Genomic DNA, 123,066 nt, shown 5'->3' on the forward strand with positions numbered 1-123,066 from the left:
GGGAGGAATACAGTGTGGGAGATACAAAGGGGAATATGGGCGAATACAGTGTGGGAGATACAAAAGGGGATATGGGTGAATACAGTGTGGGAGATACGAAGGGTGATATGGGGGAATACAGTGTGAGAGATACAAAGTGGGATATGGGGAAATACTGTGTGGGAGATACAAAGCAAAATATGGGGAAATACAGTGTGGGAGATACAAAGGGGGAGATGGGAGGAATACAGTGTGGGGGATACAAAGGGGGAGATGGGAGGAATACAGTGTGGGGGATACAAAGGGGGAGATGGGAGGAATACAGTGGGGGAGATACAAAGGGGGAGATGGGAGGAATACAGTGGGGGAGATACAAAGGGGGATATAGGAGGAATACAGTGGGGGAGATACAAAGGGGGATATAGGAGGAATACAGTGGGGGAGATACAAAGGGGGAGATGGGAGGAATACAGTGGGGGAGATACAAAGGGGGATATAGGAGGAATACAGTGGGGGAGATACAAAGGGGGATATAGGAGGAATACAGTGGGGGAGATACAAAGGGGGATATAGGAGGAATACAGTGGGGGAGATACAAAGGGGAATATGGGCAGAATACTGTGTGGGAGTTATAAAGGGGGATATGGGGAAGATACTAAGGGAAATTTAGGGGGAATACAGTGTGGGAGATACAAAGGGGAATATGGGCAGAATACTGTGTGGGAGATATAAAGGGGGATATGGGGAAGATACTAAGGGAAATTTAGGGGGAATACAGTGTGGGAGATACAAAGGGGAATATGGGCAGAATACTGTGTGGGAGATACAAAGGGGGATATGGGGAAGATACTAAGGGAAATTTAGGGGGAATACAGTGTGGGAGATACAAAGGGGAATATGGGCAGAATACTGTGTGGGAGATACAAAGGAGGATATGGGGAAATACAGTGTGTGAGATACAAAGGGGAATATGGGGGAATACAGTGTGTGAGCTAGAAAGGGGGATATGGGAGGAATACAGTGTGTGAGATACAAAGGGGGAGATGGGAGGAATACAGTGTGGGAGATACAAAGTGTGATATGGGGGAATACAGTGTGGGAGATACAAAGGGGGACATGGGAGGAATACAGTGTGGGAGATACAAAGGGGGATATGGGGGAATACAGTGTGTGAGATACAAAGGGGGATATGGGAGGAATACAGTGTGGGAGATACAAAGGGGGAGATGGGAGGAATACAGTGTGGGAGATACAAAGGGGGATATGGGGAAATACAGTGTGTGAGATACAAAGGGGGATATGGGAGGAATACAGTGTGGGAGATACAAAGGGGAATATGGGGGAATACAGTGTGGGAGATGCAAAGGGGAATATGGGGGAATACAGTGTGGGAGATACAAAGGGGACCATGGGGGGAATACAGTGTGGGAGATACAAAGGGGAATATGGGGGAAATACAGTGTGGGAGATACAAAGGGGAGATGGGAGGAATACAGTGTGGGAGATACAAATGGGGAGATGGGAGGAATACAGTGTGGGAGATACAAAGGAGGATATGGGAGGAATACAGTGTGGGAGATACAAAGGAGGAAATGGGGAAATACAGTGTGGGAAATACAAAGGGGGAGATGGGAGGAATACAGTGTGGAAGATACAAAGGGGAATATGGGAGGAATAGAGTGTGGGAGATACAAAGGGGGAGATGGGAGGAATACAGTGTGGGAAATGCAAAAGTGAATATGGGGGAATACAGTGTGGGAGTTACAAAGGGGGATATGGGGAAATACAGTGAGGGAGATACAAAGGGGGATATGGGAGGAATACAGTGTGGGAGATACAAAGGGGGATATGGGAGGAATACAGTATGGGAGATACAAAGGGGGATATGGGAGGAATACTGTGTGGGAGATACAAAGGGGGATATGGGAGGAATACAGTGTGTGAGCTAGAAAGGGGGATATGGGAGGAATACAGTGTGGGAGATACAAAGGGGGATATGGGGAAATACAGTGTGTGAGATACAAAGGGGGATATGGGAGGAATACAGTGTGGGAGATACAAAGGGGGAGATGGGAGGAATACAGTGTGTGAGATACAAATGGGGAGATGGGAGGAATACAGTGTGGGAAATGAAAAGATGAATATGGGGGAATACAGTGTGGGAGATACAAAGTGTGATATGGGGGAATACAGTGTGGGAGATACAAAGTGGGATATGGGGAAATACAGTGTGGGAGATACAAAGCAAAATATGGGGAAATACAGTGTGGGAGATACAAAGGGGGATATGGGGAAATACAGTGTGTGAGATACAAAGGGGTATATGGGAGGAATACAGTGTGGGAGATACAAAGTGGGAGATGGGAGGAATACAGTGTGGGAAATGAAAAGATGAATATGGGGGAATACAGTGTGGGAGATACAAAGGGGGATATGGGGGAATACAGTGTGGGAGATACAAAGCGGGATATGGGGAAATACAGTGTGGGAGATACAAAGCAAAATATGGGGAAATACAGTGTGGGAGATACAAAGGGGGATATGGGAGGAATACAGTGTGGGAGATACAAAGGGGGGTATGGGGAAATACAATGTGGGAGATGCAAAGGGGAATATGGGGGAATACAGTGTGGGAGATACAAAGAGGGATATAGGAGGAATACAGTGTGGGAGATACAAAGGGGAATATGGGGGAATACAGTGTGGGAGATGCAAAGGGGAATATGGGGGAATACAGTGTGGGAGATACAAAGGGGAATATGGGGGAATACAGTGTGTGAGATACAAAGGGGGATATGGGGGGAATACAGTGTGGGAGATACAAAGGGGGATATGGGGGGAATACAGTGTGGGAGATACAAAGGGGAGATGGGAGGAATACAGTGTGGGAGATACAAATGGGGAGATGGGAGGAATACAGTGTGGGAGATACAAAGGAGGATATGGGAGGAATACAGTGTGGGAGATACAAAGGAAGAAATGGGGAAATACAGTGTGGGAAATACAAAGGGGGAGATGGGAGGAATACAGTGTGGAAGATAAAAAGGGGAATACGGGAGGAATAGAGTGTGGGAGATACAAAGGGGGAGATGGGAGGAATACAGTGTGGGAAATGCAAAAGTGAATATGGGGGAATACAGTGTGGGAGTTACAAAGGGGGATATGGGGAAATACAGTGAGGGAGATACAAAGGGGGATATGGGAGGAATACAGTGTGGGAGATACAAAGGGGGATATGGGAGGAATACAGTATGGGAGATACAAAGGGGGATATGGGAGGAATACTGTGTGGGAGATACAAAGGGGGATATGGGAGGAATACAGTGTGTGAGCTAGAAAGGGGGATATGGGAGGAATACAGTGTGGGAGATACAAAGGGGGATATGGGGAAATACAGTGTGTGAGATACAAAGGGGGATATGGGAGGAATACAGTGTGGGAGATACAAAGGGGGAGATGGGAGGAATACAGTGTGTGAGATACAAATGGGGAGATGGGAGGAATACAGTGTGGGAAATGAAAAGATGAATATGGGGGAATACAGTGTGGGAGATACAAAGTGTGATATGGGGGAATACAGTGTGGGAGATACAAAGCGGGATATGGGGAAATACAGTGTGGGAGATACAAAGCGGGATATGGGGAAATACAGTGTGGGAGATACAAAGCAAAATATGGGGAAATACAGTGTGGGAGATACAAAGGGGGATATGGGAGGAATACAGTGTGGGAGATACAAAGGGGGGTATGGGGAAATACAATGTGGGAGATGCAAAGGGGAATATGGGGGAATACAGTGTAGGAGATACAAAGAGGGATATAGGAGGAATACAGTGTGGGAGATACAAAGGGGAATATGGGGGAATACAGTGTGGGAGATGCAAAGGGGAATATGGGGGAATACAGTGTGGGAGATACAAAGGGGAATATGGGGGAATACAGTGTGGGAGATACAAAGGGGGATATGGGGGGAATACAGTGTGGGAGATACAAAGGGGGATATGGGGGGAATACAGTGTGGGAGATGCAAAGGGGAATATGGGGGAATACAGTGTGGGAGATACAAAGGGGAATATGGGGGAATACAGTGTGGGAGATACAAAGGGAAATATGGGGAAATACAGTGTGTGAGATACAAAGGGGGATACGGGAGGAATACAGTGTGGGAGATACAAAGGGGAATATGGGGGAATACAGTGTGGGAGATACAAAGGGAAATATGGGGAAATACAGTGTGGGAGATACAAAGGGGGAGATGGGGGAATACAGTGTGGGAGATACAAAAGGGGATATGGTGAATACAGTGTGGGAGATACGAAGGGTGATATGGGGGAATACAGTGTGGGAGATACAAAGTGGGATATGGGGAAATACAGTGTGGGAGATACAAAGCAAAATATGGGGAAATACAGTGTGGGAGATACAAAGGGGAATATGGGGGAATACAGTGTGGGAGATACAAAGGGGGATATGGGAGGAATACAGTGTGGGAGATACAAAGGGGGATATGGGAGGAATACAGTGTGGGAGATACAAAGGGGGATATGGGAGGAATACAGTGTGGGAGATACAAAGGGGAATATGGGGGAATACAGTGTGGGAGATACAAAGGGGAATATGGGGGGAATACAGTGTGGGAGATACAAAGGGGAATATGGGGGGAATACAGTGTGGGAGATGCAAAGGGGAATATGGAGGAATACAGTGTGGGAGATACAAAGGGGAATATGGGGGAATACAGTGTGGGAGATACAAAGGGAAATATGGGGAAATACAGTGTGTGAGATACAAAGGGGGATACGGGAGGAATACAGTGTGGGAGATACAAAGGGGAATATGGGGGAATACAGTGTGGGAGATACAAAGGGAAATATGGGGAAATACAGTGTGGGAGATACAAAGGGGGAGATGGGGGAATACAGTGTGGGAGATACAAAAGGGGATATGGTGAATACAGTGTGGGAGATACGAAGGGTGATATGGGGGAATACAGTGTGGGAGATACAAAGTGGGATATGGGGAAATACAGTGTGGGAGATACAAAGCAAAATATGGGGAAATACAGTGTGGGAGATACAAAGGGGAATATGGGGGAATACAGTGTGGGAGATACAAAGGGGGATATGGGAGGAATACAGTGTGGGAGATACAAAGGGGGATATGGGAGGAATTCAGTGTGGGAGATACAAAGGGGGATATGGGAGGAATACAGTGTGGGAGATACAAAGGGGAATATGGGGGAATACAGTGTGGGAGATACAAAGGGGAATATGGGGGGAATACAGTGTGGGAGATACAAAGGGGAATATGGGGGGAATACAGTGTGGGAGATACAAAGGGGGGGATGGGAGGAATACAGTGTGGGGATTCAAAGGGGAATATGGGGGAATACAGTGTTGGAGATACAAAGGGGGATGTAGGAGGAATACAGTGTGTGAGATACAAAGGGGGATATGGGGGGAATACAGTGTGTGAGATAAAAAGGGGAGATGGGAGGAATGCAGTGTGGGAGATACAAAGTGTGATATGGGGGAATACAGTGTGGGAGATACAAAGGGGGAGATGGGAGGAATACAGTGTGGGAGATACAAAGGGGGATATGGGGGAATACAGTGTGTGAGCTAGAAAGGGGGATATGGGAGGAATACAGTGTGTGAGATACAAAGGGGGAGATGGGAGGAATACAGTGTGGGAAATGAAAAGGGGAATATGGGGGAATACAGTGTGGGAGATACAAAGGGGGAGATGGGAGGAATACAGTGTGGGAGATACAAAGGGGGATATGGGGAAATACAGTGTGTGAGATACAAAGGGGGATATGGGAGGAATACAGTGTGGGAGATACAAAGGGGAATATGGGGGAATACAGTGTGGGAGATGCAAAGGGGAATATGGGGGAATACAGTGTGGGAGATACAAAGGGGAACATGGGGGGAATACAGTGTGGGAGATACAAAGGTGAATATGGGGGAAATACAGTGTGGGAGATACAAAGGGGAGATGGGAGGAATACAGTGTGGGAGATACAAATGGGGAGATGGAAGGAATACAGTGTGGGAGATACAAAGGAGGATATGGGAGGAATACAGTGTGGGAGATACAAAGGGGGAAATGGGGAAATACAGTGTGGGAAGTACAAAGGGGGAGATGGGAGGAATACAGTGTGGAAGATACAAAGGGGAATACTGGAGGAATACAGTGTGGGAGATACAAAGGGGGAGATGGGAGGAATACAGTGTGGGAAATGCAAAAGTGAATATGGGGGAATACAGTATGGGAGTTACAAAGGGGGATATGGGGAAATACAGTGAGGGAGATACAAAGGGGGATATGGGAGGAATACAGTGTGGGAGATACAAAGGGGGATATGGGAGGAATACAGTGTGGGAGATACAAAGGGGGATATGGGAGGAATACTGTGTGGGAGATACAAAGGGGGATATGGGAGGAATACAGTGTGTGAGCTAGAAAGGGGATATGGGAGGAATACAGTGTGGGAGATACAAAGGGTGATATGGGGAAATACAGTGTGTGAGATACAAAGGGGGATATGGGAGGAATACAGTGTGTGAGATACAAAGGGGGAGATGGGAGGAATACAGTGTGGGAGATACAAAGGGGAATATTGGGGGGATACAGTGTGTGAGATACAAAGAGGGATATGGGAGGAATACAGTGTGGGAGATACAAAGGGGGAGATGGGAGGAATACAGTGTGTGAGATACAAATGGGGAGATGGGAGGAATACAGTGTGGGAAATGAAAAGATGAATATGGGGGAATACAGTGTGGGAGATACAAAGGGGAATATAGGAGGAATACAGTGTGGGAGATACAAAGGGGGATATGGGGAAATACAGTGTGTGAGATACAAAGGGGTATATGGGAGGAATACAGTGTGGGAGATACAAAGGGGGAGATGGGAGGAATACAGTGTGGGAAATGAAAAGATGAATATGGGGGAATACAGTGTGGGAGATACAAAGGGGGATATGGGGGAATACAGTGTGGGAGATACAAAGCAAAATATGGGGAAATACAGTGTGGGAGATACAAAGCGGGATATGGGAGGAATACAGTGTGGGAGATACAAAGGCGGATATGGGGAAATACAATGTGGGAGATGCAAAGGGGAATATGGGGGAATACAGTGTGGGAGATACAAAGGGGAATATGGGGGAATACAGTGTGGGAGATACAAAGGGGGATATAGGGGGAATACAGTGTGGGAGATACAAAGGGGAATATGGGGGAATACAGTGTGGGAGATACAAAGGGGGATATAGGGGGAATACAGTGTGGGAGATACAAAGGGGAATATGGGGGAATACAGTGTGGGAGATGCAAAGGGGAATATGCGTGAATACAGTGTGGGAGATGCAAAGGGGAATATGGGGGAATACAGTGTGGGAGATACAAAGGGGGATATGGGGGGAATACAGTGTGGGAGATACAAAGGGGGATATGGGGGGAATACAGTGTGGGAGATGCAAAGGGGAATATGGGGGAATACAGTGTGGGAGATACAAAGGGGGATATGGGGGGAATACAGTGTGGGAGATACAAAGGGGAATATGGGGGAATACAGTGTGGGAGATACAAAGGGAAATATGGGGAAATACAGTGTGAGATACAAAGGGGGATACGGGAGGAATACAGTGTGGGAGATACAAAGGGGGAGATGGGAGGAATACAGTGTGGGAGATACAAAGGGGAATATGGGGGAATACAGTGTGGGAGATACAAAAGGGGATATGGGTGAATACAGTGTGGGAGATACGAAGGGTGATATGGGGGAATACAGTGTGAGAGATACAAAGTGGGATATGGGGAAATACTGTGTGGGAGATACAAAGCAAAATATGGGGAAATACAGTGTGGGAGATACAAAGGGGAATATAGGAGGAATACAGTGTGGGAGATACAAAGGGGGATATGGGAGGAATACAGTGTGGGAGATACAAAGGGGGATATGGGAGGAATACAGTGTGGGAGATACAAAGGGGGATATGGGAGGAATACAGTGTGGGAGATACAAAGTGTGATATGGGGGAATACAGTGTGGGAGATACAAAGGGGAATATGGGGGGAATACAGTGTGGGAGATACAAAGGGGGGGATGGGAGGAATACAGTGTGGGGATTCAAAGGGGAATATGGGGGAATACAGTGTTGGAGATACAAAGGGGGATGTAGGAGGAATACAGTGTGTGAGATACAAAGGGGGATATGGGGGGAATACAGTGTGTGAGATAAAAAAGGGAGATGGGAGGAATGCAGTGTGGGAGATACAAAGCGAAATATGGGGAAATACAGTGTGTGAGATACAAAGGGGAGATGGGAGGAATACAGTGGGGGAGATACAAAGGGGAATATGGGGGAATACAGTGTGTGAGATACAAAGGGGGATATGGGAGGAATACAGTGTGTGAGATAAAAAGGGGAGATGGGAGGAATACAGTGTGTGAGATACAAAGTGGAATGGGAGCAATGCAGTGTTGGAGATACAAAGCGAAATATGGGGAAATACAGTGTGAGAGATACAAAGGGGGATATGGGGGAATACAGTGTGGGAGATACAAAGGGGGAGATGGGAGGAATGCAGTGTGGGAGTTACAAAGCGAAATATGGGGAAATACAGTGTGAGAGATACAAAGGGGGGTATGGGGGAATACAGTGTGGGAGATACAAAGGGGGAGATGGGAGGAATGCAGTGTGGGAGATACAAAGGGGAATATGGGAGATACAGAGGGGCAGATAGCGAGAGATACAGAGGGGCAGATATGGAGGATACAGAGGGGAAGGTGATAATACAGCTGGGGAGATGGGGGAATATAAGGGGGAGATACAAAGAGATGGGGGAATATAGTGGGCGAGATACAAAAGTAGATATAGGGAGCATACAGTCAGGGAGATACAAAGTGGATATTGGGGGAATACAAAGGGGTTATAGGGCCAATACAGAGTGGGAGATAGGGGAAATACAGTGGAGAAGATACAGAGGGGGAAATACAAAGGGGGAATACAAAATGGGAGATACAGAGGGAGAGATGCATAGGGGCAGATAGGGAGAGATACAGATGGCAGATACAGAGGGATACATAGGGGCAGGTACGGAGAGATACATAGGGGCAGATAGGGAGAGATACAGAGGGCAGATACGGAGGGATACATAGGGGCAGATACTGAGGGATACAGAGGGCCAGGTATGGAGAGATACATAGGGGCAGACAGGGAGGACCCAGAGGGGGAGATACGGAGAGATACATAGGAGCAGATAGGGAGGATACAGAGGGGCAGATACAGAGAGATACAGAGGGGCAGGTGATAATACAGCTGGGGAGATGGGGAATATAAGGGAGAGATACAGGGGGCAGATAGGGGGAATACAGAGGGGCAGATAGGGAGAGATACAGAGGGGCAGATAGGGAGGATACAGAGGGGCAGATACAGGGAATACAGAGGGGCAGGTGATAATACAGCTGGGGAGATGGGGAATATAAGGGAGAGATACAGGGGGCAGATAGGGGGAATACAGAGGGGCAGATAGGGAGAGATACAGAGGGGCAGATAGGGAGGATACAGAGGGGCAGATACAGGGAATACAGAGGGGCAGGTGATAATACAGCTGGGGAGATGGGGAATATAAGGGAGAGATACAGGGGGCAGATAGGGGGAATACAGAGGGGCTGATAGGGAGAGATACAGAGGGGCAGATAGGGAGGATACAAAGGGGCAGATACGGGGAATACAGAGGGGCAGATAGGGGAATACAGAGGGACAGATAGGGAGAGATACAGAGGGGCAGATAGGGGGAATACAGAGGGGCAGATTGGGGAATACAGAGGGGCAGGTAGGGGGATACAGAGGGGCAGGTAGGAGGATACAGAGGGGCAGATAGGGGGAATACAGAGGGGCAGATAGGGAGAGATACAGAAGGGCAGATGGGGGAATACAGAGGGGCAGATAGAGATACAGAGGGGCAGATACGGGGAATACAGAGGGGCAGATAGGGGGATAAGGAGGGGCAGATAGGGAGAGATACAGAGGGGCAGATAGGGGGAATACAGAGGGGCAGATTGGGGAATACAGAGGGGCAGGTAGGGGGATACAGAGGGGCAGGTAGGAGGATACAGAGGGGCAGATAGGGGGAATACAGAGGGGCAGATAGGGAGAGATACAGAAGGGCAGATGGGGGAATACAGAGGGGCAGATAGAGATACAGAGGGGCAGATACGGGGAATACAGAGGGGCAGATAGGGGGATAAGGAGGGGCAGATAGGGAAAGATACGGAGGGGCAGATATGGGGAATACAGAGGGGCAGATAGGGGGAATACAGAGAGGCAGATAGGTGGAATACGGAAGGGCACATAGAGAGAGATACAGAGGGGCAGATAGGGGGAATACAGAGGGGCAGATAGGGGGAGATACAGAGGGGCAGATATGGGGAATACAGAGAGAGATACAGAGGGGCAGATATGGGGAATACAGAGGGGCAGATGGGGGATAAGGAGGGGCAGATAGGGAGAGATACAGAGGGGCAGATATGGGGAATACAGAGGGACAGATAGGGAGAGATACAGAGGGGCAGATAGGGGGAATACAGAGAGGCAGATAGGGGGAATACAGAGAGGCAGATAGAGAGAGATACAGAGGGGCAGATATGGGGAATACAGAGAGGCAGATAGAGAGAGATACAGAGGGGCAGATAGGGGGAATACAGAGGGGCAGATAGGGGGAGATACAGAGGGGCAGATATGGGGAATACAGAGAGAGATACAGAGGGGCAGATATGGGGAATACAGAGGGGCAGATGGGGGATAAGGAGGGGCAGATAGGGAGAGATACAGAGGGGCAGATATGGGGAATACAGAGGGGCAGATAGGGAGAGATACAGAAGGGCAGATGGGGGAATACAGAGGGGCAGATAGAGATACAGAGGGGCAGATACGGGGAATACAGAGGGGCAGATAGGGGGATAAGGAGGGGCAGATAGGGAAAGATACAGAGGGGCAGATATGGGGAATACAGAGGGGCAGATAGGGGGAATACAGAGAGGCAGATAGGTGGAATACGGAAGGGCACATAGAGAGAGATACAGAGGGGCAGATAGGGGGAATACAGAGGGGCAGATAGGGGGAGATACAGAGGGGCAGATATGGGGAATACAGAGAGAGATACAGAGGGGCAGATATGGGGAATACAGAGGGGCAGATGGGGGATAAGGAGGGGCAGATAGGGAGAGATACAGAGGGGCAGATATGGGGAATACAGAGGGACAGATAGGGAGAGATACAGAGGGGCAGATAGGGGGAATACAGAGAGGCAGATAGGGGGAATACAGAGAGGCAGATAGAGAGAGATACAGAGGGGCAGATATGGGGAATACAGAGAGGCAGATAGAGAGAGATACAGAGGGGCAGATAGGGGGAATACAGAGGGGCAGATAGGGGGAGATACAGAGGGGCAGATATGGGGAATACAGAGAGAGATACAGAGGGGCAGATATGGGGAATACAGAGGGGCATATGGGGGATAAGGAGGGGCAGATAGGGAGAGATACAGAGGGGCAGATATGGGGAATACAGAGGGACAGATAGGGAGAGATACAGAGGGGCAGATAGGGGAAATACAGAGAGGCAGATAGGGGGAATACAGAGAGGCAGATAGAGAGAGATACAGAGGGGCAGATATGGGGAATACAGAGAGGCAGATAGAGAGAGATACAGAGGGGCAGATAGGGGGAATACTGAGGGGCAGGTAGGGGGAGATACAGAGGGGCAGATGGGGGAATACAGAGGGGCAGGTAGGGGGAATACAGAGGGGCATATGGGGGATACGGAGGGGCAGATGGGGAGAGATACAGAGGGGCAGATAGGGAGGATACGGAGGGGCAGATAGGGAGAGATACAGAGGGGCAGATGGGGGAATACAGAGGGGCAGATGGGGGAATACAGAGAGGCAGGTAGGGGGACTACAGGGGGCAGATAGGGAGAGATACAGAGGGGCAGATAGGGGGAATACAGAGGGGCAGATGGGGGATACAGAGGGGCAGATAGAGAGATACAGAGGGGCAGATAGGGGGAATACAGAGGGGCAGATGGGGGAATACAGAGAGGCAGGTAGGGGGACTACAGAGAGTCAGATAGGGAGAGATACAGAGGGGCAGATAGGGGGAATACAGAGGGGCAGATAGGGAGAGATACAGAAGGGCAGATGGGGGAATACAGAGGGGCAGATAGAGATACAGAGGGGCAGATACGGGGAATACAGAGGGGCAGATAGGGGGATAAGGAGGGGCAGATAGGGAAAGATACGGAGGGGCAGATATGGGGAATACAGAGGGGCAGATAGGGGGAATACAGAGAGGCAGATAGGTGGAATACGGAAGGGCACATAGAGAGAGATACAGAGGGGCAGATAGGGGGAATACAGAGGGGCAGATAGGGGGAGATACAGAGGGGCAGATATGGGGAATACAGAGAGAGATACAGAGGGGCAGATATGGGGAATACAGAGGGGCAGATGGGGGATAAGGAGGGGCAGATAGGGAGAGATACAGAGGGGCAGATATGGGGAATACAGAGGGACAGATAGGGAGAGATACAGAGGGGCAGATAGGGGGAATACAGAGAGGCAGATAGGGGGAATACAGAGAGGCAGATAGAGAGAGATACAGAGGGGCAGATATGGGGAATACAGAGAGGCAGATAGAGAGAGATACAGAGGGGCAGATAGGGGGAATACAGAGGGGCAGATAGGGGGAGATACAGAGGGGCAGATATGGGGAATACAGAGAGAGATACAGAGGGGCAGATATGGGGAATACAGAGGGGCAGATGGGGGATAAGGAGGGGCAGATAGGGAGAGATACAGAGGGGCAGATATGGGGAATACAGAGGGGCAGATAGGGAGAGATACAGAAGGGCAGATGGGGGAATACAGAGGGGCAGATAGAGATACAGAGGGGCAGATACGGGGAATACAGAGGGGCAGATAGGGGGATAAGGAGGGGCAGATAGGGAAAGATACAGAGGGGCAGATATGGGGAATACAGAGGGGCAGATAGGGGGATAAGGAGGGGCAGATAGGGAAAGATACAGAGGGGCAGATATGGGGAATACAGAGGGGCAGATAGGGGGAATACAGAGAGGCAGATAGGTGGAATACGGAGAGGCAGATAGGGGGAATACAGAGAGGCAGATAGAGAGAGATACAGAGGGGCAGATATGGGGAATACAGAGAGGCAGATAGAGAGAGATACAGAGGGGCAGATAGGGGGAATACTGAGGGGCAGGTAGGGGGAGATACAGAGGGGCAGATGGGGGAATACAGAGGGGCAGGTAGGGGGAATACAGAGGGGCATATGGGGGATACGGAGGGGCAGATGGGGAGAGATACAGAGGGGCAGATAGGGAGGATACGGAGGGGCAGATAGGGAGAGATACAGAGGGGCAGATGGGGGAATACAGAGGGGCAGATGGGGGAATACAGAGAGGCAGGTAGGGGGACTACAGGGGGCAGATAGGGAGAGATACAGAGGGGCAGATAGGGGGAATACAGAGGGGCAGATGGGGGATACGGAGGGGCAGATAGAGAGATACAGAGGGGCAGATAGGGGGAATACAGAGGGGCAGATGGGGGAATACAGAGAGGCAGGTAGGGGGACTACAGAGAGTCAGATAGGGAGAGATACAGAGGGGCAGATAGGGAAAGATACAGAGAGGCAGATAGGGAGGATACAGAGGGGCAGATAGGGAATGATACAGAGGGGCAGATAGGGAGGATACAGAGGGGCAGATAGGGAGTGATACAGAGGGGCAGGTGGTAATACATGCTGGGGAGATGTGGGAATATAAGGGGGAGATACAGGGAATAATGACGGGAATACACAGTGGGACAGATGGGGATAGACTGTGGAAGAGATGGGGGAAGTACTGAGGAGATAGGGAAGATACAGAGGCAGAAATAGGGGAAATACAGAGGGGGAAGTACAGAGGGGGAGATAGGAGGAATATTGAGAGGGAGATACAGAGGGAGAAGTAGGGGGAATACTGAGGGGGAGATAGGGGAGATACAGATGGGGAGATAGGAGGAATATCGAGAGGGAGATGGGGGAACAGAGGGACAGATAGCAGAATACTGGGGAGGAGATACAGAAGGGGAGATGGAGGATTATGAGGGGGAGATCAGGACATTATGGGGGGGGTTGATTCAGAGGGAGAGTTAAGGGGATACAGACTGGGGGATACAGAGTGGGAGATAAGGGAAACACAGTGGGAGGGGTACAGAGAGGGAGATAGGGGAGATACAGAGGGGGAGATGGGAGAAATACAGGGGTGAAGATATTGAGAGACAGAAGAGGAATACAGTGGGGGAGTACAAAGGGGAGAATATACTACAGAGATAGGGGGAAAAAGAGGGCGAGATACAAAGGGGATATGGGACAATACAGTGGAGGAGATACAAGGTGGGGATATAGGGTTAATACAGGGGGGGAGATAGAGTGGGAAATTTGGGGGAATATAGTGGGTGAGATACAAAGGGGATATTGAGGGAAATACAAAGGGGTTATAGGGCCAATACAGAGTGGGAGATAGAGGGAATATCGTGGGGAAGATACAGAGGGGGAAATACAAAATGGGAGATGCCGTGGCAGAGGTACAGAGGGGCAGATAGAGGGAATACAGAGGGGGAATTAAGGGGAATACTGAAGGAGAGATGGGGGAATACTGAGGGGAGGTACAGAGGGCAGATGGGGGAATACAGAAGGAGAGATACAAAGGGTAAAAGAGGGGGAATACTGTGGGGGAGATACAAAGGGGGAGAGAGGGGGAATACTGTGGGGGAGATACAAAGGGGAAGAGAGGGGGAATACTGTGGGGGAGATACAAAGGGTAAAAGAGGGGGAATACTGTTGGGGAAGATACAAAGGGGAAGAGAGGGGGAATACTGTGGGGAAGATACAAAGGGGGAGAGAGGGGGATACTGTGGGGGAGATACAAAGGGGGAGAGAGGGGGATACTGTGGGGGAGATACAAAGGGGGAGAGAGGGGGAATACTGTGGGGGAGATACAAAGGGGGAGAGAGGGGGAATACTGTGGGGGAGATACAAAGGGGAAGAGAGGGGGAATACTGTGGGGGAGATACAAAGGGGAAGAGAGGGGGAATACTGTGGGGAAGATACAAAGGGGAAGAGAGGGGGATACTGTGGGGGAGATACAAAGGGGGAGAGAGGGGGAATACTGTTGGGGAAGATACAAAGGGGGAGAGAGGGGGAATACTGTGGGGGAGATACAAAGGGGGAGAGAGGGGGAATACTGTGGGGAAGATACAAAGGGTAAAAGAGGGGGAATACTGTGGGGGAGATACAAAGGGTAAAAGAGGGGGAATACTGTGGGGGAGATACAAAGGGGGAGAGAGGGGGAATACTGTGGGGAAGATACAAAGGGGGAGAGAGGGGGAATACTGTGGGGGAGATACAAAGGGGAAGAGAGGGGGAATACTGTGGGGAAGATACAAAGGGGAAGAGAGGGGGATACTGTGGGGGAGATACAAAGGGGGAGAGAGGGGGAATACTGTTGGGGAAGATACAAAGGGGGAGAGAGGGGGAATACTGTGGGGGAGATACAAAGGGGGAGAGAGGGGGAATACTGTGGGGAAGATACAAAGGGTAAAAGAGGGGGAATACTGTGGGGGAGATACAAAGGGTAAAAGAGGGGGAATACTGTGGGGGAGATACAAAGGGGGAGAGAGGGGGAATACTGTGGGGAAGATACAAAGGGGGAGAGAGGGGGAATACTGTGGGGGAGATACAAAGGGGGAGAGAGGGGGATACTGTGGGGGAGATACAAAGGGGAAGAGAGGGGGAATACTGTGGGGGAGATACAAAGGGGGAGAGAGGGGGATACTGTGGGGGAGATACAAAGGGGGAGAGAGGGGGAATACTGTGGGGGAGATACAAAGGGGGAGAGAGGGGGAATACTGTGGGGGAGATACAAAGGGGGAGAGAGGGGGAATACTGTGGGGGAGATACAAAGGGGGAGAGAGGGGGAATACTGTGGGGGAGATACAAAGGGGGAGAGAGGGGGAATACTGTGGGGGAGATACAAAGGGGGAGAGAGGGGGAATACTGTGGGGGAGATAGAGGGAATACATTAATAGCACAGAGGTGGAATGATTGGAGGGTGTCAAGCTCCTGGGAGTGGGCCATCCACAACAAGCTTTCTCGGACACTTCACGCGGCGGACGTACTGGTCACAAAGGCCCAGCGATGTTCCCTCTCCCCCCCCTACCCCTCAGGCCTCGCTGTCAGGGAAAGGCCGCCAGCATTCTCAATGATCCACCCCACCCCCCCCCGGCAGTGTTTCTCTACCACCCTCTACCATCGGGGGAGAAGGTACAGAAACCTGCACACACCCACCAGCCGGGTTCACAACGGCTTCTACCCTCCTGTGGTTAGGATACCGAATGGCCTCACAACCCCCTAACATTCGCCTGTCCCTGTGCTTTTGGCTTTGCCGCTGTTGACCTATTACTGACTTATCTACGCGGTTTATCTCAGTGACCTGCCCGTATCGCTCACAAGGCAAAGCTTTTCCCTGCGTCTCGGGACACGGGACGATAAACTCAATCCAATACAATACAGGGGGGCAGGCACAGGGGGGCAGGTACAGGGGGGCAGGTACAGGGGGGCAGGCACAGGGGGGCAGGCACAGAGGGGCAGGTACAGGGGGGCAGGTACAGGGGGGCAGGTACAGAGGGGCAGGTACAGGGGGGCAGGCACAGGGGGGCAGGCACAGAGGGGCAGGTACAGGGGGGCAGGTACAGGGGGGCAGGTACAGAGGGGCAGGCACAGGGGGGCAGGCACAGGGGGGCAGGCACAGGGGGGCAGGCACAGGGGGGCAGGCACAGAGGGGCAGGTACAGGGGGGCAGGTACAGAGGGGCAGGTACAGGGGGGCAGGCACAGGGGGGCAGGTACAGGGGGGCAGGCACAGGGGGGCAGGCACAGAGGGGCAGGTACAGGGGGGCAGGTACAGGGGGGCAGGTACAGAGGGGCAGGCACAGGGGGGCAGGCACAGGGGGGCAGGCACAGAGGGGCAGGTACAGGGGGGCAGATACAGGGGGGCAGACACAGAGGGGCAGGTACAGGGGGGCAGGTACAGAGGGGCAGGTACGGGGGGCAGGCACAGGGGGGCAGGCACAGAGGGGCAGGTACAGAGGGGCAGGTACAGGGGGGCAGGCACAGGGGGGCAGGCACAGAGGGGCAGGTACAGGGGGGCAGGTACAGGGGGGCAGGTACAGAGGGGCAGGCACAGGGGGGCAGGCACAGGGGGGCAGGCACAGGGGGGCAGGCACAGAGGGGCAGGTACAGGGGGGCAGATACAGGGGGGCAGGTACAGAGGGGCAGGCACAGGGGGGCAGGCACAGGGGGGCAGGCACAGGGGGGCAGGCACAGAGGGGCAGGTACAGGGGGGCAGGTACAGGGGGGCAGGCACAGGGGGGCAGGAACAGAGGGGCAGGTACAGAGGGGCAGGCACAGGGGGGCAGGCACAGGGGGGCAGGTACAGAGGGGCAGGTACAGAGGGGCAGGCACAGAGGGGCAGGTACAGGGGGGCAGGTACAGGGGGGCAGGTACAGGGGGGCAGGTACAGGGGGGCAGGAACAGAGGGGCAGGTACAGAGGGGGCAGGTACAGAGGGGCAGGTACAGAGGGGCAGGCACAGGGGGGCAGGTACAGAGGGGCAGGTACAGAGGGGCAGGCACAGGGGGGCAGGTACAGAGGGGCAGGTACAGGGGGGCAGGTACAGAGGGGCAGGCACAGAGGGGCAGGCAAAGGGGGGCAGGTACAGAGGGGCAGGTACAGAGGGGCAGGCACAGAGGGGCAGGTACAGGGGGGCAGGTACAGGGGGGCAGGCACAGGGGGGGAGGAACAGAGGGGCAGGTACAGAGGGGGCAGGTACAGAGGGGCAGGTACAGAGGGGCAGGCACAGGGGGGCAGGTACAGAGGGGCAGGTACAGAGGGGCAGGTACAGAGGGGCAGGCACAGGGGGGCAGGTACAGAGGGGCAGGTACAGGGGGGCAGGTACAGAGGGGCAGGCACAGGGGGGCAGGCACAGGGGGGCAGGCACAGGGGGACAGGCACAGGGGGGCAGGTACAGAGGGGCAGGTACAGAGGGGCAGGCACAGGGGGGCAGGCACAGAGGGGCAGGCACAGAGGGGCAGGTACAGAGGGGCAGGCACAGGGGGGCAGGCACAGGGGGGCAGGTACAGAGGGGCAGGTACAGGGGGGCAGGCACAGAGGGGCAGGCACAGAGGAGCAGGTACAGAGGGGCAGGAACAGAGGGGCAGGTACAGAGGGGCAGGTACAGAGAGGCAGGTACAGAGAGGCAGGTACAGGGGGGCAGGAACAGAGGGGCAGGCACAGGGGGGCAGGTACAGGGGGACAGGTACAGGGGGGCAGGTACAGGGGGGCAGGCACAGATGGGCAGGTACAGGGGGGCAGGCACAGGGGGACAGGTACAGAGGGGCAGGTACAGAGAGGCAGGTACAGGGGGGCAGGCACAGAGGGGCAGGTACAGAGGGGCAGGCACAGGGGGGCAGACACAGGGGAGCAGGTACAGAGAGGCAGGTACAGAGGGGTAGGTACAGAGGGGCAGGAACAGGGGGGCAGGTACAGAGAGGCAGGTACAGAGGGGCAGGTACAGAGTGGCAGGTACAGAGAGGCAGGTACAGAGGGGCAGGTACAGGGGGGCAGGCACAGAGGGGCAGGCACAGGGGGGCAGGCACAGGGGGCAGGTACAGAGGGGCAGGCACAGGGGGGCAGGCACAGGGGGGCAGGCACAGGGGGGCAGGCACAGGGGGCAGGTACAGAGGGGCAGGCACAGAGGGGCAGGCACAGAGGGGCAGGTACAGAGGGGCAGGCACAGACGGGCAGGTACAGGGGGGCAGGTACAGGGGGACAGAAACAGAGGGGCAGGCACAGAGGGTCAGGCACAGGGGGGCAGGAACAGAGGGGCAGGTACAGGGGGGGCAGGCACAGAGGGTCAGGCACAGGGGGACAGGAACAGGGGGGCAGGCACAGAGGGGCAGGTACAGGGGGGCAGGCACAGGGGGGCAGGTACAGAGGGGCAGGTACAGAGAGGCAGGTACAGAGGGGCAGGTACAGAGGGGCAGGCACAGAGGGGCAGGTACTGGGGGGCAGGCACAGAGGGGCAGGTACAGAGGGGCAGGTACAGGGGGACAGGTACAGAGGGGCAGGCACAGAGGGGCAGGTACAGAGGGGCAGGTACAGGGGGGCAGTTACAGAGGGGCAGGTACAGGGGGACAGGCACAGAGAGGCAGGCACAGGGGGCAGGTACAGGGGGGCAGGTACAGAGGGTCAGGCACAGAGGGGCAGGCACAGGGGGGCAGGTACAGGGGGACAGGTACAGGAGGACAGGTACAGAGAGGCAGGTACAGAGGGGCAGGTACAGAGGGGCAGGTACTGAGGGGCAGGTACAGGGGGCAGGTACAGAGAGGCAGGTACAGAGGGGCAGGTACAGAGAGGCAGGTACAGAGGGGCAGGTACAGAGGGGCAGGTACTGAGGGGCAGGTACAGTGGGGCAGGAACAGAGGGGCAGGCACAGGGGGGCAGGTACAGGGGGACAGGTACAGGGGGCAGGTACAGAGAGGCAGGTACAGGGGGACAGGTACAGGGGGCAGGTACAGAGAGGCAGGTACAGAGGGGCAGGTACAGAGGGGCAGGTACAGAGGGGCAGGCACAGGGGGGCAGGCACAGAGGGGCAGGTACTGAGGGGCAGGTACAGAGAGGCAGGTACAGAGGGGCAGGCACAGAGAGGCAGGTACAGAAGGGCAGGCACAGAGGGGCAGGTACTGAGGGGCAGGTACAGAGGGGCAGGTACTGAGGGGCAGGTACAGGGGGCAGGTACAGAGAGGCAGGTACAGAGGGGCAGGTACAGAGGGGCAGGCACAGAGAGGCAGGTACTGGGGGGCAGGCACAGGGGGACAGGTACAGGGGGGCAGGCACAGAGAGGCAGGTACAGGGGGGCAGGCACAGAGGGGCAGGTACAGAGGGGCAGGTGCTGAGGGGCAGGTACAGGGGGCAGGTACAGAGAGGCAGGTACAGAGGGGCAGGTACTGGGGGGCAGGCACAGAGGGGCAGGCACAGAGGGGCAGGTACAGAGGGGCAGGCACAGAGGGGCAGGCACAGGGGGGCAGGTACAGGGGGGCAGGCACAGAGGGGCAGGCACAGGGGGGCAGGCACAGGGGGGCAGGTACAGAAGGGCAGGTACAGAGGGGCAGGTACAGAGGGGCAGGTACAGTGGGGCAGGTACAGAGGGGCAGGTACTGGGGGGCAGGTACTGGGGGGCAGGCACAGGGGGACAGGTACAGGGGGGCAGGCACAGAGGGGCAGGTACAGAGGGGCAGGTACAGAGAGGCAGGTACAGAGGGGCAGGCACAGAGGGGCAGGTACAGAGGGGCAGGTACTGGGGGGCAGGCACAGGGGGACAGGTACAGGGGGGCAGGCACAGAGGGGCAGGCACAGGGGGGCAGGCACAGGGGGGCAGGTACAGGGGGGCAGGTACAGAGGGGCAGGCACAGAGGGGCAGGCACAGAGAGGCAGGTACAGGGGGCAGGTACAGAGAGGCAGGTACAGAGAGGCAGGTACAGGGGGCAGGTACAGAGAGGCAGGTACAGAGGGGCAGGTACAGAGAGGCAGGTACAGAGGGGCAGGTACAGAGAGGCAGGTACAGAGGGGCAGGTACAGAGAGGCAGGTACAGAGGGGCAGGTACAGAGGGGCAGGTACTGAGGGGCAGGTACAGTGGGGCAGGAACAGAGGGGCAGGCACAGGGGGGCAGGTACAGGGGGACAGGTACAGGGGGCAGGTACAGAGAGGCAGGTACAGGGGGACAGGTACAGGGGGCAGGTACAGAGAGGCAGGTACAGAGGGGCAGGTACAGAGGGGCAGGTACAGAGGGGCAGGCACAGGGGGGCAGGCACAGAGGGGCAGGTACTGAGGGGCAGGTACAGAGAGGCAGGTACAGAGGGGCAGGCACAGAGAGGCAGGTACAGAGAGGCAGGTACTGAGGGGAGGTACAGAGGGGCAGGTACTGAGGGGCAGGTACTGAGGGGCAGGTACAGAGGGGCAGGTACTGAGGGGCAGGTACTGAGGGGCAGGCACAGAGGGGCAGGTACTGAGGGGCAGGTACAGAGAGGCAGGTACAGAGGGGCAGGCACAGAGAGGCAGGTACAGAGAGGCAGGTACTGAGGGGCAGGTACAGAGGGGCAGGTACTGAGGGGCAGGTACTGAGGGGCAGGTACAGAGGGGCAGGTACTGAGGGGCAGGTACTGAGGGGCAGGTACAGAGGGGCAGGCACAGGGGGGCAGGTACAGGGGGCAGGCACAGGGGGGCAGGCACAGAGGGGCAGGCACAGTGGGACAGGCACAGGGGGGCAGGTACAGGGGGGCAGGCACAGAGGGGCAGGCACAGAGGGGCAGGCACAGTGGGACAGGCACAGGGGGGCAGGTACAGGGTGGCAGGCACAGAGGGGCAGGTACAGGGGGGCAGGTACAGAGGGGCAGGCACAGGGGGGCAGACACAGAGGGGCAGGTACAGGGGGGCAGGCACAGGGGGGCAGGCACATTGGGGCAGGTACAGGGGGGCAGGTACGGGGGGGCAGGCACAGGGGGACAGGCACAGGGGGACAGGCACAGGGGGGCAGGTACAGAGGGGCAGGTACAGAGGGGCAGGTACAGGGGGCAGACACAGGGGGGCAGACACAGGGGGGCAGGCACAGAGGGGCAGGCACAGGGGGGCAGGCACAGAGGGGCAGGTACAGAGGGGCAGGCACAGAGGGGCAGGCACAGGGGGGCAGGCACAGAGAGGCAGGTACAGAGAGGCAGGTACAGAGGGCAGGCACAGAGGGGCAGGTACAGAGGGGCAGGTACAGGGGGGCAGGTACAGGGGGGCAGGTACAGAGAGGCAGGTACAGGGGGGCAGGTACAGGGGGGCAGGTACAGAGGGGCAGGTACAGAGGGGCAGGCACAGAGGGGCAGGTACAGAGGGGCAGGCACAGAGAGGCAGGCACAGGGGGGCAGGCACAGAGGGTCAGGTACAGGGGGCAGACACAGGTGGGCAGGCACAGAGGGGCAGACACAGAGGGGCAGATACAGGGGGGCAGATACAGGGGGGCAGGTACAGGGGGACAGGCACAGAGGGGCAGGTACAGGGGGACAGGCACAGAGGGGCAGGTACAGGGGGCAGACACAGGGGGGCAGACACAGGGGGGCAGACACAGAGGGGCAGGCACAGGGGGGCAGACACAGGGGGGCAGGCACAGAGGGGCAGGCACAGGGGGGGCAGGCACAGGGGGGCAGGCACAGGGGGGCAGGCACAGAGGGGCAGGTACAGGGGGACAGGCACAGAGGGGCAGGTATAGGGGGCAGACACAGGGGGGCAGACACAGGGGGGCAGGCACAGAGGGGCAGGCACAGGGGGGGCAGGCACAGGGGGACAGGCACAGGGGGACAGGCACAGAGAGGCAGGTACAGAGGGCAGGCACAGAGGGGCAGGCACAGGGGGCAGGTACAGGGGGTAGACACAGAGGGGCAGGTACAGGGGGCAGACACAGGTGGGCAGACACAGGGGGGCAGACACAGAGGGGCAGACACAGGGGGGCAGACACAGGGGGGCAGGCACAGAGGGGCAGGCACAGGGGGGCAGGCACAGGGGGGCAGGCACAGGGGGGCAGGCACAGAGGGGCAGGTACAGGGGGACAGGCACAGAGGGGCAGGTATAGGGGGCAGACACAGGGGGGCAGACACAGGGGGGCAGGCACAGAGGGGCAGGCACAGGGGGGGCAGGCACAGGGGGACAGGCACAGGGGGACAGGCACAGAGAGGCAGGTACAGAGGGCAGGCACAGAGGGGCAGGCACAGGGGGGCAGGTACAGGGGGTAGACACAGAGGGGCAGGTACAGGGGGCAGACACAGGTGGGCAGACACAGGGGGGCAGGCACAGAGGGGCAGACACAGAGGGGCAGATACAGGGGGGCAGGTACAGAGGGGCAGGCACAGAGAGGCAGGCACAGGGGGGCAGGTACAGAGGGGCAGGTACAGAGGGGCAGGCACAGAGGGGCAGGCACAGGGGGGCAGACACAGAGGGGCAGGTACAGGGGGCAGACACAGGTGGGCAGACACAGGGGGGCAGGCACAGAGGGGCAGACACAGGGGCAGATACAGGGGGGCAGGTACAGAGGGGCAGATACAGGGGGCAGACACAGGGGGGCAGGTACAGGGGGGCAGGTACAGAGGGGCAGGCACAGGGGGGCAGGTACAGGTGGCAGGCACAGGGGGGCAGGCACAGAGGGGCAGGCACAGAGGGGCAGGCACAGTGGGACAGGCACAGGTGGGCAGCTACAGGGGGGCAGGCACAGGGGGGCAGGTACAGGGGGGCAGGCACAGAGGGGCAGGCACAGAGGGGCAGGCACAGTGGGGCAGGCACAGTGGGACAGGCACAGGGGGGCAGGCACAGAGGGGCAGGTACAGAGGGGCAGGTACAGGGGGGCAGGTACAGAGGGGCAGGTACAGAGGGGCAGGTACAGGGGGGCAGGTACAGGGTGGCAGGCACAGGGGGGCAGGTACAGGGGGGCAGGTACAGAGGGGCAGGTACAGGGGGGCAGGTACAGGGGGGCAGGTACAGAGGGGCAGGCACAGGGGGGCAGGTACAGAGGGGCAGACACAGAGGGGCAGATACAGGGGGGCAGGTACAGGGGGACAGGCACAGGGGGGCAGACACAGAGGGGCAGATACAGAGGGGCAGGTACAGAGGGGCAGGCACAGGGGGGCAGGTACAGAGGGGCAGACACTGAGGGGCAGATACAGGGGGGCAGGTACAGGGGGACAGGCACAGAGGGGCAGGCACAGAGGGGCAGGCACAGGGGGGCAGGCACAGGGGGGCAGGCACAGAGGGGCAGGTACAGGGGGCAGACACAGGGGGGCAGACACAGGGGGGCAGGCACAGAGGGGCAGGCACAGGGGGGCAGACACAGGGGGGGCAGGCACAGAGGGGCAGGCACAGGGGGGCAGGCACAGAGGGGCAGGTACAGGGGGACAGGCACAGAGGGGCAGGTACAGGGGGCAGACACAGGGGGGCAGACACAGGGGGGCAGGCACAGAGGGGCAGGCACAGGGGGGGCAGGCACAGGGGGACAGGCACAGGGGGACAGGCACAGAGAGGCAGGTACAGAGGGCAGGCACAGAGGGGCAGGCACAGGGGGGCAGGTACAGGTGGGCAGACACAGGGGGGCAGGCACAGAGGGGCAGACACAGAGGGGCAGATACAGGGGGGCAGGTACAGAGGGGCAGGCACAGAGAGGCAGGCACAGGGGGGCAGGTACAGAGGGGCAGGTACAGAGGGGCAGGCACAGAGGGGCAGGCACAGGGGGGCAGACACAGAGGGGCAGGTACAGGGGGCAGACACAGGTGGGCAGACACAGGGGGGCAGGCACAGAGGGGCAGACACAGAGGGCCAGATACAGGGGGGCAGGTACAGAGGGGCAGATACAGGGGGCAGACACAGGGGGCAGTCACAGGGGGGCAGATACAGAGGGGCAGGTACAGGGGGACAGGCACAGAGGGCAGACACAGGGGGGCAGGCACAGAGGGGCAGGCACAGAGGGCAGACACAGGGAGTCAGATACAGAGTGACAGACACAGAGGGGCAGACACAGGGGGCAGATACAGGGGGGCAGGCACAGAGGGGCAGGCACAGAGGGCAGACACAGGGAGTCAGATACAGAGTGACAGACACAGAGGGGCAGACACAGGGAGTCAGATACAGAGTGACAGACACAGAGGGGCAGACACAGGGGGGCAGGTACAGAGGGGCAGATACAGGGGGCAGACACAGGGGGCAGACACAGGGGGGCAGATACAGAGGGGCAGGTACAGGGGGACAGACACAGAGGGGCAGACACAGAGGGGCAGGCACAGGGGGGCAGGCACAGAGGGGCAGATACAGGGAGCAGACACAGGGGGGCAGGCACAGAGGGGCAGATACAGGGAGCAGACACAGGGGGGCAGGCACAGAGGGGCAGATACAGAGGGGCAGGCACGGGGGGCAGGCACAGGGGGGCAGACACAGAAGGGCAGATACAGAGGATAGATACAGAGGGGCAGGCACAGAGGGCAGACACAGGGGGTCAGATACAGAGTGACAGACACAGAGGGGCAGACACAGGGGGGCAGATACAGGGGGGCAGGCACAGAGGGGCAGACACAGAGGGACAGACACAGAGGGGCAGACATAGAGGGGCAGACACAGAGGGGCAGATATAGAGGGGCAGACACAGGGGGGCAGGCACAGAGGGGCGGACACAGAGGGGCAGATACAGAGGGGCATGCACAGAGGGGCAGGCACAGAGGGGCAAGCACAGGGGGGCAGATCCAGAGAGGCAGATACAGAGTGGCAGACACAGAGGGGCAGACACAGGGGTGCAGATACAGAGAGGCAGACAAAGAGGGGCAGATACAGAGGGACAGATACAGAGGGGCAGACACAGAGGGGCAGATAGGGGAAAACAGAAGGGGAGAGACATGGTCAGAAAGGGAGAACACGGTGGGGGGGATGGGGAACATGGAGGAATACTGTGGGGGAGACACAGGGGGAAATCTGCGGGAGAGATGGAAATACTGAGGGAGAGATGGTGGGGAAATACTGAGGGAGAGACGGGGAAATACTGAGGGGGAGATGGGGAAATACTGAGGGAGAGATGGGAAAATACTGAGGGAGAGATGAGGAATACTGAGGGAGAGATGGGGGAAATACTGAGGGAGAGATGGGGGAAATGCTGAGGGAGAGATGGGGAATACTGAGGGAGAGATGAGGAATACTGAGGGAGAGATGGGGGAAATACTGAGGGAGATATGAGGAATACTGAGGGAGAGATGGGGGAAATACTGAGGGAGAGATGGGGGAATACTGAGGGAGAGATGGGGGAAATACTGAGGGAGAGATGAGGAATACTGAGGGAGAGATGGGGGAAATACTGAGGGAGAGATGGGGGAAATACTGAGGGAGAGATGGTGGAAATACTGAGGGAGAGATGGGGGAATACTGAGGGAGAGATGGGGGAAATACTGACGGGGAGATGGGGGAAATACTGAGGGAGAGATGAGGAATACTGAGGGAGAGATGAGGAATACTGAGGGAGAGATGGGGGGAATACTGAGGGAGAGATGGGGGAAATACTGAGGGAGAGATGGGGGAATACTGAGGGAGAGATGGGGGAAATACTGACGGGGAGATGGGGGAATACTGAGGGAGAGATGGGGAAATACTGAGGGAGAGATGGGAAATACTGAGGGAGAGATGGGAAATACTGAGGGGGAGATGGGGGAATACTGAGGGAGAGATGGGGAATACTGAGGGAGAGATGGGGAATACTGAGGGGGAGATGGGGGAATACTGATGGAGAGATGGGGGAAATACTGAGGGAGAGATGGGGAATACTGAGGGAATGATGAGGAATACTGAGGGAGAGATGGGGAATACTGAGGGAGAGATGGGGGAAATACTGAGGGAGAGATGGGGAAATACTGAGGGAGAGATGGGGGAAATACTGAGGGAGAGATGGGGGAAATACTGCGGGAGAGATGAGGAATACTGAGGGAGAGATGGGGAATACTGAGGGAGAGATGGGGAATACTGAGGGGGAGATGGGGGAATACTGAGGGAGAGATGGGGGAAATACTGAGGGAGAGATGGGGAATACTGAGGGAGAGATGGGGAGTACTGAGGGAGTGATGAGGAATACTGAGGGAGAGATGGGGAAATACTGAGGGAGAGATGGGGAATACTGAGGGGGGAGATGGGGGAATACTGAGGGAGAGATGGGGGAATACTGAGGGAGAGATGGGGGAAATACTGAGGGAGAGATGGGGAAATACTGAGGGAGAGATGGGGAATACTGAGGGGGGAGATGGGGGAATACTGAGGGAGAGATGGGGGAATACTGAGGGAGAGATGGGGGAATATTGAGGGAGAGATGGGAAATACTGAGGGGGAGATGGGAGAAATACTGAGGGAGAAATGGGGGAAATACTGAGGGATAGATGGGGAAATACTGAGGGAGAGATGGGGGAAATACTGAGGGAGAGATGGGGAAATACTGAGGGAGAGATGGGGAAATACTGAGGGAGAGATGGGGGAAATACTGAGGGATAGATGGGGGAAATACTGAGGGAGAGATGGGGGAAATACTGAGGGATAGATGGGGGAAATACTGAGGGAGAGATGGGGGAAATACTGAGGGAGAGATGGGGAAATACTGAGGGAGAGATGGGGGAAATACTGAGGGATAGATGGGGGAAATACTGAGGGAGAGATGGGGGAAATACTGAGGGAGAGATGGGGAATACTGAGGGGGGAGATGGGGGAATACTGAGGGAGAGATGGGGAATACTGAGGGAGAGATGGAGAAATACTGAGGGAGAGATGAGGAATACTGAGGGATAGATGGGGGAAATACTGAGGGGGAAGATAGGGAATACTGAGGGAGAGATGGGGGAAATACTGAGGGAGAGATGGGGGAAATACTGACGGGGAGATGGGGGAATACTGAGGGAGAGATGGGGAAATACTGAGGGAGAGATGGGGGAAATACTGACGGGGAGATGGGGGAATACTGAGGGAGAGATGGGGGAAATACTGAGGGAGAGATGGGGGAATACTGAGGGAGAGATGGGGGATACTGAGGGAGAGATGGGGGAAATACTGAGGGAGTGATGGGGGAATACTGAGGGAGAGATGGGGGAAATACTGAGGGAGAGATGGGGGATACTGAGGGAGAGATGGGGATTACTGAGGGAGAGATGGGGGAAATACTGACGGGGAGATGGGGGGATACTGAGGGAGAGATGGGGAATACTGAGGGAGAGATGGCGGGAAATACTGAGGAAGAGATGAGGGAATACTGAGGGAGAGATGGGGGAATACTGAGGGAGAGATGGGGAATACTGAGGGAGAGATAGAGAAATACTGAGGGAGAGATGGGGAATACTGAGGGATAGATGGGGAATACTGAGGGAGAGATGGGGAATACTGAGGGATAGATGGGGGGAAATACTGAGGGAGAGATGAGGGAATACTGAGGGAGAGATGGGGGAAATACTGAGGGAGAGATGGGGAATACTGAGGGAGAGATAGAGAAATACTGAGGGAGAGATGAGGAATACTGAGGGAGAGATGGGGAATACTGAGGGAGAGATGGGGAAATACTGAGGGAGAGATGGGGAAATACTGAGGGAGAGATGGGGAATACTGAGGGAGAGATAGAGAAATACTGAGGGAGAGATGAGGAATACTGAGGGATAGATGGGGAATACTGAGGGAGAGATGGGGAAATACTGAGGGAGAGATGGGGAATACTGAGGGAGAGATGAGGAATACTGAGGGAGAGATGAGGAATACTGAGGGAGAGATGGGGGGAATACTGAGGGAGAGATGGGGGGAAATACTGAGGGAGAGATGGGGAAATACTGAGGGAGAGATGGGAAATACTGAGGGAGAGATGGGGAAATACTGAGGGAGAGATGGGGAAATACTGAGGGGGAAATTGGGGAAATACTGAGGGGGAGATGGGGGAATACTGAGGGAGAGATGGGGGAATACTGTAGGGGAGATACAGGGGGATATACTGCAGGGGATATAGGGGGAATACTGAGGGAGAGATGGGGAATACTGAGGGAGAGATGGGGGAAATACTGAGGGAGAGATGGGGAATACTGAGGGAGAGATGGGGGAAATACTGAGGGAGCGATGGGGAATACTGTAGGGGAGATACAGGGGGATATACTGCAGGGGAGATGGGAGAATACTGAGGGGGAAGCAGGGGGATACTGAGGGGGAGATACTGAGGGGGAGAAAGGGGGATACTGTGGGGGAGATACTGAGGGGAAGAGAAGGGGGAATACAGAGGAAAGATACTGAGGGGGAGTTAGGGGGAATACAGAGGGGAAGATACTGCAGGAGGATATGGGGAGTACTGTAGGGGAGATACTGAGGGGGGGAGATAGGGGAAAATCAGAGGGGGAGATACTGAGGGGGAGATAGGGGAATACAGAGGGGGAGATACTGCAGGAGGATATGGGGAGTACTGTAGGGGAGATACTGAGGGGGGAGATAGGGGAAATTCAGAGAGTAAGATGCTGAGGGGGAGATAGGGGAATACAGAGGGGGAGATACTGAGGAGGAGATAGGAGAATATAGAGGGGGAGGTAGCGGGAATACACAAAGCCATGCTGACTATCCATGATAAGTCAATGTTTCTCCAAATAACAATAAATCTTGTCCCTAAAACAATAATTTCCCTACCACTGGTGTAAGGCCCGCTGGTCTGTAATTTCCTGGATCAGCCATGTCGCCCTTCTTTAAGTAAGGAATAACAGCAGCTACTCTTCAGTTGTCTGGGACCTCACCTCTCGCTAAAGACTGTACAAAGGTTTTCATCAAGCCCTTAGCAATCTCCTCCTTTTCCTCCTTCTGAATTCTGGGGACTTACATAACTTCAGGATTTTCAAGATGCCGAAACCTGCCTCCTCGATATCAACAGGTGCCCGGACATCAACATCCATGTCTTTCTGCTTGGTGAAGTACTCAGTAGCAGCAGTGTGCAGCTCTCCAAGACACACTGCAGGAATTCACCAAAGACCCTCAAACAGCACTTTCCAAACCCATGGCCACTTCCACCTAGAAGGATAAGGGACAGCAGATATACAGGTTACGCCACCCCACTGCACCCCACCAGCAAGTTCCCCCTCTGAACCCTTCACCATCCCGACTCGGGAATATATCAGCCATTCCTTCAGTGTGGCTGGATCAGAATCCTGGGATGCCCTCCCTAAGGGATGTCATGTGGGGTGTCCCCACACCACACTGTGGGAATGCAGTGGTTCAAGAAGGCAGCTGATCCCCACCTCCTCCAGGGGGAAAATGTTGGCCATCCCAAGGACACATCCAAGTCCTGAGAATGAACATAGAAACCTCCCGCTCCTTCTTTTTGCTTGAGTGAGTGAACATGGAAAACTCTGCTTGATGCCCAGTGGGGACCCGACAGACTGAATGACCTGTGTGTCTGTGTGTGTTGTAAACACTCCTGTTTGATGACCAGCAGGTGGATAGGATAGTGAAGGAGGCGTTTGGTATGCTTTCCTTTATTGGTCAGAGTATTGAGTACACGAATTGAGAGGTCATGTTACAGCTGTACAGGACATTGGTTAGGGGCCATTGTTGGAATATTGCGTTCAATTCTGGTCTCCTTCCTATCGGAAAGATGTTGTGAAACTTGAAAGGGTTCAGAAAAGATTTACAAGGATGTTGCCAGGGTTGGAGGATCTGAGCTACAGGGAGAGGCTGAACAGGCTGGGGCTGTTTTCCCTGGAACGTCGGAGGCTGAGGGGTGACCTTATAGAGGTTTATAAAATCATGAGTGACATGGATAGGGTAAATAGACAAGGTCTTTTCCCCCTGGGGTGGGGGAGCCCAGAACTAGAGGGTTATAAAATCACGAGGGGGACATGGATAGGGTAAATAGACAAGGTCTTTTCCCCCTGGGGTGGGGGAGCCCAGAACTAGAGGGTTATAAAATCACGAGGGGGACATGGATAGGGTAAATAGACAAGGTCTTTTCCCCCTGGGGTGGGGGAGCCCAGAACTAGAGGGTTATAAAATCACGAGGGGGGCATGGATAGGGTAAATAGACAAGGTCTTTTCCCCCTGGGGTGGGGGAGTCCAGAACTAGAGGGTTATAAAATCACGAGGGGGATATGGATAGGGTAAATAGACAAAGTCTTTTCCCCCTGGGGTGGGGGAGCCCAGAACTAGAGGGGGTAGGTTTAGGGTGAGGGGGGGAAGATATAAAAGAGACCTAAGGGGGAACTTTTTCCCCCAGAGGGTGGCCCGCGTATGGAATGAGCTGCCAGAGGATGTGGTGGGGGCTGGTACAATGATAACATGTAAGAGGCATTTGGATGGGGACATGAACAGGAAGGGTTTGGAGGGACATGGGCCGGGTGCTGGCAGGTGGGAATGGATTGGGTTGGGATATCAGGGTCAGCACAGACCGAAGGGTCTGTTTCCGTGCTGTACATCTCTATGACTCGATGGGCTGAATGGCCTGTGTGTGTGTGAGAGAACCAGCAGGCAATGCAATGGGCTGAACAGCCACTCCCTTTCAGGCTGTGGTCTGAGGGACACCCCTCTTCCTGGAGCCGATGGTACGTTCCGGGCGACATACGGAACTGGCACGTTCCATTGTGCCTGCTCTTGGGGGGGGAGTAGGGTTGCGTTTTTTTTCTAAAATGGCCGTAGAAGCTGCTCTGTCTCCCCGCTCCTCTCCGGCATTACTGTTCCAAAGCTGATGGTCAAAGGCCTAGCCCCTGACACCGGAATAGTGGTCCCTGGCCGGGGCAGGAGGGAGACCCTGAGCTTCCTGATCCCCCCCCCTCCAGCCTGCTGCAGTGGTAGAGCCCGCACCCTCAGTGCTTCCTGCCTCTGGGAGAGTTTAAAGGCAGCAAGAGGAGGGGGGGGGGGGGTGTCAGTATCACAGGGAGTCTCAGAGGGACAGGATCAGGAGCTGTACACAGGGAGGGACAGGGGCAGTGCACAGGGGGAGACAGGGGACAGGGGACAGGGGGTCTCAGAGGGACAGGGACAGGGACAGGGACAGGGACAGGGACAGGAGTCTGACAGGGGACAGGGAGTCTCAGAGGGACAGGGACAGGGACAGGGACAGGGACAGGAGTCTGACAGGGGACAGGGGACAGGGAGTCTCAGAGGGACAGGGACAGGGACAGGGACAGGAGTCTGACAGGGGACAGGGGACAGGGAGTCTCAGAGGGACAGGGACAGGGACAGGGACAGGAGTCTGACAGGGGACAGGGGACAGGGAGTCTCAGAGGGAGAGGGACAGTATCACAGGGAGTCTCACAGGAGACAGGATCAGGAGCTGTACACAGGGAGTGACAGGGGACAGGGGACAGGGGGTCTCAGAGGGAGAGGATCAGGAGCTGTACACAGGGAGGGACAGGGGACAGGGAGTCTCAGAGGGAGAGGGACAGGGACAGGGGTCTGACAGGGGACAGGGAGTCTCAGAAACAGGATCAGGATCAGGGGCAGGAGAAGGAGACACACACAAACATAAGGGACTCTGTCATTAAGAGAGAGAGACAGACAGACACATAGAGGGACTCTGACATTGAGAGGAGGTGAGACACACAGAGAGAGAGAGAGACAGACACATAGAGGGACTCTGACATTGAGAGGAGGTGAGACACACAGAGAGAGAGAGAGACAGACAGACAGACAGACACATAGAGGGACTCTGACATTGAGAGGAGGTGAGACACACAGAGAGAGAGAGAGACAGACACATAGAGGGACTCTGACATTGAGAGGAGGTGAGACACAGAGAGAGAGAGAGAGAGAGAGACACGTGCACAGATACAGAAAGAGACTCTGTCCTTGAAAGGAGGAGAGACAGAGGCAGACACCCAGAGGGACTCTGTTATTGAGAGGAGAAACTGTCGGAGAGAGAAGGAGAGGCAGAGGCGAAGACACTCCGCCTTGTGCTCTGAGAAATACTGACTCTTGTGAGTCTTGCACTGAGACGGCGACAGAGCAGCTGAGGCTGAGAGAACCCGCCAACATGGTCAGCGTCTTCCTGTTTGTGCCAAACCTCATTGGTCAGTGTCCTCTGTGGATGTATCTGGGGTGGAGGGAGGGTGGGAGGGTGGCCCTAATACGGGTTTTTGGGTGGTAGAGTCTCAGAGGGTGAGGGATAATGGGCCTGACTTGGCAGTGGGTCTAATTTGATAGGATTTGAGGATTTCCTGGTGTGCGTACCTGATGGGTTTTGTTTTACAACAGTCTGTTGAGGAGGCTGGACTGCGTACTGTGCAATGAAAAGAATACGTTAACTAGCCCAAGGTTCAGAATTCAGCAAGAGGGGACAATGATAGGTCGCGAGGGGAAAAATAGAGTGGCGAGAGTTAATGTCACGGGCAACATGAAAAGTGACTGTAAAAGCCTCTGTAAATATGGGCAGTGTAAAGTTAGTGAAGACCCAAGTGTATGTCCCTTACCTTCAGAAGCTGGGGAAATGATAACGGGGTACAAAGAGCTGTCAGGAAAATTACCACAGATTTTCCATTCTGTCTTCACAAATGATGCGCACTTCTTCCAAGAAATGTGAGGGAGTCTACTGTGTAGTGAGGGGGCAGAATACTGGAATTCCTTCTGGATGTAGGTTTGCTCGCTGAGCTGGGAGGTTCATTTCCAGACGTTACGTCACCGTACTAGGTAACATCTTTAGTGGCAAGATTAGAATGTGGTGCTGGAAAAGCACAGCAGGTCAGGCAGCATCCGAGGAGCAGGAAAATCGACGTTTTGGGCAAAAGCCCTTCATCAGGAATGCCCGAAACGTTGATTTTCCTGCTCCTCGGATGCCGCCTGACCTGCTGCGCTCTTCCAGCACCACACTCTAATCTTGCCACTGAAGATGTTACCTAGTACGGTGACGTAACGTCTGGAAATGAACCTTCCAGCTCAGCGAGCAAACCTACGTTCATAACCTCAACCTGAGCTACAAATCTTCTCCAAACTCGCTAATGGAATTCCTTGTTAGCGGGGATATTAATGGGCTGAGAGATGTTTGTTAGGCAGAGCTTCTAATGGGACCAGACAAAACCTGCAGTGGTTAGGGAAAGAATTATACCCAACAAACTTACTGAGGGCATAGCAAGTAGGTAAGGGACAATCAGTCCCTGGTGAGGCCACACTTGGAATATTGTGTCCAGTTCTGGTTGCCCTACTATCGGAAAGATACAGGGGCTTTGGAGAGGGTGCAAAGAAGGTTTACCAGGATGCTGCCTGGATTGGAGGGCTTGCCCTATGAAGAAAGGTTGAATAAGCTCAGACTTCTCTCTCTGGAGAGAAGGAGGAAGAGAGGAGACCTGATCGAGGTGTACAAAATAATGAGAGGAATAGATAGAGTCAACAGTCAGAGACTTTTCCCCAGGGCAGGATTGACTGGTACGAGGAGACATAGTTTGAAGCTATTAGGAGGAGGGTATAAAGGAGATGTCAGAGGAAGGTTCTTTATGCAGAGAGTTGTGAATGCATGGGATGCGTTGCCATGACTGGAAGCAGAGTCATTGGGAACACTTAAGCGACTGCTGGACATGCACATGGAGAGCAGTGAGATGAGAGACAGACCAGAAACAGAGTGGGAATAACTGAGACACACCGACAGCTCCAAGGTGACCTGGTGGGATACTGCGGGGATCAGTGCTGGCACCCTGGTTATTGACAACACTTGGGAGTGTTGGGATTCCTGAAGAAGGGCTCATGCCTGAAACGTCGATTCTCCTGCTCCTCGGATGCTGCCTGACCTGCTGCGCTTTTCCAGCAACACATTTTCAACCCTTTGGAGTGACCCGGTTGTGAGAAGGCTGCACTTGTCAGAGAAAGGGAATGCATCGGATGTTTACCAGGTTGACCCAGGGGAGGGGAGGGGAGGGTTACCCCGTGAGGTTAGATTGTTTTGACTGGCCATGTATTGATCACGTTTCGAATGATGAGATGGGGAAACTGAGTGAAGCCCCAACAGGATGCAGAGAGGATATTTTCCCCTAGAGCCAGGGGAAAGAGTCTCTGGATACTGAGTACATCATTCAGGAACAAAAGGAGGTGATAATTCATCAATCGGGAGGGTGGTTCATCCTGGGGAATACCCCGATGCTGAAGGCCATGGAGAAAGGGTCACTGAGTACTGTCAAGACCGAAAGAAATGTTCAAATTTTCAAGGCATCCAGGGTTGGGGGGGGGGGAATATAAATATAAATATGTGATCAGTGACCAGGATTGGTGCTGGGTCCACTACTTTTCGTCATTTATAGAAATGACTTGGATGTGAACTTAGATATAGTTAGTGAGTTTGCAGATGACCCCAAAATTGGAGCTGTAGTGGACATCGAAGAGGGTTACCTCCGATTACAACAGGATCTGGACCAGGTGGGCCAAGGAATGGCAGATGGAGTTTTAATTTAGATAAATGTGAGGTGCTGCGTTTTGGAAAGGCAAATCAGGGTGGGATTTATACGCTTAATGGTAAGATCCTGGGGAGTGTTGCTGAACAAAGAGACCTTGGAGTGCAGGTTCATAGCTCCTTGAAAGTGGAGTCACAGGTAGATAGGATAGTGAAGGCAGCGTTTGGTATGCTTTCCTTTATTGGTCAGAGTATTGAGTACAGGAGTTGGGAGGTCATGTTGAGGCTGTACAGTACATTGGTTAGGGGCCGCTGTTGGAATATTGTGTGCAATTCTGGTCTCCTTCCTATCAGAAAGATGTTGTGAAATTTGAGGGTTCAGAAAAGATTTACAAGGATGTTGCCAGGGTTGGAGGGTGTGAGCTATAGGGAAAGGCTGAACAGGCTGGGGCTGTTTTCCCTGGAGCGTCGGAGGCTGAGGCTCCAGGGAATATTACAGAGGTTTATAAAATCATGAGGGGCATGGATAGGTCTTTCCCTGGGGTGGGTGAGTCCGAAACATAGGTTTAGGGTGGGAGGGTAAAGGGTCCCAAGGAGCAACCTTTTCACCCAGAGGGTGATGCATGTGTGGAACGAGCTGCCTGAGGAAGTGGTGGAGGCTGGATTTAAAAGGCATCTGGATGGGTATATGAATAGGAAAAGTTTAGAGGGCCAAGTGCTGGTGAATGAGACCAGGTTAATTTAGGATATCCTTCTGACTCTGTCTCTGTCTCTCTCTTCCTGTCTCTGTCGCTCGCTCTCTCGCTCTGTGTTGTAGGTTACAGCCGCATCATTCTGGCCCTGATTGCGTTTTACTTCATGCTGAGTGACCCAGTGTTGGCCACGTGCTTGTACCTGCTCAGCTCCCTCCTGGACTCACTGGACGGACATGCTGCGCGCTTGCTGAACCAATGTAAGGCTTTCAGAGTGATGTTTCTGAGTGTGACAGTGGGGGGGGGGGCGCATGTGGGGAAACATTTGGTTTAGACCCACTCCCTGTGGGCGAACTTTTCATTTATTATTGTCACGTGTACCTCAGTGCAGTGAAAAGTTGTGTTTTGCGAGCAGTACAAGCAGACCATGGCAAACGAGGAGATACAGAGGAGCTAGGCATTCAGCGTACACTGTGCAGGAGATGTGCAGAGCAAGATTAGCTTTGAAATTAGAGAGATCCGTTCAGCAGTCTGATAACAGCAGGGAAGAAGCTGTTCTTGAACCTGCCACTGTGTGTGTTCAAGCTTGTGTATCCCCTCCCTGGTGGAACTGTTTGGAAGGGAGGGGTGGGAGATGTCTTTGACATTGTCTGCCTTCCTGTGGAAGTGGGAGTGGAGTCTGTGGATGGGAGGTTAGCTCATGTGATGGTCTGAGGTGCTCACCGCCTTCTGTAGTTTCTCACCTCCTGAGGAAGATGAGGTGTTATTGTGCCATCTTGAGCATCACATCTACATGGGGAGTCCAGGACGGGTGGTGGAGGGAGACCGGGGTCTGAGGCCCTTTAGATGAGAGCGAATTGCTGCTGTTTTAGTGAGTTGTTCTGTCTCTGTGTCTCTCTGTGTCTCTCCACAGGTAGCAAGTTTGGAATGATGTTGGATATGTTGACTGATCGATGTTCCACCATGTGCTTGCTGGTGAATCTCTCCCTCCTGTACCCTCGCTACGTCTTCCTGTTTCAGCTCAGTATGATCCTGGACATCAGCAGCCACTGGTTACACTTACACAGGTCAGTGATGTTGAACCAAATCCCTGTACGTCTCCCTGGACACCAGCTCCGACCCCACCCTCACCCCCTCCCGGCAAGGCATGGGTCCCCTGGATACTGTCTCTCCCCTTGGGGTATGGGTCCCACAAAGCACCAGCCCTTCTCCCACTCCTCCCCAGGGGATACAGGCCAAAAACACCGCCTGGGGAGCGGTTTGAGGGGAGGACGGGGGGAAACGGGCAGAGAACGGAGCCCAAGGGGAGGACCAGAGCCTGAGGGGAAGACCAGGGAGATACAGCACAAGAATGGGGCTTGGGGATCGGTTTGTGGAGTGGACCGGGGGGGAACAGGCCGAGAATGGGGCCTGAGGGGGGGAGGACCGGGGAGGAAACGGGCCGAGAATGGGGCCTGAGGGGGGGAGGACCGGGGGGAAAACGGGCCGAGAATGGGGCCTGAGGGGGGGGAGGACAGGGGGGAAAACGGGCCGAGAATGGGGCCTGAGGGATGGGTTTGAGCGGGGGGAAAACGGGCCGAGAATGGGGCCTGAGGGATGGGTTTGAGCGGGGGGAAAACGGGCCGAGAATGGGGCCTGAGGGATGGGTTTGAGCGGGGGGAAAACGGGCCGAGAATGGGGCCTGAGGGATGGGTTTGAGCGGGGGGAAAACGGGCCGAGAATGGGGCCTGAGGGATGGGTTTGAGCGGGGGGAAAACGGGCCGAGAATGGGGCCTGAGGGATGGGTTTGAGCGGGGGGAAAACGGGCCGAGAATGGGGCCTGAGGGATGGGTTTGAGCGGGGGGAAAACGGGCCGAGAATGGGGCCTGAGGGATGGGTTTGAGCGGGGGGAAAACGGGCCGAGAATGGGGCCTGAGGGATGGGTTTGAGCGGAGGACCCTTGCTAATCTCGGTTTCCTCTTCAGCGCCATGATGAAGGGGAGCAGCAGCCACAAGAAGATTGACCTGAGTGGAAATCCCATTCTCCGTGTTTACTACACCAATTCGGTAAGGCCACTGTCAGCGAGGGGGTGGGTTGTGGGGGGACCACTTCCTGACACCACAATAAATAGGAACAAGAATAGGCCATTCGGCCCCTCGAGCCCTCTGTTCTGTTGTGCCTGATCCGACATTCCTAGTGTCCATGCTCCTGCCCTTTCTGCCTCGGGCCCTTCGTTCCCCAACTGGTCAAGAATCTCTCTCTATCTCAGCCTTAAACATTCACAAGGACTCTGCCCCTACAACTCTCTTTGGCAAGAAGGCACCCCCCCCCCCCCCCCCCCCCCCCCCCGCGAGAAGAAATTCCTCCCCATCTCAGTCTGAAATTGGCGCCTCTTCATCCTGAGGCTGTTCCCTCTGGTCATTCCGACTCCCGTGAGGGGAGAAAGTCTCTCAGCATTGACCCCGGTATGTTTCCACGAGACCCCCCTCTCACTCCTCTAAACCACAGGGAGCAGGGTCCCATCCATGTTTAACCTTTAACTGTGAAATGTTTAATGGGGGGATACACAAGGAAAGTACTTGACACCGAGGGTGCTGTGTTACCAACAGAAGTAGGCACACTAGATTCATTCAAGGTGCATCTGGACAGATGCATGAGGAGGTGGGGAGCAGAGGGATACAGATCCTTAGGAATTGGGCGATGGGTTTAGACGGTGGATTTGGATCGGTTCAGGGTTGAAGGGCCGAAGGGCCTGTTCCTGGGCTGTTTATTTTCTTTGTTCTTTGCCCATAAAACAATCCCTCCGTCCTGGGGGCCAATCCTAGTGAACCTTCTCTGGGCTGCTTCCCGTGAAATGTTATCTCTCCTTGAGTAAGGGGGGGGAACCAAAACTGCTCGCGGTACTCCAGGTCTCACCAGCACCTGGGAGAAAGTGAGGACTGCAGATGCTGGAGGTCAGAGTCGAGAGCGGGCGGCGCTGGAAAAGCACAGCAGGTCGGGCAGCATCCGAGGAGCAGGAAAGGCGACATTTCGGGCACGAGCCCTTCATCAGCTGCCTGACCTGCTGTGCTTTTCCAGCACTTTGTCCACTTGCAGTAAGACCTCGCGACTCCTTTTGTCCAACTCTCTCTCTCTCTTGTTTAAAATAAAGGCCAGCATTCTGCTGGTCCTTCCTGATTACCTGCTACCCCATGTGTTAGATTTTCATGCTTCGTACTCATGGTTCCCAGCCCCCACCTACCAAAGTTGTGGGGAAGCTTTCTTTAATTTAATTTACAATCTGTCCCTGTTGTCCGTTGGAAAATGAGCAACTTTTGAGTTTTCCCCCATTTGCCCACTGACTTAACCACTTCGTATCTCTCCATAAACTGTTGGTAGCCCCCTCGCAGTCCCTCTGGTACTTACATTAGATTAGATTACTTACCTCCAAGAGCAACCCACCCAGACCCATTCCCCTACACTTACCCCTTACCTAACGCTATGGGCAATTTAGCATGGCCAATTCACCTGACCTGCACATCTTTGGACTGTGGGAGGAAACCGGAGCACCCGGAGGAAACCCACGCAGACACGGGGAGAACGTGCAAACTCCGCACGGACAGTTGCCCAAGGCGGGAATTGAACCCGGGTCCCTGGCGCTGTGAGGCAGCAGTGCTAACCACTGTGCCACCGTGCCGCCCAATTGTCCAGAATCTAATGGCTTTGATTTTTTAATTTGAAAAATCGCAAGCTCTTTACCTCTGTAGCTACCTGAACAAAATAGACCAGATAGAAGCAGGGAGGTTATTTCCTCTGGCAGGTGAGACGAGAACTAGGGGGCACAGCCTCAAAATAGGAGGAGCAAAGTTAGGGCTAAGTTAAGGAGGAATTTGTTTACCCAAAGGGTTACGAATCTGTAAATTTCCCTGCTCAGTGAAGTTACTTCGTTGAATGTTTCTAAGGCAAAGATTGACAGATATTTGAACGGGGAGAAAGTGAGGTCTGCAGATGCTGGCGATCAGAGCTGAAAAATGTGTTGCTGGAAAAGCACAGCAGGTCAGGCAGCATCCAAGGAGCAGGAAAATCGACGTTTCGGGCATAAGCCCTTCTTCAGGCACACCCTCCTCATTCCTGAAGAAGGGCTTATGCCCGAAACGTCGATTCTCCTGCTCCTTGGATGCTGCCTGACCTGCTGCACTTTTCCAGCAACACATTTTTCAGATTTTTGAACAGTAAAGGAATTAAGGGTTTATATTCCTGCAGACATTGTGTCTGTTCCTTATCAGAAGTAGCTCCCCTGTTCCTTGTTCCACTCGGGAGTTAGCCGTCCGTTTAAAACACAGCTTTTCCTGCAACTAACTCCTTAAATTCTTCCGCATCATGGGCAACTTCACTTAGTGGCATTAGGTCAACCAGTTTAAGAACAAACAAAAAAACAGCCCAGGAACAGGCCCTTCGGCCCTCCAAGCCTGAGCCGATCCTAACCCACTGTCTAAACCTGTCGGTCAATCCCTAAGGATCTGTATCCCTCTGCTCCCCACCTACTCATGCATCTGTCCAAACACATCTTAAATGAATCTACCGAGCCTACCTCTACCACACCTGCTGGCAACGCGTTCCAAACGCCCACCACCCTCTGTGTGAGGTACTTACTGCGTGTATCCTCCTTAAACTTTCCACCTCTCACCTTGAAAGCGTGACCTCTCGTTACTGAATCCTTCACCCTGGGAAAAAGCTCGTCTCTATCCACCCTGTTGATACCCTTCATGATTTTGTAAACCTCAATCAGGTCCCACCTCAATCTCCTTGTTTCTAATGAAAATAAACCTAACCTACTCAACCTCTCTTCATGGCTAGCACCTTCCATACCAGGCAACATCCTCGTAACCCTTCTCTGCACCCTCTCCAAAGCGTCCACATCCTTTTGGGAATGCGGCGACCAGACCTGTACACAGTATTCTAAATGTGGCCGAACCAATGTCTCGTGTCCTTTTTTAAATCTCTCCTCTCTCTATATATAAACCTCAACCACCTCCGCTCCAGGGGAAAAGGTCCCAACCTCTCCTTGAAACTCCCACGTTTTCCTGGGAACATCCTGTGAAATCTCAAGGAAACTTCAGAAAGAGTTATTGATGATTCATCCAAGCCATGAAGTTACTAAAGTTGAGGATTAAAGTTGTCACTGTATTATGTTCTGATCACCACCTCCTTGGAGACCTTTTACTCTCCACCAGACGCAAGCTAGCCTGTTCCCTGATCGGCTCTATGATGTATCGCTCTCGGAAACTAACCCCAAGAAAATAAAAGTAAAGAACAAAGAAAATGGAAAATTACAGCACAGGAACAGGCCCTTCGGCCCCTCCAAGCCTGCACTGAACCAGATCCTCTATCTAGACCTGTCACCTATTTTCTAAGGATCTGTATCCCTCTGCTCCCTGTCCATTCACGTATCTGTCTAGATACATCTTCAATGACGCTATCGTTCCCGCTCCCACCACCTCCACTAGCAACAAGTTCCAGGCCCCCACCACCCTCTGCATAAAGAACTTTCCGCAAATATCTCCCCTAAACTTTCCCCTCTCTCACTTTTAACTCGTGGCCCCTGGTAATTGAGACCCCTGTCACAAAGCTAGTCCCTTATTTGTTTTCCAAAAGCTGTTCCTTGGCTCAAGGAGACTCTGCCCTTGATTTTCTCAGAGGGGTAATAAACCAGACCGGGCTCCGATCAGACTGGTGTGGTACAGAGATTAGAAGGAATTTGAGAGGCATTTTGTTTATATGTAAACAGATGAGACTTCGGGGCAAAGTGGTCATGTTTTAGAAGTGACCTGTGTAATGAAAGGGGAGTGGTCAGATCTCGAGCTGAGCAGTTTTTAGTTCAGTTAGTTAGAAGTTCAACAGGGAGCTGTGTGGAATCGCTCTCTCTTTCTCGCTCTCTCTTTCTCGCTCTCTCTTTCTCGCTCTCTCTTTCTCGCTCTCTCTTTCTCGCTCTCTCTTTCTCGCTCTCTCTTTCTCGCTCTCTCTTTCTCGCTCTCTCTTTCTCGCTCTCTCTTTCTCGCTCTCTCTTTCTCGCTCTCTCTTTCTCGCTCTCTCTTTCTCGCTCTCTCTTTCTCGCTCTCTCTTTCTCGCTCTCTCTTTCTCGCTCTCTCTTTCTCGCTCTCTCTTTCTCGCTCTCTCTTTCTCGCTCTCTCTTTCTCGCTCTCTCTTTCTCGCTCTCTCTTTCTCGCTCTCTCTTTCTCGCTCTCTCTCGCTCTCTCTTTCTCGCTCTCTCTCGCTCTCTCTTTCTCGCTCTCTCTTTCTCGCTCTCTCTTTCTCGCTCTCTCTTTCTCGCGCTCTCTTTCTCGCTCGCTCTCTTTCTCGCTCGCTCTCTTTCTCGCTCGCTCTCTTTCTCGCTCGCTCTCTTTCTCGCTCGCTCTCTTTCTCGCTCGCTCTCTTTCTCGCTCGCTCTCTTTCTCGCTCGCTCTCTTTCTCGCTCGCTCTCTTTCTCGCTCGCTCTCTTTCTCGCTCGCTCTCTTTCTCGCTCGCTCTCTTTCTCGCTCGCTCTCTTTCTCGCTCGCTCTCTTTCTCGCTCGCTCTCTTTCTCGCTCGCTCTCTTTCTCGCTCGCTCTCTTTCTCGCTCGCTCTCTTTCTCGCTCGCTCTCTTTCTCGCTCGCTCTCTTTCTCGCTCGCTCTCTTTCTCGCTCGCTCTCTTTCTCGCTCGCTCTCTTTCTCGCTCGCTCTCTTTCTCGCTCGCTCTCTTTCTCGCTCGCTCTCTTTCTCGCTCGCTCTCTTTCTCGCTCGCTCTCTTTCTCGCTCGCTCTCTTTCTCGCTCGCTCTCTTTCTCGCTCGCTCTCTTTCTCGCTCGCTCTCTTTCTCGCTCGCTCTCTTTCTCGCTCGCTCTCTTTCTCGCTCGCTCTCTTTCTCGCTCGCTCTCTTTCTCGCTCGCTCTCTTTCTCGCTCGCTCTCTTTCTCGCTCTCTTTCTCGCTCTCTTTCTCGCTCTCTTTCTCGCTCTCTTTCTCGCTCTCTTTCTCGCTCTCTTTCTCGCTCTCTTTCTCGCTCTCTTTCTCGCTCTCTTTCTCGCTCTCTTTCTCGCTCTCTTTCTCGCTCTCTTTCTCGCTCTCTTTCTCGCTCTCTTTCTCGCTCTCTTTCTCGCTCTCTTTCTCGCTCTCTTTCTCGCTCTCTTTCTCGCTCTCTTTCTCGCTCTCTTTCTCGCTCTCTTTCTCGCTCTCTTTCTCGCTCTCTTTCTCGCTCTCTTTCTCGCTCTCTTTCTCGCTCTCTTTCTCGCTCTCTTTCTCGCTCTCTTTCTCGCTCTCTTTCTCGCTCTCTTTCTCGCTCTCTTTCTCGCTCTCTTTCTCGCTCTCTTTCTCGCTCTCTTTCTCGCTCTCTTTCTCGCTCTCTTTCTCGCTCTCTTTCTCGCTCTCTTTCTCGCTCTCTTTCTCGCTCTCTTTCTCGCTCTCTTTCTCGCTCTCTTTCTCGCTCTCTTTCTCGCTCTCTTTCTCGCTCTCTTTCTCGCTCTCTTTCTCGCTCTCTTTCTCGCTCTCTTTCTCGCTCTCTTTCTCGCTCTCTTTCTCGCTCTCTTTCTCGCTCTCTTTCTCGCTCTCTTTCTCGCTCTCTTTCTCGCTCTCTTTCTCGCTCTCTTTCTCGCTCTCTTTCTCGCTCTCTTTCTCGCTCTCTTTCTCGCTCTCTTTCTCGCTCTCTTTCTCGCTCTCTTTCTCGCTCTCTTTCTCGCTCTCTTTCTCGCTCTCTTTCTCGCTCTCTTTCTCGCTCTCTTTCTCGCTCTCTTTCTCGCTCTCTTTCTCGCTCTCTTTCTCGCTCTCTTTCTCGCTCTCTTTCTCGCTCTCTTTCTCGCTCTCTTTCTCGCTCTCTTTCTCGCTCTCTTTCTCGCTCTCTTTCTCGCTCTCTTTCTCGCTCTCTTTCTCGCTCTCTTTCTCGCTCTCTTTCTCGCTCTCTTTCTCGCTCTCTTTCTCGCTCTCTTTCTCGCTCTCTTTCTCGCTCTCTTTCTCGCTCTCTTTCTCGCTCTCTTTCTCGCTCTCTTTCTCGCTCTCTTTCTCGCTCTCTTTCTCGCTCTCTTTCTCGCTCTCTTTCTCGCTCTCTTTCTCGCTCTCTTTCTCGCTCTCTTTCTCGCTCTCTTTCTCGCTCTCTTTCTCGCTCTCTTTCTCGCTCTCTTTCTCGCTCTCTTTCTCGCTCTCTTTCTCGCTCTCTTTCTCGCTCTCTTTCTCGCTCTCTTTCTCGCTCTCTTTCTCGCTCTCTTTCTCGCTCTCTTTCTCGCTCTCTTTCTCGCTCTCTTTCTCGCTCTCTTTCTCGCTCTCTTTCTCGCTCTCTTTCTCGCTCTCTTTCTCGCTCTCTTTCTCGCTCTCTTTCTCGCTCTCTTTCTCGCTCTCTTTCTCGCTCTCTTTCTCGCTCTCTTTCTCGCTCTCTTTCTCGCTCTCTTTCTCGCTCTCTTTCTCGCTCTCTTTCTCGCTCTCTTTCTCGCTCTCTTTCTCGCTCTCTTTCTCGCTCTCTTTCTCGCTCTCTTTCTCGCTCTCTTTCTCGCTCTCTTTCTCGCTCTCTTTCTCGCTCTCTTTCTCGCTCTCTTTCTCGCTCTCTTTCTCGCTCTCTTTCTCGCTCTCTTTCTCGCTCTCTTTCTCGCTCTCTTTCTCGCTCTCTTTCTCGCTCTCTTTCTCGCTCTCTTTCTCGCTCTCTTTCTCGCTCTCTTTCTCGCTCTCTTTCTCGCTCTCTTTCTCGCTCTCTTTCTCGCTCTCTTTCTCGCTCTCTTTCTCGCTCTCTTTCTCGCTCTCTTTCTCGCTCTCTTTCTCGCTCTCTTTCTCGCTCTCTTTCTCGCTCTCTTTCTCGCTCTCTTTCTCGCTCTCTTTCTCGCTCTCTTTCTCGCTCTCTTTCTCGCTCTCTTTCTCGCTCTCTTTCTCGCTCTCGAACAAGTGACTTATTCCTATGGGCTTTGAGCATCCCTCACCCCTGAGGGAGGAGGATCTGAAACGTTACCAGTTCTCCACAAATGCTGCCAGACCTGCTGAGCTTTTCCAGTGTTTTCTGCTTCCACCCTCCCCTCCTCCCTCATTATTAGCAGCACCTTCTCCCTCCCTCCCTCCTCCTCTCTGAAAGATCAAATATCACCGAGCGGTCCAGCACTGAAACAGACCCTTTGGCCCATCCAGTCCATGCTGGCCCCTAACCCAAGCTAAACTAGGCCCACCTGCCTGCGTTTTCCTTTTCCTTCATTGCTGGGGAGTGGGTGTCGCTGGCTGGGCCCGGTATTTATCGCCCCGTCCCTAGTTGCCCCCCTCCCCTTCAGACGGTGGGTCTGAGCTGCCTTATTGACCCCCTGCAGTCCCCCTGTTGCAGGTAGACCCTGAGGGAGGGAATCCCAGGATTCTGACCCAGGAAGGAGCGGCTGATACATTTCCGAGTCAAGATGGTGACGGTCTCTGAGGGGGGTCTTGCTGGGGAGGTGGTGTTCCCATGTATCTGCTGTCCCTTATCTGTCCAGATGGAAGAGGCCCATATCCCTCCAAACGTTGCAATTGAACCCACATCCTCAGGAAGCTCATTCTGCACACAAACCACTCTCTCGGTGTTTTTTTAGAAAACCATTTACCCCTCTTGTCTTTTTGAAATCTCTCTCCTCTCTCCTTAAAAAATATGCTTTGACTCCGTCCCAGTTTTGATCTCCTTGTGACAGTTTCTTTTTTATTTGAACGCTTCTTGCATTAATTTTCAAAGCCTCTTAAGTGTGTTTTATCCAAACAGTATGGAAACAACAGGCCATTTGGCCCAACAAGTCCACACTGACCCTCTGAAGATTATCCCACCCACACCCATTCTCCTACCCTGTTACTGTACAACTCCCTGATTAATGCACCTAGCCTGTACATCCCTGAATGCTTAAATTGTCCCGTAGTTCCCAGGGATGTGCGGGTTAGGGTGGGATCGGCCGTGGGGAAATTGTCCCGTAGTGCCCAGGGATGTGTAGGTTAGGGTGGGTTGGCCGTGGGGAAATTGTCCCGTAGTGCCCAGGGATGTGCAGGTTAGGGTGGATCGGCCGTGGGGAAATTGTCCCGTAGTGCCCAGGGATGTGTAGGTTAGGGTGGGTTGGCCGTGGGGAAATTGTCCCGTAGTGCCCAGGGCTGTGCAGGTTAGGGTGGGATTGGCCGTGGGGGAATTGTCCCGTAGTGCCCAGGGATGTGCGGGTTAGGGTGGGATTGGCCGTGGGGAAATTGTCCCGTAGTGCCCAGGGATGTGCGGGTTAGGGTGGGATTGGCCGTGGGGAAATTGTCCCGTAGTGCCCAGGGATGTGCGGGTTAGGGTGGGATCAGCCGTGGGGAAATTGTCCTGTAGTGCCCAGGGATGTGCAGGTTAGGGTGGGATCGGCTGTGGGGGAATTGTCCCGTAGTGCCCAGGGATGTGCGGGTTAGGGTGGGATTGGCCGTGGGGAAATTGTCCCGTAGTGCCCAGGGATGTACAGAGTAGGGTGGATCGGCCGTGGGGAAATTGTCCCGTAGTGCCCAGGGATGTGCGGGTTAGGGTGGGATCGGCTGTGGGGAAATTGTCCCGTAGTGCCCAGGGATGTGCGGGTTAGGGTGGGATTGGCCGTGGGGAAATTGTCCCGTAGTGCCCAGGGATGTGCAGGTTAGGGTGGGATTGGCCGTGGGGAAATTGTCACGTAGTGCCCAGGGATGTGCGGGTTAGGGTGGGATTGGCCGTGGGGAAATTGTCCCGTAGTGCCCAGGGATGTGCAGGTTAGGGTGGGATCGGCCGTGGGGAAATTGTCCCGTAGTGCCCAGGGATGTGCAGGTTAGGGTGGATCGGCCGTGGGGAAATTGTCCCGTAGTGCCCAGGGATGTACAGGTTACGGTGGGATTGGCTGTGGGGAAATTGTCCCGTAGTGCCCAGGGATGTGCAGGTTAGGGTGGATTGGCCGTGGGGAAATTGTCCCGTAGTGCCCAGGGATGTGCGGGTTAGGGTGGGATCGGCTGTGGGGAAATTGTCCCGTAGTGCCCAGGGATGTGCAGGTTAGGGTGGGATTGGCCGTGGGGAAATTGTCCCGTAGTGCCCAGGGATGTGCAGGTTAGGGTGGATTGGCCGTGGGGAAATTGTCCCGTAGTGCCCAGGGATGTGCGGGTTAGGGTGGGATCGGCTGTGGGGAAATTGTCCCGTAGTGCCCAGGGATGTGCGGGTTAGGGTGGATTGGCCGTGGGGGAATTGTCCCGTAGTGCCCAGGGATGTGCAGGTTAGGGTGGATTGGCCGTGGGGAAATTGTCCCGTAGTGCCCAGGGATGTGCGGGTTAGGGTGGGATCGGCTGTGGGGAAATTGTCCCGTAGTGCCCAGGGATGTGCGGGTTAGGGTGGATTGGCCGTGGGGGAATTGTCCGTAGTGCCCAGGGATGTGCGGGTTAGGGTGGGATCGGCCGTGGGAAATTGTCCTGTAGTGTCCAGGGATGTGCAGAATAGGGTGGGATTGGCCGTGGGGAAATTGTCCCGTAGTGCCCAGGGATGTGCAGAATAGGGTGGGATTGGCCGTGGGGGAATTGTCCCATTGTGCCCAGGGATGTGCAGGTTAGGGTGGGATCGGCTGTGGGGAAATTGTCCCGTAGTGCCCAGGGATGTGCAGGTTAGGGTGGGTTGGCCGTGGGGAAATTGTCCCGTAGTGCCCAGGGATGTGCAGGTTAGGGTGGATCGGCCGTGGGGAAATTGTCCCGTAGTGCCCAGGGATGTGCGGGTTAGGGTGGGATCGGCTGTGGGGAAATTGTCCCGTAGTGCCCAGGGATGTGCAGGTTAGGGTGGGATTGGCCGTGGGGGAATTGTCCCGTAGTGCCAGGGATGTACAGGTTAGGGTGGACTGGCCGTGGGGGAATTGTCCCGTAGTGCCCAGGGATGTGTAGGTTAGGGTGGGATTGGCCATGGGGAAATTGTCCCGTAGTGCCCAGGGATGTGCAGGTTAGGGTGGATCGGCCGTGGGGAAATTGTCCCGTAGTGCCCAGGGATGTGCGGGTTAGGGTGGGATTGGCCTTGGGGAAATTGTCCCGTAGTGCCCAGGATGTGCAGGTTAGGGTGGGATTGGCCATGGGGAAATTGTCCCGTAGTGCCCAGGGATGTGCGGGTTAGGGTGGGTTAGTTGGGGGTAAATGTGGGAATGGGTTTGGGCGGGATACTCTTCAGGGGGTCGGTGTGGGTTTGTTGGGCCAAAGGGCCTGTTTCCACACTGTAGGGAACCTATGATTTCACCCCTTCAGTCTGTTACTTCCCTCTGTAATCTGCAGCATTGCTGTCTGGGTCTCACACACATCCTTTATCACTTCCCCATCACCCCAGTAACCTGAGCCCATCCCAAACACTGCAGCCCCCCGCCCCTTTTTCCCCTTCCCCTATACTGTGACTGACTTCAGAATGAAAGTGGGTGGTTCTCTCCGTCTCTCTTGCGCTGTGAAATTTGAAAGGGCTCAGAAAAGATTTACGAGGATGTCGGAGGGTTTGAGCTAGGAGGAGAGGCTGGGGCTGTTTTCCAGGAGTGTCGGAGGCTGAGGGTGACCCTATAAAATCACGAGGGGCATGGATAGGGTGAATAGAGAATGTCTTTTCCCCCTGTGGTGGGGGAGTCCAGAACTCGTGAGGTATAGGTTTAAGATAAGAGGGGAAAGATTGAAAAGGGACCAACGGGGCAACGTTTTCCCCCAGAGGGTGGTCTGTGTATGGAATGAGCTGCCAGAGGATGTGGTGGGGCTGGTACAATTACAACATTTAAAAGGCATCTGGATGGGTATATGAATAGGAAGGGTTTGGAGGGACATGGGCCGGGTGCTGGCAGGTGGGACTGGATTGGGTTAGGAGATCTCGGTCAGCATGGACGAGTTGGACCGAAGGGTCTGTTTCCGTGCTGTACATCTCTATGAATGTGTGACAGGGACAGCATAGGGTTAGATACAGAGTAAAGCTCCCTCTACACTGTCCCCCCCATCCCAGGGACAGGGACAGCACAGGGTCAGATACAGAGTAAAGCTCCCTCTACACTGTCCCTCCATCCCAGGGACAGGGACAGCACAGGGTTAGATACAGAGTAAAGCTCCCTCTACACTGTCCCCCCATCCCAGGGACAGGGACAGCACGGGGTTAGATACAGAGTAAAGCTCTCTATAATGAGGGGTATAGAGGGTCTCCTCCATTAAACACTCCTAGGACAGATGGGTATTTGAAAAGGAAGGGTTTAGTGGGATATGGGCCTAGTGCTGGCAAATGGGACTAGATTAGGTTAGGATATCTGGGTCGGCATGGACTGGTTGGGCTGAATCCTTTATCCTGTTGTTACATGGAGGTTGTGGAGATTTTTACCAGGTGTCTGATATTTTCCCTGTGTTTCTGTTCTTCCGCAGAAAGTCCTATTTGTGATGTGTGCCGGTAATGAGCTCTTTTACGCTATGCTTTACCTCCTGACTTTCATGGAGGGTCCTGTGGGTAGGTATTTACTTCCTGAGCAGCGATGGAACCCAAGTCCTATGTGTTGCGCATGTGTGTGGGTGTCTGTGTGGGTGGGTGTGATTGGCTTGAAACAGGTCTGGAGTCTGAAACCACTCTGCTTCCCCACCCCACCCCCATTCCCTTTTGTGGGGTCCTGGGGAAATGTCTGAGCAAAGGGACTTTGGAGTGCGGGTTCTTAGCTCCTTGAAAGTGGAGTCGTAGGTAGATAGGATAGTGAAGGAGGCGTTTGGTATGCTCTCCTTTATTGGTCAGAGTATTGAGTTCAGGAGTTGGGAGGTCATGTTGCGGCTGTGCAGGACATTGGTTAGGGCCACTGTTGGAATATTGCGTGCAATTCTGGTCTCATTCCTATCGGAAAAGATGTTGTGAAACTTGAAAGGGTTCAGAAAAGATTTACAAGGATGTTGCCAGGGTTGGAGGGTCTGAGCTACAGGGAGAGGCTGAACAGGCTGGGGCTGTTTTCCCTGGAGCGTCGGAGGCTGAGGGGTGACCTTATAGAGGTTTATAAAATCATGATGGTGTGGATAGGGTAAATAGACAAGGTCTTTCCCCTGGGATCAGGGAGTCCAGAACTAGAGGGCAGAGGTTTAGGGTGAGAGGGGAAAGGGTGCATACATGAGGATCAGTGGTCGGCCCAACATCGTGGGCTGAAGGGCTTGTTCTGTGCTGTACTGTTCTATGTTCTATATAAAAGAGACCTAAGGGGCAACTTTTTCCCCCAGAGGGTGGTACGTGTATGGAATGAGCTGCCTGAGGAAGTGGTGGGGGCTGGTACAATGATAACATGTAAGAGGCATTTGGATGGGTATATGAACAGGAAGGGTTTGGGGGGAGATGGGCCGGGTGCTGGTTCATGCTGTACATCTCTATGGCTCGATGGGCTGAATGGCCTGTGTGTGTGAGACCAGCAGGCAATGCAATGGGCTGAACAGGTGGTTGTGAAATATAAGATTGTAAGGCACAGAATTTATAGCAAAGGTTTTACAGTGTGTGGTAGCTGAAATTATACACTGAAAAAGACCTGGATTGTTAGTTAAGTCTCCCATCTTTTCGAATGACTATGTCGGTTTCACTTCTTTCACATGTAAATCCCAGAACTTTTTAAAAAAAGTTACATTCTCAAGTGAACTTTAACAATTGGTGTCATGTCAGCCCAGATAATGCATTGAAGGTGTGAGCTTCCCTGTGTGAGGCTGTCTGTACCACAATGGGCAGACTGATTCTCATCTAAAATATGGATTTTCAGAGTCTTACAAGGATTCATGCAGTTTTTGAGCAAAGTAAAATGTAATTCTGCAATTACAAATTCACCCCACAAATGTGTGTGTGTGTGTGTGTGTCGGTGGTGGGGGTTATGAGGGGGGGTGTGTGTGTGTGTGTCGGTGGTGGGGGTTATGAGGGTGTGCGTATCTGTGTCGGTGGTGGGGGTTATGAGGGGGGTGTGTGTATCTGTGTCGGTGGTGGGGGTTATGAGGGGGGTGTGTGTATCTGTGTCGGTGGTGGGGGTTATGAGGGGGGTGTGTGTATCTGTGTCGGTGGTGGGGGTTATGAGGGGGGTGTGTGTATCTGTGTCGGTGGTGGGGGTTATGAGGGGGGTGTGTGTATCTGTGTCGGTGGTGGGGGTTATGAGGGGGGTGTGTGTATCTGTGTCGGTGGTGGGGGTTATGAGGGGGGTGTGTGTATCTGTGTCGGTGGTGGGGGTTATGAGGGGGGTGTGTGTATCTGTGTCGGTGGTGGGGGTTATGAGGGTGTGTGTATGCGTATCTGTGTCGGTGGTGGGGGTTATGAGGGGGGTGTGTGTATCTGTGTCGGTGGTGGGGGTTATGAGGGTGTGTGTATGCGTATCTGTGTCGGTGGTGGGGGTTATGAGGGGGGTGTGTGTGTGTGTGTGTGTGTGTATCTGTGTCAGCGGTGGGTGTTATGGGGGGGGGGTGTGTGTGTATCTGTGTCGGTGGGGGTAATGAGGGTGTGTGTGCGTATCTGTGTCGGTGGTGGGGGTTATGAGGGGGGTGTGTGTATCTGTGTCGGTGGTGGGGGTTATGGGGGGGGGGTGTGTGTGTGTGTCCGTGGTGGGGGTTATGAGGGGGGTGTGTGTGTATCTGTGTCGGTGGTGGGGTTATGGGGGGGGTGTGTGTATCTGTGTCGGTGTGGGTTATGAGGGGGGGGGTGTGTGTCGGTGGTGGGGGTTATGAGGGGGTGTGTGTGTATCTGTGTCGGTGGTGGGGGTTATGAGGGGGGGGGTGTGTGTGTGTATCTGTGTCGGTGGTGGGGGTTATGAGGGGGGGGGGTGTGTATCTGTGTCGGTGCGGGGGGTTATGAGGGGGGTGTGTGTATCTGTGTCGGTGGTGGGGGTTATGGGGGGGGGTGTGTGTATCTGTGTCGGTGGTGGGGGTTATGGGGGGGGGTGTGTGTGTATCTGTGTCGGTGGTGGGGGTTATGGGGGGGGTGTGTGTATCTGTGTCGGTGGTGGGGGTTATGAGGGGGGGGGTGTGTATCTGTGTCGGTGGTGGGGGTTATGAGGGGGGGGGTGTGTGTATCTGTGTCGGTGGTGGGGGTTATGAGGGGGGGGGGGTGTGTATCTGTGTCGGTGGTGGGGGTTATGAGGGGGGGGGTGTGCGTATCTGTGTCGGTGGGGGTTATGAAGGGGGGTGTGCGTATCTGTGTCGGTGGTGGGGGTTATGAAGGGGGGTGTGCGTATCTGTGTCGGTGGTGGGGGTTATGAGGGGGGTGTGTGTATCTGTGTCGGTGCGGGGGGTTATGGGGGGGGGGGTGTGTGTATCTGTGTCGGTGGTGGGGGTTATGGGGGGGGTGTGTGTATCTGTGTCGGTGGTGGGGGTTATGAGGGGGGGGGGTGTGTATCTGTGTCGGTGGTGGGGGTTATGAGGGGGGGGGTGTGCGTATCTGTCGGTGGGGGTTATGAAGGGGGGTGTGCGTATCTGTGTCGGTGGGGGTTATGAAGGGGGGTGTGCGTATCTGTGTCGGTGGGGGTTATGAAGGGGGGTGTGTATATCTGTGTCGGTGGGGGTTATGAAGATGTGTGTGTATCTGTGTCGGTGGTAGGGGTTATGAGGGGGGGGGTGTGTATCTGTGTCGGTGGGGGTTATGAGGATGTGTGTGTATATCTGTGTCGGTTGGGGTTATGAGGGTGTGTGTGTGTATCTGTGTCGGTGGGGGTTATGAGGATGTGTGTGTGTATCTGTGTCGGTGGGGGTTATGAGGATGTGTGTGTGTATCTGTGTCGGTGGGGGTTATGAAGATGTGTGTGTATCTGTGTCGGTGGGGGTTATGAAGATGTGTGTGTATACCTGTGTCGGTGGGGGTTATGAGGATGTGTGTGTATCTGTGTCGGTGGGGGTTATGAGGATGTGTGTGTATCTGTGTCGGTGGGGGTTATGAGGGTGTGTGTGTGTATCTGTGTCGGTGGGGGTTATGAAGATGTGTGTGTATATCTGTGTCGGTGGGGGTTATGAGGATGTGTGTGTATCTGTGTCGGTGGGGGTTATGAGGGGGGGGGGTGTGTGTGTGTATCTGTGTCGGTGGGGGTTATGAGGGGGGGGTGTGTGTGTGTATCTGTGTCGGTGGGGGTTATGGGGGGGGGTGTGTGTGTGTATCTGTGTCGGCGGTGGGGGTTATGAGGGGGTGTGTGTGTGTATCTGTGTCGGTGGGGGTTATGAGGGGGGGGTGTGTGTGTGTATCTGTGTCGGTGGTGGGGGTTATGGGGGGGGTGTGTGTGTGTGTGTGTATCTGTGTCGGTGGGGGTTATGGGGGGGGGGTGTGTGTGTGTATCTGTGTCGGCGGTGGGGGTTATGAGGGGGTGTGTGTGTGTATCTGTGTCGGTGGGGGTTATGAGGGGGGGGTGTGTGTGTGTATCTGTGTCGGTGGTGGGGGTTATGGGGGGGGTGTGTGTGTGTGTGTGTATCTGTGTCGGCGGGGGTTATGAGGGGTGTGTGTGTGTGTATCTGTGTCGGTGGTGGGGGTTATGAGGGGGTGTGTGTGTGTGTGTATCTGTGTCGGCGGGGGTTATGAGGGGGGGTGTGTGTATCTGTGTCGGCGGTGGGGGTTATGAGGGGGGGGTGTGTGTGTGTATCTGTGTCGGTGGTGGGGGTTATGAGGGGGGTGTGTGTGTATCTGTGTCGGCGGTGGGGGTTATGAGGGGGGGTGTGTGTGTGTATCTGTGTCGGTGGTGGGGGTTATGAGGGGGGGTGTGTGTGTGTATCTGTGTCGGTGGTGGGGGTTATGAGGGGGGGGTGTGTGTATCTGTGTCGGTGGTGGGGGTTATGGGGGGGGTGTGTGTGTATCTGTGTCGGCGGGGGTTATGAGGGGGGGTGTGTGTATCTGTGTCGGCGGTGGGGGTTATGAGGGGGGGGGGTGTGTGTATCTGTGTCGGTGGGGGTTATGAGGGGGGGTGTGTGTGTATATCTGTGTCGGTGGGGGTTATGAGGATGTGTGTGTATCTGTGTCGGTGGGGGTTATGAGGGGGGAGTGTGTGTGTGTATCTGTGTCGGTGGGGGTTATGAGGGGGGGTGTGTGTGTGTATCTGTGTCGGTGGGGGTTATGAGGGGGGGTGTGTGTGTGTGTATCTGTGTCGGTGGGGGTTATGAGGGGGGGGTGTGTGTGTGTATCTGTGTCGGTGGGGGTTATGAGGGGGGGGTGTGTGTGTGTATCTGTGTCGGTGGGGGTTATGAGGGGGGGTGTGTGTGTGTATCTGTGTCGGCGGTGGGGGTTATGAGGGGGGGTGTGTGTGTGTATCTGTGTCGGTGGGGGTTATGAGGGGGTGTGTGTGTATCTGTGTCGGTGGTGTGGGTTATGAGGGGGTGTGTGTGTATCTGTCGGTGGGGGTTATGAGGGGGTGTGTGTGTATCTGTGTCGGTGGTGTGGGTTATGGGGGGGGGTGTGTGTATCTGTGTCGGTGGTGGGGGTTATGGGGGGGGTGTGTGTGTATCTGTGTCGGCGGGGGTTATGAGGGGGGGTGTGTGTGTGTATCTGTGTCGGCGGTGGGGGTTATGAGGGGGGGTGTGTGTGTGTATCTGTGTCGGTGGGGGTTATGAGGGGGGGTGTGTGTATCTGTGTCGGTGGTGGGGGTTATGAGGGGGGTGGGTGTGTGTGTATCTGTGTCGGTGGTGGGGGTTATGAGGGGGTGTGTGTGTATCTGTCGGTGGGGGTTATGAGGGGGTGTGTGTGTATCTGTGTCGGTGGTGTGGGTTATGAGGGGGGGTGTGTGTATCTGTGTCGGTGGTGGGGGTTATGGGGGGTGTGTGTGTGTGTATCTGTGTCGGCGGGGGTTATGAGGGGGGGTGTGTGTATCTGTGTCGGTGGTGGGGGTTATGAGGGGGGGTGTGTGTGTGTATCTGTGTCGGTGGGGGTTATGAGGGGGGGTGTGTGTGTGTATCTGTGTCGGTGGTGGGGGTTATGAGGGGGTGTGTGTGTGTGTGTATCTGTGTCGGTGGTGGGGGTTATGAGGGGGGGGGTGTGTGTGTATCTGTGTCGGTGGTGGGGGTTATGAGGGGGGGGGTGTGTGTGTATCTGTGTCGGTGGTGGGGGTTATGAGGGGGGTGTGTGTGTATCTGTGTCGGTGGTGGGGGTTATGAGGGGGGGGGTGTGTGTGTGTATCTGTGTCGGCGGGGGTTATGAGGGGGGGTGTGTGTATCTGTGTCGGTGGTGGGGGTTATGAGGGGGGGTGTGTGTGTGTGTATCTGTGTCGGTGGTGGGGGTTATGAGGGGGGGGTGTGTGTGTGTGTATCTGTGTCGGTGGTGGGGGTTATGAGGGGGGGTGTGTGTGTGTATCTGTGTCGGTGGTGGGGGTTATGGGGGTGTGTGTGTGTGTATCTGTGTCGGTGGTGGGGGTTATGAGGGGGGGTGTGTGTGTGTGTGTATCTGTGTCGGCGGTGGGGGTTATGAGGGGGGGGGTGTGTGTGTATCTGTGTCGGTGGTGGGGGTTATGAGGGGGGGGGTGTGTGTGTATCTGTGTCGGTGGTGGGGGTTATGAGGGGGGTGTGTGTGTATCTGTGTCGGCGGGGGTTATGAGGGGGGGTGTGTGTATCTGTGTCGGTGGTGGGGGTTATGGGGGGGGTGTGTGTATCTGTGTCGGTGGTGGGGGTTATGAGGGGGTGTGTGTGTGTGTGTATCTGTGTCGGTGGTGGGGGTTATGAGGGGGGGTGTGTGTGTATCTGTGTCGGTGCGGGGGGGTTATGAGGGGGGGATGTGTGTATCTGTGTCGGTGGTGGGGGTTATGGGGGGGGGTGTGTGTGTATCTGTGTCGGTGCGGGGGGTTTTGTGCGTGTGAGAGAGTAAAGGAGGAGGCACAGAGTGACTGGTTCACAACTTGTGAAGTCTCTCGTTTATTGGATAAATTTACAGTGATGGACAGGGGGTGGGGTGGGACAAACAGGTTTATTTTCTGGCAGGTTCCCCCCCTTCCGCACGGCAGAAATAGTTTCTTCCCTTGGCTTCTGCATGTCCGTTTTCACATCCGGGTACCTGGGAATTAATCTCCCGGTGGTTGGAAGGCAGAAGGCCAATAGAGTTTTATCCTTTGTTGCTAAAGGGGGTTGAGTTTAAAAGCTGGGAGGTTATGTTGCAGCCGTACAACATTCTGGTAAGGCCACACCTGGAGGACTGTGTGCAGTTTTGATCTCCTTAATTGAGACTTGGAGTGGAGCGGGTGCAGAGAACGTTCACTGAATTGATTCACTGGAGAGCGTGAGGTCGGCAGATGCTTGAGATCAGAGTCGAGTGTGTGTTGCTGGAAAAGCACAGCAGGTCAGGCAACATCTATTCCTGATGAAGGTCTCTGGCCTGAAACGTCGATTCTCCTGCTCCTCGGATGCTGCCTGACCTGCTGCGCTTTTCCAGCAACACACTCTCGACTCTGATTCCAGAGTTGGCTTATGAGGAAAGACTGAGTAGACTGGGATTACGTTCATTTGAGTTTAGAATGAGGGGATCTTATCGAAACATATGAAATGATGAAGGGAATAGAGAAGGTAGAAGCAGGGAGGCTGAAACTAGAACTAGAGGCGTAGCCTCAAAATAAGGGGGAGCAGATTTCGGACTGAGCGAAGGAGGACCCAGTGAAGTGGTTGAGGCTTCCTCGTCGAATGTTTCTAAGATGAAGATAGATTATTGAACAGTAAAGGAATTAAGGGTTATGGTGAGAGGGCGGGTGAGTGGAGCTGAGGCCACGAAAAAAAATCAGCCGTGGTCTTATTGAATGGCAGGGTAGGTTCCAAAGCCAGGCAGCCCACTCCTCCTGCACCTTACGTTCCTAAATGTCCCTTGTCATGGACAAGTGGTCACCAGTCCATAGACCTCTCACCCACTTGTTATTGTCCTAATCTCCCTTCATTCCCCACCCCCACCTCCCCCCGACAAATCTGTCTCCAGCTCAGCCAGTAGTAAGCTCCCCAGTACTGACAGCGGTGTCAGCGATGTTGGCAGTAAATACCCGGTAACCAGCTTTTACACAAGGCGCAGCAATCCTCCATTTTTAAAGCAGCCCTTTCCCTGGGGTCATGTTGTACAGCAGAGAGACCTGGGGGTTATTGGGCATAATCCTTTGAAGTTACCGTCACAGGTAGCCTGGGTGGGAAACAAGGTGTTAAGCACGTCTGCCTTCATCGCTCACTCCTCTTTGAGTGTCAGCAGTTGGGGACATCATGTTGAGCTGTTGGTGTGAGCTCATCTGGAATACTGTGTCCCGTTCTGTTATGGGAAGGAGATTATTAACCCGGAGAGTTCCGAAGAGGTTTACTGGGATGTTGCCAGGAATGGAGGGTGTGAACTACAGGGAGAGGCTGGGGCTGTTTTCCCTGGAACATCGGAGGCTGAGGAGTGACCTTATAGAGGTTTATAAAATCATGAGGGGCATGGATACGGTAAATGGAAGCTGTCTTTTTCCCCTGGGTGGGGGGATTTGAAGTCTAGGGGGAGAAGTCTTCGGGTGAGGAGAGGGGAGAGATTTAATAAAGACACAAAGGGCAACTGTTTTACACAGGGTGTGGGATGACCTTCCTGAGGACCCGAACTGTCAAAGGGTCAGTTCGACTCCAAACGTCAGCTCTTTTCTCTCCTTACAGATGCTGCCAGACCTGCTGAGATTTTCCAGCATCTTCTCTTTTGGTTTCAGATTCCAGTATCTGCAGTAACTTGTTTATACCTTTATGACCAGGAAAGGGTTTGGAGGGATATGGGGCAGGTGTGGGACTGGTTTAGTTTGGGCTTAGGGTCCAGTTTGGCCAAAGGATCTGTTTCTGTGCTGCGCGACTCTGTGGCGCTTTCAGTTCAGAGTAAAAAAAGGCAGAATATTGCAAAGAGAGGATTGTTTTATACAGTGTTGCAGCTGTCTCCTGGTTCAGGCTGGAAGGTTGGGTGTAGTTGTGGAGATGGAGTCCTGGCTCACTGCTGCTCGATGTAATCCCAGTTCTGTCTGTCCGCAGTGCCTCTGCTGAATACAGGCCTCTTCCAACTGCTGCTATACAGCTCCTTCCCGATCTGTGCCATCAAAACGGTCATCAGCATCGTCCACCTGATCACAGCATCTCGCAACATGGCAGCGATGGACCAAGCAGAGGGTGAGAGGGGTCTTGCAGCCTGTAAGATGGACTGAACGCCAACAGGAACGTGTATCCCCCCACCTCCCCCTCCCCTCCCCCCATCAACCTCAACAGTGTGCCCCAGTCCACCCTGTCTAAGGAAACTATCCCAGTGCTATCCCGCACCCTCCCTGGGTGTCTGTGTGAGACTTGAGAAATGGCAGGCACCTTCCCCTATTCTTGCTGCCGAAACCGTTCCATATGCCAAATGCAGCCACTTACTGAGGAAATGTTTTAACGGAGGTGTGTTAATAAACCTGTCCAGCATTGAGAGTGATCTCAATGTCTTCACGATGATGGCTACGATAAAGTGGAGTGGGCAGCAGTGGGACAGAGTGTGGGTGTGGGTGTGGGTGGAGAGGCTGTATGGCCGTGTGAAAGGAGATGAAACCGGTTTCTCTGGAAACTCTCTGTCTGAAGGAATGTTTGTTACTCACCCTCCCACTGCCTCTGGCTATAACCTCAGCCTCTGTTCGGGACTCAGCTTGGGAGGGGAATGGCCAGGAATGTTGGTGACGGATAATACCAATTTCAGAGTTACCTCTGTCCCAGTGCACAGAGAAGGGAGGGAATTAACCTCTCCCCATTCTCTTTATATCTCCCTTGTTCTCCATCTGTCCCTCTCTGTATTCCTGCTCTCTCTCTCACGTGTTTTTTTCTCGCGCGCTCTCCCTCTTTTTCTTCCCCCCCCCCCTCCCCCCAAATTCCCCTCTCAATGTGTCATGTGGAAAGTGCTGACCGTTCAGTCACACCATTGAATGTCAATGCGTTTACTGTCGAACAGTAAAGCAGCCCATTACTTTACTCTGGGTCTCCTACCCAGAGAGAATGAAATGTACGTCTGGTTTCTCTCGTGAGGACCCATTTGTCTGTTCACTGTAATCAGAGCTTATTCTGAAATTAACGTAGTGTAGACTATGTTAGGTTCTGAGCTGTGATTTGGAATTAAAGTATATCTCCTCCATCTCACAACAGACACAGTCATGACCCAATAAGGTAAAAGGTGATTGTTAAACTGCAAAAGGGAAACAAAATCACAGCCCACAAGGAATAGAATATGATGTTTCCTCGCGTCTACTGTTTCTCGTGTTGATGATGTCGAATTGCTGGTAAATGGGGCCAGTTCTGATCACAATGACCTTGGGCCTGAGCCTCTTCCAGTCTTACCAAGTTGACAGAAATACTGATCTTTGAAAACTCTTACCAGGTTCCTCGGGACTTGCACTGAGAACAGGATTTCAGGAGTAAAACGTGTGGCTTCTGTCTCCCGTATTGGACTGTAGATAGGGTCTGTAATGCCAAATTCACAAGCCAGACTGGGTTTCGAGGTAACAAGCCCTACCTAAGGCGGGTTTTCCCAATGCAGAGGCACCTCGATTATCCGAAGGACACACATGGGGAGTATTTCATTCAGTTAGTCGATAACACATTTAGCCACGCATCAGGACATGGCGATCTTGTTCAGATCATCCGAAGTTTGGTTAATTGAATGCTGGATAATCGAGGTTCCTCTGTACTCCAAACACTAAGCCCCGTCTCTTGTCTCTTTGAAAGTTTTGCTTGGCTGTTTCTTCAAAGTCTTTTTTTTTTCAAATTTGCTGTGAGGGTTTGGACGTTGCTGGGCCAGGCCAGCATTCATTGAAGAAGGGCTTATGCCCGAAACGTCGATTCTCCTGTTCCCTGGATGCTGCCTGACCTGCTGTGCTTTTCCAGCAACACATTTTCAGCATTCATCACACATCCCCAATTACCCCCTGCCCCGGGCAGCTGAGCGTCAACCGCATTGCTGTCGGTCTGGAGTCAGTTTGGATTCTCATGATCAATCAACAATGCTTTTGTGGTTATTGCTAGATTTATTTTTAAATTCCAGGTTTTTTTTTTTAACTGAATTCTGATCCCAACATTTGCTGTGGTCGGTTTTGAACCCGGGTCCCGGGAACACCGCTTGGTTTTCCTGGATTAATAGCCTAACGCTAATGCCACGAGACCATTGCTTCCTCTTGACCCCTAATTAGAAATGGCTGTTGGCTTACAGCTCAGATTAAACTGCTGCACTCGAGGGGAAAAGGTACCAGTTTTAAATCAAGGAAGGTAGGAGACAGAGGGTGGTGGTGGAGGGTTGTTTCTCAGACTGGAGGCCTGTGACCAGTGGAGTGCCACAAGGATCGGTGCTGGGCCCGCTACTTTTCTTCATTTATAGAAATGATTTGCATGTGAACGGAGGAGGTATAGTTAGATGATGACACCAAAATTGGAGGTGTAGTGGACAGTGAAGAAGGTTACCTCCGATTACAATGGGATCTTGATCAGCTGGGCCAATGGGCTGAGGAGTGGCAGATGGAGTTTAATTCAGGTAAATGTGAGGTGCTGCATTTTGGGAAAGCAAATCTTATACGCAGAACTTATACGCTTAATGGTAAGGTCCGAGAGTGTTGTAGAACAGAGACCTTGGAGTGCAGGTTCATAGCTCCTTGAAAGTGGAGTCACAGGTAGATAGGATAGTGAAGGTGGCGTTTGGTATGCTTTCCTTTATTGGGCAGAGTATTGAGTACAGGAGTTGGGAGGTCATGTTACAGCTGTGCAGGACATTGGTTAGGGCCACTGTTGGAATATTGCGTGCAATTCTGGTCTCCTTCCTATCAGAAAGATGTTGGGAAAGTTGAAAGGGTTCAGAAAAGATTTGCAAGGATGTTGCCAGGGAGAGACTGAATGAACAGGCTGGGGCTGTTTTCCCTGGAACGTCAGAGGCTGCGGGGGAGGTTTATAGAGGTTTATAAAATCATGAGGGGGAGTGGATAGGGGAAATAGGCAAGGGCTGAGGGAGTTCAGAACTAGAGGGCATAGGTTTAGGGTGAGAGGGGTAAGATATAAAAGGGACCTAAAGGGCAACTTTTTCCCCCAGAGGGTGGTGCGTGTGTGGAACGAGCTGCCAGAGGATGTGGTGGAGGCTGGTCGAATTCCATTTAAAAAGACATGGATGGGTATATGAAAAGGAAGATTTTTAGAGGGATATAGGCCAAGTGCTGGCAAATGGGACTAGATTAATTTCAGATATCTGTGTGGACGAGTTGGGCTGAAGGGTCTGCTTCTGTCATCTAACTGCAACACCTTGCAGATTGTACCCACGATGTTGCTGGGTGAGAGCAGGGAGGGGGGAGTCCAGCTACTCTGTGCGTGTGTACGTGTGTTTTCAGAGTTGCCTACAGCGCAGTAGCCATCTGTGTACTGGATCCTCAGAGCTAGCTACAGCCTAGTACGGGCCATCCAGCAGAAACCTCCAGCCTGCGAAGGAAGGTGATCTATTTCTGCCTGGGTGGAAAAGGAAAAGAAAATCTCTAGCTCTCTCCGCTGCCTCGTGTCGTTTAGAAAGAGCCAGGAGCAACAGAAATAAAACCATTTATTGCCGTCTGTGATCAGAACTGGTGCTATTAAACTGTGTTTCTCTTTTATTTTTCCAATCCTTTTACAGTATTCGTGTGGTGTTTGTTCCTGTGTGACTCTGTGGAAATGTTTTGAATGGGGATAGAGTTCAAGTCACACAGTTGTAGATCAGTAAAGTCCACTTATCACCTTGAGCTGAAAGGTTATTTCCAATAAATAATGATTTTTGTCAATGACGAGAAAAGCTCTTGTGTGTGTGTGTTCTTTCGGTAGCATTGGGACAATTCATTAGTTTCATCAAATGCTTCTTTGTGACTACTCTGGGAATAGATTAGATTAGATTAGATTCCCTACAGTGTGGAAATAGGCCCTTCGACTCAACCAGTCCACACCGACCTGCTGGAGAGTAACCCACCCAGACCCACTTTCCCTCTGCCTAATGCATCTAACACTATGGGCAATTTAGCACGGCCAATTCACTTGACGTGCACATCTTTTGTGAATAGTAGGGCTTGGCTTCCATGCCCCCCCACTCCCCAGTGAGAAACCACAAAGTCTTTTATCCATAGCAACATGGATACAGCCTTGGCTGAGTGCTGGGGAGAAGGAGGCGGGGAGGCTGCAGAAGGATTTGGAACAGGTTCGGAGAGTGGCAAAGAAGTGGCAGATCAAGTTCAACGTGGGGAAGTGTGAGGGTCGTGGACTTTGGGAAGAAGGATAGAGGTGAGGATATTTTCTAAACGGGTAGAAAACTCAGAAATCTGAAGTGTACAGGGACCTGGGAGTTCTAGTCCAGGATTCTCTCAAAGTAAACGTGCAGGTTGGGTCAGTCGTTAGGAAGGCAAATGCGATGATGGCATTTATTTTGAGAGGACTTGAATATAAAAGCAGGGATGTACCTCTGAGGCTCCGTCAGGCTCTGGTCAGGCCACATTTGGAGTATTGTGTGCACGGTTTTGGGCCCCGTATCTCAGGAAGGATGGACTGGCCCCAGGAGCGTTCACCAGAATGGTCCCAGGAACAAAAGGTTTAACACGTGAGGAAGGTTTGAGGACTCTGGGTCTGTACTCGATGGAGGTTAGAAGGATGAGAGGGGGGGGGGAGGTGATTGAAAGTTACAGAATACTGACCGGCCTGGACAGAGTGGATGTTGGGGAGATGTTCCCATTGGTAGGAGGGACTGGGACCCGAGGGCACAGCCTTCGAGTAAAGGGAAGAGCCTTTAGAACAGAGATAAGGAGAAACTTCTTCCAGCCAGAGAGTGGGGAATCTGTGGAAGTCACAGAAGGCTGTGGGGGCCAGGACATTGAGTCTATTTAAGATGGAGATAGACAGGTTCTTGAGTATCGAGAGGGTCAGGGATTACAGGGAGACAGTGGGAGAATGGGGTGGAGAACTATGATTGAATGGCAGAGCAGACAGGATGGGCTGAATGGCCTAATTTCTGCTCCTCGTGGTCTCTTCAGGAGTAACGGTCAGTGGATATTTTTTGAGGCTGGAGAAAGGATTCTCACCGAGTTCCTCAGGGGTCAGTATCAGGAACCCGCTATTCCTGATTCTTTTTAAATTCATTCATTCACCGGGTGAGGGTGTCGCTGGCTCAGGCAGGATCTATTCCCCGTCCCTAATTGCCCAGAGGATAGTTAAGAGTCAACCACATTGCTGTGGGTCTGGAGCCACTTGGAGGCCAGGCCAGGTAAGGATGGCACTTTCCTTCCCTCAATGACCAGGTGGGGTTTTTTTGTCAGTGGATTCATGGTCATCATTAGACTCCTGATTTCCTGATTTTTTTTTTATTTTTATTGAATTCAAATTCTACCGTTACCTGGGTTACCCAGTGCAGTGATAACACGACCAGGACATCGCCTCCCAATGTGTTCCTGAGCTGGAGAGCGGGTGGGGGGGGGGTTGAGGGGTGGGGGGTGGGGGCTCAGCTCCACGTTCACGGATGAACTTGGAGGACTAGTACACGAGGGGGGAGAGCAGAACTCCGAAAGGACGCTGAGGGAGCTTTGAAGTTAGGACGAGGAGGAGGGACACGGGATGGTCGTTCGGGCAGACAGAGTGCGCGGGGAGGTCAGGGGTAGTGCTGGAAAACCACAGCAAGTCAGGAGTGAAGGGCTTTTGCCCGAAATGTCGACTTTCCTGCTCCTCGGATGCTGCCTGACCTGTTGTGTTTTTCCAGTACCCACCTCTGCCAGGAAGGTCAGTGCCAGGCAATGGTGCTCATCTCGCAGAGCCAGTACCAGCAGAGTGGGCCGTATAGCCATCTCCTGTTCTAGAACATGTCATTCAAGGCCAGACACTGAGGGATCCATGTATAATACCAGGAGCAGGGATTAACCCCTTACTGTTACCGTGTTACTCCTGGTCTTGCTCTGCTGTTGTAACGTAAACATCTGCCTTTGATGTTCTGTCTCACTCTTCCCTTTTACAGGACACTGACTGTCCGCTAGGGAGAGATTCCCACCACAGGCATGGAATTCCTGCAGAGGGGAACTGGTCTCCTAACGGGGAGGTAGGGGGGAGGACACTGACTCTCCCCAGGGTACAGGGGTGACATTGACTCTCCCCAGGGTACGGGGAGACACACTGGCTCTCCCCGGGGTACGGGGGAACACACTGACTCTCCCGGGGTACGAGGAGACACACTGACTCTCCCCGGGGTACGGGGAGACACACTGACTCTCCCCGGGGTATGGGGGAGACACCTGACTCTCCCCGGGGTACGGGGGAACACACTGACTCTCCCCGGGGTACGAGGAGACACACTGACTCTCCCCGGGGTACGAGGAGACACACTGACTCTCCCCGGGGTACGGGGAGACACACTGACTCTCCCCGGGGTACGGGGAGACACACTGACTCTCCCCGGGGTACGAGGAGACACACTGACTCTCCCGGGGTACGAGGAGACACACTGACTCTCCCGGGGTACAGGGGTGACACTGGCTCTCCTCGGGGTACGGGGGAACACACTGACTCTCCCCGGGGTACGAGGAGACACACTGGCTCTCCCCAGGGTACGGGGGAACACACTGACTCTCCCCGGGGTACGGGGGAACACACTGACTCTCCCCGGGGTATGGGGGAGACACCTGACTCACCCCGGGGTACGGGGGAACACACTGACTCTCCCCGGGGTACGGGGAGACACACTGACTCTCCCCGGGGTACGGGGAGACACACTGACTCTCCCCGGGGTACGGGGGAACACACTGACTCTCCCCGGGGTACGGGGGGAGACACTGACTCTCCCGGGGTACGAAGAGACACACTGACTCTCCCGGGGTACAGGGGTGACACTGGCTCTCCTCGGGGTACGGGGGAACACACTGACTCTCCCCGGGGTACGAGGAGACACACTGGCTCTCCCCAGGGTACGGGGGAACACACTGACTCTCCCCGGGGTACGGGGAGACACACTGACTCTCCCCGGGGTATGGGGGAGACACCTGACTCTCCCCGGGGTACGGGGGAACACACTGACTCTCCCCGGGGTACGGGGAGACACACTGACTCTCCCCGGGGTACGGGGAGACACACTGACTCTCCCCGGGGTACGGGGAGACACACTGACTCTCCCCGGGGTACGGGGGAACACACTGACTCTCCCCGGGATACGGGGGAGACACTGACTCTCCCCGGGGTACGGGGGAACACACTGACTCTCCCCGGGGTACGGGGGAACACACTGACTCTCCCCGGGGTACGGGGAGACACACTGGCTCTCCCCGGGGTACGGGGGAACACACTGACTCTCCCCGGGGTACGGGGAGACACACTGACTCTCCCCGGGGTATGGGGGAGACACCTGACTCTCCCCGGGGTACGGGGGAACACACTGACTCTCCCCGGGGTACGGGAAGACACACTGACTCTCCCCGGGGTATGGGGGAGACACCTGACTCTCCCCGGGGTACGGGGGAACACACTGACTCTCCCCGGGGTACCAGGAGACACACTGACTCTCCCCGGGGTATGGGGGAGACACCTGACTCTCCCAGTGGGGGCACATGCAGACAGTGTGATTGTTTTGTCTTGGCACTGAGTGGCGTTTGAGAACAAAAGAGGGGGAGCTGAGAGATGGAGAGAGAGAGAGAGATGGTGATTTGGAGGAGAAATAGATTTGGAGAGGAAGAAATGAGAGGGAGAGAGAGAGATGGCTCTGTGATGCAGAAATCAGTGAAGGGATATTAATGAGAGAGGGAGTGTGTGAGAGGGAGAGAGAGAGAGATGGCTCTGTGATGCAGAAATCAGTGAAGGGATATTCATGAGAGAGGGAATGTGTGAGAGGGAGAGAGAGAGATGGCTCTGTGATGCAGAAATCAGTGAAGGGATATTAATGAGAGAGGGAATGTGTGAGAGGGAGAGAGAGAGATGGCTCTTTGATGCAGAAATCAGTGAAGGGATATTAATGAGAGAGGGAGTGTGTGAGAGGGAGAGAGAGAGATGGCTCTGTGATGCAGAAATCAGTGAAGGGATATTCATGAGAGAGGGAGTGTGTGAGAGGGAGAGAGAGAGAGATGGCTCTGTGATGCAGAAATCAGTGAAGGGATATTCATGAGAGAGGGAATGTGTGAGAGGGAGAGAGAGAGATGGCTCTGTGATGCAGAAATCAGTGAAGTGATATTAATGAGAGAGGGAGTGTGTGAGAGGGAGAAAGAGAGAGATGGCTCTGTGATGCAGAAATCAGTGAAGGGATATTAATGAGAGAGGGAGTGTGTGAGAGGGAGAGAGAGATGGCTCTGTGATGCAGAAATCAGTGAAGGGATATTAATGAGAGAGGGAGTGTGTGAGAGGGAGAGAGAGAGATGGCTCTGTGATGCAGAAATCAGTGAAGGGATATTAATGAGAGAGGGAATGTGTGAGAGGGAGAGAGAGAGAGATGGCTCTGTGATGCAGAAATCAGTGAAGGGATATTAATGAGAGAGGGAGTGTGTGAGAGGGAGAGAGAGAGATGGCTCTGTGATGCAGAAATCAGTGAAGGGATATTCATGAGAGAGGGAGTGTGTGAGAGGGAGAGAGAGAGAGATGGCTCTGTGATGCAGAAATCAGTGAAGGGATATTAATGAGAGAGGGAATGTGTGAGAGGGAGAGAGAGAGATGGCTCTGTGATGCAGAAATCAGTGAAGGGATATTAATGAGAGAGGGAGTGTGTGAGAGGGAGAGAGAGAGATGGCTCTGTGATGCAGAAATCAGTGAAGGGATATTAATGAGAGAGGGAGTGTGTGAGAGGGAGATGGCTCTGTGATGCAGAAATCAGTGAAGGGATATTAATGAGAGAGGGAGTGTGTGAGAGGGAGCGAGGGAGATGGTTCTGTGATGCAGAAATCAGTGAAGTGATATTAATGAGAGGGGACTTGGCCACGTGACCTGTGTGTGTGAGCTCTTTGTTATGAGGAGGTGTGTGTGTGTGTGAGAGAGAGACATTTACACACCCTGCAATATCCCCCCTGCTACGCTTGGCTGGGCTGGGTGTTCAGATTTGTCTGCAGTTTTGCAGGGTACTGGTTTTCACTGCTCCTCTCCACCCTGCTGTCTGCTCGTTGTGAGAATATGAATTATTGACTGACGGATCTTGCCAAATCTGCTATTCCTTCCAGCCCTTTTCCGACGAGAGATAACGGTGAGTATCTGGCACTTTCTGTACTGAATTCTGCCTTGCCTTGACATTGCAGTTGGTGGTTATTCCCAGGGTACACGGCTAGGTACAGATGATGTCTTTCATAGAAATTGAGGGAAATCGCAGGGTTCCTCTGGTAGAGGGGCCACTGTGTTGGTGATCGATGGCAGTGTTGACATCTCCCTGGGTTCCAAGTCTTGCCTTCGACAGTGCATGCAGCAACGCCACCCCCCCCCCCCCCACACCCCAACTACAAATCTGGCCCTGTAATGGCCACCCCATCCACATCATCAGCATTCCCCAAACTGCCAGCTAATCTCAGCAAACAGAGGCTCAATTTACACTCAGCGCTGTTCACTCGTTCTCCACATCCACGCTGTCCCAATGGACCCATCACACTCGGACCCTGCTCACTGTCTTGTAACCGGCCCCACCACCCCTCCCATGAGCCAGCCAATGAGAATTGGCCAGAGCAGTTGCTCAGGAACAAAAGCAAACCTGCTCTTAGTTCAGTCGAGTAAGGGCCACCAATGTTTATTCAGCAGGGTAAGGGTCACTCACTGTGTAACCGTACAGAGTCAGGGTTTATTCAGCAGGGTAAGGGTCACTCACTGTGTAACCGTACAGAGTCAGGGTTTATTCAGCAGGGTAAGGGTCACTCGCTGTGTAACCGTACAGAGTCAGTGTTCATTCAGCAGGGTAAGGGTCACTCGCTGTGTAACCATACAGAGTCAGGGTTTATTCAGCAGGGTAAGGGTCACTCACTGTGTAACCGTACAGAGTCAGTGTTTATTCAGCAGGGTAAGGGTCACTCGCTGTGTAATCGTACAGAGTCAGGGTTTATTCAGCAGGGTAAGGGTCACTCACTGTGTAACCGTACAGAGTCAGGGTTTATTCAGCAGGGTAAGGGTCACTCGCTGTGTAACCGTACAGAGTCAGGGTTTATTCAGCAGGGTAAGGGTCACTCACTGTGTAACCGTACAGAGTCAGTGTTCATTCAGCAGGGTAAGGGTCACTCGCTGTGTAACCGTACAGAGTCAGGGTTTATTCAGCAGGGTAAGGGTCACTCGCTGTGTAACCGTACAGAGTCAGGGTTTATTCAGCAGGGTAAGGGTCACTCGCTGTGTAACCGTACAGAGTCAGGGTTTATTCAGCAGGGTAAGGGTCACTCGCTGTGTAACCGTACAGAGTCAGGGTTTATTCAGCAGGGTAAGGGTCACTCGCTGTGTAACCGTACAGAGTCAGGGTTTATTCAGCAGGGTAAGGGTCACTCGCTGTGTAACCGTACAGAGTCAGGGTTTATTCAGCAGGGTAAGGGTCACTCACTGTGTAACCGTACAGAGTCAGTGTTTATTCAGCAGGGTAAGGGTCACTCACTGTGAAACCGTACAGAGTCAGGGTTTATTCAGCAGGGTAAGGGTCACTCACTGTGTAACCGTACAGAGTCAGGGTTTATTCAGCAGGGTAAGGGTCACTCACTGTGTAACCGTACAGAGTCAGTGTTTATTCAGCAGGGTAAAGGTCACTCACTGTGTAACCGTACAGAGTCAGGGTTTATTCAGCAGGGTAAGGGTCACTCACTGTGTAACCGTACAGAGTCAGTGTTTATTCAGCAGGGTAAGGGTCACTCACTGTGTAACCGTACAGAGTCAGGGTTCATTCAGCAGGGTAAGGGTCACTCGCTGTGTAACCGTACAGAGTCAGGGTTTATTCAGCAGGGTAAGGGTCATTCGCTGTGTAACCGTACAGAGTCAGGGTTTATTCGGCAGGGTAAGGGTCACTCGCTGTGTAACCGTACAGAGTCAGGGTTTATTCAGCAGGGTAAGGGTCACTCGCTGTGTAACCGTACAGAGTCAGGGTTTATTCAGCAGGGTAAGGGTCACTCGCTGTGTAACCGTACAGAGTCAGGGTTTATTCGGCAGGGTAAGGGTCACTGTGTAACTGTACAGACTCAGGGTTTATTCAGCAGGGTAAGGGTCACTCGCTGTGTAACCGTACAGAGTCAGGGTTTATTCAGCAAGGTAAGGGTCACTCACTGTGTAACCGTACAGAGTCAGGGTTCATTCAGCAGGGTAAGGGTCACTCACTGTGTAACCGTACAGAGTCAGTGTTTATTCAGCAGGGTAAGGGTCACTCACTGTGTAACCGTACAGAGTCAGGGTTTATTCAGCAGGGTAAGGGTCACTCGCTTTGTAACCGTACAGAGTCAGGGTTTATTCAGCAGGGTAAGGGTCACTGTGTAACCATACAGAGTCAGGGTTTATTCAGCAGGGTAAGGGTCACTCACTGTGTAACCGTACAGAGTCAGTGTTTATTCAGCAGGGTAAGGGTCACTCACTGTGTAACCGTACAGAGTCCGGGTTTATTCAGCAGGGTAAGGGTCACTGTGTAACCATACAGAGTCAGGGTTTATTCAGCAGGGTAAGGGTCACTCACTGTGTAACCGTACAGAGTCAGGGTTTATTCAGCAGGGTAAGGGTCACTCACTGTGTAACCGTACAGAGTCAGGGTTTATTCAGCAGGGTAAGGGTCACTGTGTAACCGTACAGAGTCAGGGTTTATTCGGCAGGGTAAGGGTCACTCGCTGTGTAACCATACAGAGTCAGGGTTTATTCGGCAGGGTAAGGGTCACTCGCTGTGTTCATGTGTCAGTGTATATTGAGCGTTTGCTCTGTGTTTGTGTTGAAGGTATTGATTTCCTCTCAGTTGGTCAGCTGTGATCTGTGATGGCTGTAAACTCGGACAGCCAGGTGACTGATGTTGGGAGCCCAGCAACAGCAGCAGCCAACGCTGCCCCAGAGCCAGCAGCAGTAGTGAGGGAGAAACAGCAGCTGAATGGGAATGGTCTGATGGATGGATCGAAAACCACATCCCTGCAGGACCTGGCCCGTCCCCTCCACAAACCAAGTCCCCGGAAGGCTGTCCGCGCCAGCTCAGTTACCCAGCTCCCTCAGAGTGCCCTGAACTCCCCTCGTACTAGCATCCACCGACATCCCTCCATCCAAACTGTTGAGGGAGGGGAGCATGAGAAGCCTCGTGACTACATCATCCTGGCTGTTATCTCCTGTTTCTGCCCAATCTGGCCCCTCAATATTGTGGCGTTTGTCTATGCTGTGATGGTGAGTATGGTTCAGCTCACACTGTGTCTGCCTGCACCACACTGCAACACTCCTTCACTGTTCCCCATTGGCTCTCTGTCTCTGTCTCTGTGTCCATCTCTGTCTCTGACCCTCTCTGTCTCTATCTCTGTTCCTGTCCCTCTCTGTTCCTAGCTCTGTCTGTCTCTCTCATTGTTCATCTCTTTGTCTCCATCTCCATCTGTGTGTGTTTCTGTCACTGACCTAGCAATCCTCTCCCTCTCCTGCTCCATCACTGTTTCTGCCACTTTCTGTCTCTGTCTGTCTCCATCTCTATCCCTCTGTCTCTGACCCAGCGATCCTGTTTCCATCTCTATTTCTGTCTGTCTGTCTCCCTCACTGTCTGTCATTGATCCTCTCCCCCTCTGTTTTTTCTCTCTCATTGATAAACTTGATTCTTTCTGTCTCAGTCTCCATTTTTCTGAATCTTTCTTGTTCTCTCTCCCTGTCTCTCTTTCTCCACATCTGGGTATGTGTCTCCTGCTTTCTCTTCTCCAGTTAACTCTTTCTCACTGTCTCTCCTCTCTGACTCTCATTCTCTCTCTCCCCCTACTGTTCTTACACACTCAGCAGCTCTTTCTCAATCAGTCTCTCACGGTGTTAATGCCTCGGTTTTTTAAATATTTCTGTCCTTTCACAGATCCCACATTCTCCATTTTCCTGATCATCATTCATTCAAAATGGACGTTATTAACACAACACTTTGAAATTTTCAGATTCTGTTCCAGGGAGCCCTTCAAACACTCTCAGGGACAGGGACAGCACGGGGTTAAATACAGAGTAAAGCTCCCTCTACACTGTCCCCCCCATCCCAGGGACAGGGACAGCACGGGGTTAAATACAGAGTAAAGCTCCCTCTACACTGTCCCCCCCATCCCAGGGACAGGGACAGTACGGGGTTAGATACAGAGTAAAGCTCCCACTACACTGTCCCCCCATCCTAGGGACAGGGACAGCATGGGGTTAGATACAGAGTAGAGCTCCCTCTACACTGTCCCCCATCAAACACTCTCAGGGACAGGGACAGCACGGGGTTAAATACAGAGTAAAGCTCCCTCTACACTGTCCCCCATCAAACACTCTCAGGGACAGGGACAGCACGGGGTTAAATACAGAGTAAAGTTCCCTCTACACTGTCCCCCCGATGCCAGGGACAGGGACAGCACGGGGTTAAATACAGAGTAAAGCTCCCTCTACATTATCCCCCCCATCCCGGGGACAGGGACAGCACGGGGTTAGATACAGAGTAAAGCTCCCTCTACACTGTCCCCCCCATCCCGGGGGACAGGGACATTATGGGGTTAGATACAGAGTAAAGCTCCCTCTACACTGTCTCCCCCATCCCAGGGACAGGGACAGCACGGGGTTAGATACAGTGTAGAGCTCCCTCTACACTGTCCCCCCATCCCAGGGACAGGGACAGCATGGGGTTCGATACAGAGTAAAGCTCCCTCTACACTGTCCCCCCATCCCAGGGACAGGGACAGCATGGGGTTCGATACAGAGTAAAGCCTCCTCTACACTGTCCCCCCCATCCCAGGGACAGGGACAAACACGGGGTTAGACACAGAGTAAAGCTCCCTCTACACTGTCCCTGATGATGTTGTCTCTGTATCCAGTCGAGGAACAGTTTCCAGAACGGAGATGTGGACGGAGCACGGAGGCTGGGGCGAGTTGCCAAGTTGCTGAGTATTGTGGCTGTTGTCGGGGGCCTGGTCATCATTGCAGCTTGTGTCATTAACTTCTCCAGTGAGTCTGGGGTTATCAGAAAACCTACAAGAGACGGCTGGGAAGGAAGGGGTTTGGGTCCATTGGGACGGTGTAGAGTGGGAGGGATCGGGAAGGGGTTTGGGGTCCCATTGGGGATGGTGTAGAGCGGGAGGGAACGGGAAGGGGTTTGGGGTCCCATTGGGGACGGTGTAGAGCGGGAGGGAACGGAAAGGGGTTTGGGGTCCCATTGGGGATGGTGTAGAGCGGGAGGGATCGGGACGTGGTTTGGGGCCCCATTGGGGACAGTGTAGAGCGGGAGGGAACGGGAAGGGGTTTGGGGTCCTATTGGGACGGTTTAGAGCGGGAGGGAACGGAAAGGGGTTTGGGGTCCCATTGGGGATGGTGTAGAGTGGGAGGGATCGGGACGGGGTTTGGGGCCCCATTGGGGACAGTGTAGAGCGGGAGGGAACGGGAAGGGGTTTGGGGTCCTATTGGGACGGTTTAGAGCGGGAGTGAATGGGAAGGGGTTTGGGGTCCCATTGGGGATGGTGTAGAGCGGGAGGGAACGGGAAGGGGTTTGGGGTCCCATTGGGGACAGTGTAGAGCGGGAGGGAATGGGAAGGGGTTTGAGGCCCCATTGGGGATGGTGTAGAGCGGGAGGGAACAAGAAGGGGTTTGAGGCCCCATTGTGGATGGTATAGAGCGGGAGGGAACGGGAAGGGGTTTGGGGTCCCATTGGGGACGGTGTAGAGCGGGAGGGAACGGGAAGGGGTTTGGGGTCCCATTGGGGACGGTGTAGAGCGGGAGGGAACGGGAAGGGGTTTGGGGTCCCATTGGGGACGGTGTAGAGCGGGAGTGAATGGGAAGGGGTTTGGGGTCCATTGGGACGGTGTAGAGCGGGAGTGAATGGGAAGGGATTTGGGGTCCATTGGGACGGTGTAGAGCGGGAGTGAATGGGAAGGGGTTTGGGGTCCATTGGGGACGGTGTAGAGCGGGAGGGAATGGGAAGGGGTCCCATTGGGGACGGTGTAGAGCGGGAGTGAATGGGAAGGGGTTTGGGGTCCATTGGGACGGTGTAGAGCGGGAGTGAATGGGAAGGAGTTTGGGGTCCCATTGGGACGGTGTTAGAGTGGGAGTGAACGGGAAGGGATTTGGGGTCCCATTGGGGACGGTGTAGAGCGGGAGGGAACGGGAAGGGGTTTGGGGTCCCATTGGGGATGGTGTAGAGCGGGAGGGAACGGGAAGGGGTTTGGGGTCCCATTGGGGATGGTGTAGAGCGGGAGGGAACGGGAAGGGGTTTGGGGTCCCATTGGGGACGGTGTAGAGCGGGAGGGAACGGGAAGGGGTTTGGGGTCCCATTGGCGATGGTGTAGAGCGGGAATGAACGGGAAGGGGTTTGGGGTCCCACTGGGGACAGTGTAGAGTGGGAGGGATCGGGACAGGGTTTGGGGCCCCATTGGGGACAGTGTAGAGCGGGAGGGAACGGGAAGGGGTTTGGGGTCCTATTGGGACGGTTTAGAGCGGGAGTGAATGGGAAGGGGTTTGGGGTCCCATTGGGGATGGTGTAGAGCGGGAGGGAACGGGAAGGGGTTTGGGGTCCCATTGGGGACAGTGTAGAGCGGGAGGGAACGGGAAGGGGTTTGAGGCCCCATTGGGGATGGTGTAGAGCGGGAGGGAACAAGAAGGGGTTTGAGGCCCCATTGGGGATGGTGTAGAGCGGGAGGGAACAAGAAGGGGTTTGAGGCCCCATTGTGGACGGTGTAGAGCGGGAGGGAACGGGAAGGGGTTTGGGGTCCCATTGGGGACGGTGTAGAGCGGGAGGGAACGGGAAGGGGTTTGGTGTCCCATTGGGGACGGTGTAGAGCGGGAGGGAACGGGAAGGGGTTTGGGGTCCCATTGGGGATGGTGTAGAGCGGGAGGGAACGGGAAGGGGTTTGGGGTCCCACTGGGGACAGTGTAGAGTGGGAGGGAGCGGGACGGGGTTTGGGGCCCCATTGGGGACAGTGTAGAGCGGGAGGGAACGGGAAGGGGTTTGGGGTCCTATTGGGACGGTTTAGAGCGGGAGTGAATGGGAAGGGGTTTGGGGTCCCATTGGGGATGGTGTAGAGTGGGAGTGAACGGGAAGGTGTTTGAGGCCCCATTGGGGATGGTGTAGAGCGGGAGGGAACGGGAAGGGGTTTGAGGCCCCATTGGGGATGGTGTAGAGCGGGAGGGAACAAGAAGGGGTTTGAGGCCCCATTGTGGATAGTGTAGAGCGGGAGGGAACGGGAAGGGGTTTGGGGTCCCATTGGGGACGGTGTAGAGCGGGAGGGAACGGGAAGGGGTTTGGGGTCCCATTGGGGACGGTGTAGAGTGGGAGGGAACGGGAAGGGGTTTGGGGTCCCATTGGGCACGGTGTAGAGCGGGAGTGAATGGGAAGGGATTTGGGGTCCATTGGGACGGTGTTAGAGTGGGAGGGAACGGGAAGGGGTTTGGGGTCCCATTGGGGATGGTGTAGAGCGGGAGGGATTGGGACAGGGTTTGGGGTCCCATTGGGGATGGTGTAGAGCGGGAGGGAACGGGAAGGGGTTTGGTGTCCCATTGGGGACGGTGTAGAGCGGGAGGGAACGGGAAGGGTTTGGGGTCCCATTGGGGACGGTGTAGAGCGGGAGGGAACGGGAAGGGGTTTGGGGTCCCATTGGGGACAGTGTAGAGCGGGAGGGAATGGGAAGGGGTTTGAGGCCCCATTGGGGATGGTGTAGAGCGGGAGGGAACAAGAAGGGGTTTGAGGCCCCATTGTGGATGGTATAGAGCGGGAGGGAACGGGAAGGGGTTTGGGGTCCCATTGGGGACGGTGTAGAGCGGGAGGGAACGGGAAGGGGTTTGGGGTCCCATTGGGGACGGTGTAGAGCGGGAGGGAACGGGAAGGGGTTTGGGGTCCCATTGGGGACGGTGTAGAGCGGGAGTGAATGGGAAGGGGTTTGGGGTCCATTGGGACGGTGTAGAGCGGGAGTGAATGGGAAGGGATTTGGGGTCCATTGGGACGGTGTAGAGCGGGAGTGAATGGGAAGGGGTTTGGGGTCCATTGGGGACGGTGTAGAGCGGGAGGGAATGGGAAGGGGTCCCATTGGGGACGGTGTAGAGCGGGAGTGAATGGGAAGGGGTTTGGGGTCCATTGGGACGGTGTAGAGCGGGAGTGAATGGGAAGGAGTTTGGGGTCCCATTGGGACGGTGTTAGAGTGGGAGTGAACGGGAAGGGATTTGGGGTCCCATTGGGGACGGTGTAGAGCGGGAGGGAACGGGAAGGGGTTTGGGGTCCCATTGGGGATGGTGTAGAGCGGGAGGGAACGGGAAGGGGTTTGGGGTCCCATTGGGGATGGTGTAGAGCGGGAGGGAACGGGAAGGGGTTTGGGGTCCCATTGGGGACGGTGTAGAGCGGGAGGGAACGGGAAGGGGTTTGGGGTCCCATTGGCGATGGTGTAGAGCGGGAATGAACGGGAAGGGGTTTGGGGTCCCACTGGGGACAGTGTAGAGTGGGAGGGATCGGGACAGGGTTTGGGGCCCCATTGGGGACAGTGTAGAGCGGGAGGGAACGGGAAGGGGTTTGGGGTCCTATTGGGACGGTTTAGAGCGGGAGTGAATGGGAAGGGGTTTGGGGTCCCATTGGGGATGGTGTAGAGCGGGAGGGAACGGGAAGGGGTTTGGGGTCCCATTGGGGACAGTGTAGAGCGGGAGGGAACGGGAAGGGGTTTGAGGCCCCATTGGGGATGGTGTAGAGCGGGAGGGAACAAGAAGGGGTTTGAGGCCCCATTGGGGATGGTGTAGAGCGGGAGGGAACAAGAAGGGGTTTGAGGCCCCATTGTGGACGGTGTAGAGCGGGAGGGAACGGGAAGGGGTTTGGGGTCCCATTGGGGACGGTGTAGAGCGGGAGGGAACGGGAAGGGGTTTGGTGTCCCATTGGGGACGGTGTAGAGCGGGAGGGAACGGGAAGGGGTTTGGGGTCCCATTGGGGATGGTGTAGAGCGGGAGGGAACGGGAAGGGGTTTGGGGTCCCACTGGGGACAGTGTAGAGTGGGAGGGAGCGGGACGGGGTTTGGGGCCCCATTGGGGACAGTGTAGAGCGGGAGGGAACGGGAAGGGGTTTGGGGTCCTATTGGGACGGTTTAGAGCGGGAGTGAATGGGAAGGGGTTTGGGGTCCCATTGGGGATGGTGTAGAGTGGGAGTGAACGGGAAGGTGTTTGAGGCCCCATTGAGGATTGTGTAGAGCGGGAGGGAACGGGAAGGTGTTTGAGGCCCCATTGGGGATGGTGTAGAGCGGGAGGGAACAAGAAGGGGTTTGAGGCCCCATTGTGGATGGTGTAGAGCGGGAGGGAACGGGAAGGGGTTTGGGGTCCCATTGGGGACGGTGTAGAGCGGGAGGGAACGGGAAGGGGTTTGGGGTCCCATTGGGGACGGTGTAGAGTGGGAGGGAACGGGAAGGGGTTTGGGGTCCCATTGGGCACGGTGTAGAGCGGGAGTGAATGGGAAGGGATTTGGGGTCCATTGGGACGGTGTTAGAGTGGGAGTGAACGGGAAGGGGTTTGGGGTCCCATTGGGGATGGTGTAGAGCGGGAGGGAACGGGAAGGGGTTTGGGGTCCCATCGGGGATGGTATAGAGCGGGAGTGAACAGGAAGGGGTTTGGGGTCCCATCGGGGATGGTATAGAGCGGGAGTGAACAGGAAGGGGTTTGGGGTCCATTGGGGACGGTGTAGAGCAGGAGGGAAAGGGAAGGGGTTTGGGGTCCCATTGGGGACGGTGTAGAGCGGGAGTGAATGGGAAGGGGTTTGGGGTCCATTGGGATGGTGTAGAGCGGGAGTGAATGGGAAGGGGTTTGGGGTCCCATTGGGACGGTGTTAGAGTGGGAGTGAACGGGAAGGGATTTGGGGTCCATTGGGACGGTGTAGAGCGGGAGTGAATGGGAAGGGGTTTGGGGTCCCATCGGGGATGGTATAGAGCGGGAGTGAACAGGAAGGGGTTTGGGGTCCATTGGGGACGGTGTAGAGCGGGAGGGAATGGGAAGGGGTTTGGGGTCCCATTGGGGACGGTGTAGAGCGGGAATGAATGGGAAGAGGTTTGGGGTCCATTGGGACGGTGTAGAGCGGGAGGGAACGGGAAGGGGTTTGGGGTCCCATTGGGAACGGTGTAGAGCGGGAGGGAACGGGGAGGGGTTTGGGGTCCATTGGGGACGGTGTAGAGCAAGAGTGAACGGGAAGGGTTTTGGGATCCGATTGGGGACGGTGTAGAGCGGGAGGGAACGGGAAGGGGTTTGGGGTCCCATTGGGGATGGTGTAGAGCGGGAGTGAACGGGAAGGGGTTTGGGGTGCCATTGGGGACAGTGTAGAGCAAGAGTGAACGGGAAGGGTTTTGGGATCCGATTGGGGACGGTGTAGAGCGGGAGGGAACGGGAAGGGGTTTGGGGTCCCATTGGGACGGTGTAGAGCGGGAGTGAATGGGAAGGGGTTTGGGGTCCATTGGGACGGTGTAGAGCGGGAGGGAACGGGAACGGGTTTGGGGTCCCATTGGGGACGGTGTAGAGCGGGAGGGAACGGGAAGGGGTTTGGGGTCCATTGGGGACGGTGTAGAGCGGGAGTGAACGGGAAGGGGTTTGGGGTCCCATTGGGGACGGTGTAGAGCGGGAGGGAACGGGAAGGGGTCCCATTGGGATGGTGTAGAGAGGGAGGAAACGGGAAGGGGTTTGGGGTCCCATTGGGGATGGTGTAGAGTGGGAGTGAATGGGAAGGGGTTTGGGGTCCATTGGGACGGTGTAGAGCGGGAGGGAACGGGAAGGGGTTTGGGGTCCATTGGGACGGTGTAGAGTGGGAGGGAACGGGAAGGGGTTTGGGGTCCCATTGGGGACGGTGTAGAGCGGGAGTGAACGGGAAGGGGTTTGGGGTCCCATTGGGGACGGTGTAGAGCGGGAGGGAACGGGGAGGGGTTTGGGGTCCATTGGGGACGGTGTAGAGCGGGAGTGAACGGGAAGGGGTTTGGGGTCCCATTGGGGACGGTGTAGAGCGGGAGTGAATAGGAAAGACTAGAGAAACAGACTGACTAGGAGAGATGAGGAAAGAGTGAGAGACAATAAAACCATGGTCGAATGGTTGTGAATGGAGTGAGGCAGACAGACAAGCAGATTAAGAGAGTGAGAGAGAGAGAGAGAGAGACAGATGGACAGACAGTCCAAAGGTAAGAGGCAAAGACAGACAAGGGTAGAGAGAGAGAGAGAATCGGAGAGAGGGATAGTGTGAGTCATAAGGTGATACAGAGGTAGAGAGAGAGAGGGAGAGAGATGGAGGGAGAGGTAGAGAGAGAGAGGGAGAGAGATGGAGGGAGAGGTAGAGAGAGAGAGGGAGAGGGGGAGAGGGAGAGAGATGGAGGGAGAGGTAGAGAGAGAGAGGGAGAGTGTAAGTTAGGGAGGGAAAAGCTTCAAACACTTTAGGAGAGAGAAAGGGATGGATAAATAGATAGATGGAGGGAGAGAGAGATGGAGGGAGAGGGAGAGAGATGGAGACAGACAGAGAGAGATGAAGGGAGAGAGATGGAGGGAGAGGGAGAGAGATGGAGACAGACAGAGAGAGTTGGAGGGAGAGGGAGAGAGATGGAGGGAGAGGGAGAGAGATGGAGGGAGAGGGAGAGAGATGGAGGGAGAGGGAGAGAGATGGAGGGGGAGAGAGAGAGATGGAGGGAGAGGGAGAGAGATGGAGGGAGAGAGAGAGAGATGGAGGGAGAGAGATGGAGGGAGAGAGAGAGAGATGGAGGGAGAGGGAGAGAGATGGAGGGAGAGGGAGAGAGATGGAGGGAGAGGGAGAGAGAGAGAGAGATGGAGACAGACAGAGAGAGATGGAGGGAGAGGGAGAGAGAGAGAGAAAGGGAGAGAGGGAGACAGAGATGGAGGGAGAGGGAGAGAGAGAGAAAGGGAGAGAGGGAGACAGAGATGGAGGGAGAGAGATGGAGGGAGAGGGAGAGAGATGGAGGGGGAGAGAGAGAGATGGAGGGAGAGGGAGAGAGATGGAGGGAGAGAGAGAGAGATGGAGGGAGAGAGATGGAGGGAGAGAGAGAGAGATGGAGGGAGAGGGAGAGAGATGGAGGGAGAGGGAGAGAGATGGAGGGAGAGGGAGAGAGAGAGAGAGATGGAGACAGACAGAGAGAGATGGAGGGAGAGGGAGAGAGAGAAAGGGAGAGAGGGAGACAGAGATGGAGGGAGAGGGAGAGAGAGAAAGGGTGAGATGGAGACAAAGATAGATAGAGGGAGAGAGGAAGAGAGAGATGGAAACAGAGAGAGGGAGACAGAAAGGAAGAGATAAAGTTGGAAAGAGAAAGGAAGAGCGAGAGAAAGAGGAGACAGAGAGAGAGGAGAGAGAGATACAGAGAAAAAGGGAGAGAGAGAGAGAGAGACCGATGGAGTGATAGACAGAGACAGTCATGCTGAGGTCTTGTATTTGGGAGGAGTGAGGCAGCAGAAGATTATTTGTCTATCATGGTCAGTTAGTGAACCTTGTCTCTGTTCCCTGCTCAGTTTTCCAGTGAAGGTGGAAGTGTGAATCTCCCCGTACCCCACAGGGACTGCAGCCGGCTGGACAGCACTGACTATGTGGGACGGTGAAGAGGGAGAGGGGACGGAGATGAAGATATTGGGTCCCTGCTGTCGGACAGTTGGCTGCTGTTCCTGATTAAGACTAACGCTGTAATCGCATGTCAAAGTTTACCGGACAGTATTGTTCAGTGTTGGGGGGGGGGGGGCGGGGGGGACAACTTTTATGATTTCACACACACACACACATTTACACAAACTGCAAGCTGAAAGGGAACACATCGTTTCTCCTTGGAAAGCACAAGATTTAGCAAGGCACGTTCAACTGATGGGCACTGCTCAGGACTTGGAGAGTGAGGGCATCCACCCCTGACCCCTGATCACCCCTACCCTCGACCACCCCGACCCCTGACCACCCTGACCCCTACCCTCGACCACCCCGACCCCCCATGACAACCAATGACCACCCCGACCCCTACCCTCGACCACCCTTGACCTCTGACCACCCTGACCAGCCCACCTGATGCCATCCCATTAGCTTCTCCCTCCTCCTGCATGCAGTCCTCGCAAGGTCAATACTCCGCCCTTCTGTATACGTCTTCCCCAGTCATCGAGGAGGGAGGAGGGTGTGTGGTAAACCAAGAGGGATCACTCACACATGCTCCAATTCACTGCCATCTGAAAACTCACAGACACAACACAGCTCTGGTCAACTCTCCACTCTCTGGATTGAACAGGTTATGTCCTGGTGCAGAGTGTAGGACGTGTACCATATGGAGTCCATCACTCTCAGGGGGTGATGGAGAGGGAGCTCGATGCTGACACTGGGTATAAAGTGGGGGAGGTTACACTGTCAGGGGGTGATGTAGAGGGAGCTCTGTACCGTCCCTGTCCCTGGGAGAGCTCGATGCTGACACTGGGGATAAAGTGGGGGAGGTTCACTGTCAGGGGGTGATGTAGAGGGAGCTCTGTACCGTCCCTGTCCCTGGGAGAGCTCGATGCTGACACTGGGTATAAAGTGGGGGAGGTTACACTGTCAGGGGGTGATGTAGAGGGAGCTCTGTACCGTCCCTGTCCCTGGGAGAGCTCGATGCTGACACTGGGGATAAAGTGGGGCAGGTTACACTGTCAGGGGGTGATGTAGAGGGAGCTCTGTACCGTCCCTGTCCCTGGGAGAGCTCGATGCTGACACTGGGGATAAAGTGGGGCAGGTTACACTGTCAGGGGGTGATGTAGAGGGAGCTCTGTACCGTCCCTGTCCCTGGGAGAGCTCGATGCTGACACTGGGTATAAAGTGGGGGAGGTTACACTGTCAGGGGGTGATGTAGAGGGAGCTCTGTACCCTCCCTGTCCCTGGGAGAGCTCGATGCTGACACTGGGGATAAAGTGGGAGAGGTTACACTGTCAGGGGGTGATGTAGAGGGAGCTCTGTACCCTCCCTGTCCCTGGGAGAGCTCGATGCTGACACTGGGTATAAAGTGGGGGAGGTTACACTGTCAGGGGGTGATGGAGAGGGAGCTCTGCAGTGTTGGTTTGCCTGAATGTGTAATGTCTCTGTGTCTGGGTGCTTTGGGACACAGAGACAAACTGTCTTGTTGTGAAACTGTTGAACCTGGACAAAGAGAGTTTGAGGAGACCTGACAATTTGCTGTCATTGAGCTATACACTGCCTGACACCAACAACGTCTGAACCTTTCACACAACTCATCCAACAGCAGTCAGATATTGCTTGTAGGTTTTTGCAGCATGACTTTAATATAATCTTCTGTATATGTGGGACCTGTCTATGCACTCACAAGTAACGAGACAGGCAGTGATCTGCCCAGGTTCTGCTTGCTCTCTCAGCATGATGTTCTCCAAGTATTGATTTGGGAGAGAGCTGAATCTCTCTCTCTCTCCCTCCTTCTCTCTCTACCCCCTCTCTGCCTCTCACCCTACCCCAACTCTCTCTTCCTACTCTGTCTCTCACTCTATCCCCCTCTCTGTCCCTCCTCTGTCTCACTCTCTACTGTTCTGACTCCCTGCTATCTCTCTCTACCCTCTCTTTCTACATCCCTCTGTACCCCCTTCTGTCTCACTATCTCCTTCTCTCCCTGCTCTCTCTCCACATCCCTCTGTCCACCCCTCACCTCTAACCCCCTCTCTGCCCATCTCTCTCTGTACCACCCCACTATCTCTCTCTACCGCTCTTCCCCCGTCTCACTCTCTCTTCCCTGCTCTCTCTACTCCTCCCCTCTCTCCACCTTCTCTGCCCCTTTCTACTTCTCTTCCCCCCTCACTCTCTCCTCCCACTATCTTTTTCTCACTCCCTCTCTCCCCCCACTTCCTCTTTCTCCCCACTCTCTCTCTCCAACCCTCTTTCTGTTGATTTTGTGACTGCATGCAGACTGAAATTTGTCAGCTGAGATGCTTATCATTATTATAATTATTATGCACTCTTTTGTATTTTTGCATGAAATATGAAATAAACAAAAAAAAAAATGAGCACGAGATTGGCCAGTCTTTGCTGTGTTTGTCTTACCACTTCTGTTATTTCTTACATTGAGCAATTCGGTGCAAGCTGAAATCCTGCAGTGTATTTTACAGGTGATGGGAGACACTGCTGCTAGTGAGCATCAGTGCTGGAGGAGGGGATGTTTGTGGATGGTGGTGCTCATCAAATGGGGTCTGCTTCATCCCAAAGTGTTAAGTGTTACAACACAGAGGGCAACAGCCAAACTCAATCCATCTTTGTACCCGTCTATGCACAACATAATAAAATTAAAATCTTCAAAGACCGTAAAAATTGACTGCAATCATTCCCAATCAGACGTTCTCACTGTGCAAAAGGTTAATTCTCGGCACTGGCTTGTCACTTAAACACACAACTTAGCAATTATCAAGGCAGTAATTTTAGCAGAGTGAAATTAAACAAAGTAATCTAATTGGTCTCTGCTGGAACCCCAAACTTACTTGTTTGAAATCCCATTGACACAAAAGACAGACAAATACTGTTACAGTATTAAATAAAAGAAAGAAAAATAACTGGTCAGATTACTTAAATGATTTTCGTCACGTGTTGAGCCACAAGCATGGATGATGGTCTCCCAGTAAAAATTCACACAACACCAGGTTATAGTCCAACAGGTTTATTTGGAAGCGCTAGCTTTCGGAGCGATGCTCCTTCACAACCACCTGATTAGGGAGCGGTGCTCTGAAAGCTAGTGTTTCCAATTAAACCTGTTGGACTATAACCTGGTGTTGTATGATTTTTCACTTTGTACAGCTCAGTCCAACACCAGCATCTCCAAATCAGGTTTCCTAGTTGGGTTTGTGAAGATGACTCAACAGAGATTTACCAGGATGTCGCCAGGTACAGAAGGTTTGAGTTATAAAGAAGGGTTGGATAGACGAGGACTTTTTTCACTGGATCCGTAGAAGTTTATAAAATAATGATAGAAGTTTATAAAATAATTGGAGATACAGATAGGTTTAATGGTAGGTGTATTTTCCCTGGGGTGGGGGATTTCAAGTCGAGGGGCACATTTTTTAGGTGAAAGGAGAGAGATTTAAAAAAGACACAAGGGGACATTTTTACACAGAGAGTGGTTCATGCAAGGAAATGGCGGATGTGGGTACAATTACAACATGTAAAAGACATTTGGATAAATACATGAGCAGGAAAGGTTGGAGGGATATGGGCCAGGAGCAGGCAAGTGGGACTAGTTTAGGATTAGGTCGGCACGGACTGGTCAGGCCGAAAGGTCTGTTTCTGTACTGGATAACTTAATGTCAATTAGCGTTAGGAAAAGATCTTGCACATCTTCCTGCTGTAGCATCAACAGGCAAATTCCTTCTCACAGAAAACACTGTCCAAAATCCAATTCAAACACTGATAAGCTGCCACCTCCGGGAGATCTGTTACCATTCTGCACCTGCTTGAGTAGGAGTTGTTTTCCAAACTTGCTGGAACCAATTCCCAGGTCCCCATTAATCATAGTCACATAGCATGGAAACAGACCCTTCAGTCTAACCAGTCCATGATGACCCTAACCTCAAACTAAACCGTCCCATCTGCTTGCATTTGGCCCAATTTCCCTTCAAATGTTTCCTAAATAAGAACTTATTCAATGCCTTTTAACTGTAACTGCATCCACCATTTCCTCTGGCAGTTCATTCCACACACTATCTACTCTCTGTGTAAAAGAGCCACTTCCATGTCCTTTACAAATCTCTCTCCTCTCAACTTAAAAATATGCCCCCTGGTTTTGAACTCTCCCAAATTTAGCTGCATCCTTTCTATAGCAGGGTGACCAGAATTATACGCAGTGGTCTAAAAGAGGTCTCACTAATGTCCTATACAATGTTAATATGATGCCCCAACTCCTTTACTCAAAGGTCGGAGCTATGAAGGAATGTATACTAAATACCTTCACTTTGTGATGCACATTTATGTACCCAAACTCTAAAGTGTCTGTTCAAGATCTCTAACCACACTAATTGCATAAACCCTGCCCTTGTTTTACCAAAATGCATTAGCTCACATTTATCTGAACTAAACTCCATTACCCAGTTGCTTGAGATCCCTTTGTAATCTTAAATAACCTTCTTCACTGTCCACTATCCCATCGACCTTGGTGTTATCTGCAAACGAACAAACCGTGCCTCCAATATTCTCATCCATATCATTTATATAAATGACAAACACCGATGGACCCGATCCCTATGGAACACCGCTGGTCACAGGCCTCCAGTCTGAAAAACAACCCTCCACCATCACCCCCTGGCTCCTACTGTCAACTCAATTAGCAAGCTCCCCCTGAATCTCATGTGATCTAACTTTACTAACTAGTCTAACATGCAGGACCTTGTCGAAGGCTTTACTAGAATCCCAAGTAAATAACGTCTCCTGCTCTGCCCTCGTTAATCTTCTTGGTTACTCCATTAAAAAACTCCCAAGTTTGTGAGACATGATTTCCATCACAAAAAAACATTGCCAGCTCTCCCTAATCACTCCCAGGCTCTCCCAATGCAATTAAATGTCTACTTACCCCCTGCTAGTCTCAGACTCACAGCTCGACAGTTCCTAGACTTCTTACAGGCTTTCTTAAACAATGGCACTACATTAGCCACCCTCCAGTCCTTCACCCGTGTTTGTAGACGATATAGGCATCTCTGCTAGGAGTCCTGCAATTTCCTCCCTTACCTCCCACAACGTCCTGGGATACACTTGATCAGGTCATATAAACTAATCTACTTTTATGTTACAGGCCTCCAGCACTTCCTCTTCTGTAATGTGAACTGTTTTCAAAACATCAATAGCTATTTCCCCGGGCTCTCTAACCTCCATTCCTTTCTCAACAGTAAAAACTGACGCAAAACATTCATTTAATGTCATAAGTTTCCATCAGATCACCTCCTTACTCTGCTACACTCCAGTGAATATAATCCTAAACAATCCATTCTCTCACCACAAGTGCCTGGCCTGCGTATCTGTTGCAAATTACCCCCTTGAGAAGGTGGGGATGAGCTGCCTTCTTGAACTGCTGTAGTCTGTGTGCTGTTGGGAGACCCACAGTATCCTCAGGGGGGGAACGCCAGGATTTTGACCAGGCAGCATGAAGGAACTATTGATATATTTCCAAGTCAGGATGGTAAATGGTATGCTCTCCGTTTAAACCCCAGTGACAAAGTGCCTGCCCAACTCTCTGATCAGGTACCAACCTGTAATTAACTTCCAGCCATGACTTCACCAAGGAACAAAAGCTTTGTCCTTTTAAGAACGAGCTGTTCCCACAGTCCAGCAGTCACCTTTAGCTCACAGCTCCAAACCATTCAGGCAACTGGGAAGTATTCTGTCATGCTCCTGACTTGTACCTTGGTGATCAGAGGAGTATAATGCTGGCTATTTGGTCTATCATGCCTGCACCAGACCATTACCTGTTTGATGATGCTGCCCCTTGGCGTTTTTTTCCAACAGGGGTCATAAAGGCAGAGATGCCGATATGTCTGGAAACATCGACTTTAAACAATGACAGGGAAGCGATCAGGTCTCCCAGTTATGGTTTTCTTTTTCCTAGCCCAGTTTAATTCTTAGCAGGCAGTCAGAAACTGCTGGGGACTTGGAGAAACAGCTACAGTGAGAAAGGTTCCATGCTTCGTGCTTGAACGTGCTCTCTGAAATCTCTCCTGCCTGTAAGAACCTGTGTGAATTGACCTTTTGCCAAGGAATGCATTTGTGGGACGTTGCGGGGATTGAAACAGCTCCTTGCGATATTGCGTAAGTTGCATTTTCAAAAGTTGTTATTGTAAATGCTGTTTCCTTTTGTCCCGTTCCCGTAAGGTGCAAATAAATTGTATTTGCTTAGAGCTAAGTGATTGGACCAGCTGCATCACCCCTGAACATCTGCCTTTTACATAAAGGCCAAACCTCTTAAAATGCTTTGAGGGGAGCTGGCCTGGTCCATACACACCGATAGCAAATTTCTTGCTTTGCCCCCCCCCTCCCCGAGCCATATCCCTCCACAATATTTCTATCCAATAAATGTGCCTCTACAACGTTTCCAGGCAGCGTATTCCAGACCGACTACTCACTGGGTGAACAAGTTTGAACTTCAGTCCATGATGGATGGCCAGTGATAATCCTGGACACACACTCCAACTGGCATCCTCCTCCTCCTCGATACATCTCACTCCGTCCAGCACTTCCTCCTGATTCCCGCTGACTCGTCGATTTATCCAATTCTGCCACACACACCTCCCCCCAACCTCACGGTTGATATGAAATGCCACACTCGCCAGGGTCACAGACCATCAGAGAAAGCTCTGCTGCTCTTGGACCAAGTTCCGGGGATTTTGGTAATGAGGACCGGGCACGGTCAGTGGGAATGGGCTGGGCTCTGGCTGAATTCAGGATGCCCACGAGGCACCATCCCAACTTGTATTAAAACCACGTCTGCACTTCTGCCTGAGTGAGTCGCTGGTCCGTGTCAGAGTCACCCGCGTCGTCATGGTCTGGAGTCACGTGTGGGTCAGTTTGGGGAGTGACAGTGGGGAAGCCATTAGTTTGAGAGATAGAGACAGGGAAAGGGAGACAGAGAATGGGGCAGGGGGAGGTGAAGACAGACAGAGCGGGAGAGAGAATAGGGGAGAGAAAGAGTGACTGATGGGGAGAGGTAGAGCGGGAGAGAGGGGGGAAGGGAGGGTGAGAGAGGGTCAGGGAGAGAGGGGGAGAACAAAGGGACAAAGAGAGAGAGGGAGGAGATAAACAGGAGAGAGAGGGGAAGAGAGGGACAGGAGAGAGAAAGAGAGGGATAGGGGAGGGGGAGAGAGATTGAGGAGGAGAGATATAGCAGGAGAGAGCGACAGGGAGAGAGAAAGAGAGGGACGTGGGGGTAGAGAGAGATTGAGGAGGAGAGATAGAGCAGGAGAGAGGGACAGGGAAAGAGTGGATCGGGGGGGAGAGAGAGATTGAGGAGGAGAGATAGAGCAGGAGAGAGGGAGGAAAGAGAAAGAGAGGGATGTGGGGGTAGAGAGAAATTGAGGAGGAGAGATTGAGCAGGAGAGAGGGACAGGGAAAGAGAAAGAGTGGGTTGGGGAGACAGAGAGAGAGAGAGGGAGAGAGAGACCGAGGGAATAGAGGGGCACACATTGCTGACACATGGAAGGCTCCCCTGCAGAGATTGATTGGGATCTGGAAGCCGTTGCTTGGACGATGGGGGCAGAGTCAGGGACAGTGGATTGGTTCCTTCAGAAGGCCAGTCCACAATGGCCTGTTCCACAGTGGAACGTTCCTGATGCTGAAAGAAGTGATGCCTCTTCGAGTTGGAGTGGAAAGATTCCCACACTAAAACATGGATCAGAGGAGAGGTTTATTTGTTTTTAAAAAAATCCCTCAGCATCTTCACAAACACAGAATGCAAAGATGTGAGGGAGCTTATCGACAACGCCCTCCCACCCCCCCTCCCTCCCCCCCCCGCGATTACCCTGCACACAGTACAGCCCGGCCCCTGCTGGTGGCCTCCTCACAAACACAGAAAAACAGAACAATAAAGGAGATGGAGTCACGGAGCTCAGACGGGGCAAACCCCCACCCCCACCCAACCCCACGGGCGAGCAGTTCAGACTCTACACTGGCAGTGACAATCAGACAGGGCTCAGTTCATCAGCTTCCAACTCCCACTGCATGGCAAGACTCAGTATCATAACACCTCAGAGACACAGCTCCCCGCGGGATACTGACTCTCCCTGGGGTACAGGGCACTGACTCTCTCCGGGGGCATGAAGGGGGAACAGAGTCTCACCAGGGTACGGGGGGAACTGCCTCTCCCTGGGTGGGGGGGTGGTGTGACACTGACTCTCCCCAGGATATGGGAGTGACTCCCTGCTACATGACACCCCTGATGGGTTTTGGGAGGGGTGGGGGGTGCAGGCTGGTGCTGTGTGCTGCGATAGATACCTCCCTGTCACTCTCAGTGCTGTGTAAGTGCTCTGCTCTCCCGAGTGACTGATACAAACAGTGGGACGAATAACCAGATTCTCAGGATTATCGAGTCAGAGGCTATGGTGTAAATTCACAAACAGCTCAGTCACTCAGTCTATAGGGGCTCTGCCCTATCTATACAGTTCTCCATCAGGACAGACCCCTGCAGTCTATAGGGCTCTCTGTGCCAGGGCCCGGCAAAGCAGCGAGATCCCAGAAATCTGTTGGGATTCCCTCTTTCTATTTGGGTGGGGGAGGTAGATGTGGGGGGGGGGTAGAGGGAGAGAGATAACAGGTGCCTTATCTCCCCTCTCTGCCTCGCTCTTGTCTCTAACTCAGCCTTCCATCAATCCCTCCACTCTTTCTCCATACTCTTTTTTTCTCTCCTACCCTGTTTCTCATTCCTTTTCTCTCTCTCTCTCTCTCGGTCTGTCTGTCTGTATCATGCTCTGTCTGTCTCTGTCCCCCACTCTGTTTTCTTGTCTGTCTCTCTCTCTCTCGCTCGCCTTCTCTCCCGCCTCACTCTGGTGCTCTCTCTCTCTCTCCTTCCCTCCCGCCTCACTCTCTCTCTCTCTCGCTCTCCTTCTCTCCTGCTTCACTCTGGAGCGCGCTCTCTCTCTCTCTGCCCTCCCCCCCCAGACTCTGTCTCCCTCTCCTCTCTCCCTCCGGTACGTCTTGCTGATTTGGAGGTTGTTGACGAGGTTGGGTGTGACAGGGTCAGGTTCAGGGCAGACACACCTTCGGCCTCAGTCAGTCTGGGACGAATGGAAGTGAACTCTTTAGCCAAAGGGCAGGCTTTTCCAGAACCTGTGGGAGACAGGAGGGAATGAGAGGTTAGGTTGTGGCACAATGTCCCATCCCAGTGTATCATCTCCCTGACCCGGCATGACCCTTCTGCAACCCAGGGGAGATCTTAAATCCACTCACAGGATTTGGGTGTCACAGGCTGGGCCAGTATTTAGCCCGTCTTGAGCTGCCCCTAGGGAAAGTGGGGGGTAAGCCACCTGCAGTCCCTTTCTCCTCACCAACCCCAACCCCCCTCACACTGCCCTTAGGGAAGGAGTTCCAGGGTTTGGTCCCAGACAATGTCGAACTTCTCGAGTATTGCCGGAGCTACCCCACCTCCCCCAACCCAAAGCGAGTGGGCAGTTTTCCTTCACATTCCTGACTCATGCCTTTTCGATGGTGGGATGGGCTTTGGGGGGGTGGGGGGGGGTGTGTGGAGGGAGTCAGGAGGGGAGTTACTCTCTGCAGGATTGAACCCCCAAGATATCGATAGTGGGGGGGGGGGGAGGGGGATTCTCTCTCAATGGGAACCCTCAGGATGTTGATAGTGGGGGGGGGGGAGGAGGAGAGAGAGGGGATTCAGTGACGGTAACACCATTGAACATCAAGGGGGCGATGGTTAGATTCTCTCTCAATGGGAACCCCCAGGATGTTGATAGTGGGGGGGGAAAGGGGATTCAGTGAAGGGAAACCATTGAACATCAAGGGGGCGATGGTTAGATTCTCTCTCAATGGAAACCCCCAGGATGTTGATAGTGGGGGGGGGGGGGGGGGAGGGGGGATTCAGTGATGGTAACACCATTGAACATCAAGGGGGCGATGGTTAGATTCTCTCTCAATGGGAACCCCCAGGATGTTGATAGTGGGGGGGGGGGGGGGAGGGGGGATTCAGTGATGGTAACACCATTGAACGTCAAGGGGGCGATGGTTAGATTCTCTCTCAATGGGAACCCCCAGGATGTTGATAGTGGGGGGGAGGGGGATTCAGTGATGGTAACACCATTGAACGTCAAGGGGGGCAGCAATTGTGAAGGTGGTCAGCCCCAAGATGTTGATAGCAGGGAGGCATTCGTTGATGGTATCATCTTGTGGCACAATGGTGGTGTCCCTACTCCCGGACCGTGAAGTCTAGGTTCATGTCCCACCTACTCCAGAGGTGGACAATAATATTTCTCAACAGGTTGATTAGAAAATCGTTTACATTTTGAAAACTACCATGAATGTCAAGGGGGTGATGGACGGTTAGATTGTCTCTTATTGAAGATGATCATTGTCTGGTATTTGTTTGGTCGTGAATGTTACTTGCCACCTGTCAGCCCAAGCCTGGATATTGTCCAGCTCTTGTTGCATTTGAACACGGACTGTTTCAGTACCTGAGGAGTGGGCAATGGTGCTGAACACTGGGCAATCATTGGCGAACAATCCCCACCTCAGACTTTATCATGGAGGGAAGGTCATTGATGAAGCAGCTGAAGATGGTTGGGCCTAGGACACTACCCTGAGGAACTCCTGCAGAGATGTCCTGGAGCTGAGACGACTGACCCTCCAACAACCACAACCATCTTCCTGTGCGACAGGTCTGACTCCAACCAGTGAAGCGTTTTGCCCCCTAATTCACATTGATTCCAGTTTTGCCAGGGCTCCTTGATGCCATATTCGGTCAAATTGCAGCTTTGATGTCAAAGGCTGTCCCTCTCCCCTCTCCCTCTGGAATTCAGCTCTTCAGTCCATTTTTGACCGAAGGCTGTAATGGGGTCAGGAGCAGGGTGGCCCCAGGGGAACCCAAACTGGGCATCACTGAGCAGGTTATTGCTAAACAAATGCTGCTTGACAGACGCCTTCCATCACTTTACTGATGATGGGAGAGGAGTCTGACAGGACAACAATTGGCCGGGTTGGATTTGTCCTGCTTTTTATGCCCAGGACATACCCGGGCAGTTTTCTACATTGTCCGGTAGACGTCAGTGTTGTGACTACACTGGAACAGCTTGGCTAGGGGGAGCGGCAAGTTCTGGAGCAACAGTCTTCAGTACTATTGCCGGAATGTTGTCAGGGCCTGTAGCCTTTGCAGTTTCCAGTGTCTCCAACTGCTTCTCAATATCACGTGGAGTGAATCGAAATGACTGAAGACTGGTATCTGAAATGCTGGGGACCAGCGGAGAGAGATAGATGGATCATCCACTCAGCATTTCTGGCTGGAGATTGCTGTGAAAGATGTGCTGGGCTCTTCAATCATTGAGGATGGGGATATTTGTAGAGCCTCCTTTTCCAGTGAGTTGTTAATTGTCCACCACCAATCACGACTGGATGTGGCAGGACTGCAGAGCTCAGATCTGATCGGTTGGTGTTTAAACCACTTACCTCCATCTGTCACTTACTGCTTTGGCTGGTTGGCGCGCAAGGAGATCTGTTCAAGAACACTGTCCGTAACAGTGAACAGGAGCTGATTCCCCCCCCCTCTCTCTCTCTCTGACCCAGGGATCACTGGGCAGTGATCAGGAGCAGGAACCCTGGCTGATTTCCCCTCTCTCTCTCTCTGACCCAGGGATCACTGGACAGTGATCAGGAGCAGGAACCCTGGCTGATTTCCCCTCTCTCTCTCTCTGACCCAGGGATCACTGGACAGTGATCAGGAGCAGGAACCCTGGCTGATTTCCCCTCTCTCTCTCTCTCTAACCCAGGGATCACTGGGCAGTGATCAGGAGCAGGAACCCTGGCTGATTTCCCCTCTCTCTCTCTCTCTAACCCAGGGATCACTGGGCAGTGATCAGGAGCAGGAACCCTGGCTGATTTCCCCTCTCTCTCTCTCTAACCTCGGGATCACTGGGCAGTGATCAGGAGCAGGAACCCTGGCTGATTTCCCCTCTCTCTCTCTCTAACCTAGGGATCACTGGGCAGTGATCAGGAGTAGGAACCCTGGCTGATTTCCCCTCTCTCTTCTCTCTAACCCAGGGACCACTGGACAGTGGAGAAAGTGAGATCTGCAGATGCTGGGGATCAGAGCTGAAAATGTGTTGCTGGAAAAGCGCAGCAGGTCAGGCAGCATCCAGGGAACAGGAGCAGGAACCCTGGCTGATTTCCCCCTCTCTAATCCACGGATCACTGGGCAGTGATCAGGAGCAGGAACCCTGGCTGATTTCCCCCTTCTCTCTCTCTCTAAGCCAGGGATCACTGGGCAGTGATCAGGAGCAGGAACCCAGGCTGATTTCCCCCCTCTCTCTCTCTGTGTCGATGTAACCCAGGGATCACTGGACAGTGATCAGGAGCAGGAACCCTGGCTGATTTCACCCATCTCTCCTTCTCTCTAACCCAGGGATCACTGGACAGTGATCAGGAGCAGGAACCCTGGCTGATTTCCCCCCCCACTCTCTCTCTCTCTCGAACCCAGGGATCACTGGATAGTGATCAGGAGCAGGAACCCTGGCTGATTTCCCCGCGCTCTCTCTCTCTGACCCAGGGATCACTGGGCAGTGATCAGGAGCAGGAAACCTGGCTGCTTTCCCCTCTCTCTCTAACCCATGGATCACTGGGCAGTGATCAGGAGCAGGAACCCTGGGTGATTTCACCCCCCTCTCTCTCTGTCTCTCTCTCTAACCCAGGGATCACTGGACTGTGATCAGGAGCAGGAACCCTGGCAGATTTCCCCTCTCTCGCGCTAACCCAGGGATCACTGGGCAGTGATCAGGAGCAGGAACTCTGGCTGATTTCCCCCTTCTCTTTCTCTCTAACCCAGGGGGTCACTGGACAGTGATCAGGAGCAGGAACCCTGGCTGATTTCCCCCTTTTCTCTCTCTCTAACCCAGGGGGTCACTGGACAGTGATCAGGAGCAGGAACCCTGGCTGATTTCCCCCCCCCTCTCTCTCTGTCTCTCTCTAACCCAGGGATCACTGGACAGTGATCAGGAGCAGGAACCCTGGCTGATTTCCCCTCTCTCTAACCCAGGGATCACTGGGCAGTGATCAGGAGCAGGAACCCTGGCTGATTTCCCCCCCCACTCTCTCTCTCTCTCTCTCGAACCCAGGGATCACTGGGCTGTGATCAGGAGCAGGAGCAGGAACCCTGGCTGATTCCCCCCCCCCCCCCACTCTCTCTCTCTCTCTCTAACCCAGGGATCACTGGGCAGTGATCATGAGCGGGAACACTGGCTGATTTCCCCTCTCTCTCTCTCTGTCTCTCTCTAACCCAGTGATCACTGGACACTGATCAGAAGCAGGAAGCCTGGCTGATTTCCCCTCCATCTCTCTCAAACCCAGGGATCACTGGGCAGTGATCAGAAGCAGGAACCCTGGCTGATTTCCCCCTCTCTCTCAAACCCAGGGATCACTGGACAGTGATCAGGAGCATGAACCCTGGCTGATTTCCCCCCCACCTCTCTCTCTCTAACCCAGGGATCACTGGACAGTGATCAGGAGCAAGAACCCTGGCTGATTTCCCCCTCTCTCTCTCTCTAACCCAGGGATCACTGGTCAGTGATCAGGAGCAGGAACCCTGGCTGATTTCCGCCCTCTCTCTCTCTAACCCAGGGATCACTGGTCAGTGATCAGGAGCAGGAAACCTGGCTGATTTCCCCCCTCTCTCTCTAACCCAGGGATCACTGGACAGTGATCAGGAGCAGGAACCATGGCTGATTTCCGCACCCCCCCCTCTCTCTCTAACCCAGGGATCACTGGACAGTGATCAGGAGCAAGAACCCTGGCTGATTTCCCCCCTCTCTCTCTCTAACCCAGGGATCACTGGTCAGTGATCAGGAGCAGGAACCCTGGCTGATTCCCCCCACCACTCTCTCTCTCTCTCTCGAATCCAGGGATCACTGGGCAGTGATCAGGAGCAGGAGCAGGAACTCTGGCTGATTTCCCCCCTGTCTCGCTCTCTAACCCAGGAATCACTGGACAGTGATCAGGAGCAGGAACCCTGGCTGATTTCCTCTCTCTCTCTAACCCAGGGATCACTGGACAGTGATCAGGAGCAGGAACCCTGGCTGATTTCCCCCCCCTCTCTCTCTCTGTCTCTCTCTAATCCAGTGATCACTGGACAGTGATCAGGAGCAGGAACCTTGGCTGATTTCCCCTCTCTCACTCTCTCTAACCCAGGGATCACTGGGCAGTGATCAGGAGCAGGAAGCCTGGCTGATTTCCCCCCTCTCTCTCTCTAACCCAGGGGGTCACTGGACAGTGATCAGGAGCAGGAATCCTGGCTGATTTCCCCCCTCTCTCTCTCTCTCTCCCTAACCCAGGGATCAGTGTGCAGTGATCAGGAGCAGGAACCCTGGCTGATTTCCCCCCCCCCAACTCTCTCTCTCTCTAACCAAGGGATCACTGGGCAGTGATCAAGAGCAGGAACCCTGGCTGCTTTCCCCCCTCTCTAACCCAGAGATCACTGGACAGTGATCAGGAGCAGGAACCCTGGCTGATTCCCCCCACCACTCTCTCTCTCTCTCTAACCCAGAGATCACTGGACAGTGATCAGGAGCAGGAGCCCTGGCTGATTTCCCCCCTCTCTCTCTCTAACCCAGGGATCACTGGACAGTGATCAGGAGCAGGAACCCTGGCTGATTTCCTCCCCCCCCCCCCCCTCTCTCTCTCTCTCTCTAACCCAGGGATCACTGGGCAGTGATCAGGAGCAGGAACCCTGGCTGATTTCCCCCCTCTCTCTCTCTCTCTGTCTCTCTCTAATCCAGTGATCACTGGACAGTGATCAGGAGCAGGAACCTTGGCTGATTTCCCCTCTCTCACTCTCTCTAACCCAGGGATCAGTGGACAGTGATCAGGAGCAGGAACCCTGGCTGATTTCCCCTCTCTCTCTCTCTAACCCAGGGATCACTGGGCAGTGATCAGGAGCAGGAACTCTGGCTGATTTCCCCTCTCTCTCTCGAACCCAGGGATCACTGGGCAGTGATCAGGAGCAGGAGCAGGAACCCTGGCTGATTTCTCCACCCACTCTCTCTCTCTCTCTCTCTCTCTAACCCAGTGATCACTGGGCAGTGATCAGGAGCGGGAACCCTGGCTGATTTCCCCTCTCTCTCTCTCTCTCTCTGTCTGTCTCTCTCTAACCCAGTGATCACTGGACAGTGATCAGGTGCTGGAAGCCTGGCTGATTTCCCCTCCATCTCTCTCTAACCCACGGATCACTGGGCAGTGATCAGGAGCAGGAACCCTGGCTGATTTCCCCTCTCTCTGTCTCTCTAACCCAGGGATCACTGGGCAGTGATCAGGAGCAGGAACCATGGCTGATTTCCCCCTCTCTCTCAAACCCAGGGATCACTGGTCAGTGATCAGGAGCAGGAACCCTGGCTGATTTCCCCCCTCTCTCTCTAACCCAGGGATCACTGGACAGTGATCAGGAGCAGGAACCCTGGCTGCTTTCCCCCCTCTCTAACCCAGAGATCACTGGACAGTGATCAGGAGCAGGAACCCAGGCTGATTTCCCCCCTCTCTCTCTCTAACCCAGGGATCAGTGGACAGTGATCAGGAGCAGGAAGCCTGGCTGATTTCCCCTCTCTCTGTCTCTCTCTAACCCAGGGATCACTGGACAGTGATCAGGAGCAAGAACTCAGGCTGATTCTCCCCCCCCCCCTCCCTCTCTCTCTCTCTAGCCCAGGGATCACTGGGCAGTGATAGGAGCAGGAAACCTGGCTGATTTCCCCTCTCTCTCTCGCTAACCCAGGGGTCACTGGACAGTGTTCAGGAGCAGGAACCCTGGCTGATTTCCCCCCCTCTCTCTCTCTCTAATCCAGTGATCAGGAGCAGGAAGCCTGGCTGATTTCCCATCTCTCTCACTCTCTCTAACCCAGGGATCACTGGGCAGTGATCAAGAGCAGGAACCCTGACTGATTTCCCCCCTCTCTCTCTCGCTAACCCAGGGATCACTGGACAGTGATCAGGAGCAGGAACCCTGAATAATTTCCCCTCTCTCTCTCTCTCTAACCCAGGGATCACTGGGCAGTGATCAGGAGCAGGAACTCTGGCTGATTTCCCCTCTCTCTCTCTAACCCAGGGGATCACTGGGCAGTGATCAGGAGCAGGAACCCTGGCTGATTTCCCCCCCACACACTCTCTCTCTCTAACCAAGGGATCACTGGGCCGTGATCAGGAGCAGGAATCCTGGCTGCTTTCCCCCCTCTCTAACCCAGAGATCACTGGACAGTGATCAGGAGCAGGAGCCCTGGCTGATTTCCCCCCTCTCTCTCTCTAACCCAGGGATCAGTGGACAGTGATCAGGAGCAGGAACCCTGGCTGATTTCCCCTCTCTCTCTCTCTAACCCAGGGATCACTGGGCAGTGATCAGGAGCAGGAACTCTGGCTGATTTCCCCTCTCTCTCTCACTAACCTATGGATCACTGGGCAGTGATCAGGAGCAGGAACCCTGGCTGATTTCCCCTCTGTCTCTCTCTAATCCAGAGATCACTGGACGGTGATCAGGAGCAGGAACTCTGGCTGATTTCCTCTCTCTCTCTCTAACCCAGGGGGTAACTGGACAGTGATCAGGAGCAGGAACCCTGGCTGATTTCCCCCTCTCTGACCCAGGGGGTAACTGGACAGTGATCCGGAGCAGGAACCCTGGCTGATTTCCCCCTCTCTGACCCAGGGGGTAACTGGACAGTGATCAGGAGCAGGAACCCTGGCTGATTTCCCCCTCTCTGACCTAGGGGGCCACTGGACAGTGATCAGGAGCAGGAACCCTGGCTGATTTCCCCCTCTCTGACCCAGGGGGTCACTGGACAGTGATCAGGAGCAGGAACCCTGGCTGATTCCCCCCTCTCTGACCCAGGGGGTCACTGGACAGTGATCAGGAGCAGGAACCCTGGCTGATTGATCCTCTCTCTGACCCAGGGGGTCACTGGACAGTGATCAGGAGGAGGAACTCTGGCTGATTGATCCTCTCTCTGACTCAGGGGGTCACTGGACAGTGATCAGGAGCAGGAACCCTGGCTGATTTCCCCCTCTTTGACCCAGGGGGTCACTGGACAGTGATCAGGAGCAGGATCCCTGGCTGATTTCCCCCTCTTTGACCCAGGGGGTCACTGGACAGTGATTAGGAGCAGGAACCCTGGCTGATTTCCCTTATTTATTCGTGGTTGCAGTCCCCACGTTTTGCCTATTGACTGTCACTCTGTTGATTGTGAAACAAGTTTTCTTGCCTTCTCACAGCAGGAGCTGGGGCTGATTGTTGGAGGCACAATTCAGCCCGAGTGCTGAAGTTTCCGGTGGCCTCTCATGGGTCCCCTTGTGCCCGTTGAGCTGGACCTGGGTGTGGCAGTAGATGCCGCATTGTTCACATACAAAACGGTAGGGCTGCAGTAAACTGATGCCATGGTGTTTCCGTGCGTGGACCCGGAGATACGCCACCGTGGTGAAACCTGTAGTTGGGGGAAGGTTTGAGAGAGAGAGAACACAGGAGAACATCAAATCCAGACAGAGTGACAGAGAGAGAGAGAGAGAGACACAGAGAGAGAGACACAGAGAGAGAGAGAGAGAGAGAGAGACACAGAGAGAGACACACAGAGAGACACAGAGAGAGAGACAGAGAGAGAGACAGAGAGAGAGAGACAGAGAGAGAGAGACAGAGAGAGAGAGAGACAGAGAGAGAGAGAGAGAGACAGAGAGAGAGACAGAGAGAGAGACAGAGAGAGAGACAGAGAGAGAGACAGAGAGAGAGACAGAGAGAGAGACAGAGAGAGAGACAGAGAGAGAGACAGAAAGAGAGAAACAAAGAGGACACTTGGGGTTGTTTTCATTGGAGAAAAGAAGGTTTAGGGGTGACTTGATAGAGGTGTACAAGATGATTAGGGGTTTAGATAGGGTTGACCATGAGAACCTTTTTCCACGTATGGAGTCAGCTATTACAAGGGGCATAGCTTTAAATTAAGGGGTGGTAGGTATAGGACAGATGTTAGGGGTAGGTTCTTTACTCAGCAAGTCGTGTGTTCATGGAATGCCCTGCCAGTAGCAGTGGTGGACTCTCCCTCTTTATGGGCATTTAAGCGGGCATTGGATAGGCATATGGAGGATAGTGTAGGTTAGGTGGGCTTGGATCGGTGCAACATCGAGGGCCAAAGGGCCTGTACTGCGCTGTATTCTTCTATGTTCTATGACAGTGCGAGAGAGAGAGAGAGAGAGAGGGGGAGAGCACAGAGATGAGACACAGCCTGACCAACAGATGTGGACAGGCTGCTGATGGTCAGAGGTGCACAGTCAGATGTCACAGGACACCAGGTTGTTGCCCAAAAGGTTTATTTGAAATCACAAACTTTCGGAGCGCTGCTCCTTCACCAGGTGAAGTGGAGGGAGGTGCACAGGCACAGAATGTATAGGTGCAGAGATAATGGCAAGATAACTCCAGGTAATTAAGAATGTCAACAGATAATACAAATGGTGTGAATGAAGTGTCAACAGCTGAATAACAAGTGAAGGGATGATCAATGATCCAATTAATTAAGGCAGAGAGATAATTACAAAAAGTCAGAAATCAGGCAGGTGCTGGGGACAAACCAAACGACTGGAATAACATGATAGGTACAAGACAGACCTACTGAGGGTCTAGCCAAAGTAACAAGTAATCCCATACTATACAAACTAACTAAGGGAAGGAGAGGTAGCGAGACAGAGGAAGGGGAATTCAGAAGAGGCTCCTACTCCTGATTATAAGACAGAGACAGACAGGGAGTGGCTGGTGGTGGGGAATCGCTGAACATCCTACATCCTCACGATGATTTCAGATTCAGGGCTGGCTGTAATTCCTCCTCCACAGCTCAATCTCAACCCAGCACAGAGCCAGACAATGAATAAAGCTTCCCCCCCCCCCCCCACCCCCAGGACAGGGACAGCACAGGGTTAGATACAGAGTAAAGCTCCCTCTACACTGTCCTCCTCTCTCCTCCCCCCCCCCCCCCAATCCCAGCGACAGGGACAGCGTGAGGTTAGATACAGAGTAAAGCTCTCTCTACACTGTCCCCCCCCATCCCAGGGACAGGGACAGCACGGGGTTAGATACGGAGTAAAGCTCCCTCTACACTGTCCCCCCCCATCCCAGGGACAGGGACAGCACGGGGTTAGATACAGAGTAAAGCTCCCTCTACACTGTCCCCCCCATCCCAGGGACAGGGACAGCACGGGGTTAGATACAGAGTAAAGCTCCCTCTACACTGTCCCCCCCATCCCAGGGACAGGGACAGCACGGGGTTAGATACAGAGTAAAGCTCTCTCTACACTGTCCCCCATCCCAGGGACAGGGACAGCACGGGGTTAAATACAGAGTAAAGCTCCCCCTACACCGCGCCCCCCGTCCCAGGGACAGGGACAGTACGGGGTTAGATACAGAGTAAAGCTTCCTCTACACTGTCCCCCCCATCCCAGGGACAGGGACAGCACGGGGTTAGATACAGAGTAAAGCTCTCTCTACACTGTCCCCCCCCATCCCAGGGACAGGGACAGCACGGGGTTAGATACAGAGTAAAGCTCCCTTTACACTGCACCCCCCCCCATCCAAGGGACAGGGACAGCACGGGGTTAGATACAGAGTAAAGCTCCCTTTACACTGCACCCCCCCCATCCAAGGGACAGGGACAGCACGGGGTTAGATATAGAGTAAAGCTCTCTCTACACTGTCCCCCCACCAATCCCGGGGACAGGGACTGTGTGGGGTTAGATAAAGAGTAAAGCTCTCTCTACACTGTCCCCCCATCCCAGGGATAGGGACAGCACAGGGTTAGATACAGAGTAAAGCTCCCTTTACACTGCACCCCCCCCCCCACCCCCCCTTCCACCAAACACTTCCAGGACAGGGACAGCACAGGGTTAGATACAGAGTAAAGCTCTCTCTACACTGCCCCCCCCCCCCATCCCAGGGTCAGGGACAGCACGGGGTTAGATACAGAGTAAAGCTCCCTCTACACTGTCCCCCCCATCCCAGGGTCAGGGACAGCACGGGGTTAGATACAGAGTAAAGCTCCCTCTACACTGTCCCCCCCCCCCCCCCCCCATCCCGGGGACAGGGACAGCATGGGGTTAGATACAGAGTAAAGCTCCCTCTACACTGTCCCCCATCCCATCCCAGGGACAGGGACAGCACGGGGTTAGATACAATAGACAACAGAACAATAGACAATAGATGCAGGAGTAGGCCATTCTGCCCTTCGAGCCTGCACCACCATTCAATATGATCATAGCTGATCATCCCTAATCAGTATCCTCTTCCTGCCTTATCTCCATAACCCTTGATCCCACTATCCTTGAGAAGTCTATCCAACTCTTTCTTAAATGAATCCAGAGACTGGGCCACCACTGCCCTCTGGGGCAGAGCATTCCACACAGCCACCACTCTCTGGGTGAAGAAGTTTCTCCCCATCTCTGACCTAAATGGTCTACCCCGTATTTTTAAGCTGCGTCCTCTGGTTCGGCACTCACCCATCAGCGGAAACATGTTTCCTGCCTCCAGAGTGTCCAATCCTTTAATAATCTTATATGTCTCAATCAGATCCCCTCTCAGTCTTCTAAACTCAAGGGTATACAAGCCCAGTCGCTCCAGTCTTTCAGCGTAAGGTAATCCCGCCATTCCAGGAATTGACCTCGTGAACCTACGCTGCACTCCCTCAATAGCCAGAATGTCTTTCCTCAAATTTGGAGACCAGAACTGCACACAGTATTCCAGGTGTGGTCTCACCAGGGCCCTGTACAGCTGCAGAAGAACCTCTTTGCTTCTATACTCAATCCCTCTTGTTATGAAGGCCAGCATGCTGTTAGCCTTCTTCACTACCTGCTGTACCTGCATGCTTACCTTCATTGACTGGTGTACAAGAACACCCAGATCTCTCTGTACTGCCCCTTTACCTAAATTGATTCCAGTTAGGTAGTAATCTGCCTTCCTGTTCTTGCCACCAAAGTGGATAACCATACATTTATCCACATTAAACTGCATCTGCCATGCATCTGACCACTCACCTAACCTGTCCAGGTCACCCTGTAATCTCCTAACATCCTCACATTTCACCCTGCCACCCAGCTTAGTATCACCAGCAAATTTGCTAATGTTATTACTAATACCATCTTCTATATCATTAACATATATTGTAAAAAGCTGCGGTCCCAGCACTGATCCCTGCGGTACCCCACTGGTCACTGCCTGCCATTCCGAAATGGAGCCGTTTATCACTACTCTTTGTTCCCTGTCGGCCAACCAACTTTCAATCCAAGTTAGTACTTTGCCCCCAATACCATGCTCCCTAATTTTGCTCACTAACCTTCTATGTGGGACTTTATCAAAAGCTTTCTGAAGGTCCAGGTACACTACATCTACTGGATCTCCCTCGTCCATCTTCAGAGTTACATCCTCAAAAAATTCCAGAAGTTTAGTCAAGCATGATTTTTCCCTTCATAAATCCATGCTAACTCTGACCTATCCTGTTACTACTATCCAGATGTCGTAATTTCATCCTTTATAATAGACTCCAGCATCTTTCCCACCAACGAGGTCAGACTAACAGGTCTATCATTTCCTGCTTTACAGAGTAAAGCTGCCTCTACACTGTCCCACCATCCCAGGGACAGGGACAGCACGGGGTTAGATACAGAGTAAAGCTCCCTCTACACTGTCCGCCCCCATCCCAGGGACAGGGACAGCACGGGGTCAGATACAGAGTAAAGCTGCCTCTACACTGTCCCACCATCCCAGGGACAGGGACAGCACGGGGCGGTCAGAGACAAACTCTGGGTCACTGTGTTCTGTGTCTCACTCACCTTTATTACAGATGTCACAGGTATGGTTGGGTCCCTCACTGTGAACCTTCATGTGGTCTGTAATGTAGGCAGCACTTAGCAGCTTCCCACAGACGTGACAGGGCACCTTCTCCCCATGCCGAATCATGTGTGCTCGTAGTCGGTCTTTGGTGGCAAACGCTGCTTCACAGGTCTGTGGGTGGAAGGTAAACGCAATCGAGTGAGAGCTTGGGAGTTTGTAACTGCGGCCCGGTCACCCAGAACGGAGTCCACTGACCATCGGTCACTCTCCCCACCCTCCTGCGGCTCACTCCCCACTGACCATCGGTCACACTCCCCACCCTCCCGCGGCTCACTCCCCACTGACCATCGGTCACTCTCCCCACCCTCCCGCGGCTCACTCCCCACTGACCATCGGTCACTCTCCTCACCCTCCCGCGGCTCACTCCCCACTGACCATCGGTCACTCTCCCCACCCTCCCGCGGTTCACTCCCCACTGACCATCGGTCACTCTCCCCACCCTCCCGCGGCTCACTCCCCACTGACCATCGGTCACTCTCCCCACCCTCCCGCGGTTCACTCCCCACTGACCATCGGTCACTCTCCCCACCCTCCCGCGGCTCACTCCCCACTGACCATCGGTCACTCTCCCCACCCTCCCGCGGCTCACTCCCCACTGACCATCGGTCACTCTCCCCACCCTCCCGCGGCTCACTCCCCACTGACCATCGGTCACTCTCCCCACACTCCCGCGGCTCACTCCCCACTGACCATCGGTCACTCCCCACTGACCATCGGTCACTCTCCCCACCCTCCCGCGGCTCACTCCCCACTCTCCCCACCCTCCCGCGGCTCACTCCCCACTGACCATCGGTCACTCTCCCCACCCTCCCGCGGCTCACTCCCCACTGACCATCGGTCACTCTCCCCACCCTCCCGCGGTTCACTCCCCACTGACCATCGGTCACTCTCCCCACCCTCCCGCGGCTCACTCCCCACTGACCATCGGTCACTCTCCCCACACTCCCGCGGCTCACTCCCCACTGACCATCGGTCACTCCCCACTGACCATCGGTCACTCTCCCCACCCTCCCGCGGCTCACTCCCCACTCTCCCCACCCTCCCGCGGCTCACTCCCCACTGACCATCGGTCACTCTCCCCACACTCCCGCGGCTCACTCCCCACTGACCATCGGTCACTCTCCCCACACTCCCGCGGCTCACTCCCCACTGACCATCGGTCACTCTCCCCACTCGCTGGTCACTCCCCACTAACCATCGGTCACTCCCCACTGACCATCGGTCACTCTCCCCACCCTCCCACGGGTCACTCCCCACTGACCATCGGTCACTCTCCCCACCCTCCTGCGGCTCACTCCCCACTGACCATCGGTCACCCTCCCCACCCTCCCGCGGTTCACTCCCCACTGACCATCGGTCACTCTCCCCACCCTCCCGCGGCTCACTCCCCACTGACCATCGGTCACTCTCCCCACCCTCCCGCGGCTCACTCCCCACTGACCATCGGTCACTCTCCCCACGCTCCCGCAGCTCACTCCCCACTGACCATCGGTCACTCCCCACTGACTATCAGTCACTCTCCCCACCCTCCCGCTGGTCTCTCCCCACTGACCATCGGTCACTCTCCCCACGCTCCCGCAGCTCACTCCCCACTGACCATCGGTTACTCCCCACTGACCATCGGTCACTCTCCCCACCCTCCCGCGGCTCACTCCCCACTGACCATCGGTCACTCTCCCCACCCTCCCGCGGCTCACTCCCCACTGACCATCGGTCACTCTCCCTACCCTTCCGCGGCTCACTCCCCACTGACCATCGGTCACTCTCCCCACCCTCGCACGGCTCACTCCCCACTGACCATCGGTCACTCACCCCACCCTCCCGGGGGGCACTCCCTACTGACCATCAGTCATTCACCCCACCCTCCTGTGGGTCACGCCCCACTGGGCTCCGGTCACTCCCTACTGCATGGTCACTCCCCCACTGCCCGGTAACTCCCCCACTGGGTCTCGGTCACTCCCCACTGCCCGGTAACATCCCCACTGGGCTCCGGTCACTCCGGTCACACCCCCACTGGGCCACGGTCACTCCCCCACTGGTCTCCGGTCACTCCCACACTGTGCCCCGGTCACTCCCCCACTGGGCCCCGGTCACTCCCCCACTGGGGCCCGGTCACTCCCCCACTGGGGCCCGTTCACTCCCCCACTGGGGCCCGGTCCCTCACCCATTGGGGCTCCAGTCACTCCCCGACTGGGCACTGGACACTCCCCCACTGGGCCCTGGACACTCCCCCACTGGGCTCCGGTCACTCTCCACTGGGCTCTGGACACTCCCCCACTGGGCCACGGACACTCCACCACTGGGCCACGGACACTCCCCTACTGGGGCCCGGTCACTCCCCACTGGGCCCCGGCACTCCCCTACTGGGGCCCCGGACACTCCCCTACTGGGGCCCGGTCACTCCCCCACTGAGCTTCGGTCACTCCCCACTGCCTCGTCATTCCTCACCACATTTCAGTCACCGGTCACTCCTCCATTGGGCTCCAGTCGCTCCCCCACTGGGCACCGGTCACTCCCCACTGGGGCTCGGTCACTCCCCACTGGGGCTCCGTCATTCCTCACCACATTTCAGTCACCGGTCACTCCCCCATTGGGCTCCAGTCGCTCCCCCACTGGGCACCTGTCACTCCCCACTGGGCCCCGGTCACTCCCCCACTGGGCTCCGGTCACTCCCCCACTGGGGCACGGTCACTCCCCCACTGGGGACCGGTCATTCCCCCACTGGGCCCCGGACACTCCCCTACTGGGGCCCGGTCACTCCCCACTGGGCTCCGGTCACTCCCTACTGCATGGTCACTCCCCCACTGCCCGGTAACTCCCCACAGCCCGGTAACATCCCCACTGGGCTCCGGTCACTCCGGTCACACCCCCACTGGGCCACGGTCACTCCCCCACTGGTCTCCGGTCACTCCCACACTGTGCCCCGGTCACTCCCCCACTGGGGCCCGGTCACTCCTCCACTGGGGCCCGGTCACTCCCCCACTGGGCCCCGGACACTCTCCACTGTGCTCCGGTCACTCCCCCACTGGGCTCTGGTCACTCCCCCACTTGGGCTCTGGTCACTCCCCCACTGGGGCCCGGTCCCTCACCCATTGGGGCTCCAGTCACTCCCCCACTGGGCGCTGGACACTCCCCCACTGGGCCCTGGACACTCCCCCACTGGGCTCCGGTCACTCTCCACTGTGCTCCGGTCACTCCCCCACTGGGCCCCGGACACTCCCCCACTGGGGCCCGGTCACTCCCCTACTGGGGCCCGGTCACTCCCCTACTGGGGCCCGGTCACTCCCCACTGGGCCCCGGCACTCCCCTACTGGGGCCCCGGACACTCCCCTACTGGGGCCCGGTCACTCCCCCACTGAGCTTCGGTCACTCCCCCACTGCCTCGTCATTCCTCACCACATTTCAGTCACCGGTCACTCCTCTATTGGGCTCCAGTCGCTCCCCCACTGGGGCTCGGTCACTCCCCACTGGGGCTCGGTCACTCCCCACTGGGGCTCGGTCATTCCTCACCACATTTCAGTCACCGGTCACTCCCCCATTGGGCTCCAGTCGCTCCCCCACTGGGCACCTGTCACTCCCCACTGGGGCTCGGTCACTCCCCACTGGGGCTCGGTCACTCCGCCACTGGGCTCCGGTCACTCCCCCACTGGGGCACGGTCACTCCCCCACTGGGGCACGGTCACTCCCACACTGGGCTTCGGTCAATCCCCACTGCCTCGTCATTCCTCACCACATTCCAGTCACCGGTCACTGCCTCATTGGGCTCCGGTCACTCCCCCACTGGGCTCCGGTCACTCCACCACTGGGGGCCCGGTCACTCCACCACTGGGGGCCCGGTCACTCCCCCACTGCGGGCCCGGTCACTCCCCCACTGCGGGCCCGGTCACTCCCCCACTGCGGGCCCGGTCATTCCCCCACTGCGGGCCCGGTCACTCCCCCACTGCGGGCCCGGTCACTCCCCCACTGCGGGCCCGGTCACTCCCCAATTGCGGGCCCGGTCACTCCCCCACTGCGGGCCCGGTCACTCCCCCACTGGGGCCCGGTCAATCCCCCACTGGGGTCCGGTCAATCCCCCACTGGGGTCCGGTCAATCCCCCACTGGGGTCCGGTCAATTCCCCACTGGGGTCCGGTCAATCCCCCACTGGGGCCCGGTCAATCCCCCACTGGGGCCCGGTCACACTCCCACTGGGGCCCGGTCAATCCCCCACTGGGGTCCGGTCAATTCCCCACTGGGGTCCGGTCAATCCCCCACTGGGGCCCGGTCAATCCCCCACTGGGGCCCGGTCACACTCCCACTGGGGCCCGGTCACTCCCCCACTGGGGGCCCGGTCACTCCCCCACTGGGGCCCCGGTCACTCCCCCACTGGGGCCCCGGTCACTCCCCCAATGGGGCCCCGGTCACTCCCCCACTGGGGCTCCGGTCACTCCCCCACTGGGGCTCCGGTCACTCCCCCAATGGGGCCCCGGTCACTCCCCCACTGGACTCCGGTCACTCCCTACTGCCTGGTCACTCCCCACCACATTCCAGCCACTGGTCACTCTCCCCCTACCACCAACTGGTCACTCCTCCCCTTCCTGCCTGCCAGTCACTCCACCCCTGGGCACTGGTCACTCTCCTCCATTCACCGGTCACTACTCCCCTGCACAGCACCAATCTGTAGTTGCCCGAGAGTCACCTTCCTGAACCCTCTCCCCAAACCACGCCCCTACCTACCTCCCTCCCCCAAAACAAGGTGGTGGGGATGGGGGAGAGGCTGCGGGGAGGACGTACCTCACATTTGAAGGGTCTCTCTGTAGAATGGACCTGCCTGACGTGGCTGTTGAGATGATCAGGTCTGAAAGAGAGGAACAGCAAAAAATGAGGGCTTCTCAATTGTAAGTGGTCTGATTAGTAAGCTGATGGACGACACAAAGATTGAGAAAGCTATGGATAGTGAGGAGGATTACCAGAGAATACAGCATGATATAGAAAGACTGGAGAAATGAATACAGAATTTAATCTGGACAAATACGGGGTTTTGGAAGGTCTGAGGCAGAAGGGAAGGATACAGTAATTGGCAGAATCTTTATTACTTGCTAACCATAATGGATGGACTACCAGGTTTGCGGAAGTAATTACGTTACAGAGTATTAAGGCAAAAAAGGTGGTGGGAGAGTTGGTAGATTTCTTTATGCAGTATGGGGTAGCCAGAGAGACTCAGTCAGATCAAGGGTCTAATTTTACTGCTCGGCTGTTTAAGGAAGTCATGGATAGCTTAGATATACAGCACTTTAAATCCAGTGTGCATCATCGTGAATCCCAGGGAGCTTTGGAAAGGTGGCATCAGACCCTGAAGACCATGTTAAGAGTGTACTGTCAGGATTACCTGAATGATTGGGATAAAGGTAACCCATCTGTATTGTTGGCCATTAGAGATGCCCCAAATGAATCTACTCAGTTTACTCCCTTTGAGTTGTTATTTGGACATGGAGTGAGAGGGCCTTTGAAATTAATTGAAGATGAATTGACAGTATCGAAGTCAGAGATCTCACATGTGGATTATGTATTTGAGGTGCGAGAGTTAGCTAAACAGCACCTGAAGAGGGCACAGCATAGAATGAAGCAGGTGGCAGATAAAATTATAAAATTCGGATGTTTTCCCGTGGGGATGATGCATCAGTATTGTTACCAGTGAGAGGAAATCCCTTCAAAGCCAGTGGTCCCTATCAAATTGGCAAAAAGTTGAGTAAAGTATCTGGTAAAGATGCTGGAGAGGAAAAACCTGTTTAAGGTATGTCATGTGAACATGTTAAAACCTGACTATAACAGAGACAAAGTACTGAAGATACAGGTGTTAGTTATTGCCCCATAGAGTGAGGAATCAAATCTCGATATCATGGAGTTTGATGTGCCTCAAAATACATTAAACAATGAGAAGGTCCATGAGCAGTGAAATAGGTTAGTGAGCTATCGTCTCAGGAGCAAAGATCCCAGTTGAAAGGCTTGTTGCAGCAGTATGAGGACATATGCAGGAATAAGATAGGGGAGACTAATACTATTGTACATGAGGTGGAAGTAGACAATGCTGTTCCGATAAAACAACACCCCTACAGACTTAATCCTTTCAAAGCCCAACAGGTCCAGAAGGAAGTGGATGCGATGCTCAATGAAGATGTCATCGAACTGAGTCAGAGTGAGTGGGGTTCACCGATTGTTAGTTCCCAAATCTGACGGGACTCTACGATTTTGTGGGGGCTATCGGAAGATTAATGCTGTTACAAAATCGGACTTATACCCAATACCAAGATTGGAGGCCTGTATAGAGAAAGTTGGACTTGCTGCGTGGTTATTGGCAGGTGCCTTAATCAGAGAAAGCAAAAGAAGCTTCTGTATTTGTAATCCCAAATGGGCTGCATCAATTGAAAGTGATGCCCTTTGGAATGAAGAATGCATCAGCCTCATTCCAAAGACTCGTGAATCCGGCTGTGGCCGGATGAACAAATTGTGCAGTTTATCTGGATGACGTGGTGATGTTTAGTGAGTCCTGGAAAGATCACATGGAACAGTGGGCAGAGCTCTTTGAACGATTACGAGAATCAAGTCTGGTAATAAACTGAAAGAAAACAGAACTCGCGAAAGCAGAGGTGACATTCTTGGGATATAACATCGATCGTGGAAATTGATCCCAAGGAATGCAAAGACGAAGGCCATCGAGGAATTTCCGTGACCATCCTCAAAGAAAGAGATGCTTTTGATTTTTGGGAATAAGCGGAAGTGAGGACTGCAGACGCTGGAGATCAGAGTTTAGAATGTAGTGCTGGAAAAGCACAGCAGGTCAGGTAGCATCCGAGGAGCAGGAGAGTCAACATTTCGGGAATTGTTCCAAACTTCAGCCAGTGTGGTGGCATCGCTAACAGATTTACTAAAGAAGAACACTAGATTTTGGTGGACAGAACAATGCCAGGAGGCATTTGAGAAGTTAAAAGCTGTATTAACCACTGCAGGTTTAGCTACACCAAATCTTTTTGAAACCCTTCAAAAGTTGCAATTGATGCTAGCTATATAGGAGTTGGAGCTGTACGATGGAACTGAATGGCCAATTGGCTACTTTTCAAAGAAACTCAACACCCAGCAGAGAAAATACTCTACCATCGAAAAAAAATTATTGAGTTTGGTACTGGCTTTACAACAGTTTAATGTTTATGTGATGAACAACGTGTTGGGAGACAGTTGTGTACACTGACCACAATCCTCTCACATTCTTGGAAAGATTTAAAGACAAGAAAATGAGACTATTTTGCTGGAGTCTTGTCACAGATTTTTAATTTACAAACTGTATATGTTGCAAGTCATAAAAATGTGATAGCAGATGCATTATTATGGATTTAAAGGAAAAAGTATAGATAAGATTGGACAAATTCCAATTTCATACACGTGTTCAGAAATTACTTTGAAAGCATAATTTAGATTAATGAGCTATGTATTTCATTGTAATGGATTAAGAATTAGAAAGAAAATGAAGCCATCGTTTCGCTATGATGGTTCATTTCTTTTCTTAAGGGGAGAGGTGTTATGAAGTTGAAGGCATGTACATTTAAGAGTGAATACTGTTCTGAACTGAGAGATTACAAGCCCCTGTGTATGTGACTAGATGGCAGCCCCAGAGTGTACTGGAAAATTTTAAATTTATAACATTTTTACTGTGAAATGGATACCTGAGTTGGTTGCTGTTTTGACAACAATTTGAATTTAACTAGTTTAATTAATGCCCCAGGATAGAGTTTGAATTTATTGTTTGGCCAACATGGAACCAGTGAGATGATCCAATGTTGGGGATATAAAAATGCGAGAGAGAGACCCAAGAATTTAGGAAACACTCTCTATCAAAGGTACTTTTCCATATGAAACGTATTTGCAGTAGAAAGAAAGACGACGAACCAGGGAGATCTCCAGCCGGAAGACGACAGACACCAATGATGATAATGGATGTGTGGTATTGAAATTAAATTGATGCAATTTTAATAAGTGTCTTATTGGAACAGCATATTCTTGTAGAGTTTGATGCAGATAATAAAGCAATTAAGAGAAAGGGGGCTTAGAGCTATGAATAGTTGTTGTTGAATGTTCAGTTTTAGAGTTAAAAAATAAATTGATGTTATTTTCTTTAAATAGTAGAATTTGTGAGCTCTCTGAAACTCATATTTTAACAGACTGTGATACGAGGTGATTTTTCTGGAGGTTCGGCTTAATTGACAGAGTGGTTCACCACTGTGTCGTAACGTTACGTTTCACAATTATTTTGGAGCTGTACAAAAAGTCACTCCCTGAAGTAATGAGAACTCATGTGAGTGAGCAAAGAATAAAAACGATAAGATTAGCAGCCAAAAATGGCTGATGATTATGAGTTGATTTGCAAATTAAAATTTGGCTTCCAGAATCAATTTCAGTTGGTGAGGGATAGGAATTGGGGAAAAGAGAAATCTTCAGGTGGTAAGGGAAAAGGAGATCGTATTGACCAAGATAGTTTATCACAGGGTAAAAAGGAAACCCATGAGGGGGAAAGAGAAGTTAAAAAGCTCAAGTGTTTTCACTGTAATAAAGTAAGAACATGCAGTCACAGTGTTGGTGGTTTAGAAAAAGCACTGGGAAGACAGATATGGGAAAAATGGATAAGCCAGTGAGCTCTGAAGTGATAAAGGAAAGTGCAGTGAAGCTAAGAAGCTGCAAAAGAATGTACAACCTGGTTGCAGATTGGTTGAGAAGAGCGAGCCAGATCTCCTTAAACAACTTACTTGTAAAGGTAAGGTTGACTCACATAGGTCAGGAGCAGCAAGTTACAGTATTAAGACATACAGGATCATGTCAGTCTTTGATGTTGAGAGACGAGGATATGTGTAATTCAAAAGGACTATTGCCAGAAAACGGGCTAGTATGTGGAATCCATGGTGAGATGAGAAAGGCTCGATTGTGTAGTGAGGTTGGAGTATCCGATGAAAAATGGAGAAAGGGTGGTAGGAGTACTGGAGGAACTCTCAGCTTCAGGAATACAATTTGTCTTTGGTAATGATATAGCTGGATCACAGGTAGGCATGCTGCCTACTGTGGTTGAAAAGCCAGTGGAAACTCAGGCAACTGAGATACTACAGGAAGTATATCCTGGGATTTTTTTCTGATTGTGTGATAACTAATTCACAAAGCCACCAGTTGAAACAGGTGGATAAATCAAAGAATACAGAAATAGAAATTTGAAGTATAATTATCAGAAACCAAGTTTGATGGAATGGTTGAAACAAAGTTGCCATTTTTGGAACAAAGAACATTACAGCACAGGAACAGGCCCTTCAGCCCTCTAAGTCTGCGTGTGGGCGGCACGATGGCACAGCGGTTAGCACTGCTGCCTCACAGTGCCAGAGACCCGGGTTCAATTCAGGCAACTGTCTGTATGGAGTTTGCATATACTCCCCGTGTTTGCGTACACTTCCTCCCACAGTCCAAAGATGTGCAGGTTAGGTGAATTGGCCATGCTAAATTGCCCGTAGTGTTAGGTGAAGAGGTAAATGTAGGGGAATGGGTCTGGGTGGGTTGCTCTTCGGAGGGTCGGTGTGGACTTGTTGGGCCGAAGGGCCTGTTTCCACACTGTAAGTAATCTAATCTGTAATCTAATCAATCCAGATCCTCTATCCAAACCTGTTGCGTATTTTCTAAGGATCTGTATCCCTCTGTTCCCTGCCCATTCGCATATCAGTCTAGATACATCTTAAATGATGCGATTGTTTCCTCCCCCACCATCTCTGCTGGCAATGTGTTCCAGGCACCCACCACCCTCTGCATAAAAACTTTCCACACACATCTTCCCTAACCTTTTCCCCTCTCATTTGGAACTCCACTCTGGGCAAAGCATCTTGCTATCCACCCTGTCTGCACTCCGCCTCAATCAGGTCGCCCCTCAACCTCATTCTTTCCAATGAAAATAATTCGAATCTACTCAACCTCCCATCACAGTTAGCACCCTCCATACCAGGCAACATCCTGGTGAACCTCCTCTGCACCCTCTCCAAAGCATCCACATCCTTTTGGTAATGTGGTGACCAGAACTGTACGTAGTATTCCAAATGTGGCCGAACCAAAGTTCTATACAACTGTAACATGACCTGGCAACCCTTGTACTCAATACCCCGTCTGATGAAGGGAAGCATGCTGTACACCTTCTTGATCACTCTACTGACCTGCACTGTCACCTTCAGGGAATAATGGATCTCTCTGTACATCGATTTTCCCCAGGACTTTTCCATTTACTGTATACTTCGCTCTTGAATTAGATCTTCCATAATGCAGCACCTCGCATTTGCCCAGATTGACTTCCATCTGCCGTTTCTCTGTCCAACTCTCCAAGCTATCTATATTCTGCTGTATTCTCTGACAGTCCCCTTAACTATCTGCTACTCCACCAATCTTAGTGTCATCTGCAAACTAGCTAATCAGGCCACCTATACTCTCCTCCAAATCATTTCGGTATATTACACACAACAGTGACCCCAGCACGGGTCCCTGTAGGACACCACCGGTCACAGGTCTCCATTTTGAGAACCTCCCTTCCACTACTCTGTGTCTCCTGAGGCCCATTCAGTTTTCTATCCATCTCGCTAGAACACCCTAGACACTATCAACGTCACCTTCTCCATCAGCCTACCATGCGGAACCTTATCAAACGCTTACTAAAGTCCATCTATATGACATCTACAGCCCTTCCCTCATCAATCAACTTTGTCACCTCTTCAAAGAACTCTCATTAGGTTGGTAAGATATGACCTTCCCTGCACAAAACTATGCTGCTTATGAGCCCATTTTCTTTCAAATGGGTATATATTCTTAGTATTTTCTCCATCAGCTTCCCTACACTGACATCAGACTCAGGCCTGTAATTACCTGGATTATCCCTGCTACCCTTCTTAAACAAGGGGACAACGTGAGCAATTCTTCAGTCCTTTGGGACCTCCCCCATGTCCAAGGATGCTGTAAAGATACCTGTGAAAGCCCCAGCTATTTCCTCTCTCGCTTCCCTCAGTAATCTGGGATAGATCCCATCTGGACCTGGGGACTTGTCCACCTTAACACCTTTTAGAATACCCAACACTTCTTCCCTCCTTATGCTGACTTGACCTAGAGTAACCAAAGATTTATCCCTCAACATTCACCATGTCCCTCTCCTCGGTGAATACCAATGCAAAGTTTAGAGGTGAAAAGGTGTAAAACCGCAAAGTTTAGAGGTGAAAAACTAAAGTAATTGTGCCAAAAAATGTACACATAAGAATCTTGAGTGCATCCCAGAATGCTATTATCTTAAAAATGACACTTTGAAGAAGAAATGAAGACCATCATATCTTCACACAGATGAGAAATGGGCAGAAGTTCACCAAGTTGTATTACCAGTGGGTTATAGAAAGAAGGTGATGTAGGTCGCACATGAATTTCTAATATGAGACCATTTGGGAGTAAGGAAAACTCAAGCCAAATACAAAACGTTTTTATTGGCCTGGACTGCACAAGGATGTGGTAAATTTCGCCAGACATGTCGTATGTCAGGTAATTAGCCTCCGGCAGCAATAAAACCAGCATCCTTAATATCCATCCCTGCACCAGAGGAACCTTTTACAAGGATCTTAAATGATTGCGTACGACCCCAACCTAAAACAAAAAGTGGGAATCAGCCTTTGCTGACCATAATGGATGTATCTGTTGGTTTTCCAGAGGCCATTCCATTAAGCAATATCACAGGTAAAAGGATTGTAGAAGAGTTACTCAAATTTTTCACTGGATACAAACTACCCGCAGAGATACAATCAAACCAAGGATCAACGTTTACTTCAAAGATATTCAAGGAAATTATGGATAGCTTAGAAATCAAATAACTGAAATCCATCATTCCAAATTGCAGGGAACATTAGAACAGGAGCTTCAAACCTGGAAGACCATGTTATAGTCAAAATATCCAGATGACTGGGATAAAGGAACTCCATTTGGACTTTTTGCATTTATGTACCAAATTAATTTATCAAATTCATTCCATTTGGATGAGTGTTTGCGCGTGGGGTATGAGGACCACTGAAATAAATAAGGGGAAACTGGTGAGTCAAAGCTCAGAGACCACATTTTTATATTCTGTGTCAAATTTTAGGGAATGATTAAATGGAGCTGGTGAGTTGGCTAGACAGCATTTAAAAGCAGCTCAGCTTGTGACGAAACAGAAAGCAGGCAAGAAATCAAAAATTGGCAATTTCGCTAACGGAGAGTAATTGTTAGTGTTACTTCCAGGGATAGGTGATCCTTAAAAGAATGGTTTAGTGGACCGTATCAAATCAGAAGAGAATTCAGTGAGGTGTATTATTTGATACCTCATCAAATGGAAAGAAATCTGAGTGTGCCACGTGAATATGCTCAGAAGGTAGTCTGACAGGGAAGGAAAGCGAAAGGAGACTATTATTGGTTACCACATAAGGTGAAGAACCAAGCTCAGAGGATTCGGAATTGGACATTTCTTACATTAAATTGGATGATGAGGAAGTTCTCAAAAATTGGGATAGGTTATTGAGTTACTTTCCAGAGATAAACTAAAAGGACCTGGAAGAGGCATTATAATTACAATGGGAGATATGTGGGAATAAGTTGGGAAGCACTTTTTAAAAAAGATTTATTCTGTGGGATGTGGGGTGTCGCTGGTGAGCCAACATTTATTGCAAGTCCGTAGTCACCCCTTGAGAAGGTGCTGGTGAGCTGCCTTCTTAAACCTCTGCAGTCTACCTGCTGTGGGTTGTCACATATTGCCTTTAGGGTGGGAATTCTAGGATTTTGACCCAATGACAGTGAAGGAATGGCGATATATTTCAAGATAGTGAGTGACTTGCAGGGGGTGGTGTTCCCAAGTATCTGCTGCCCTTGTCTTTCTAGATAGAAGTGGTTGTGGGTTTGGAAGGTGCTGTCTGAGGAATCTTTGGTGAATTTCTTCAGTGCATCTTGTAGGCAGTACACTGTTGCTACTGAGCATTAGTGGTGGAGGGAGTGGATGTTCGTGGATTTGATGTGGTGGGGTGGGGGGGGCTGCTTTGTCCTGGGTGCTGTTGAGCTTCTTGAGTGTTGTTGTTAGAGCTGCTCCCATTCAGGGCGAGTGGGAATATTCCCTCACAGTCCTGACTTGTGCCTTGTCGATGGAGGGACTGGCTTTGGAGGATCTGATGAGTTACTCGCTGCTGAATTTCCTAATCTTTGTAGTAGTCTATGACCTGCTCTTGTAGACAGTGTGTTTATATGGTGAGTCCAGTTGAGTTTCTGGTCAATGATAATTCCCTGGATGTTGATAATGGGGCATTCAGTCATGAGAACACCACTGAAGGTCAAGGAGTGGTGGTTAGATTGGCTCTTGATGGTGATGGTCACAGCCTGCCATTTATGTGGTGTGAATGTTACTTGCCACTTATCAGCCCGAGCGTGGATATGAAGAGGTGAGGAGTGCAGATGCTAGAGATCAGAGTCGAAAAGTGTGGTACTGGAAAAGCACAGCCAGTCAGGCTGTATCTGAAGTGCAGGACAGTCAATGTTTCAGGCCTGAGCACTTCATCAGGAATGAAGGGACCCAAGGGGGCCGAGAGATAAATGGGAGGGGGGGGGGGGGGGGGTTGGCTCTGGGGGATGATAACAGGGAATGCGATAGGTAGATGAAGGTGGGAGGGGGGTGATGGTGATAGGTCAAACAGGAGGGTGGACGGGATAGGTGGGAAGGAAGATGGACAGGTAGGACAATTCAAGAGGGCGGTGCCGAGTTGGAAGGTTGGATCTGGCGTAAGGTGGGTGGGAGTGGGGAGGAGGAGGAGGGGAAAATGAGGAAACTGGTGAAATCGCCATCAATCCCATTAGGTTCGAGGGTCCCAAGGTAGAAGATGAGGTGTTCTTCCCCCAGGTGGCTAGAATTTGGCGATGGAGGCAGCCCAGGACTTGCCAAACTCTAGCCAACCGACACCTGGAGGAAGAATGTTTCATCTTCCACCTTGGGACCCTCCAGCCACATGGGATCAGTGTTGATTTCGGAGTTTCCTCATTTTCCCTCTCCCCACCTTATTCCAAATCCAACCTTCCAACTTGGCACCATCCTCTTGAACTGTCCTTCTTCCTTCCCATCTACCCGCGCCACCCTCGTCTCTGACCTACCTATCGCACTCCCAGCTACCACCTCCCCCGCCCATTTATCTCCCAGACTCCTTGAGCCCCTTCACTCCTGAAGAAGAGCTCACACTCGAAACGTTAACTCTCCTGCTCCTTGGATGCTGCCTGACCGGCTGTGCTTTCCCAGTGCCATACTTTTCAAGCCTGGATATTGTCAGATCTTGCTGCACTTGAACACAGACTGCTTCAGTATCTGAGGAACGGCGAACGGTGCTGAATATTGTGCAATCATCAGCGAACATCCCCACTTCGGACCTTATGATGTAGGGAAGGTCATTGATGAAGCAGCTAAAGATGGTTGGGCCTAGGACACTATCCTGAGGAACTCCTGCAGAGATGTCCTGGAGCTGAGGCGACTGACCTCCAACAACTCACCCTCGGAGAATTTGTCCCCTGATACCTATTGATTCCAGTTTTGCTAGGGCTCCTTGATGCCACTCAGTTGAATGCAGCCTTAATGTCAAGGGCTGTCACTCTCACCCCACCTTCAGAATTCAGCTCTTCTGTCCACGTTTGAGCCAAAGCTGTAATGAGATCAGGAGCTGAGTGTTCCTGGCAGAACCCAAACTGGGTGTCACTGAGCAGGTGCTGCAGGATAACACTGTTGATGACATTTTCCATCACTTCACTGGAGACTGATGGGACAGTTATTGGCCGGGTTGGATTTGTCATTTTGTTTTTTAATGTACAGGACATACCCGGGCAGTTTTCTACATTGTCCGGTAGACGTCAGTGTTGTGACTACACTGGAACAGCTTGGCTAGGGGGAGCGGCAAGTTCTGGAGCAACAGTCTTCAATACTATTGCCGGAATGTTGTCAGGGCCTGTAGCCTTTGCAGTTTCCAGTGTCTCCAACTGCTTCTCAATATCACGTGGAGTGAATCGAAATGACTGAAGACTGGTATCTGAAATGCTGGGGACCAGCGGAGAGAGATAGATGGATCATCCACTCAGCATTTCTGGCTGGAGATTGCTGTGAAAGAGCCCACAGATGTGCTGGGCTCTTCAATCATTGAGGATGGGGATATTTGTAGAGCCTCCTTCTCCAGTGAGTTGTTAATTGTCCACCACCAATCACGACTGGATGTGGCAGGACTGCAGAGCTCAGATCTGATCTGATGGTGTTGAGATTGCTTCGCTCTATCACTTCCTGCTCATGTTGTTTGACATGCAAGTAGTCCTGTTTGGTGGCTTCCCCAGGCTGAAACCTCACCTTCAGGTGGGCCTGCTCCTGCTCCTGACATGCCTTCCTGCACTCTCCAGTGAACCAGGGTTGATCCCTGGCTTGATATTAATGATTGAGTGGGGGCTATGCCAGACCATGAGGTTGCAGATTGAAGCTGTAAGGGTTTCTCCCTGCAGCTGGATTACCTGTGAGATAAATCTATTTTTCTTAATAGTCACTGTATCTATTACTTGGTTAAGTTTTTCTCTACAGTTAAGTTATTCTAAGTGGTTCTTTCTTTTATTTATTTTAACCATAGCGCTTAAATAAACTGATTTGCTTAACGTTGAGTCATTAGACCGGCTGCTTTGCATCTGGAACACAGCACTTACATGTGCCTTTAAAAAAAAAGAGAAAAGGTTTGTGTCTAGCCTACATTCTTAAAATATTTTGAGGGGGTCTGGCCTGGTCTGGTCCATAACAAACAGGCACCACATCCACAAACACCTCCTCCTCCTTCCCCCACTGACGCTCAGTACACTGCTGGGATTCACCAAAGATCCTCAGACAGCACCTTCCAAACCCACGGCCACTTCCATCCAGAAGGACAAGGGTCAGGAGATACATGGGAACACCACCTCCCTGCAAGTTCACCCTCCAAGCGCCTTAGCATCCAGTCTTGGAAATTCCTCATTGTTCCTTCAGTGTGGCTGGGTCAGAATCCTGGAATTCCCTCACTAACCCACAGCACGTGGACTGCAGCATTGAAGGAGACAGCTCATCCCCACCTTCTCGAGGGTGAAGAGTGACGAGGGGATAAATTATGGCCCAGCCAGCCACACTCCCGTCTCACGAGTGAATTATACAAAACACTGCGGTGCAACAAGTCCTGCAAATCCAAAACAATAACCTCCGGGAACCCTGTGGACAAGGACCATTGAACTGCTACCAGGGCTGGAAAGTCTAAGTTACAACAAAAGGTTAGCTCGACTGGGACTTATACCCCCTGACCAAGGGGCGACCTTATAGCGGTCTATAAAACCATGACAGGCCAGTATAGGGTAGATAACAGACAGCTTTTCCCCAGGGTAGGGGATTCTAAAACTAGAGGGGTATAGGTTTAAGAAGAGAGGAGAGACCAAAGGGTCCAGAGGGACAATTAGTTTTTCACACAGAGGGTGGTGAGTGTGGGGATCAGTCTGCCAGAGGTCGTGGTGGAAGCGAGTTCAATTTTGTCATTTAAAAAAACATTTGGTCGTCAGGTACAAGGATGGGATAGGTATGGAGGGATGTAGACCAAACGCAGGCAAATGGGATTAGCATAAATTGTGAAAACTGGGCAGCACGGGTGAGTTGGGCCAAAGGGCCTGTTTCCATGACTCTTAACTGCCTTCCCAGTCCATCCTCCTCGTGGTTTTCTTTTTATTGCCTAAAGTGTACGGTGTACAGCCTCATCTGAGGGGAGAGAAGCTGCCTGCCATGTGGGGGGGGGGGGGGGGGGGGGGGGGGGAATGGTTTTCCTGGCAAACGGGCGCAGAGCTGTCTGACCTACCTGGAGAAGCCCTTGCCGCAGTGATTGCACAGGTAGGGTTTGTTGACACCACCCTCGTGCGAGCGGACGTGGTAGCACATTCGGTCCTTGCGCTTGAAGCGCTGCTGGCAGATGGGACACTCGAAGGGCTTCTCGTCCGAGTGCGAGAGTTTGTGACGGTTCAGGTGGTAGATGTCACGGAAAGCTTTCCCGCACAGCTCGCAGCTGTGTTCCTTCCGGATGCGCCGGGCGGGAGACGGGGAGGGTCCCGCCGGCTGGGAGGCTGTCTCGGCTGACCCCAGGCCACCCCCTACTCCAGCCATGGTCATACTGAGGAGGGCCATGGGCACCATGGTGGGAGGGTTGGGGTTGGCCGAGGCAGCTTGTAGCTGGCTCCTAGCCCCTCCCGAGTGGGTACGCTGGTGCCTTCGCAGATTGTAATTGTTCTTGAACTCCTTCGAGCAAAGCGGGCAGACAAAGGGTCCCTTGCCCCTGGCCTTCCCCTTGTCCGGCTCGGGTCCTGGTCCACTCCGGGCCTGGGGTTGCGGCTCCTTGGGTCTCTCCTGCTGCAGCGGGCCATCCGAGGCTCCGACACCACGGCTGGTCTCCTGAGAGACAGAGGCCGCAGTCAGGATCGGCAGGAGGTCGGCCTGGACACCAGCCGTCTGATCCACAGCAGCTGTCTGCATGGACAGAGAGAGAGAGAGAGAGCAATGTGGGAGGGTCTTAGCTTCTCAAGAACCAACACACAAAACCAGTCACAGCACTGAGCTCTGCTCACCGGGGTTGGGGGAGGAAGGGGAGGGATGTGGTGGAGGTAGGTAATGAGGAAAGGTGGGGGGGGGGGGCCAAGGAGGGGTGATAGAGACTCCCTCCCCCAATCTCTGTCCGTATTCACAATCCTCTCTCTCACCGGGAAGATGAAGCTGTTCCAAGCAGCCTCCATGGCGGTCCTCACAGCTTCCCTCACCCTCTCTCTATGTTCCTTTCTCCCTCTGTCTTTCAATCTTTATTTCTCTCTATTCTTAGCTCTTTATTCTCAAACAGCCCCTGCAGTCTCTCCCCCTCCCCCCCCCCACCTCTCACTCTTCCTGTACTCCTATCCCTGACTATCTATCTTTCCCTCTATCTCAATCTCTCCTGTTTCTTAGTCTCTGGACTCTCTCTCTATATCTCCCTTCACTGTCTATATTTCTTCCCTTTCTCCCTCCACACAGCATGTATCTATATATTCCACACTATCTCTGTCCTGTATTTCTCCACCTCTCTCTATACTAGATGCATCTTCTTCTCTCTGTACAGTATCTCTATCACTTCCAATCTCCCTCTCTATGTTGCATCTATTTGTTGTTCTGTCTGTACTAGATAAAATAATTCTCTCCTGACTCTGTGCTGTATCTATTTCTGCCTTTATATACACTATATACTATTTTAGTTTGCTAAAGCCTCCTATCTCTGTACTGTTTCTGTAATCTCCAATTACTGTATCTCCCTCTCTCCAATCCTATTTCTACACACACTCCCTCTGTTGTGTTGTGTTCTTCCCCATGTAAATCCCTCTCTTGCCACGTAGAGTAATATTATTTCTCTCTCTTTGCAGTCGATCCTTTACTTCCAGACAGAATCTGCTCCTCCTCCCCCCACCCTATTTTCTATCCCTGGCTACCCTTTCTGTATCTCTATATTGTTGTTATTTCTCTCAGTCCCCTATCTTGTATATTTATTCCTCTCTGGCAGCTGCTTTATTTAGAAATGGGCCCAGCTCTCTCTATATTATTGATCTCTCTCTCTCTTCCCCCCTCTACAGTACATTTATCCCTTCTCTCGCTATACTGAATTTATAATCCTCTTTCCCCTCTCACTTTCTCTCCTATTTTATTCCTCCTTCTCCTACTTTCTCTAGAGATACTATGTTTATCTTACTCTCCGTATACTGTACAATTTGTATTCCTGTCGCGTTCTCCTGTATTCACTTCTCCCTATTATTTTTCCTTACACTATATTATCCCTCTATAATACTTTTATTCCACTCTCTCCTCAGTCTCTGTAACATTCCTCTCCCCTCTCTATTTTTTCCACTCTCTCCCCTTCTATTATTTCTCCCTATCCTACTCTCTCTTTATACTCTGTGCTACTTTTATTCCCCTTATAATATATTCCTCTCCCCCTACCCTTTACTGGATGTAATATTGATATTTCTCCTTCTCTCTATATTATTTCTCTCTCTCCTGTATTAGATTATCTCCCTCTCTTTCTACACTGGATATTATTTGCAGCCCTTTCCTCTCTAACCCTGTACTGAGTGATATTTATATTTCTCCTTCTCCAATCTCTCTCCCACTATAATTTCTCTCTCCTTGCTGTATGTTATTTTTGTCCCCCTCTCCCTCTATTATTCCTCTCCTTGTCTCTATTATTTTTCTCTCTCTCCGTGTCTCTATATTATTTCTATCACTCTCTATACATATTATTCTCTCCCTTTCTATATTATTTCCTCTCTAAATTATTCTCTCTACTCTGTATACTACTTCACCCTCTATATTATTTTTATCCCGTTCTCCCCCTCTCTCTCCGTCTCTATATTATTCCCTCCCTCTATTATTATCCCTCTTTTCCCTCTCCCTTCCTTTATATTATTCTTCCCCCCCTCACTCCCTATGTATTCCCTGTGTATTACACGCCCCCTTTCCACCTCCCTGTTCTTCTCTATATTATTTTTCCCTTTCCCTCCCTTTATATTATTCTTCCCCCTCACTATTATCCCTCTCTTCTCCCCTCACTCCCTATATATTCGGGTGCATTAGGTCCCCCTCCCTCTGTCGCTCTCTCTGTTGTTATTCCTTCTCCCTCCCCGATATTATCTGTCCCTCCCTATATTATTATTCCCTCTCTCCCTATATTGTATATATTTTTTGTGTATTACTCCACCCTCCCTCTCTATATTACTCCCTGTCTCACTCCCTTTATATTATTATTCTATCCCCACACTCTCTATTAGCCCTCTCTCCCGATATTATTTTTCTATATATATATATATATTATATATATATTACTCCCCCCGTCTGTTATTATTCCCTCTCCTGTATTACTCCTGACCTATCTATATATATTATTCCTTCTCTTCCTATATTTGTGTATTACTAACCCCTCCCTCTATCCCTTTCTATATTATTCCCTCTCCCTGCTCACTCTCTGTAATATTATATATCTCTCTCCCTCTGTATTAGTCCTCTGTCCCCTCTATTACCCCCTCACTCTGTAATATTATATTCTTCCCTCTCTCAATTATCCCTGTCTTCCCCCCCCACTCCCGATATTATACTATATTACTCTCTCTCTGTATTACTCCCTCCCTGTTATTCTGCCTCTCTCCCTGTAATATTATACTATATTACTTTCCCTCTGTGTTACTCCCCCTCCCTCTATCACCCCCTCCCCCTGTACTATATCACCCCCTCCCCCTGTACTATATCACCCCCTCCCCTGTACTATATCACTGTGTGTTACTCCCCCTCCCTCTATCACCCCCTCCCCTGTACTATATCACTGTGTGTTACTCCCCCTCCTCTATCACCCCCTCCCCCTGTACTATATCACCCCCTCCCCCTGTACTATATCACCCCCTCCCCCTGTTCTATATCACCCCTCCCCCTGTACTATATCACCCCCTCCCCCTGTACTATATCACCCCTCCCCCTGTACTATATCACCCCTCCCCCTGTACTATATCACCCCCTCCCCTGTACTATATCACTCTGTGTTACTCCCCCTCCCTCTCTCTCCCCCTCACTCTGTGATATTATATTATATCTCTCTATGTGTTACCTCCTCTCCCCCTCCCCCTGGCCCTCTCTCTCCCCCTCACTCTCTGTGATAATTATATTATATCTCTCTGTGTGTTACTCCCTCTCCCCCTGGCCCTCCCTCTCTCTCCCCCTCACCCTCCCTCTCTCTCCCCCCTCACTCTGTGATATTATATTATATTATATCTCTCTGTGTGTGTTACTCCCCTCCCCCTGATATTATATTCTCCCCACCCCCTGTACTATATCACCCCCTCCCCCCTGTACTATATCACTCTGTGTTACTCTCTCTCCCCCTGGCCCTCCCTCTCTCTCCCCCTGGCCCTCCCTCTCTCTCCCCCTCACTCTCTGTGATATTACTATTATATCTCCTCTCTGTGTGTTACTCCCCCTCCCCCTGGCCCTCCCTCTCTCTCCCCCTCCCCTCCCTCTCTCTCCCCCTCACTCTGTGATATTATATTATATTATATCTCTCTGTGTGTGTTACTCCCCTCCCCCTGATATTATATTCTCCCCACCCCCTGTACTATATCACCCCCTCCCCCCCTGTACTATATCACTCTGTGTTACTCTCTCTCCCCCTGGGCCCTCCCTCTCTCTCCCCCTGGCCCTCCCTCTCTCTCCCCCTCACTCTCTGTGATATTATATTATATCTCTCTCTGTGTGTTACTCCCCCTCCCCCTGGCCCTCCTCTCTCTCCCCCTGGCCCTCCCTCTCTCTCCCCCTCACTCTCTGTGATATTATATTATATCTCTCTCTGTGTGTTACTCCCCCTCCCCCTGGCCCTCCCTCTCTCTCCCCCTCCCCTCCCTCTCTCTCCCCCTCACTCTCTGTGATATTATATTATATCTCTCTCTGTGTGTTACTCCCCCTCCCCCTGGCCCTCCCTCTCTCTCCCCCTCCCCTCCCTCTCTCTCCCCCTCACTCTGTGATATTATATTATATTATATCTCTCTCTGTGTGTTACTCCCCTCCCCCTGATATTATATTCTCCCCACCCCCTGTACTGTGCGATATCCCTCTGTCCCTGTAATATATTATTATATCGCTCCCCCTCTCTCCCTGTGATATTATATTATATTATATTATATTATATTATATCCCTCTCTCTCTCTCGGTCTCGGTCTCTGGCGGCGGCGGCTCCTTTATTTACAAAACGGAACCCGCTCTCGGCGGGAACATGGCGGCTCACCCTGACCCCGCCCTGACGCCCT

At 53.2% G+C, this 123,066-nt stretch overlaps 3 protein-coding genes across 4 annotated transcripts; 2 read left to right on the forward strand and 1 right to left on the reverse strand.

Moving 5' to 3' along the window:
• The first annotated feature begins 32,130 nt into the window (after nt 1–32,130).
• On the forward strand, nt 32,131–61,341 carry cdipt (CDP-diacylglycerol--inositol 3-phosphatidyltransferase (phosphatidylinositol synthase)). Of its 2 annotated transcripts, none has more exons than XM_087981922.1 (6): nt 32,131–32,724; nt 35,845–35,979; nt 36,633–36,786; nt 37,684–37,765; nt 49,020–49,101; nt 57,561–61,341. In XM_087981922.1, the coding sequence occupies exons 1-6, from the start codon at nt 32,688–32,690 to the stop codon at nt 57,728–57,730; spliced, it is 660 nt and encodes a 219-aa protein (XP_087838048.1). In that variant the 5' UTR covers nt 32,131–32,687; the 3' UTR covers nt 57,731–61,341. The 2 variants fall into 2 exon arrangements, with proteins under 2 accessions (XP_087838048.1, XP_087838049.1); XM_087981923.1 differs by having other exon boundaries at nt 32,131–32,690.
• A 5,023-nt stretch (nt 61,342–66,364) lies between these two features.
• On the forward strand, nt 66,365–81,608 carry prrt2 (proline-rich transmembrane protein 2). Its single transcript, XM_087981791.1, has 4 exons — nt 66,365–66,726; nt 69,412–69,842; nt 71,480–71,609; nt 79,104–81,608. The coding sequence occupies exons 2-4, from the start codon at nt 69,450–69,452 to the stop codon at nt 79,112–79,114; spliced, it is 534 nt and encodes a 177-aa protein (XP_087837917.1). The 5' UTR covers nt 66,365–66,726; nt 69,412–69,449; the 3' UTR covers nt 79,115–81,608.
• A 5,567-nt stretch (nt 81,609–87,175) lies between these two features.
• On the reverse strand, nt 87,176–120,656 carry LOC122546720 (myc-associated zinc finger protein-like). Its single transcript, XM_087981926.1, has 6 exons — nt 118,963–120,656; nt 118,071–118,732; nt 105,931–105,994; nt 101,098–101,269; nt 96,504–96,722; nt 87,176–88,386 (listed from the first exon to the last, which is right to left on the reverse strand). The coding sequence occupies exons 1-5, from the start codon at nt 118,993–118,995 to the stop codon at nt 96,508–96,510; spliced, it is 1,146 nt and encodes a 381-aa protein (XP_087838052.1). The 5' UTR covers nt 118,996–120,656; the 3' UTR covers nt 87,176–88,386; nt 96,504–96,507.
• Between the last annotated feature and the right edge of the window lie 2,410 nt (nt 120,657–123,066).

Source organism: Chiloscyllium plagiosum, unplaced genomic scaffold (assembly GCF_037043375.1).
Source record: "Chiloscyllium plagiosum isolate Xiang-an unplaced genomic scaffold, Cpla_swu_hap1 HiC_scaffold_41, whole genome shotgun sequence".
In the NCBI taxonomy this organism is placed as follows: Eukaryota; Metazoa; Chordata; class Chondrichthyes; order Orectolobiformes; family Hemiscylliidae; genus Chiloscyllium; species Chiloscyllium plagiosum.

Coding starts and splice junctions, on each gene's coding strand:
- cdipt (XM_087981922.1), top strand. CDS start 32,688: ATGGTCAGCGTCTTCCTGTTTGTGCCAAACCTCATTG. Junction 32,725..35,844: donor GTTTGTGCCAAACCTCATTG/GTCAGTGTCCTC, acceptor TCTGTGTTGTAG/GTTACAGCCGCATCATTCTG. Junction 36,787..37,683: donor CACTGGTTACACTTACACAG/GTCAGTGATGTT, acceptor TTTCCTCTTCAG/CGCCATGATGAAGGGGAGCA.
- prrt2 (XM_087981791.1), top strand. CDS start 69,450: ATGGCTGTAAACTCGGACAGCCAGGTGACTGATGTTGGGAGCCCAGCA. Junction 69,843..71,479: donor CGTTTGTCTATGCTGTGATG/GTGAGTATGGTT, acceptor CTCTGTATCCAG/TCGAGGAACAGTTTCCAGAA.
- LOC122546720 (XM_087981926.1), bottom strand. CDS start 118,995: ATGGAGGCTGCTTGGAACAGCTTCATCTTCCCG. Junction 105,995..118,070: donor TGCGGCAAGGGCTTCTCCAG/GTAGGTCAGACA, acceptor CCTCTCTTTCAG/ACCTGATCATCTCAACAGCC. Junction 101,270..105,930: donor AGAGACCCTTCAAATGTGAG/GTACGTCCTCCC, acceptor TTCCACCCACAG/ACCTGTGAAGCAGCGTTTGC.